Below are 104,079 nucleotides of genomic sequence, written 5' to 3' on the forward strand. Positions count from 1 at the left end.
AGAGCCAGCCCCCGCCCCATCGGACACCCCAAATCCGGAAGCCCCTTCCCCGCCCACCAGGCCTTTAAAATGGAGCATCTCACCCGGCCCTCCAGCCACCCTCTCCCTTTGATTCTGTTTACCCCACCGGAAATGACCGAGGAAACGGGGGGTTGGGGAGACCGTTGGAGAGGGCGAATCCCTAACCCTAAAATCGCCCCTCCGGCTCCCTGAGTCAGATCACTCCTCCAGCCATCTCTAGCCACGTCATATTCGTCTGCTCGACTCGGGAAAAAAAAAAAACACTAAAAAAGAAATGTTTGTCCAGCGGCTGTCACCTGGAAGTGTGTGTGTGTCGGGCTACGGGGGGGTGGGGGGCGGAGGGGGGAAGTGCTGGACAAATAATCAGAGTACTACGGTGTTTAGTGAGCGCTGGATGAGCAGGGGCCTTCGCTGTCGGCAGAAGCTGCCTAGGGTCAGACGTTTGGGGTCCCTAAGAGCACGGACCTGGCTCCTGACCGCGGGGGCATCGGCGCTGGGCCGCAGTGGCTTCCGGGCCCGATGGCCCCTGTGTGTCAAATCCTTCGTGGGCACTTGGTGATGGGCTACGGGCAGGCCGCAATTCGCCTCGTGGAAGCAGGAAGGGAAACAGGATAGAGCTGGAAGTCGCCAGAAAGCGAGAAGATGGTAAAAAGACATAGGAGGTGCCCAGCGCCTCTGGCGCCTCTAGTGGTGCCCGACACGGTGCCTGCCCAGGAGATGCCCACACCCAGACACAGCACATACCTCACATCCAGACGCATCCCACACACGCATTACACCCAGACACACTCATCACACCCAGACACACGCTACACCCATATCACACCCAAATACCCTCCAAACATCCACCCAGTCACCCGCTATATAAACATCACAGGCAGACGCACTCTTCAGAAACCACACACACATACAGCACACTTACAAGCACACCACACACATCATACCCAGACACAGACTCCACACATCACACCACGCGCACAACACACATCACACCCTGACATCCGGTCCCAGTTAACACTGTCACATATCCAGCTCCACCGCCCCCCTGCCCTGACACACATAAGCACACACACATAAGCACACACACACACACACGCTGGGACGAGCACATACGTGGTCTGACTGGGGTTGCTAGAGAAGCGGAGGGGGGAGCTGGGGCCTCGCTAATGTGCCGCCGGGGCGGCAGGGGGTGGGGAGGGGCTAGTGCTGAAGTGATTAGAGAAACGCGGGAAGACAATTAACAGCGACTTGACATCAATTGCGGTTGTCTAATGGACCAGGTCTATGAATAGCTAAGTGGAGCCCGGGGTGGGGGAGGGATGGGAAAGGAGGAGGGGTGGGCGGGGAGACGCCCGAGTCCCCGGGCTCCTGGCCGCTCGGACCCGCGCGTACCGACCCCCGCCGCCACCGCAGGCAAGCCGAGGGGCGGGGACCGCGGGGGGGGGGGGGGGGCCGCGAGGGCGGGTCCCTGGCTCTCCCCCCCGAGGCCGGACGGAGATTAATTTGGACATTAGGGCCGTCTCCTCAGGGACCAGGCCGCCTCTCTCAGACTTTAATTACCTCCTGCCCCCTCCCCACGCCGACAGCGAGTGGGAAAGGGGGGGGGGGGGGCGAGACCGACCACGGGCGGGGATTAAGGAGCGTCTTAATCTGCCTCCTTGTTCCCTCGGGAGGGAGGGAGGAAGGTGGGGAGGATCCCCACAGAGACCTAAAGGACTGGGGTGTAGAGGCTGGAACTCGTTCACAGAGACACCGCCCACTCGGTCTCGATGCTGCGCCCCCCAATTCCCACCCTCCCTCATCCCCCAGTTGCGCTCATTCTCATGCCCCATCCCTCTCTTTCCCATCCTTCATTCCCTTTGTCACCATCCCTCATTCCCTTCATCTCCAACCCCTAAAACCCATCCCCCACTCCTTCCCTTCCCCAACTCCCTCCACCCTCCCACCCCCATTTTCCCTACCCCTAACTCCCATCATTTCCCCACCTCCCTGCCCTCCGACGCCCACCCCCTCACCACTAGTCTGAGCTGTCGACACCGAAGACTGAGGCCCATTCGGCCGAGAAGGCACCGACTCCTCTCTCGCCGTCCCCCTTGACTTCCCCAGCTTCCCAGCTCCTCTCCCTGCAACGCCATCGGTCCCGGGCCCGGGCCAGCGAAGCTCCCAAAATGTCCCTTCCTCCTCTTTCTAGGTCAGAGATCTCAAAGGCCCTCCCCGTTGAAAAACACGAGGAGAGGAGAGGGATGACCCGCTCCCCCACCCCACTCCCGGCTATCCGCGCCCCCCCCCCCCCGGCTATCCGCGCCCCTCCGGTTACTCGCCCCAGGGCCGCCCCCTGAAGGCGCGGGACTCTGGAGATGGGGCACAACGCTCTCTGTGCCCCGGCCTGGTTACCCCAGCCCACAGCCCCTCGCCCCAAGGGTCTTTCTCTGGAGGGGAAGGGGCCGGGGAGGAGCTGGTCGGAACGGCCAGGCCCCCGCCAGAGTTGAACCTGAATAGGGGGGAGCCGAGGGGCTCCGGCCTTCTCTCTGGGACGGCCAGGGCGCCGGAGTCCAGAAACTTTCCATTTTAGAGCTGGGGGCGGGGGGCGGGGGGCTGAGGCCCCAGGCGCCGCTGACCGTGGGAGAAGGGAAAAGTGAAGAGGAATAGCCGGGAAGGAGGGAGGGAAGGGGGACAACCGACCCCGCCCCCAACCTCACCCTCCCATCCTTCTGGCAGACCCCAGCTCAGCCCCCACCGCGAGGACCAGCTCTCGAAAGGAGCAGTTAGGTGGCCGGACGGACGGAGAGATGCGTGGGCTCGCCCCCGAGGCCCGCCCCCGCGGTCCCTGCCGCTCTCATTCTCTTCCCCCGCCCCAGGCCACCGGTCCGGCCCCCGCCCGCGCCTGTTAATTACCTCGCGGGGTCAGTACATTAGGACGGTCCCCGAGGCCGCGTTCGCCCAGCGGACGGAGAGATGAAATGGAGAAAGTGCGGGAGCGGGGGTCGATGGACGGGGAACCCCCGGGAGTCGGAGGAAGGGGAGGGGAGGGGGGGATGGGGAAGGGAGAAGCGGAAAAGCAGGAGAAGGGGTGAGCTAGGGAGTAGGGAGAAGGGGTGGAGGAAGGAAGGGGTGAGCTAGGGTGTAATGGGGATAGTCGAAGGGGGTGGGAGGGAGTAGTGGGGAGGGGAGAAAGGGTGGAGAAAGGGGGAGGAAAGGGCGGAGGGAGAGAAGGGCAGAGGGGGTGCTGGGATGGAGAACAGGCGGCCCCCAACCCCGTTCCCTCCGCTCCCCTTCCCCCGACAGATCCACTCTGAAAAAGTGCAGAGAGAGCAGTGTCCCAGGGACCCTTGTGGAGCCAGAACCCAGGATTCCCACATCGCCAGCAGGGCCCAGAGAAGGTGTTCAGCCTGCCCAAAGGAACCCAGCACTCCAGGGAGGAGGCTGGAGAAGAGCCAAATTATCACCTCCCTTCCTCCCGCTCTCCCCCCTCACTCTGTCTCCCACGCCTCAGCCAAGTTCCCGCACCCTGACAGCCGTGGGGAAGCCAAGAGAAGCCCCCCGGTCCTGCCAGGCCCCCTCCCAGCCTTCTCTTTCCCCGGGCGGGGTTCCTGGCAGAAGCCGGGCGGACTGCCGTCGTCCCTGCTTCCTGGAAGGAGCTGAGTTGGGGTGGGGGAGGAGGAGGACCAGGAGGAGGACCAGGAGGAGGAGGAACAGAGACTCCAGGGACAGAGGCCCTGGAGAGCAGTGGGTGGAATGAGTCTGGGGATTTTGTGGGGCGGGAAAGGGAAGGGGGAACTAGTTCTGGGCCGGAGGGAGTGTGGGGAGGAGTCTAGGCCCAGGCCTGAGGGAGGGTGAGGAGGGGTCTAGGCACAGGTCAGAGGGAAAATGGGAAATGACCTAGGTCCTGGCTGGAGGGAGGGTGGAGATGGGTCTAGGCCCAGGCCGGAGGAGGGTGAGAAGGGGCCTAGGCCTAGGTCAGAGGGAAAATGGGAAAGGAGAAAGTATCTAGGCCCTGGCTAGAGGGGGGTGAGGAGGGGCCTAGGCGTGGGTGGGAGGGAAAATGGGCAAGGGCCTAGGCCCTGGCTGGAGGGAAGGTGGGGGGGGGGGTGTCTAGGCAGGGGCCGGAGGGCGGGGGTGGGGAGGGGATTGTCTGAAGTTGGGCCGAGGGTAGAGAGCGAGGTCTAAACCCGGGAAGGTCTAGGTCAGTTCGGGGGGAAGGAGAGAGGGGACGGGGCGGGGCGCGTGTCTGGTCCGGGCGAGGACATTGATTTTCCCGTTTGCCCCCGATCGATGAAGCTTCTCCAGTTGCGTCGCCCGGGCCGCCCACGGGAACTTTTCCCTTTTCCCTCCCCGCGGACCGGCCCCTTCCCGGCACGCCCCGCCCCCATCTCCGATCTGCGGGGATCTCAAAGCGCCATCGGAGACGGCCCATCCCGTCCCTCGCCCTGCTTCTGAACAACCCTGGGGGAAGGGGGGAAAGCGGGGGGGCAAGTGGGGTAGGGTGTCTCTCCTCTTCTCCATCCCCCAGGAAGAAGAAGACTCCCACTCCAGTCTGACCAGGGGTGGCCGGGAACGAGGGGGGGGGGGCTCCACACAGACACACACACGTCCCCGTGCCACCCCCTCCCTCCGCCCCCCCGCCCCGTGGAGTGGGATCACGTGTCAGCAATCAGCCCTCTGATCCAGGTCAAGGGCGCATTAGCCTCCGCCCCCGGGCAGTGGCGGGCGATAAGAAGCAGATGTAATTAAAGGACCGGAGGCGGAGTGGGGGGCGCTGGTTTAATGCGGGGCCTGGGGGCTCTGACTATGCTTGATTTCCCGGTGGGGGCGGGAGTGGGGAGCCGCACCTGGAGACTGATTCGATTAGGAAAGGCGCGAGAACAAGAGAACCAGGGGAAAGGAAAGGAGGTGCACAGAGAATCGGTGAAGAAGGAGGATGGGGAGAAGGGAGAAAGGGGAAGAAAGAGAGGGATTGAGCGAGAAGTCTCGAGTCTGCAACCTTGGCATTATTCTCGACTCATCTCTCTCTTGCAACTTTCCATATTAATCTGGCACCAAATCCTGACCGTTCTCCCTTCGCAATCTCTCCAGAATCCTCCCCTTCCTCCCCCAGCCAAGGTCCATCACTGTCACTGGTCAGAGTTGGACCGGACTGGGCCTTCAGCCTCCTCAAGATCCCCTGGCCTCCAGAGGAGCCCCCTCCACTCCCCAAGATGCCCTGATCCCTCCCCCAAACCTTCCCCAAGCCATATCCAGGGACCAGCAGGAGAACTCCCCCTCTAGCCCCCCATCGAGTTTGACCGGCCTGATCCCCAGGGGTCACTGGCATTTATTGCCATGTCTCCCTCTCCCTCTAGGCTATGAACTCCCAGGGGACAGGAACAGTGTCTCCTTACTCTGATGTACTAACCTCAGTGATCTATCAGTGGTAATTATTGAGCATTGACTGTGTGCAGAGCACTACACCAAGCCCTTGTGGGAGTACCATACAACAGAGTTGACTCTGCTCTCAAGGATCTTAGAGTCTAGAGTGCTTACTGTCTAGAGTGCTCAACCACCTTGCCCCCTCCTACTTAGTCATAATAACAATTAATAATTGTGGTATTTGTTAAGTGCTTACTATGTGTCGGGCACTGTACTAAGCATTGGGGTGGATACAAGCAAATCAAGTGGGATACAGTTTAACACATAGTAAGTGCATAATATATGCCATCATCACCATCACAGTCCCTGTGCCAAGTGGAGCTCACAATTTCAATCCCCATTTTACAGATGAGGTAAATGAGGCACAGAGAAGTGAAGTATCTTGCCCAACATCACAAAGCAGACAAGTGGCAGAGTTGGGATTAGAACTATGACCTTCTGACTCCCAGAGCCATGCTCTTTCCATTACACCATGCTGCTTCTCACTATACTATGCTGCTTCTCACCTCACTGTTTTCCTACTACAACCCAGCTCGCACATTTTGCTCCTCTAATCCCAACCTACTCGCTGTACCTTGATCTCATCCATCTCACCACCGACCTCCATGCCCACAACCTGCCTCTGGCCTGGAACACCCACCTTCTTCATATTTGACAGATGATCACTCTCCCCAACTTCGAAGCCTTATGAAAACCACATCTCCTCCATGAGTCCTTTCTCAACTAACCCCTCATTTCCTCTTCTCGCACTCCCTCCTGCATTGTCCTTGCTCTTGGATTTGTACCCTTAATCCACCCCTCCCTCAGCTCCAAAGAACTTCTGTCCATATCCGTAATTTATTTATTCATTTCTATTAATGTCTGTCTCCCCCTCTAGACTGGAAGCTTGCTGTGGGCGGGGAATGTGTCTTCAAACTCTATTATATTGTACTCTCCCAAGAGCTTAGTCTAGTGCTCTTCACACAGTAAGCAACTCAATAAATATGACTGCTTGCTTAATGTAGTGCTCTACATATGGTAGGCACTCAGTAAATACTCCCGATGGATAGGAAGTCAGGGACAGTATGAGACAGATGGGTGAGGGAGTGGGGCTGGACTTTTTGCAAGAGGTGTAGGGCTCCTCTGCCCCTCCTTTTCCCCCATTTCATGGAGCCAGCTGACCCAGTGCAGCCAATCACCTCTGAGTTAGGGACCCTCCCATCTCCACCCAATCCCAATCCAGGGTCAAGCAGAGGATGAGGGGAGACCTGGGAGAATTGTGGCCTTCACAGGTCCCTAATCATCATCATCATCATCGTCGTGGTAACTGCTCAGTGCTTACTGTGTACCAAGTACTGGACTAAGCCCTGGGGTCAAGACAAGATAATCAGGATGGACACGGTCCCTGCCCCACATGCAGCTCGCCATATCAGAGGGAGACAGAACAAGGACTGAATCTCTATTTTACAGATGAGGAAACTGAGGCACAGAGAAGTCAAGTGACTTGCCCAAGGAAACACGACAACCGGGAATAGAACCCAGGTCTCCCAACTCCCAGACCCAGTCTCTTTCCATTATGCCACACTGGTTCTGGCCTTCCCGGGCTGAGGGAAAAGCTGAGGGTACCCCCACCACTCCCCAGTAGTCCCCAAGAATAGAAGCAAAGTCAGAAACAAGGATAAATATTATGGTCATGATTCTGTAATCCATGCGTTACAGCACCTTCACCCCACCCCACCCCAACCTCGACCCCCAGACCCTCAGCGCTGATTCGCTCGAACTTCCCGCTGCCGGGATCCCACCCGTGTTTCTTCAGGTTAAGATGGAGACTCCGACAGAGACAGAGCAAGCGGAAGGGAGATAGGGAGGCTCTCCAGCGCTCACCAGCCCCTTCTCGCCAGGCTCGGAGGACGAGGTCAAGAGCCACAGTGGGCTGGAAGGGCATTTTCCCTTTAGAGGGGGGCAGCTGGACACGTCCAGCTAGATCAGGAGCGTGGGGGTGGGCTCAGTTGGGGAAGTCCAGATACCCCGGAAGTGTGGGGGTGGGGCCAGCTGGGGACTTCCAGCTAGATCAGCTACGTGATGGGGGAGTCTAGCTGAGGACTCCCAGGCAAACCTAGAGTTCGGTGAGGCGGGGGGAGGGAGCGCTAGCTGGGGATGTCCGGAAAAACTGCGTGTAGCGCTGGGTTTAGCTGGGGTTATCCAGAGTAACGAAAAGCGTGGGGCTGGGTCTAGATGAGGATGCCCAGATAGACAGGGCATGCGAGGGTCTAACTGGGGACGTCCAGATAAACCGAGAGAGGGGGGATGGGGCTAGCTGGGAACGTCCAAAACGTTGGTCAGGTGGGGGCGTGGCCATCTGGGGACGTCCAGATTAACTAGGTGCTTAGAGGGGCAACTAGCTGGGCACATCCGGTTAGACTGGGTGCATGGGGCTGCAACTAGCTGGAAATGTCCGGATAGATAGGATGCATGGGGCTGCAACTAGCTGGGGACGCCCAGACGGACTGGATACATGGGGGGGGGGGGGGTGCGTCTAAGCTGGGCATGTTCAGAAAGACCGGGTTCGGGGAGAGAGAGGGGCGCTAGCCGGAAATGTCCAAGTAGACCAGCTTCGAGGTGGGGAGGCTAATTGGGCCCCTCCGGATGATGAGGGTGCTCGAGGGAGCGGGGCTAGCTGAGGACGTCCAGGTAGACCGGAGGCGCCTTGGCCAGGGCCTGCAAGCGGCTGTAGATGTCCCGGATGCTGTGACGCTGCTGCGGCTCACGCTGCCAACAAGACTGCATGATGCTGTAGACCTCCGCCGGACAGGCCCGGGGCCGCTCCAGCTCTCGGCCCTGCGTGATGCACTCGATGGCCTGAGAGGGGACAACGAGGAACAACGAGGACTCAACCTCTAACCCTTGAGGAGGGTCGGGGGAGGGGAGAGGTATGGGGAGGGACTCACTCAGCCTCTGCCCCCTGATGGGGGCGATATCATCATCCTCCTCCTCCTCCTCCTCCTCCTCAATGGTATTTATTGAGTGTCTACTATATGCAGAGCACTGTATTAAGCGCTTGGGAGAGTTCAGATTATCGGGAGTGGGCCGGAGGAGGGGGTTGGCGTCGAGAGGGGTGGGGAGGGGGAAGGGCTCAGCCTCTGTGCCATGTTGGGGGCGAGTCAGCATCCTCTAGACTGTAAGCTCGTTGTGGGCAGGGAATGTGTGTGTTGCTCCAGTGTACTCTCCCAAGCGCCTAGTACAGTGCTCTGCACACAGTAAGCGCTCGGTAAATGCGATTGAGTGAAAGAAGCATCAGAGGGGAGGGGCTCGCCTCTGTTGGGCGGGAGTGTAGGGAGAAGAGGTGGGTGAGTCTCTGTCTGGCGAACCTCCGAGAGTTCCGCCCCTCCAAGTCCAGTGGACCGGAGAGTTTCCCGACCCCCGCGTGACCCTTCCCACAGGCGCCCTCCCTTCACGGATCTCCCGGCCCCGCTCCCCGGCCATTTCCAAGTCTTTCGCCGGAGCGCGGGGCGACCAGAAACCCCTGGGTCCTCGGGCCGGGAAGGGAGCGGGTCTGGGCAGCGCGCCCCCAACGCGACTCGACAGACCAGGTGTCTCGGTGGCGCCCGACCGTGTCCGAGGGGCCGGGGAATGAAAATGGAGTCAAGGGAGGAGGGGAGCCGGGGCTGGGGGTCGTGGCGGGGGAGGCGGGGGGGGGGGTCCCGCACCTCGAGATTGGACAGCTGGTACCACGGCTGTTTGCCGTGCGTGAAGATCTCCCACAGGACCACGCCGAAGCTCCACACGTCGCTCTCCGCCGTGAACTTGCGGTAGAGGATGCTCTCGGGAGGCATCCAGCGAATGGGCAGCATCGTGCGGCCCCCGACCTGCCCGCACACACGGACACCGGCGGCCGGTCAGCGGACACGCGCCGGCACCGGACCGGACTCCGGGGTTGGGGGACGCGCAGGTCGGGCCCAGGGGCGGCGTGGAGGAGGGGGCGGACAGGGAGAAGAGGGAGGAGGAGAAACAGGGTGGGGAGAGGAGGGAGGGGGAGAGAGGAGGAAGAGGAGGAAGAAGGGGGAGGGGAAGAGAGAAGAAGGAGAGGAGGCGGGGCGGGGGGAAGAGGAGGAGGAACAGGAGAGGGGGAGAGGGGAGAGAGAAGGAGGGGGAGGAGGCAATAGTCCCCCCCCCACCTCCTCCTCCCCCGCCCTCGTGCCCGCAGGGATGAAGGGGGGCTAATTGCTCCCCTTCTCCCTGCCCCCCTCCCCTTTGGCCATTACCTCTGGATCGGGCCCTGGGGCCGCGGCTAAAAGGGAAAATCTGAGAATCCCAACCAGTCGCCAGGACCCCGGGAGCCCGGAGAGACAAGGCCGGGGCTGGGGCGGGGCAAAAGGCCCGCACTGATCGGGGGGGAAGGGGCGAGCGAGGGCTGGAGCCGTCTCTGCCCTCGGTCTGGCCGCGCTCGGTGCTGAGCCCCCTCTCCGCCCCCAGTCCCCCATCTCCCCCAGACCCGCACCCGCGCCTGCCCCCGCAACCGGGAGGAGTCGGGGCTGTAGCTCTGTCTGGCCCAGGCCCCGGCCCGCAAAGCAGCGTGGCCTACTGGCAAGAGCCCGGGCTTGGAAGTCAGAGGACTTGGGTTCTGATCCCGACTCCCCCACCTGTCTGCTGTGTGACCTTGGGCAAGTCACTTCACTGCTCAGTGGCTCAATCATCTGGAAAATGGGGATGAAGAACTGCGAGCCCCACGGGGGACAACCTGATGACCTTGCATCTTCCCCAGCGCTTAGAACAGTGCTCGGCACATAGTAGGCGCCTAACAAATACCATCATTATTGGTAGGAGTAATAGTGGTAGGTGGCGTAGTTGTCCCTGGCCCTGCCCCCGGCCCGCACCCGGTAATAGTCGGTGCTGTAGATGTCCCTGCTCATGCCAAAGTCTCCGATCTTTACGACCATCCCGGCGCCCACCAGGCAGTTGCGCGTGGCCAGGTCTCGGTGGACGAAGTGCAGCCCGGCCAGGTAGACCACGCCGGAGGCGATCTGCACGGCCACGCCCAGCAGCTGGCCCAGGCTCAGTGGGCCGAACCCCGGCTCCGACTCCGGCACCGGCCCCGGCCCCGGCCCCGGCCCGGCCCCGGGCTCCGACCCCGACTCCAGCTCCGGGCCTCCTCGGCTCTGCAGGATCTTAGCGTCCGGGCCGTGGGACCTGGGGAGCGGGGGAGTGGGAGGTCACAGGGGCTGTGGCGGGGGGCGAGGAGCGGGGAGGGGGGAGCCCGGGAGCTAGCAAGAGTGAGGACCAGGAGCAGGGGACGAGGCCGGAGTGGGGAGCTAGGGGACAGGGTGGCCGGAGCAGGGGACAGGGCGGGCGGGGCTGGGGGCCGGGGGCCGGGGCGGACCTGAGAAAGCGGTTGAGATCCCCGTGTTGCATGTACTCGAAGACCATGAGCAGCGGCTCCCCGACCCCGACCCCGTCCCCGTCCCCGTCGGTGCAGACCCCGAAGAAGCGGACGATGTGTTCGTGCTGCAGGGTCGTCAGCAGCTCCGCCTCCCGCTGGAAGTCCTGGCGGGCCGACTCCGACACCTCCTTCAGCGCCTGTCGCAACATCCCCAAGCGTGTCATTAGACCCCTGGCCCTGGCCCAGCCCCCGGCCCGCAGCCCCCCGCCCAGCCCCCGACCCCCGGGGTCCCCCGGGCTCCGGCTCTCAGCGTCGAGGAGGGGGGTGAGGCTGGAGTCGCGGCCGTGGGGGCGGTTGGGAGGGCCCGGCGGAGGGTCCCTCCGGCCCGCCCACCTGCCTCACCTTGACGGCCACGAGAACCTTGTCGGGCGCCGACAGCAGGTGCGAGCACTCGGCCAGGAACACCTTTCCGAAAGCGCCTTCGCCCAGCTCCCACTTCAGCACGATGTCGCGACGCTTGATGTGGTGGACGCCTTCCGGGACGGGCGGGGAAGGTGGCGAGCGTCGGGTTAGGGTCAGTACCCCCAGGGGCCCTCGCCCTCTCCCCACTGACTCTCTCTCCCCGCCAGTGGCCGCCCCCCAGCCCGATGTCTCCCTCGGCCGTCGTCTCCCTGCCTCTCACAGGTGTCGCAGAAATACTGTGGATTCTCGATGACGTTGCCCTTTAGGCCGTCCAGTTTCCCCTCGGCGGGCGACAGGGGGCTGCCGCCCAACGTCATGAAATGCAGAGACATGGCCAGGCCGTCCTCGGGGGTCAGCGCCGCAGGGCCTGAGGGCGGGGGTCGGAGGGGCAGGGGGGTTGTGGGGGGGAGACACGAGAACACGGCGGGAGGGTCAACGCCCAGGCACATCACACACGCACACACACACCACACACACACCCCTCCACTCCAACCGACCCCCCAGCGAGACAGACCCAGAACTAGCCAGACGGACATATTTCACACTGAAACGGAGCCCACCCACCCTCCTCCCGAACCCCGGGCACGCACGCTTCCCCGTGCGACACCAAGACTGTTTGGGGATCATCACAGGCCCCCCGGGGCGTCGGTGGGGGGGGACGTGGAGCTGGACGTTGAAAGAGAGGAGAGGTTGGCAGGGAGGAGTAGAATCGAGGAGCGGAACAGGGCACCCCAACCTCCGGCTCTCTGGGCCGAGGTTGGAAGGGGTTAGAGAGCCCTCGTTCAGGCCTGGCTGGATCCAGGACGGGTCTCGGGTCACCACGTCCCTCTCCCCTCCCCCCCATCCCCCAACCCCGCCGCTTCCCCCAGGGCCCGGCTCTCAGACGCTGCTGCTGCCGCTACTGCTGCTGCTGCTGCTGCTGCTGCTGCTGCTGCTGCACTTAGTGTTTGACTCGGTTCCAAGCACAGATTAGCAGCTGCTGGTCTGTCCCCAGGGCCCGGGAGCAACGAGACCCCTCCCGGCCGCCCCCTCCCCCACATCCACCGCCTGGTCCGTTCCCCCCTCCCCCGCCCCCTCCCTGCTTCCCTGCCCCTCGCCACACTGAACAACGTGAGACTCACTGCAGAGACCCTGAGAGACCAAGAGGCGAGGGAGAGGTGGGAACAGAGAGAGAGAGAGAGAGAGAGAAGCGGAGCGAGACACAGAGGACAACGTGCCCACTCCACGGAGGCGATGGGGGTGAAGGCTACCCACCTGTCCCACGGGGGCTGGCCGACCCCCATAGCTGGCTCTCCTTCAACCAGGCCCCAGGGCCCCCACTCAAGGCTGAAAAGGCCCAAAACGGCCACTTCCACGCCTAGGAGCTCTTTGAAGCCTGCCACCATCTCCCTCCTGCCCAAGGCCTCGTCAGTCAGTCAATAGAATTTATTGAGTGCTCATTGTGTGCCGGGCACAGTACTAAGCGCTTGGGAGAGTACACTGTAGCAGAGGAAAATCTGAATCCCCTTTCCAACCCTAGGCTTCCAGTGTCAGACTGGCATTGCCGACAGATAGACAGAGATGCTGACACAGAGAGGAGTCAGAGATATTGGCATAGAGCTGGACAGAGACAAAAGAGGCTGGCGCAGAGGTAAACAGAGACAGAGAGATGCTGGCTGGAGGCAAAGAAAGAGTGCCCCATCCTACAGATTTTCCTGTCAACCCTTCTGGGCTCGGCCTGGCTACCGCTTCTCCATCTGGACTCCCGATCCCAGTTCCCTGGTCCCAGCCAGGGCCAGGCCACGGCCTGACTACTGCCTCAGCCTCTTCGCTGGGCCCATGGCCTCCAGCCTCTCCCACCTCGTTCTAATCCCAGCTCTGCCATTTGTCTGCTGTGTGACCTTGGGCAATTCACTTCACTTTTCTGTGCCTCAGTTCCCTCATCTGTAAAATTGGGATTAAGATTGTGAGCATCATGTAGGACCTGGACTGTGTCCAACCTGATTAGCTTGTATCTAAACCAGCACTTAGAATGGTGCCTGGAACATAGTAAGCGCTTAACAAATACCATTAACAACAACAGCACCCCCTCCGCTCCACACTCCACATTGCGGCCACCGCCCAGATGAACTTCCTGAAGGGTCACTCGGCTCCCCTCCTCTGGCTCCCCATGTCACACAAAATCCTCTCACAATTACTTTTGAGCCTCTCTGCCCCCTGGCCACACCTTACCTCTCCCCTGCGCTTTGACCAGTGCTCTGCACACAGTCAGCACTTGATAAATACCACTGATTGATTCACTCACCTCTCTGCTTCCTTCAACCGCTCTTCCCCAATTCACAGTCTTCACTGCTTCCAAACCCACCTTCTAGCTGGATCTCGCTCCCGACTCCACTACCTCCATCCCCTCGCTTCCCCTCCTCCCCCTGCTCCACGTCAGGCAGACCACAGCCCTCCCTGACTTCAAACCCCACTCCTCCTAACCAGCCCACCTCCTCCACCAAGTCTTCCCTGATTAATGTTCTATTCTCTACCAACTCTAGCACTTTTGAACTTAATTAAATCCTCCTTGCCGCTGGCATGGAGACTGAGAAAGACAGAGAAACTCTGGTGCGGAGATGGAGAGGCACAGAGAGACCACAGTGCAGAGATGGAGAGACACAGAGAGACTCTGGTGTTGAGACAGATACAGGGAGACCTTGGCACTGAGTCAGAGAGACCCTGGTGCAGGAACAGAGACAGAGAGACTCTGGCACAGAGATGGACAGAGACAGAGGGACCCTAGTACAGAGATGGACAGAGACAGAGAGAAGTTGCCCGGGAGATGGAGAGGGAGGGAGGTGAGGGGCAGAACTCACGGTGGAACCCGAACTTGGAGCGTCGCCCACATTTGTTGAGAGTGAGGAGCAGCCCCGACAGGAAGACGCAGGCGAAGACGGCCAGACCCACGGCCACAGACACCTGGTGGGGGCGGAGTGGGGGAGGGAGAGAAGGACCAATCGCCAGACTGCTTGGGGCCAGCACGGGGCTGGAGAGGACTGGTGGAAGCCCAGCGGAGGCCCCGCTCTACTGACTCCAGGCCTGACACAGCTCCTGGTTTCTGCCCGGGACTCTGAGAGAGACACTAGTGCCCCCCACTTCCACTGGCTCCTCCCCCACCCTCCTCATCACCTGCCACCACTTCCCACCTGCTTTCCACCCCCGGTTCCATCTCCCTGCCCCCTACTTCCAGCTCCCTGCCCCCAGCTCCTGTTCCCTGCCCCGGACTTCCTTCTGTCTACCCCCAACTTCCTGCTCCCAGTCCCTGGACTCCTGATCCCTGTCCCCAGCTCCTGCCCCAAGGTCCTGCTCCCTGCCCATAACTTTCTGCTCTCTGCTCCCAGCTCCTGCTCCCTGCCCCTGGACTCCAGCTTCATGCCCAAGACTTCCTGCTCCCAGCCCCCAGCTCCTGCCCCAGACTGCTGGCTCCTGCCCCCCTGACTCCTACCCTCTGCCCTCCCAGCAAAGCCACTGGGCCAATGGCTAGAAGGGGTCCGAGAACCCTGGTTCTGTCAGACTGTACCAGGCCCGCGGGGGTGTCTGAGAACTTAATTCTGACCCATTTCCCAGCTCCAGGTCTCTCTCTCTCTCTCTCTCTCTCTCTCTCTCTCTCACACACACACACACACACACACACGTGCATCCCTTTTTCTCCTCCAAGCCCAAAAGTGGAGAACCCCCCCAAGGTGGCCCGGAGTCTTAATCGGCTCCTCCCTCAGACATCAATGCCTTCTGGCCTCCTACTTACCCCGAAAGGGGGGTCGTCCTGCTTCTCCACGGGGTCCCCAGTGGTAATGTTGCCACCTGTTAGGGAGAGGGGGAGGACAGGCAGCAGGGATCCCGTTCTGGTTCCAGCTCACCCTCCACAACCCTCCTCCCAGACTGAGCCAGACTGAGTCAGGGTCCAGGGTCTGCCCCCCAACCCCCAGCTAGGCCAGAGGGATTGGGGTAAAATTCCCTCTCCCACAGGTCTAAAGGGTAAGTGCCCAAGTCCCCTTCGATAAAGTCCTTAGTAGTACTCACCCACGGGTGACAGGGAGACTGAAATCCGGGAACGGGGGGAGAGAGAGAAACAGGCAGACAGATGGGGCAGGGGTCGGGGGGGGAGAATGGGTTAGCCATTCCAACCTGAGGGCAGAGGTCTTAGCCATTTACAACCCCCATCCCAGGGAGAAGGACTCGGGCCCTGGGGAGATGGGCACTGGATTGTGCTCACAAGGGGGAGTGAGATGGCTGCATCGGCCTCCTCACTGGGCTTTTTGCCTCCAACCTTTCCTCTCTCTGATTCTGCCCCTCCTCCCACCTGCTGCCCACATCATTTTCCCAAAACATCCCTCAGCATACTCCTTCCCTTCCTCAAAACCCCCCAAAAGCCCTCATCTCCCTCTGCAGCATACAGATCTCAACCATTGGAACCGAAATTGTTCACCAACTCTCATCCTTATTCATCTGCTCTCCTCTCCCACTACATCCCAGCTCACACTCTTCGCTTTTCCCATCATGGACAGATTGACTGATTCCCCCGCTAGCCTCGTCACCCCTCACTCTTGACTCTCCAGCATCTCTGTTCCCTCTTGATGTTATCCTGGCCTGGAGCTCCCTCCCCTCTCCCATCCCTCTGGACCGCAGCTCTCCCCATCTTCAAAGCCTCCTGAAATCCCTCCTATTCCTCTTCCTCCTCCTCCTCCTCCTCCTCCAGAAGGCCTGCCTGATAGTCTCCTCCTTTCCAGGGCCCACCTCCCCCCATCACTGAGGTGGACTCTAACGCTCAGCCCCTGCTCATCTCCTCTCATTCTCTCCCTCTCCGGTTTATTCCTCTTCTAAATCTGCCAGACTCCTGAGAACAACAGCAGTGGTCTTGTTCTCTCTCCTGCTCCTGCCATTTGTAAATCATTTCCATCAGACTGTCTGACTATAATAATTGTGGTATTTAAGTACTTACTACCCATAAGGCAGGCACTGTACTAAGCGCCGGGGTGGATACAAGTAAATCGGGTTGGATACAATCCCTTTTTCATGTGACGCTCAGAGTCTTAATTCCCATTTTACAGAAGATGTAACTGAGGCCCAGAGAACTGAGGCCCAAGGTCACCCAGCAGACAAGTGGTGAAGCCAGGAGTAGAACCCATGTCCTTCTGACTCCCAGGTTCATGCTCTATGTACTACTACTATGTACAATGTCACACTGCTTCTGTCTGTCTCCCCTGTTAGAACACAAACTCTTTAAGCACAGGGAAGGTGTCTACTCTCTATCATCTTTCCCGTGTGGCCGACCACCTTTCTGTGACCCAACACCCTCTGCATACAGCCCTCTGCACATGCGGCCTTCTGCAGCTGGCCCAGCCTACTGTACTAAGCCCAACACTTCACCAGGCCCTCTACAAACAGCCCAGCATTCTACATCTGGCTGGACCTGGAGCTCTGACATACTGGCTCCCTGCATGTAGCCCAGCCTTCTGCACACGGCCCAATATTTCACCTGTCTCTGCATGTGGCCTGGTATTCTGCATGTAGCCCGACACACATGTGGCCCTCTGCATGTGACCCTCTGCACGTGGCCCAGCATCTGCCCAAGACCCAGCATTTTACCCATCTCTCTGCACGTGGCCTAGCACTCCACATTTGGCCTGGCCTGGAGCTCTGCACGCTGTAGCCCAGGACTCTGCATTTCGCCTTCCACACATGTGGCCCCCCGCATGTGGCCCAGAGCTTTGCACACAGCCTAGCACTGCACGCGTCTCTCTGCATGTGGCCCACTACTCTATATTTGGCGTGGCCCAGGGCTCTGCGCACTGTAGCCCGGCATCCTGTATGTAACCCAGCACACACATGGACCTCTGTACACGGCCCATCACCTTACAGGTGGCCCGGCCTGGAACCAAGCACAGGGCCCAGGGCTCCGCACACCGACCCTGGAACTCTGCACCCATCCCCGAGGGAGATTGACTGGGGGGAAGCGGGGTGGGAGGGGGAGGAGAAGGCGGGGGGGAGCAGTGGGTCCACACACCGGGAATGGGATCCTCAGGGTTGAAGTGGAACGGGTTGCTCATGAAGGAGGCGGGCACAGAGGCCTGAGCGCGGCCACCAGTGTTCCAGGCGATGAGTGTGTAGATGCCGTTGTTGACATGCGTCGGCTGGTTGAGGCGCAGGCAGCCGTGGCGCAGGGTCTCGTTGGCGCTGGGCTCCAGGTACTCGGTGAAGATGTAGCTGGTCTCTTTCAGCGTCGAGTCATTGAAAAGCCAGCGCAGGGCCGGCGCCGGCTGCCCGTCCACCGTGAACGGGATGCACCAGTGGTGTTGGGACACCGGCTCGTGCAGCTGGACGCTGGCCGGGACTGCGGGGGCAGGGAGGAGGCGGCGGCCATCAGTGGGGCCTGTGGGGCTCGGGGGCGGTGCCCCACATCGGGCAGCAGGGCCAGGGACTGCGGGGACTACAGGCAGAGGGGCCTGACAGAGCGAAGGTCAGGGAAGGGAAACTAAAAAAATCAGAGAGAAGGACTAGACTCCAAGCAGTGGGCCGCGGACATCAGGCAGTGAGTCTGGGGACCCCTGGTGGAGGGGCCCAAGAGAATGAGGCATCGAAACAATGGATGCCAGGGCAGGGTGGGGCAGGGGGATGCCAATGAAATCAGAGAGGGACCGGAGGCCCCAGGCAGTGGGGTGAGGACCTCAGGCAGCGGGGAGGGACTCACAGGACACGTTGACCCAGACGGAGCGCTCAGTCCGCCCCACCTCATTCTCGGCCCAACAGGTCACGTTCTTGCGGTTCAGCTCCCGGGACACGTTGGCCAGGGTCAAGCTTGGGCCCTTGCCCTCCCAAGACTCCTGGCAGGAGAGACGCCAACACCTAGGTGGACCAGGGCTCGGGACCACCTACTACGACCTCCCTGCCCACTGCCCTCCATCCCAGCCAGGTCACAGGGGCGCGGGGGTGGGGGGGTGGGGCAATAACACCTGGGGCTCCTCTGGGGGTCTGAATGGAAAACATGGTAGGGGGTTCCCAGGGGAGGGTCATTAGGAGGCCACAGAGGTCACAGTGTGTTGGGGGGTTCACAGAGGGGCACAGGGATGATGGAGGCCGGGGAGAGGGTGGGAGTGTCGGTCAAGCTCACGGAAACACTGGCGAAATCCTCCAGTTCTGCCCCTTTCCAGTGGGCTTGGGCAGTGGGCTGCCCGCTCACATTGCACAGCAATGTCACAGAGCCACCCACGCTCGGCATCGGGCTCAGAAACACAATCTGCAGCATCGGAAGCTCTGGGGAGGGTGGCAGGGGGTGCTCAGCAGGCAGTCAGCCGGGAACAACCGGGACCCCCTCAGCCTCACCGAGGGGGCTAAGTATTCAGACCTCCTGCCCCCTCCCCCCTCCAATTTCAGCCCATCACCTTCCCCCTGGATCAGCCCGAGACCTTTCTCCCAGTTCAACCCCGTGACCTGTCCCCCCAGATTACCCCAAGACCAACCCTCCAGATCAGCTGAGACCCCTACCCCCGGATCAACCCATGACCATTTTCCCCAGATCAGCCCGAGGCCACCCGTAAGCCCCCTCCCCCACTTACCACAGTTTCCAATGGGCACATCAGACAGGAGGTGGGGAGCCCCAGTCCCCTCAGTCTGGCAGAGCAGGTCCTGCCCCCCAAGTCCCAGCAGCCCTTGGGCCTGCCACAGCTGCAGCCAGCGGATCCCACAGGAGCAGTGCAGGGGATTGCCGGTCAGGACCCTACGGGGGGAGGGGAAGAGAGGGGAGGAGAGGGTGCTGGGGAGGGAGGGGACACACAACCCCCAGCCGGGTGCTTCTCCAGCATGCCCTGGACATGCAGGCTCAACACACGCTCCTCGCACTCACACAAGACACACACATCGGATCCCGTGAATCGATCCATCGATCAATCTGGTAGTGGTACTTATTGAGCTTCCTCTGACTAGAGCCCCAGAGACTAAATGCCTGGGAGAGTAAAATACTGTTAGTAAGCCTGATCCCTGATCCTCAAGGAGCTTACAGTCCAATGTCGGAAATAGAACTAGAATTCATTCCCGGCAGGGGGCAGCCACAGAGTTTGAAGAGACGCAGGGAAGCAGTGGCGACTAGTGGGTAAAGCCCTGGCCTGGGACCCAGAGGACTTGGTTTCTAATTCTAGCTCCATCACAGAAGCAGCGTGGCTCAGTGGAAAGAGCACGGGCTTTGGAGTCAGAGGTCATGAGTTCGAATCCCAGATCTGCCACTTGTCAGCTGTGTGACTGTGGGCAAGTCACTTAACTTCTCTGTGCCTCAGTTCCCTCATCTGTAAAATGGGGATTAAGACTGTGAGCCCCACGTGGGACAACCTGATTCCCCTGTGTCTACCCCAGCGCTTAGAACAGTGCTGTGCACATAGTAAACACTTAACAAATACCAACATTATTATTATTATTATTGTGTGACCTTGGAAAAGTGATTTTATTTCTCTGCGCTTCAGTTTCCTCAGTTGCAAAATGGGGATTTGATACCTGTTCTCCCTCTTACTTGGACTGTAAGCCCTGTGTGAGACGAGAGCTGTGTTCAACCTGAATAACTCACATCTACCCTAGGGCTTAGAATAGTGCTTAACACATGGTCAGAGCTTACCAAATACCATAAAAAATTCAAACAGAAGGTCCAAAAATGGTAGAGACCGAAAGCAAAGGCAGGGCTAGCGGCTGCTGAGATAGCGGGAGGGAGGCAAGGTAGAACACAGGTGGGCAGGTGAGGCTTTTAAAACACAGATGGGGACACGGAGGCAAGGATGAATGCTGAGGGGCAGCAAGGCAGAGGACTGAGATCAGGCAGCAGGCATGAGAGAAGTCAGACAGTGCTCATGAGAGGAACTAGGTTGAAATTCAAGGCCCTCAGTCGGCACACTCCGTCTAGGCCAACATTCTGCTGCTGGTACACTTGGCTCCTCCCAAGCCGACCTACTCACTGAGGCCAGTGCTCCTCCCTCTCACCGTCCACACCTAGCTCACTTGCCTGGAACACCCTCCCCCTTGATCCTCTGGCAGCCTGCTGCTTTCCCCGTCATCGAGCCCCTTCTGAAATCTCATCTCCAGAAGGCCTTCCCAGATTCATATCTTACCCCCCAAGACCTTATCGCCCCACAACTTGAGTACCCATGGCCCCCATCCCTCCTGCCGTTCCAGTCATGTAAATACGCCTATTTCTTGAAGTGCTCTCTACTCTCCCTCCCTGTGGGAGGACCACTTTTTGTATTGCAGAGGTGACACTGAACAAGACCGGGTCCACTTCCCGTTCCTGCTTCACCCAACTGATGATGGGGTCGGTGTTGGCCAGCTGTGCCATAGTAAAGCCGTGCCATGGGGAAGCCATCTCAGAACTTGGATGAGCTTTTCAGGGGGATCGGGTCTGCCAGGTAATCTCCAGGGCCCAGATCTCCTGACACTATTCAGTCCTTCTGTAAAGTCTGCCAGGCCTGCCCGGGGGCCGTGGGGCCGCTCACTGCCCTTCTCCGTTCCCAGACCCAGAGCGATGATCGCAACCAGCTGGCACGTCATGACCAGCCATCCTGCTGAGACTCCAGGGGCTTCCGATCCACATTAATTCGTCGGTGGCTGATACAGGAGGACTCGGCTGAGATAGTGCTGGCAACGGAGAGCAGTAGGATGCCTTGATGATTGCCGCAATTCGATCTCATGCCTTTCTTCCTGACGACGGGGACAGTAGTGGTGTGATTGAGATCCTGTATCCATTCCTCAGGGCTTCTGTGTGTGCTTGTCACCGAATTTTTGACCTCCAAGGCTCTCATAGGTGAAGTTCACCATCAGCGGTGACTTAGATTACACAGGACAGCGGTACATGCAGAGGGAGAGCTTGGAATATGGAGGACGGCCGAACGTGCTGAGGGAGAGTTTGGATTGGGGTTTCAGCAGGGCAACTGGGTCCCTCCTGTGTAGAGCTGAGCAGTGCTGCCGTGGGGTGCAAAGGCCCTTGTGGGCGGTTGTTCCTCGTGGCTCCGACTGCCGCCACGGTGCCTTCCCTGGGAGCTGGGAGAAAGGCTGCACCATTGGGCAGGCTTCTTCCTCACTCGTGGAAGGCAGGTGGTGGAGGAGAATGTTGGAGGTTCCCCACTCCAGCCCAATTCCCTCCTCACCTGGGGCGAGGCTAGAGCCACCTTCCCTCTTTCAAAGGAAGCATGGACAGGGCCCTGCAGTGTCCCTAGTGGCAAGTGGACACTCTGGTTTTGGAAGCATTCTGCAGAGCCCCGGCACTCGCCCTGCTTTGGCCACCTTCTACCCTTCACCCCATTCCTCATTTTGATCTGCCAGTTTCCTTAATGCTGGCATCCTGGGGAGCTGGGAAGTATTCTAAGATGACATCATCACCCATGTACACCCATGCACACACACACACACACACACACAGCACACACCACCATGCACCCACAAGCCTTTTCCTGCAACAGCCACTCACAATTCCTGCAGTGGAAGGTCCTGGAAGGTTCTCCAGGAAAGAGTCTCCAGAGCATTGGAGGAGAGATTCCTGCAAGGGAGATGAAGACAGTAAGAGACACTGTGACATGGACACGCATAGAGTCCGAGACAGAGCCTCTGTGACAAAGACAGCCACCACCTCCCTTCTCCCTGACCCAGCTGGACCAAGTCGTGACTGTAAGCTCCTCATGGGCAGAAAACATGTCTACCGACACCGTTGCATTGTACTCTCCCAAGCACTCAGTACACTGCTCTGCACTTAATAAGTGTTCAATAAATATGAGTTGCATTGGGCAATGGCTGGGCGAGGAAAACCAGGGAGACATGGAAGGAAGGGAGTCATTTACCCTCTGACCATCTGCGGGTCACCCTCCGTCCACCCTCCATCTACCCACTAGCTACCAGTCACCCACCCTCCATCCAACTTCCATCCTCTGTCACCCACTTGTTGTCCACCCACCATCCACCCACTGGTCACCCTCCAGCCACCCGCCAGCCACCCGCCAGCCACCTGCCTTCTATCTACTACCCACCCTCCATCCACAAACAAGCTACCCCCTGTCCACCACCCCCCCCCACACACACCGGGTTCTGCTGACAGCCCAGGCCCCTCCCCGTCCTTCTGCCAGGCCCCAGTCACAGGGGAGGTGGGCACGAGTGGGTGACCCAGCCGTGACCCAGGGTGGGGGTGACGGGGGGCGGGTGTTTCCCCACTCACAGGCGGCTCAGTCGAGAGTTGTGGCTGAACGCGTCGAGGGCCACGGAGCGGAGGCCGCTGTGGACGATGGTGCTGGAGGAGACGGGGCTGGGGGTCAGGAGGCCCAGGAGGACCCCCCCGGCCCAGTGGCCGCCCCCACCCCCCCGGCCCCTGCCAGCAAGCAGCGAGGGGAGCAACCGGAGAGACTCTCGAGGCCCACAGATCCCTCATGGAAGGAGGGCGAATGGGCAGGTGGGCAAGCAGATGCGCTGCAAGGGCGGGGCTCGGGACCACCCCTCTCCCCAGAGGTTTCCAGGTTCCAGGGGGCGAGGTCAAAGCGAGGGGCAGGACACGGGGTGGGGGCGGGGGCAGGGGCGGGGTCTAAGACAAACACATCCCCAGACCCCACAGGTTCCGCAGCAGGTGAGGGTGGGGCTGGGGGCGGGGGCGGGGCCTAGGGCAAGCACCTCCCCAGACTCCACAGGTTCCGCAGCATGTGAGAGTGGGGCTGGGGGTGGGGCCGGAGCTGGAACCAGGGTCAGGAGCGAACCCCCCACCGCAGGGTCAGGGGCGGACCCCCCGCGTCCAGGCTCACAGGTTGCGCAGCTCCCGCAGGCCGCCCAAGTCGCTGAGACTCAGAGTTTCCAGTCGCGGCTGCTGCTCCAGGTACCTGCGGGCGCGGGCGGGGGCCGGGGCGCACACACATGAACACATACATAGAAACACACACACACACACACGAACACACATAACCACACACACCTTGTGACCCACTCTCTCCACCTCTTCACTGTTCCCCAGGCCACATCAGACCCCAGAGTCGGGGGGGGACGAGGACCCAAGAGTCCCGGGGCGACCCGCTCCAGCCTCTCTCTTTGTCCCCGACCCGCTCTAAGCCCCCAGCCCGGGCTCTCCCGGTGGGCTGGCACGAGTAGGATAACTCATTCAGACTGAAAATCAATGCCCATTCGTTCCCCCCGCCCTGGCCATTAGCTACCGCCCCCCCCCCCCGCCCCGCCTCCCGAGCCACAGCAATACCCTAACACCGCTTCCCCTTCCCCCCCTCCCACGGCCGGTGGGCCCAAGAGGGTTCAGCGGTGGGCTGGGCGCCCCCCGCCTCTCGCCTTCCCCGGAGCGGGCTGTGCACCTGCCAGGCTCCGTCTCCGCGGGTCCGGGGTGGGAAGTGGCAGGAGAGGGGCGGGGAGGGGGCGAGCGGAGAAACGGGCGATATCGCCTCTTTGGGCCAGGAAGCTTCAAGAGAGGAGTTTGTCCCCAGAACCCGCGGCCGCTGATGGCCCGGGGTGGTCTGCGGCGAGGAAGAGCCAGGTGCGGAGAGCGGAGAGATCAACGCTTAGAACAGTGTTTGGCACATAATAAGCGCTTAACAAATACCATCGTTATTATGATTATCTCTGCTCCCTCTCTCTGAGCCTTAAAACTCACCCCGCCCTTTCCCGGACGCCGGGGACCCTGTTGGGGGCGACGCATCGGGGAGACGGGGGTACTGAGTGAGATAGGGAGTGGCCGGACAAAGCGGGGGTCCTGGGTGGGGCAGGGAGCGGCGGGGCAGAGCGGGGGTCCGGCGTGGGGCAGGGGGCGGCGAGGCAGAGCGGAGGTCCTGGGTGGGGCAGGGGGCGGCGGGGCAGAGTGGAGGAGAGCGACCTGATGGGGAGCAGGTGGGGCAGAACGACCCAAGGTGCATCGGGTACGAGATAAACCCTCTACCGCCGCCGCCGCCTCCACCTCTGCCCCTACCGCCCTGCCCCTTAGCGCCCCTGCCTCTCCCCTGCAAACGTCGCCGGGACGCGGACTCTGCCAACCGCCCGCCCCACCGGCCGGTGCCCACAGTGAGGCCGGCTCTTGCCCCCGACCCCTGCCCCCGGCCCCTGTCCCCCTGCCCCCCGTCCTCCTCCCTCCCGCCCGGTGCCCGACTCCATTCCCCAGCGCCCCCGAGACCCCACCTCCCACCCCAGGCTCCCGGCCCCCTCTGCTTTCCCCGCGGCCGGGTTGTCCGGTCCGTCCGGGCCGTCCGGGCCGTCCGGGCCGTCCGGGCCGTCCGGGGCGGCGCTTACAGGTCGGTGAGGTTCTCCATCGCGCCCAGCGGCGCCAGGCTCCGGAGCTGGTCCGGCTCGGAGCACTGCAGACCCGCGCTGCCCCAACAGGTGCAGGCGGCCGGGCAGGCGCCGGTGCCCGCGGCCGACACCCACAGCCACACCAGCAGCGCCCAGGGTCGGGACCCCCGCCCCGCCGACCCCCGCCCCGCCGGCCCCGCCGGCCCCATGATCCGCTCGCCCGCCCGTCCTGGCCCCTGCCGGGCTCTGAGCATCGCCCGGTGCCGCCCGCGCCCTCCCCAGCTGCGGGCGGACACCCCCGCCCCGCCCCCCGACCCAACCCCCACCTCCCACCCCGCCCCACTCGGGGACTCTTTGGGGGGGCGGGGCCGGGAGAGGCTGCCCTAAAGGGGAGGAGCTGGAGCCCTGGTGGCCTCGGCCCTTCAACCATCTGGTTACAGACCCTCCCCCTCCTCCTGCCGGCTCTCTTCCCCGCTCCCCCCCACCCCAACCCTCTCCCGCGGAGCCCCCGGCCCAGCTGGGCCCATCTGCCTCTGCCCAGGAGCCTGTTATTCAGCGGCGACTGCCCCTCCCCAGACTCAGCTGCAATGTAGGAGGGGAGGAGAGGACCACGGAACGCCCCGTCTGACCCCGAGCAGGGGCTGGCCTGATCTGAGGAGGGGGCGCCCCTCCCCAACACCGGCCCCTCTGACCCCGAGCAGGGACTGGTCTGATCTGAGGAGAGGGAGACACCCCCCACCCAACACCGGCCCCTCCGACCCCGAGCAGGGACTAGCCTGATCTGAGGAGGGGGCGCCCCCCCCACAACACCGGCCCCTCCGACCCCGAGCAGGGACTGGCCTGATCGGAGGAGGGGTCGCCCCCCCCAACACCGGCCCCTCCGACCCCGAGCAGGGACTGGCATGATCGGAGGAGGGGGCGTCCCCCCCCAACACCGGCCCCTCCGACCCCGAGCAGGGACAGGCCTGATCTGAGGAGGGGGAGACCCCCCCCACCCAAAACCGGCCCCTCCGACCCCGAGCAGGGACTGGCCTGATCGGAGGAGGGGGAGACCCCCCCCCACCCAACACCGGCCCCTCAGACCCCGAGCAGGGACTGGCCTGATCTGAGGAGGGGGCGGGCCGCGTCCCCGCAGGGACCGGTAGGCGGCGCCGGGCGAGCTGAAGGGGGAGTTGAGGGTCGCCGTTCTGGGCACGACGAGGTCGGCACAGGCGGTTTCTCAGGGGAAATGTGATCGATCGATCGATCGGCCGATCCCCCGTTGGCTCTCCGAGGGGACCCAACCGGCCGCTTGGGCCCTGCTCGCCCCGGGTCACGGGGTCGCTGCCCGTCCCCGGGCTGGAGGGGGGGCGGTCCCGATGTCGCCTCGTCCATCCCCCTGCCTTCACTCGAGGCCATCCCTGGAGGCGCCCCATCTCTCGGGCTTTCGGATTCCAGAGGCTGAGGGAAGTCACCCCCAACCTTTTATTTTTTCCTGGCTGAGACGTCCGACTCGTGGACTGATCCTCAGCCCGCCCTTCTTCCTTCTCCTCCCCCCATCCACCGAAGCGATCTGCGGCCGGGACCTGGAAACCGGGACGCCAGTCGCTCCCCTTGCCGCCCTTCCCCCACTTCTAGGCGCCCCCTTTCCCGAAGGCAGCATGTCTTTCCTGTGCCAGCGCTAGGCGGCAGGAAGGCCGACGGGACCCGGGCTACAAAGAGACTCCAAGTTTTATTGTGCGTCTCCTCTTCCAGTAGAGAGGAAGGGGTCGGACGGGCCGATAGACCGGGAGAGGCCCCGGAGGAAACTGGAGACACTCCATACCCCAGGGCCATCAGCGAGGGGCGAGGCCGAAGGGCGAGGCCGAAGGGCGAGGCCGAGGGGCGAGGCCGAGGGGCGACAGCCGGGAAGTGCCAGACACAGGAATGAGCGAAGTGGGTGGAGCGGGCCTAAGGTGGGGTCTAGTCTCCTTCTGAGTTGGAGGGGGCAAGGGACAACCTGCTTGGAGAACTCCATGGGGCCAGTCATCGTCTGCTGCCCCCTGGCCCTCGCTGCCCAACCTCTAGGCCTTCGCCAGCCTGAGGCTCTGGTTGTGGGTGGGGGCAAGTGGCTGTCTGTGTGGGTGGTGGAGGGTGGGATGGTTTATTGGGGGGTTGTAATAGGGTGTATGTGTGTGTGTGTGTGTGTGTGTGTGTGTGTGTGTGATGTCTGGGAGGGGAGACTACTGTGTTGTGTCTAGTCACGTTGTGTATGTAAGCATATGTGTGTGTGTGTGTGTTTACTGTCTATTTTGTGTGGGAGGGACGGGTGGGAGTCGTGCGTATGTGAGATGCGTGTGTAAGGGCAGCGGACAGGTCTTAGGCAGTGCGTGAAGGATCCCTGCGGGCCGGGGCCGGGGCCAGGGCCGGGGCCGGGGCCGGGGGGCCGCCGTGCGTGGGGGCGCTGTCCGTGGGCGGCTCGGGTTCGCTGGGGGCGGGGCGCGCGCGGGCCTCGGGACTGTGGAAGAAGGAGCAGAGTCGGAAGGAGGGCCGCAGGCCGGCCGCGATCGAGTCCAGGATCTGCACGAAGGTCGGTCGCAGGCGCGGATTCTGCAGCCAGCAGCGGTGCATCAGCTCCTGTCTGGGGGAGGTAGCGGGTGGGGAGGAGGGTCAGAGGTAGGGACCGCAGCCTCTGACCCCAAATCTTCTCCCCTGCCCCTGGGGAGAGCAGGCTGGGTCAGGGGAGAGGAGAGGGAGGGCGACAGAGGCTCTCGTCCGGGCGGGTGAGGCGAGGGACGGGGGACTGAGGTTCCTGGCTGGTGGGGAGGGGTCGGAGGCTCCGGGCTCCTTGGAGGAGGGGGACGAAGGCTCTAGGCTGCGGGGGGCGGGGGGGAGGGCTGAGGGGGACGGAGACTCCCGGCGTGGAGGGGGCTGGCTGGGCGCGGGGGGGGGGGGGGGGGGGGGGCCTCACAGCTGTGGGGGGCAGTGGTCCGGCTCCCCGAGAACGCCGCTGTCCATGACGAATCTCAGCACCTGCTCGTTGGACAGACCCTGATAGGGCTGCTCGGCCAGAGTCACGATCTCCCACAGCACCACCCCGAACGACCTGCCGAGGGCGGGCCCGGACCTCAGACCCCGCGGCGTCCCCTCCCCGCAACGACCTGCCGAGGGCGGGCCCGGGCCTCCGGCCCCGCGGCCCACGGCGCCCCGCCCCCGCTTCCCCTTGCTCCCCGCACTCCGCGGGGGCCCCGCTCCCCCCCCCCCACCGCTCCCCGCGGGCCCCGGCCCCGCTCCCGGCCCCGCTCCCGGCCCGCTCCCGCTCCCGGTCCTCGCCGGCCCCGGCCCCACCAGACGTCAGACTGCGTGCTGAAGATGCCGTCCTTGAGGGACTCGGGCGCCATCCAGCGCACCGGCAGCAGCCCCTTGCCCCCGCGGCGGTAATAGTCCGTCTCGTAGATGTCCCGCGTCATCCCGAAATCTGGAGGGGAGGGCGCGGGGAGGGGATGGGGTCCCAGTCAAGCCCCGCCCCATTCCGGAGAAGTCCCGCCCGGGAAGAGGCTCCTGCTCGTTGTCCGGCGGGATCCGCGGGGGACAGATCGGCGGGGGGGCCGGGGCGGGACCCCTCCGCGCCACCTGCGACCGTTCCTTCGGAGGCCGAGCCCCGGGGACTGCGGGGTCCTGGGTCGTCCGGGGCCGGGACCCCTCCTCCCCCGGCCCCGCCCCGCCCCGGCCCCGACGCGGACCCCCAGCCCGCACCCCCGATCTTGACGGTGAAGTCCTGGGACACCATGCAGTTGCGGGCGGCCAGGTCGCGGTGCACGAACTTGTTGGCGGAGAGGTAGGCCATGCCGTCCGCGATCTCCCCCGCCATTTGGATCATGTCCCCGAGCGTCGGTCGCGGCAGCCCCGGGTTGTCCTGCGGGGACAGATGGGGCCGCCACGGGTCGGAGCGGGGGTCGGGAGTCGGGGGTCGGGGGTCGGGGAGCAGAGAGGGGAGGGACGGGCCCAGGGAGCAGGGGCTGAGGGCGGGGAGGCCGCGGCGGCATCTCCGGGCAGGGGACCAGGAGATGGGGGCCCCGGCGCGCTCTCTCCCACCTCGGCCTCGGGCCGCAAGGAGCGCAGGTAACTCTTGAGGTCTCCACGGGTCATGAGCTCCATGATGACCAGGGCCGGCTGCCCTTGGGACACCACCCCCAGGAGACGCACCTGGGCGGGATTACAGGACGGGGGAGGTGAGAACGGAGGGAGGAAGCGGGGACCCCCGGGGAGGATGGGGGGAGGGGAGGGGCCGGGGGGATAACTGGCTCCAGCGGGGAGGCTCGGGAGGATGGGGTGAGTGGGCGATTGGGTGCCGGGAGCGGGAGTGGGGGACCTCGGGACCCCGAACCTGGCAGCTGGGCCTCTGCCGCCCTCACCCCTCCGTCATGGCCCCAGGCCTCTCTCCCTGGGACGGAGCCACCCCACCCCATCCCCCGGGCGACCCCTGACCCCCCGCACCACGTGGTGGCACTGGAAGGCTTTCATGACGGACGCCTCGTTGAGAAAGTCGATCCTCTCCCGGAGGCTGGCCAGCTCGTTGACCGCCTTCAGCGCCACGGGGGTGGGCGCGTCCCCCGGCTCCAGCCCGCGCATGAGCCCCTCGTAAACCATGCCGAACGAGCCCTGGCCCAGCTCCCGCAGCACCGTGATCCGCTCCCGCGGCACCTCCCATTCGTCCGGCACGTACACTGCGGGGACCGGGGCGGGGTCCGGGGCGGGGACCGGGGCGGGGACCGGGGCGGAGACCGGGACGGAGGCCGAGATGGAGACCGGGATGGGGAGGACAAAGTCTCAGGACCAAGCCTGTGCCCCCCCACCCCGCGCCTCCCGCCAGCTCGGACTACGACGGAGCCCCCCTCCTCCAGACAGCCTTCCCCCACGACCCCAGGCCACGCCCCGCAGGGGCTTCTACCGTCGGACGTGCTGAAGTACTCAGGATTGACCGAGGCGTAGAGGGTCCCGTTGAGGTAGCCGTCCCCGATCCTGGGCAGGAGGGGAGAGGAGGGAGGGGTAAGGTTCTGCAAGGGGAGATGGCAGCGCGGAGGAAAGGAGGGAGAGGGGAAAGGGAAGGTCGGAGGAGGTCACCTCTTTCTGTTGTAGAAAACCAGGGCGGCCAGGGCAGCGAGGAGCAGAATCAGTCCCACCGGGGTAACGGTGAGCAGCACATGGAGGCGGCTGGAGTCCTCCTCCGCTGGGGGAAGGCATTGGAGGTAGCGAGATCAGGCCGGGGGCAGCGCGGTCAGGCCGGGGACAGCGGGATCAGGCTAAGGGGCTGCGGGGTCAGGCCGGGGGGCAGTGGAGTCAGGCTGGGGAATAGCAGGGTCAGGCTGAGGAGCGGTGGGGTCGGACTGGGAAGAAATGACGGTCAGGCCAGGGGGCAGCAGGATCAGGCAGGGGGCAGAAGGGTCGGGTCGGGGGAACAGGAAGGTCGAGCTGGGGAGCAACGGGGTCAGATCAAGGGACAGTGGGGTCAGGCCGGGAGCAGCAGGGTCAGGCCAGAAAGCAACGAGGTCAGGGTGGGGGGGGCAGCAGGGTCAGGCAGAAGAGAGGCAGGTGTGTACTGGGGGGACTAGGGCAGGGTCTGGGACTAGGGCAGGACCCATCGCTGCACTGGATTCCTCCTTCTCCTCCTCCTCGTCCCCCACTGGGAGAGGGCAGGGGGATCAGACCGGGGAGCCGTGAGCAGCAAGAGGCTGGTGTGTGTGAGGGGAAGGGCAGTGGGTGTATGTGGGCGTCACAGCACCGGATTCGCCGGACTGGGGCGGGGCAGGGTGGGGGGCACAGGGGGCATCAGGCCCAAAGAGACCATCCCCCCAACCAGGGGAAGCCTGGGGCGCGGTCCTCGGGAGGGTGACAGGGAAGGGGGTGCGGTCCTTGGGGACGGCGGGAAGATGGAGCGAAGGGACTGGGGAGGAGGCTGGGGGCGGCACTGGGCCGCAGCGTACCGGGTCCGCCGACGTGGAAGGGCAGACTGCGGGTCCAGGAGCCGTTCCCGGCCAGCGAGGTGGCACGGATGCGGGCCGAGTAGTTTCCCGGATGGAGCACGGCCAAGTGCACGCCCCCCAGCGACTTGTAGCGGGCCGGGGACACGCACAGCACCGTGGCCACCTCCTGTGGGGCGGGAGCGGCGGGCTTGGACCGGGCCCGGGTCTGGGGCCGGGGCCGGGGGGCGGGGGCCGGGGCTGGGCCTGGGGCTGGGGCCGGTGGTCGGAGGGGGTGAGGAGGCCGAGGAACGGCGACCCTACCTCGCCCTCCCGCTTGTATTTGATCTCGTACTTGAGGACGAGGCCGTTGGGGTTGGGGGGCTTCTCCCAGCGCAGGAACACGCTGCTCTTCCCGGCCGAGGCCCAGGACACGTTCCCGGGAATGCTGTCCGCCTCCACTGCGCCGGGGGCGATGGGGAGGGGGAAGGATCGTGACCGTGTAAGTGATGTGGAGATCACTTTCCCGGGCAGGGCCGTGGAGAGGGGAAAGGGGAGAGGGGAGAGGACGGAGGCCGAGGAAGAGGAGGGTCCAAGGTGTTAAGACGAGCGGGAGGCGGGGCCGGCGGGAGTGAGGGGGTCGGCGGCAGGGGGGAAGCAGGGGGCTACCTACGCTGCGGCATGGTGCGGGCGAAGACGAAGGTCGGGGCGCTGCAGCCCACGGTGTGGGCGGCGTGGTTGCAGGCGTGGATGTCGATTCGATATTCGGTGAAATGCCGCAGGCCGCTCAGCACCACCCGCTCCCGCACCACCTTGTCCTCTCGGATCCAGAAATCGGCCTCGGCCCCCGACAGGGAGCCGTTGGCGGCCCCGACCCCCGCGTCCTGCCGCCGCCGCCGCCGCCGCCGCCGCCGCCGCCGGTTCAGCACTCTGTGGGCCCGTCCCTGGGGTCAGGACTCCCCTCTGACCGCTCCCGGGATCAGGACTCCCCTCTGACCGGCCCCGAGATCAAGACTCCCCTCTGACCGCCCCCGGGATCAGGACTCCCCTCTGACCGCCAGGGTCGGGGCCCCCCACCTCTGACCGTGGTCCCCCATCGGACCCGGTCCCTCCCCGCCGCACCCTCGCTCTCACCCCTGCGAGTTCTTGTTCACGGACGTTACTTTCCACGGGGGCCTGAGGATGTGGGGGACGAGTGGGCCGGGGTTGAGTCCCAGCGGTTAGAGAAGGCGAAGTCATGGGAGAAGGCGGGGCGGGGGGTGGCTAGGGCTGAGCCGCCGGGGGAACCGGGGTGAGGGGTGCTGGGGTAGAGGCAGAGCGCTAAGAAGCGGGGGTCCGGTGAAATGGGGGACACAGGGCCTCACCCGTGGGGGATCCTGGGCCGGGGACACAAGGGGCCGAAGTGCGGGTTCTGAGCCGTTGGGGGAGTGGGGCGTGGGGCAGAGGCACAGTACTTGGAGACGGGTCCGGTGGCATGGGGGACGGGGGCAAGCCGGACCGGGGAAACAAGGGGCCGACGGCCGGGGCTCAGTCTTTGAGCTGGAGGGCAGCGGGCTGGGATTGAGCCGTGGAGCCCCCCTCCGCTCCAGCACTCTCCCCTGGGTCCCCCCAGATCCTCTCCCCCCCGCTCCCCTGACCTGGGGATGATGATGGCGTTGTGCAGAAAGGTCTCGAACTCCTTCTGGAAGGAAGCCTCGTGGGCAGGCGGGGGCTGGGCCGCAGACCCCTGGCGGTGCTGGCAGGGGCAGCAAGCCGCACCCGCCTCCTCCTCCGTCTCGGCGCCGCCCTCCTCCCCGTCCCCGTCGAACCGGGGGTCTGCGCTGCCGCTGCTGCTGGGAAGACGCAGCCCTGGGGCCACGGGGTCACCGCGTCAGGCCGAGGCCTGGACCCAGGAGCCTCCCCCTCCCTCCCCACCCCCACTGTCTAGGGTCGGGGTCGGGGCCGGGAGGCGCCCGGGGCCGGAGACAAGGGGAAAGGGCGGGGAGAAGCGGTGGGGAAGAGCGGTGGAGAGCGCCCACCCTTGTGGCAGTGGTCATTGAGGAAGAGGTCGGCGTCCTCCGCCTGCCGCTGCCACAGCACCAGGTAGTAGGTGATGTTGCCGTTGCGCCGGGTCGGCGGTTTCCATCGCACCAGGAGGTGGGAGGACGAGTTGGACACAGAGATGACGTCCTGGGGCCCCGTGGGCGCTTCGAAGGCAGGGTGGGGGACGCTCAGGTCCCGGGAGACCCCCATCCCCTCCCCTTCCGCCCCCGGAGCAGGGGAAACAGAGGCACGAGGGGCTCGGGCACCGGGGTGCGGGCAACGGGGTGAGGGTGGGGGTGGGGCACAGGAGGGGCGCGTGGACCACCCCCGCCCCCGGCCCGCCCCAGGCGGGCGATCTGGGAAGCACCAGGTGACCTGATGAAACCGAGGCGCAGGGAGAGCTGGGGAAACTGAGGCGCCGGCCCGGGCCGGTACCTGCGGGCAGAGTGCGGAGGTAGATGACCGGGGTCTGGGCCCCGGGGGGCCGGTCCTCGCCGGCCGAGCTGAGCGTGATGGCCCGCACGAACACCGCGTACTGGGTCCAGGGCCTGAGGCCCCTTAGCGAGGCGGCCGGCAGCTGGTCGCGGCTGAGGGGCAGCTCCACGTCCAGCAGGCTCCAGCTCTGCCCCCCGCAGGCGTCCGGCCCGACGTGGTCTGTCACGTTCCGGAAGGGGCTGGGGGAGGGAGCCGGCGGGAGGTGGGGGGGGCGTCGGGGTCGGGGAGAGGGGCCCCAGGTCCCTCCCTCTCTTCCTCCACACCCCCGGCCGTGGAGTCCCGAGCCCCGGCTGGACTCTAGCCTGCATCCCTCTAACAGTCTTCCTTCTGGCGGGTCCGGCCCTCCTGTGGGGCCACGGCAGCTGCCACTGTTTCCCTCCCGCGCAGATGGTCAGCCTCGTTAATAAATAATTAAGTGCCGGTCTACCCACAATCCTAACAGATTGTAGCTCCCCTCCTCTCCGCCCTTGCCCTCCTACTCTGCTCCCTCCCTCTCCCCTTTCCCCCCCCAACACACGCACACACCCCCTAAGGGGCTGATTCGGTATGCCTAAATTAATCTTGCACCTTCCATCTGATCGACTCAATCTCTCCCCCAACGAGTCATTTGCATGTCACTACTTATCCACTCCATCAATCCTCTCATTGGCCCAAATCCACCTGCCCCTTCTTTCCGCCCCCGGGTCTGAGAAGCCGAGATCTAGACAACGATGGTGATGATGATAAGGATGTTGGTGATTGTCTAGATCCTGGATTTTATTGAAATAATATTATATTAATACTAATAATTATACTATGGCCACGGTATTTGTTACTATTTGCCAAGATAGGGTAGAAAGATGTAATCTGGTAGGATGCAGTCCCTGTCCCACGTCAAGTTCACAGCTAAGAGGTGCAGGGAGAACTGGTGTTTAACTCCATTTTACAGATAAAGAAACTGAAGCACCAAGAGGTTAAGCTTTTCCACTAGACCATGCTGCTTCTCTCAGGCCCACAGAGGTCAAAAGGACCAGCCCCCAGCCCTCACACCAGGTAGATGCAGGCTCGCTGCCCCAATCCCCATTCCTCCCACACTCTGATCACCCTACCTGCCCCTGCAGTCGGAATCAGGTCCTCTGACCGCTCGTGGTCTCACAATAAATGCTCAATAAATACTATTGATGATGATGATGATGATGATGATGATGAAGACGATGATAATGACCCTGAGCAAGCCCCCGGTCCTGTCCTCTGTCTACATTCCGCTTCCCAAATGCCCTCTCCCTTCCTTCCTCTGTTCTACTACTGGTGGTTCCCGTGGCGTGCCTAGTGAGCTTTTTTCAGGAGCATCAGCCCCCTTCAGCACCAACCTGAGCCCGGCCCCCTGCCCACACCCCCTGCTTCCTCTAGATCTAGGTGGCTATGGCTCTAGCCAGAACTGTGGTCATCCTCCATATGCCAAGAAGATGCCGCTGATGATGTTCACTCGAGTCCAGGCGTGAGTGAAAAGGCCACTCTGGGATCACAGTCTCTGCCACATCGGGCACACAAGAAGGTTGCCCCTTGTTGTGTTGTTGTGTTTAATGTTTGCAGTGCCTGGCACTGTTCTCTCTTTTGCCTCCTTGCCTCTCTCTCCCTCTGTCCCTGCAAACTTTTTGCCCAAAGAGAATGGCTTCCTTCTGGCTGGCAATGCACCATGCAGATCTGTCTTCAGCAGTTGACTCTCCGTCCCGGGCTGGGATGCAGCTCTGTCCGAGCCTTAGCTTCTTGGGGCTGCTCCCTCTGCTCGCTTGCTGTCCGTTTCCCGATTTCCGCTCTCCAGTCCCTCGACCTCTAGTCAGCCACTCCCTGCCCACCTTCATGGATTCCCTGCCCTTACCTCCACCCTCACTTTCCTGCCTGTCCCATCTCCTTCCCCGGGGCCCCAGGCCCTGGTCTGTGGTCCCCGGTCCCCAAGACCCCGGCCCCCCGGCCCCTAGCCCCCAGGACCCCGGGGCCTTCGCTCACGCCTCCTTGTAGTAGACGATGAAGCTGATGAGGTCGCGGGCCTCGGGCGGCTCATAGCGCTCCCACTGCAGCACGATGCGGTCAGACTCCGTCACGTTGGACACGAAGCTCAGGGCCCTCGTCCTGCCTGGGGGAGGAGGGAGGGATTCAGGGAGAGCGGGGGCGGGGCAGGGGCTGTCTGTCACTGAGCCTCACCCCGCTGCTCAGTCCCACCCACCCCTCCACACACACACACACACACACACACACACACACACACATTCTGACCTGCCTGGCGCCCAGGGAGACACACAGACGGACAGCAGGACCCACCCCTCCCCCTCCCCGTATGGGCAGGCCCTCACAGGAGGTGCTGTCACCACTGGTCACATGCACTTCTGGGGGCACGGGAGCCCGTGTGGCGCCCAGATATACCTTCCCTGACACCTCCTCCCCACTCCCACTCACAGGAGGCGCGGTCGCCATTGGTCCGGGGGTTGATCTCTGCCTTGTTCTGCCGGCCGCGGGTGCCGGTCTCCTGCTCCAGCCGGTAGATGTCGGCAAGGCAGAGGCGGGGGTTGAAGGCGAAGTAGACCTTGCCGACGGGAATGGCCGGGCCCCGCTGCTGGCCCCAGGCCCACAGCTGCTGCAGGTTCTGGTTGTCCAGCACGTAGAGCGTGTAGTTCCTGAGGGGCAGAGGTGGCAGGTGGGGGGGGGAGGGGGAGGCGGGGGCTGCAAGCCCGGAACCCCCACCCTCCCAGTACATCGCACCCAGTAAGTCCTCCCAAGCAACACTCAAGAATGTACAGAGAATCACACGGGCACATAAACACACACGCATGGGCATATACATGGGCGCCCAGTCACTCACACCCAAGGACAGCCACAGGTGTACACACACACACACACACACACACACACACACACACACAGGCCCACCCCAGGCCAACGCGAGCCTCCGAAGGCCAAGCCCGCACCCGTCCACCATGGAATCTCCACGGATGAGTTTGAGGTTGCGGAAGAAGCTGAGGGACAGCAGAGCGGAGGAGTGCTTGATCTTTAGGAAGCCGGTGATGGTCTCCACCAGCCCCAGCGCCCTCTCCAGCTCCCCGGCCAGGTTGTCTGCGGGACGGGGAAGGGAGAAGGGGAAGAGGGAAAGGGGCGCCTCACTGCGCGGGTCTGGAGAAGGGAAAGCTGGGCGGCCGCGGGGAGGGGAGGGGAGGGGCCGCGGGGCGAGGGCAGGGCCGAGATCTCCTGCTTCCACTTAACTGTCACTCCCTCCACATGCGCATCGGATCCCATGCCTTCGCATCTTATAAAAACTCTCGCCCTTCCCCTTCTTAACTACCCCCTTCAACAGTTCACTCTCCAAAGGCTTCTTCCCCACTACCTTCAAACGTGGCCACGTCTTCCCCATCCTAAAAAAAGCCTCCCTTGACCCCACAGCCCCCTCCATTTATCGCCCCATTTCCCTCCTGACCTTCCTTTCCGAACTCCTTGAGCGAGTCGTCTACACTCGCTGCCTCGAATTCCTCTCCTCCAACTCTCTCCTGGCCCCCCTCCGATCTGGCTTCCGCCCCCTCCACTCCACTGAAACCTCCCTCTCTAAGGTCACCGATGACCTCCTTCTTGCCAAGCCCAACGGCTCCTACTCCATCTTAATCCTCCTCGACCTTTCATTCATTCATTCATTCATTCAATAGTAGTTATTGAGCGCTTACTATGTGCAGAGCACTGTACTAAGCGCTTGGAATGAACAAGTCGGCAACAGATAGAGACGGTCCCTGCCATTTGACGGGCTTACAGTCTAATCGGGGGAGACGGACAGACCAGAACAATGGCAATAAATAGAGTCAAGGGGAAGAACATCTCGTAAAAACAATGGCAACTAAATAGAATGAAGGCGATGTACAATTCATTAACAAAATAAATAGGGTAATGGAAATATATACAGTTGAGCGGACGAGTACAGTGCTGTGGGGATGGGAAGGGAGAGGTGGAGGAGCAGAGGGAAAAGGGGAAAAAGAGGGTTTAGCTGCGGAGAGGTAAACGGGGGGTGGCAGAGTGAGTAGAGGGAGAAGAGGAGCTCAGTCTGGGAAGGCCTCTTGGAGGAGGTGAGTTTTAAGTAGGGTTTTGAAGAGGGGAAGAGAATCAGTTTGGCGGAGGTGAGGAGGGAGGGCGTTCCAGGACCGCGGGAGGACGTGGCCCAGGGGTCGACGGCGGGATAGGCGAGACTGAGGGACGGTGAGGAGGTGGGCGGCGGAGGAGCGGAGCGTGCGGGGTGGGCGGTAGAAAGAGAGAAGGGAGGAGAGGTAGGAAGGGGCAAGGTGATGGAGAGCCCTGAAGCCTAGAGTGAGGAGTTTTTGTTTGGAGCGGAGGTTGATAGGCAACCACTGGAGTTGTTTAAGAAGGGGCGTGACATGCCCAGATCGTTTCTGCAGGAAGGTGAGCCGGGCAGCGGAGTGAAGAATAGACTGGAGCGGGGCGAGAGAGGAGGAAGGGAGGTCAGAGAGAAGGCTGACACAGTAGCCGAGCCGGGATATAACGAGAGTCTCAGCGGGCTTTGACATTGTGGACCATCCCATTCTCAATACGTTATCCAACCTTGGCTTCACTGACTCCGTCCTCTCCTGGTTCTCCTTTTATCTCTCTGGCCGTTCATTCTCAGTCTCCTTGGCGGGCTCCTCCTTCCCCTCCCATCCCCTAGCTGCAGGGGTCCCTCAAGGTTCAGTTCTTGGTGTCCTTCTGTTTTCCATCTACACTTACTCCCTTGGAGAACTCATTCGCTCCCGTGACTTTGACTATCATCTCTATGTGGATGACACCCACGTGTATATCTCCTCCCCTGTTCTCTCTCCCTCCTTCCAGGCTCGCACCTCCTCCTACTTTCGGGACATCTTCACCAGGACATCCTCCCGCCAGCTAAAACTCAACGTGTCCAAGACTGAGCTCCTTAACTTCCCTCCCAAACCCTGTCCTCTCCCTGGCTTTCCCGATACTGTGGACGGCACAACCATCCTTCCCGTCTCACAGGCCCACAACCTTGGTGACATCCTTGACTCGGCTATCTCATTCACCCCCCCCACCCCCCATATCCAATCCGTCACCAAAACCCACCGGTCCCACCTTCGTAACATCGCCAAGATCCGCCCTTTCCTCTCCATCCAAACCGCTACCACGTCAGTACAAATCACTCATCCTATCCCGACTGGAATACTGCATCAGCCTCCTATCTGACCTCCCAACTTCCTGTCTCTCCCCCCTTCAGTCCGTACTTCACTCGGATTATCTTTCTAACAGAAACGTTCTGTGCATGTCGCCCCCCTGCTCAAAAATCTCCAGTGGTTGCCTAACATCCTCCGTATCCAATGAAAACTCCTCACTACTGGCTTCAAAGCTCTCCATCACCTTGCCCCTTCTTCCCTCACCTTCCTTTTCTCCTCCATCCCAGCCCAAACACTCCGTTCCTCTGGTGCCACGGACCTTCTCAGTGGGCCTCGTTCTCGCCCGTCCCGCCGTCGACCCCTGGCCTACGTCCTACCTCTGGCCTGGAATACCCTCCCTCCTCAAATCCACCAATCACTCTTCTCTCTTTCAAAGCCCTACTGAAGGCTCACCTCCTCCAAGCAGCCTTCCCACACTCAGCCTCCCTTTTCCTCAGCTCCCCCTCCCGTTTGCGGCACCTCGATTCACTCTCTTTGCTCTTCTCTCCTTCTCCCTGCCCCACAATATATCTATAATTCTATTTATTTCTACCGCTGCCGGTTTACTTGTTTTGAAATCTCTCTCTCCCCTTCTGGACTGTGAGCCCGGTGTAGGCAGAGACTGCCTCTCTTTATTGCTGAACTGTACTTTCCAAGCGCTTAGCACGGTGCCCTGCACACAGTAAGCGCTCAATAAGTACGATTGAATGAATGAATGAGTGGGGCGGGGCGAGGGCGGGGCCGAGGGGCGGGGTCTCTGGGGACGGGGCTGGCCAGGGGAAGCCCGCCGGGGATCTCCGTCGGGGGCGGGAAGGGATGGCGGGGCGGGGCGGGGCGGGGCGGGGCGGGGCGAGGCGGGGCGGGGCGGGGCCTCACTGCCGCGGCGCAGGTTGAAGATGAGATTTCCATCCACGTGGGTGCATCCGGTCAGCTCCTGCGCGGCCTGCGGGGAGTCGATGGTCTTGGTCCCCACGCTGCAGCGCTTAGGACACAGCCCTTCGCACTTGCGGCAAAAGACGCTGCGGGCGGGGAGTAGGGAGGGCGGGGCGAGGCCGTGAGAAAGGCGGGGGCCGCGCCCGGACAAGGCGCCCGGCCCGGCCCGGCCCGGCCCGGCCCGGCCCCGCTGCCCGTGCCCACCTGCTGCCATTGCGCGTGAAGCCCGGCGGGCAGTGAGCCAGGCAGACGTCCCCGTGGATGACGAAGTCGGAGGAGCCTCCGGCCGCGGCCACGGACACGGCGCGGAGGCTGGCGCAGTAGGCGGCCGTCACGCAGCGCCAACCCTCGTACTGGTAGGTGCCCGGCGGGCAGGTGCGGTGGCACTGGCCGCCGAAGTGGAAGTGGCGGCAGGCGACGCAGGCGCGGGGGTCGTCGGTGCGGCCGCAGCCCCCCAGGCACTCGGGGTGACAGCAGGCCCCGGCGGCCGTGCACGACGTCCCGCCCTCGCAGGGACACACTGGGGCGGGGGGGAAGCGGGGGGGAAGCGGGGGCGGCGACCGCCCAGTCAGCGCCCGGACAGACCCGCTGCCGGACCCCGGGCCTGGACTCCCCCCTCCCCAGCCCGCCTTCCCGGAGTCCGGAGGGCCCCCTCCCATCCCCCCGCAAGCGGGACCCGCCCTGCGACTGCTTAGGGAGGGCCGAGGAGAGGGCAGGGGGCGGGGGTTGGGGACCCGGGGCCCGGGGGGCGGGATCCGGAGGGGAGCCGAGTGGAGTGGCGTGATGCTGGAGGGGGAGGGGAGCGGGGGCGAGGGGTGCGGGGTCCGGAGGGGAGCCGAGTGGAGTGGCGTGATGCTGGGGGGAGGGGAGGGGAGGGGAGGGGAGACGAGGGGTGGGGGCGCGGGGTCCGGGATCCCGACCGGGCGGGTGTTGACAGGAAACAGCGCCGCCGGGCCTGGGCCCTGTGTACAGCCAACAAGGCCAGCGGGAGCCGCCGCTTCACCCAAAACAGCGGGCCGGGCGCCACGAGGAGACCCACGCTCCCGCTGCCCCCCCGGTCTCCCCCCGGCCCCGCAGGTCGGCGACCCCGGGGGAGGCCCCAGGCCTGGGGACCGGGCCTCCCGGCACCCGCCCCCTCAAGTGCGTCCTCCCCACCTCCCGCCCGTCCGGCCCGGCCCGGCCCGGCCCGGTCCCGCCGCGCGGTCCCGACCCGCTCACCCCGCTGGCAGTGCGCCGAGGTCCAGCAGCGGAAACCGCTGCGGCCGTTGACGGTGGTGCGGGCGCAGGGCCTCTCCCCGCCGCCCCGCAGGCCCGGGCAGAGCTCGGCGCACTCCTCCAGCGGCTTGTTGGCCACGATGTGGTTGCCCTCGGGCCGGCCGCCCTGCAGCAGGCCCCAGTCCACGGTGGACACGTGGCACAGCTCCTGGTTGCGCTCGACGCGCACGGCGCCGCGGGCGATGGCGGCCAGGGCGGGCAGGCCCAGGTCCCGCAGGTGCGGCATCTCCACCACCACCAGCGCGTAGCTGAAGAAGAGGCGGGCGCCGCGGACCACGGCCAGGTTGGGGAAGAGGTCGCGCAGGCTCTCCAGCCCGTACACGCGGAAGAGCAGCAGGTAGCCCGTCACCATGACCAGGCGCGGGAACCGGCGGGCCCGAAAGTCCTCGCCCGTGGCCGTGGACATGAGCAGGATCTGCAGGTGGCCCTCGATGACGCTGCAGTTCTCCAGCGCCGACAGCCGCGCCACGTCGTGCCGAATGTCCTGGCTCGGGCACACTGGGGACGGTCCGGGCAGGGGCGGAGGGTCGCACGGTCACGGGGGGCGGGATGACGGGACGGGGGACGACCCTCCCCCCAGCCCCGACCCTGACCTCCGCCCTCCCACCCTGAGCCCACCCGCCTCCGAGGCTAACCTAGACTGTCAGCTCGCTGTGGGCAGGGATTGTCTCTCGATTGCTCTACTGTACTTTTCCAAGCGCTCTGCACACAGTAAGCGCTCAGTAAATAAGATTGAAAGAATGAATGAATAACCTCGACCTGTGGCCCTCGGTGGGGTTGGGCCAGGGGCCCCCAGCCAGGGAGAGCGGGAAAGTAGCCTCCGGCTCCCTCTGGCCACGCAGCCGCCCCCGGCCCGGCCTCGTCCCGCCGGCCCCAGGGAAGTCGAGGTTTCTGCCAACCGGCCTCTCGCCGCGCTGGGCACCGTGCCATCTCCCTACCAGGCTGTCTGCCCACCAGCCGACCCGGGTCACCTCCATTAATGCGACTGACCGGGGAAGGCCAGAAACCCTCCCCTCGACCCCTCCAGGGCTCGCTCGACCTCCACCTCCCTTGTTCCCTGATCCCCCTGGTCTCCTCCATCTCTGCCCATCTCCGCCTCGCCCGTCTCTGCTTCTCACTGTCTTCGTTGCCCCCTCACCCATAAGCCGTCCCAGACTGCAGCGGCATCTCCGGATGCTCCCTTCCCCGCCTCCCGCGCCCCCCCACCCCCGCTCTCGGAAGAAGGGCCATGGAAGGGCAGGGCGGCGAGAGGGGCAGGTCTGCAGGGAAGGTGCCCAGAACCATCCAACCCCAATCCCGCCCAGCCCACAGCCCTGGGGTTCTGGACCTTCTGGAAAGGACCTTCCCCCTCGACCACTCCCCGAGCCTCGCCAGACCTGGACTTTGCTAGGCCAGTGGGCGAAATAATAGTAACGGTGTTTGTTAAGCACTATGTGCCAAGCGCTGGGGTAGATACAGGGTAATCAGGTTGTCCCACGTGGGGCTCACACTTTTAATCCCATTTTACAGATGAGGGAACTGAGGCCCAGAGAAGTGAAGTAACTTGCCCAAGGTCACACAGCAGACAAGTGGCAGAGTCGGGATTAGACCCACGATCTTCTGACTCGCAGGCCCGTGCTCTTCGCACTACGCTATGCCATTCCGCAGTCTAGCCCAGATCCTTAGCTCCGCTGGGACCGGCCCCCGCCCAGGGAGAGCGGGGAGATGAGGCCCGCGGGGCGGACTTACCTTCGGGCGGGTCCCGGCTCTGCGTCCCAGGCAGGAAGCCCAGCAAGAGGCAGGCGAGCGGCAGCCCCAGGGGGGCTGAGGGTGTTACCATAGCCTCCCCTCCTCGGCCTGCGCCCCTGGCCCGGCCGCCACGGCTCACCACGCAGAGAGAGACCGAGAGAGAGGGCAGAGGGAGACCTCGTAGGGGAGCAGGGAGTCTCCGAGTGAAACTATGTCTGGGCGGGGAGCAGTCTGCGGCCGGAGGGGCTGGGCCGGGGGGTGGGAGCTGGGGCTGCGGCGGGGGGCGGGGCAGGGATACGGCTCTGGCGCCCCCTGCTGGCCGCAGCGGAGTGTGGGGGCGGGGCGGTGACTGAGCTCTGTCGCCCCCTGCTGGCCGTGCGGGGCGTGAGGGCGGGGCAATGACGGGGCTCTGTCGCCCCCTGCTGGCCGTGGCGGGGTATAGGGCGGGCCACTGGAGGGGCTCTGGCGCCCCCTGCTGGCCGCGGCGGCGCGGGGGGGCAGGGACTGAACTCTGGCGCCCCCTGCTGGCCCCGGCGGGGCGAGGGACGGGGCTCTGGCGCCCCCTGCTGGCCGCCCGAGGCCGGCGCTGGTCCTGGCGAAGCGTGGCGCCCGGAGCCCGGGGCCGAGGGAGGTGACCTCCGCCGTCCCCCTGCGCCCGAGGGAGAGGAGGCGGGCAGCGCTTCGTTGCGGCTGAATTCAAAATATTTACCCCGATAGCGGGGGGTGGGGGTGGGGGTGGGGGTGGGGGTTTCTGTTGGGGGAAATAAGGTGGCAGGGCCGGGCAAGGCAGACCCCGAGGGCGGGCGGCTCGGAGCCTCTTCTCGGCCGGGAGGGAGCAGCGGCAGCAACGCGCCCCGCGGCCCGGCGGGGAGGGGCTTCTTCTTGCCCGTTTTCGGTGGGGCCCGCGGCCAGCGACTCAGAGACACCCTCCACCCCAGGTACCGGGGCCCTTCGGGAAGATTCACCACAAGAGTCGGGAGAGGCAGGCGACATCGGGGCACAGGGCGGCGGGCAGCCAAGGGCAGCGAAGGGCAGGGAAGGGCAGCGGCGGGCAGCGCTGGGCCCCGGGGCCGGGGCGGGCGGCTGCTCTGCCGGGCGGGCCGGGGACACCCCCGTCCCGGGGGGCTGCGGCTAGCTCATCCCTCACTTTTTCCCCGGCGCTTAGTACGGCACTTTACACACAGTCATTCATCGCCGAGGGTGAACTGTCGCGACTCCCCTGCCCGATCCGCGGGGCGGGGGGAGGCCGGGCGCGGGTGACCACTCTTGGAATAATCGCCCCCAGCCCGGCCCCCGCCGGCGCCGGCGGGCCTCGGTCCCGGGAGGACGGTCCGGCGCCCCCTCCCCTCCGCCGCTCTGCGGACCCACCCCGACCCCACGAAGCACACGGGCGAAGGAAGTCATCGCGGGTCATGTTGAGGGGTTAGTGAGTGGGGGGCGGCGGGGGGAGGGGGAGGAGCGCGCTGCCGGCCTCTGCCCCCCCTCCCCCAGCCGCCACCCCCTACTACGGTCCCCACTTTCACCGTTGGATCCCTTGAAGGCGAGGGGCGGGGGTGCCAGCAGCTCAGATGGGGGGTGGGGGGTCCCGCCTCCCCCCCCGGGAGGGGCCGGACCCTGTCATCGGGCCGGGTGTAGTGGCGGGGGAGGACCGGGGGTCGGGGAGTGGGGGGGGACCACCCCGGGGGTCGAAGGAGGACGGGGGAGGGGGGTGACGGACGCCCCCCCTCCGTCTGTCCGGGCGGCTCAAGAGCTGCTGCTGCGGCGGCGGCGGAGGAGGGAGACCGGGTGACCGTTTTCCTCTTGGTCGCTCTCGCAGTCGCGCTGAGGGCGGGAAGGTGCGGGCTGACACTCCGCCGGGGGGAGGGCGCGCGGGGAGAGACCCACCCGGGCCCCGGCGGGGTTCCCGCAGCCCCGCCGTGCTTGGGGCCGTGGTCCCACGCGAGGCCCTGGCGGGGCTGGGCGGGGGCCGGGCGGGGGCCGGGCGGGGGGTGGGAGGATTCTCTCACCAGCTCCTCGTCCGCCAGCCCCTGGTTACAGAGCAGGCCCATCCGGCAGAGGCGGTTGCAGGCGAAGACCATGTTGTAGGAGAGCTGGGGGATGGAAGAGAGGAAGGGTCCGCCCGCTGCGCCCGCCCAACGACCGGCGGACGGCAGGGGTGGCCCCCGCCCCCTCCCAGACCCCGAGGGTTGGTGGGGAGAGGGGCCCCGCAGGCCTCAGGGGAGCGGGACCTCGCGGGTCTCTCACGCTCACCTTCCACTTGCGCCGGATGTTAAACTGGCGGAATTTCTTCATGTTGATGGAGGAGCGGCTGCGGCTCTTCTCCTGCCTGGGTGTCAGCGGCTGTGGGCACGCACGCTCAGCAGCGCCCGCTCCCCCCTTGCCCACCCCCGGCCCACTCCGCGCCCGGCGGCCGACGCCCCCGCCTTTCCTTCCCCAGGGAGGTACCTGGATCCAGGGGTGTTGAAGACTCTGCTTGGCCGTCATCCGCTCTCTGACAACCACAAGGGGAGAAACCCCTTGCAGACCGAACCCGAACGGTCGCCCCCTCCTCCCCCGCCCTCGCCAGCCCTGCCTGGGGCCCCGAACGCTCTGGTGCGGGTGTGGGCGGGGGGGGGGGGAGAGTCTCGGGGGGGGGCGGGGAAGAGGAGGGTCTGGGGGACCGGGGGGCCGCGGGACCTGGGGTCCTGCACCAGCAGGCTGCAGATGAAGTCCTTGGCCTCCTCTGACGTCTGGCCGAAGTACTGCTCCTCGAACTCGAAGACCCCGGCCACCACGTTGGCCAGCGTCTCCTGATCCGTCTCCCCCTGGAACGGGGACAGGCCGCTGAGCCTGGGGGGAGCAGAGGGAGGGAGGGGCTCAGGGGGGGCGGCAGGCAGGCAGACAGCCCTGGACGTCTTCCCCCCCACCCCAGGGGCGAGGGGCTGCGCTTACAGGATGTAGGTGATGACTCCGATGCTCCTGGAAGAAGAGGGGGAAGGGTGAGGTAGGGTCCCGGGAGGAGAAGCTATTGTCAAGTCCCTCCCCCTACTCCTTCCCCAGGTGCAGCGTCCAAAGCAGCCCAACCCGTGGCTTCAGCCAGGGATCTCCAAGCCCCTACGGCAGACAGGTCCTGGCGTGTGGAGGGGTGGGGGGGCAGGGAGGGGGGCCTGAGTCAGCTGGGGGACGGGCGGTCGGAGACAGATGGGGACCCAAAGCTCCGGCCGGCCGGACGCCCCCCGCCCCCACCCCCGAGGCCGCCACCCCCAAGGCTCTGCCCATCCCCGGCCCCCACCGTGGGCCTCACCACATGTCTGCGGGGACTCCCAACGGCTGGAAGTTGACCAGTTCAGGTGCTGGAGGGGAAAGGGTCTGGTCACCGGGGCCGGGGGGGTTACCGCTCTGTGCCCTGGATGGGCGCCGGGGCGGAGGAGGAGGCAGCTGAAACTTGGGGACGGGTGGGAGGGCTTGGGAGGGGCGCCCGGGGAATCGGCAACGAGGGGTTGGAGCCGGAGGCCCGGGTCCAGAGGGAGGGGGGCAGGAAGCGCGGGGGTCAGGCTGGCCGCGGGGGCAGGAAGGGAGCCCGCCTGCTCACCCACGTATTGGGGCGTCCCACACGAGCTCTTGAACTCCACGCCTTCCTGCAGCCGCTGAGCCAGGCCGAAGTCGATGATTTTGATCTGGGGGCAGGGAATGTCTTTCTGCTTCAGCATGATGTTTTCAGGCTGGGGGGAGAGGGAAGGGTTTTGTTGGGGGGGCGGGGGGCAGGGCTCAGCCTCAGTGCTTGAGTCCCAGCCTCAGTGCCTCCCGCTGCCCGTTACCCCTCCCCCAGCCCGAAGACCCTCGGGCCACTCAGTCTCCGAGGGGAGCACTAGGTTGGGGCGGAACGGGGAACGGGGTCCCTCGGGACAGGGACCGTGTCTGATTCCCACCTGGGGGTTCCCTTTCACCTTTTAGGACGGCGCCCTGCCCTCGGTAAGCACTATATACATAGTTTTACTAGTCCTGCCACTACTAGTAGAGGTCGGGGAGGGTCAGGGGAGCCTGGGGAGGGGCTGGGCCAGGCCCCACCTTGAGATCAAAGTGGGCGATGTGTTGGCTGTGTAGATAGGCCACCGCCTCCAGAATCTGCTGGAGGAACTCGATGGCCTCCACCTCGCTCAGCGCCTCCTTTTCGGCGACAAAGTCAAACAGTTCTCCGCCCTGGATCCTGGGGGCCGGGGTGGAGGGAGGGGGCGAGGATGGACCTAACACCCTCCCTTCCCGTCCCGTCCCTCGTCCCCCCCGAGGCTCCCCCCACCCTCCGACCTTCCTGCCCACGGCTCCCCTGCCGGGTGTCAGCGCGCCCCCGGCCCCCCGGCCCGTGCACCCCGGCCCGTGCCCGCCCGCCCCTGCCCGAATCGGTGCCCGCCGCCGTCACTCACAGCTCCAGGATCAGCACCACCTGAGCCCGGCTGGCGAAGATGTCGTGCAGGCGTATGACGTGCGGGTGGTCCAAGACCTGCAGGATGGCCACCTCGCGCTCCACCTGGCCCCGGTCCAGCCCCAGCCGGCTGCCCCGCCGCCGCCGCACCTTGACGAACTTAGCGGCGTAGCAGATGCCCGTGGCCAGCTCCCGGCAGCGCTGCACGAACCCGAAGTGCCCGCTGAGGGACGGAAGGACACACAGAGAGACACGGGGGAAGGGGGTGAGCCGCGGTCAGGTCGGGTCATGTCAGGGGAGGGGCCGGCAGGGGTCAGCCAGTCAGTCAGTCAGTCAATCGATCGTATTTCATTCACTCATTCAATAGTATTTATTATTGAACCCTTACCATGTGCACAGCACTATACTAAGCGCTTGGGAGAGGACAATACAACAATAAACAGACACATTTCCTGCCCACAAGATACAGTCCAGGAGGGGGGAAAGATATGAATATAAGTAAAGAAACTACAGATGTGGCTGTGGGACTGAATAAACTGTGGTATTTGCTAAGGACTCATTAAATGCCAAGCACTGTTCGAAGTGCTCGGGTAGATACAAACTAATCGGGTTGGATATAGTCCCTGTCCCGCGAGGGGCTCACAATCTTAACCCCCATTTTACAGCCGAGATAACTGAGGCGCAGAGAAGGCAAGTGACTTGCCCAAAGTCACACGGCAGACAAGTGGCGGAGCCGGGATTAGAACCTACATCCGCTGGCTTTGAATATGGGGAGGCTAGTGGCCCGTCAGAGAAGCAGCGTGGCTCAGTGGAAAGAGCACGGGCTTGGGAGTCAGAGGTCATGAGTTCGAATCCCGGCTCTGCCACTTGTCAGCTGTTTGACTGTGGGCAAGTCACTTAACTTCTCTTTGCCTCAGTTACCTCATCTGTAAAATGGGGATTAACTGTGAGCCTCACGAGGGACAACCTGATTACCCTGTATCTCCCCCAGCGCTTAGAACAGTGCTCGGCACCTAGTAAGCGCTTAACAAATACCAACATTAACATTAATTAATCATTGGTTCAATCAGTCAGTGGTTTTTGTAATAATAATCATGGTGTTCGTTAAGCACTTACTATGTGCCAGGCACTGTACTAAGCGTGGGATTAGAACTCACATCCTGCGAGAGAGTAGGTGTAGATGGAGAAGAGAAGGGGACCCAGAACTGAGCCTTGAAAGGCTCAGGGGGGGAGGTGGGAGGCAGAGGAGGAGCCCGCCAAAAGCTAAGGAACAGCCAGAAGGATAGGAAGAGAACCAGAAGAGGACAGCGCCCGTCAGGCCGAGGTTGCAGACTGTTTCGGGGAGAAGGGGGTGGCTCACAGGGTCGAAGGCGGCGGAGAGGTCGAGGAGGCTTATAAATAGGGGAGCGGACGTTAGATTGGGGAAAACAGGAGATGACTGGAGGCGTCAGAGGGGGCAGTTTCCGCGGAGTGACCGGGGCCTCTCACCTGCCCAGCTTCTCCAGCATCTCGTACATCTCCTCCACGTTGCCTGCCCTGGCTTGGGCCATGGCGCCCCGATCCTCCTCGGGCCCAGCGGCTCCGGAACACGGGGGCCCAGCGGGGCCCACCTGAGGGCACAAGGCGGAGGGTGAAGGAGGGAGGCTGGCAGAGGGAGGGCGGGGGCGGGCAGGGGGAGGGCGGGGGTGGGCAGAGGGAGGGCGGGACTGGCAGGGGGAGGGCGGGGGCTGGCAGGGGGAAGGCGGGACTGGCAGGGAGAGGGCGGGGGCTGGCAGAGGGAGGGCGGGACTGGCAGAGGGAGGGCGGGGGCGGGCAGGGGGAGGGCGGGGGCTGGCAGAGGGAAGGCGGGACTGGCAGAGGGAGGGCGGGACTGGCAGGGGGAGGGCGGGGGCTGGCAGGGGGAAGGCGGGACTGGCAGGGAGAGGGCGGGACTGGCAGGGAGAGGGCGGGACTGGCAGGGGGCTGGCTGCCTAGGGCGGGCCCGGGCTGGGTGCGGGGTGTGGCCCGGTGCGGGGAGAGGCCGCCGCGGGTGGCGTCTTCCCTTCGCACCCACGAGCCCTCGTTGGGACCTCGGGGGCCGCCGGCCCCCGTCACCTGCTCCCCGGGCCCCGCCTCCTCCCGCCACCGTTACCGGGTCGCAACGGTCCCAACGGCCCCGGGCCGGCCCGCCCCGGCCCCGCCCAGCGGCGGCCGCCCGGAAAGGGGCGGGGGGCGGGGTGGGGGCCCGGCCAATCCTGGAGCCGGGGGGGGGGGGGGGGGGCTCGGACCAATCGGTCGAGGGCGAGGATTTCCCCCCCACCCCCCCTCCCCGGCCCCGGTATTCGGTCGGGGCGGAGCCCGGGGCCCAGAGGCGCAAACGCGAGCCCGCGGCCGCCCGTACGAGTGCGGTCGTCGTCGGGGCAGAGCATTCATTCATTCAAGCGTATTTATTGAGCGCTTCCTAGGTGCAGAGCCCTCTACTAAGCGCTTGGACAATTCGGCAACAGAGAGAGACCGTCAGACCCTGCCCAGTGACGGGCTCACAGTCTAAAAGGAGGAGACGGACGGCGGAGCCCAAGAGAACCAAACAAGGCGTCCGGCTCAGACGTCATCAAGATAAATAGAATCAGAGATACATACGCCTCATTGAGAAAACAGAGTAATAAATAATATATACAAATATGCACGGTGCCGAGGGGAGGGGAAGGGGGAAGAGCAGGCACGGACGGGCGCCTGGTGAGAAACCCCCCCGGCCTCCGCCCGCTCCCTCCCCGCCCTTGCACCCCCCGGGAGAGACTCACCGGGTCCCCGGGCCGCCCGGGCCCATCCCACACCGACGCCGTGGCCTCCGCGGCTCCGGACGGGAGCCGGGACCTGTTGTCCGCCGCCACCCTGGGCCGGGGGGGAGAGGTGACCGACTCTGCCTCGACTACCTGGTTTCCAGACCTCGCTGGCCGCCCTCGATCGCCCCGCTCCCCGCTCCCTGCTTCCTGCTGGCTCCAACTTGTTTCCTGCTCTCCGCTCCCCTCCCTGCCCGCTGCCCTTTGCTTGCTAACGCCCAACTGCAGCCGCCGGCCTGGCCCGGCCCGGCCCGGCCCCCCTCCGGTCCTGGCCAAGACCCTCGTTCCCTGGGGAGGGGTCTTCCCAATCCCAAAGTGGGCCCGGCCCGGCCCGGCCCCGCCCCGGCCCGGCCCCGCGGAAGCGGAGGGGAGGGCGGGGCCAAGCTTAAGGTGGTGCGGGATGAGGGGCGGGCACGGCCGGGTGCCCGCCTCCGGGAAGGCCTCCGCCACCCCCCGGGCACCTGACAGGGTGCAGAAATAATAATAATGATGATAATAATAATGTTGGTATCTGTTAAGCGCTTACTAGGTGCCGAGCACTGTTCTAAGCGCTGGGGGAGATACGGGGTCATCAGGTGGTCCCACGTGAGGCTCCCGGCCTTCACCCCCATTTGACAGATGAGGTCACTGAGGCCCAGAGAAGTGAAGTGACTCGCCCACAGTCACACAGGTGACAAGCGGCGGAGCCGGGATTCGAACCCATGACCTCTGCCTCGCAAGCCCGGGCTCTTTCCACTGAGCCACGCTGCTTCTCCAAAGCAAACCGGGCGTCGGCCAATTTGGGGTCCCGGGCGAGGGGGGAGGTCTCCCCCACGACCCCACCGCTCCCCGTGCGGACAATAGGAAACCCGGGAGCGAGCCATTCATTCATTCATTCTTCAATAGTATTTATTGAGCGCTTACTCTGTGCAGAGCACTGGACTAACCGTTTGGAATGGACAATTCGGCAACAGATAGAGACCATCCCTGCCCAGTGATGGGCTCACAGTCTAATCGGGGGAGACAGACAGCAAAGCAAAATAGAACAAAACAAAAACAAGACAACGTTATCACGAGAAATAGGACCAAGGGGATGTACATCTCATTAAAGGAATAAATAGGGTAATAAATAATATATACAAACGAGGACAGTGCTGAGGGGAGGGGGAGGAGCAGAGGGTGGGGTGGGGAGCCACAGTCACCTTCCCAGGGAGTGGGACTGCTGGAAGACCCCCACCCCAGGCGTGTGCAGAGGCAGGGGGATGGTTGGAATGACCCCGGATGGTGGGGGGAGAGATTCTAAGTCACTTGCGAGCGAATGAATGAATGACACCCTCATCTCCCTCTGGCCTGGAAGGCCTTCATTCATTCAATTGTATTTATTGAGCACTTACTATGTGCTTACTCTTTAAGCGCTTGGAAAGTACAATTCGGCAACAGAGACAATCCTTGCCCAACAATGGGCTCACAGGCCCTCCCTCCTCGTATCTGACGATTACTCCCTCCCCTTTCAAAGTCTTTTTGAAGGCCCATCTCCTCCAAGAAGCCTTCCCTGACTAAACCCTCTTTTCTTCTCCCACTGCCTTCTGTGTCAACCTGACTTGCTCCCCTCTTTTAGCCCCACCCTCCCCACCCCACAGCACTTATGTGCACATCTATAATTTGTTTATATTAATTTCCATCTCCCCCTCTAGACCGTAAGCTCACTGTGGGCAGGGAATGTGTCTGTCGATGGATATACTGTACTCCCCCAAGCGCTTAGTACAGTGCTCTGCACACAATAAATCCGACTGAATGAAGGCTTGATTCATCGTGACCGAACCTCCCTCTAGGGGAGGGCATCCGGACCTTCTCCTGCCTCCATACCCAGCCAAGTGCAGTGGCCCAGGCAGGTGGGGAGGAGTAGGAAGGAAAGCAGAGAAGGAAAACAGGGGAGGGGGCTGGGGGCCTGGGTGAGGAGGGCCCCGCAGCCAGCAGGCTGGCAGAGGGCAAGGCCCTGGGGTGGGGGCGGGTGTCTGTCAGCAGCACGGCTGGTTTCCATGACGTCGGGGTCGTGGGTCACGGTGCTCCATTTCCTGCCAGAGATACTCGCTTGCACACACACACACACACACACAGACATACACACACACCCCCAAGCCCCCCATGGACCTGACCCCACTTCCTCTTCCAGGTAAACCCCACAGCCCCCTACGCCTACCTGGAGGGTGAGACCGGGAAGAGGCAGGGGTGGGTCGGAGCACGTGTACGGGAAGGGCGGCCCCTTGGCAGACTGAGGGGATCGGAGTGGGTCTAGAGAGGACGGAGGGGCGGAGAAGACCCTCCCGCCTTCTCAACCGGACACCTGTCTCTACCTGCAGGAGCAGCCCCCTCCCCAACCTTCAGCACCTTCCACCCTCAGGGTTCCAGCCGGGGAGCTGGGGCGGTGACCCAACCCGACTACAGGCTGCCGGGACACACGGCGTCTTCCCCGGGACCCCCCAGGGCCCCGGCCGAGGTGAGCGGGATGGGGCCCGCGCCCTGCAGTCGGTGGGAGGGGGGGCATCCCTGGTGTGTCTTTGAGGGAGGGCTTCCTGCAGGAGGTAGGCTGGAGAGAGGTCGTGGGGAAATGGGGTCCAACTGCCCCCTCGCCACACCAGCCCCTCACCTGCTTTCTGCCGGCCTAGGGGGACGACCTTTCCGAGGGTCCGGGACTGCGGGCCGAGACCCTCGCCTGGTTCGAGAGGACCCAAGCGTCAGAGCTCCTGCCTCACGGGGTGGCTCCCGCCTGGTTCCACGGCTTCGTGTCCCGCAGGTGAGGGTCGGCCAACCGACCTCCGGGGTCCGGAATCACGGGACTCCCCGGGCCTGTCCAACGTTGGGGGGAAGGGGATTGGAGGCAGGGGTCGCCCGGCTCCCTCACCTTCCCCGTCCTTTAGGGAAGCAGAGCAGCGGCTGCAGGAGGGCCCCCAGGGCGTCTTCTTGGTGCGATTCAGCGAGAGCGGTGTCGGCTTCGTGCTCTCCTACAGGTGGAACTCGGCCCGGTGGGGGTCGGGGGGCTTCAGCTGGCCACGGTGACGGAGGGGGTGGAGGGCGGCCTGGAGTTGCCGGCCCCACTCCCCTCCCCCGATAACCAGGGTCCCTCCCCAGGGGTCAGGGCCGCTGCCGCCACTTCCTGTTGGCCCAGGGCCGGGATGGGCAGCACGTGGTGCTGGGGGAGGACCGGGCCTTCCCTGGACTGCAGGCCCTGCTGGACCACTACGGCCGGGAGCCTCTCAGCCCCTACGGGGAGCGGCTTGGACCACCCTGCCACCGACAGGTACACGCACCCCACTCCTGCCCCCACACTCACCCCCTTCCTGGGTGCCCTTCTGCCCCCACTTCTACCTTTATGGGGAGCGGCTTGGCCCACCCTGCCCCCGACAGATACGACGCCCCCCCACGCCTACCCCCTCCAACTGGAACCCCCCAAGTCCACCCCATCCCGGCAGGAAGCCCCTCGCCCTCCCCCCACACCCACTGTGGGAGCTCCTGCCCTGCCTGCCGGCCCTGCCCGCCGCCCGTCCCCTGCCCACAGCCTCTGCCCTGCCCACTGCAGGGGTCCCGCCCAGCCGGCCTCTTCCCCCGACCCCCGGAGACTTCAGGACTCCGGGCTCAAGGCCCGCCCGAAGTGTCGGCGCTTGGAGCCCCTCAATACGCCTCGGTCTGCAAGAAGGGCCGGCACCCCTCCCAGGACCCTCCCCTCCCATCGCTTCCCGTGCTGGGCGCTGGGCAGGACGGTCCGAGAGAGCAGAAGGTTCGGGGGTGGCCCGGGGGGGTGGGGGGAGTGATGGTGGGGGCAAGTGACTAAGAGGAAGGTGCTTGAGGGGAAAAACAGGGTCGGGCAGTGTCTCTCACCATCTCTGGTTGGGCGTGGGAGGCAGGGCCAGGTGCTGACCATCCTGTCTCATCCCCCCAGATCCACGCGGCCCCACTGGACGAGCTGTACAGCCCAGTACAGAGACGGGGGCTGGGGCCGGGCCCCACGACCCCCTCCTCCTCCTCCTCCCTCCCCATCTATCATGAGCCCGATGACCCCATCGCCTTCTACGCCATGGGATGGGAAGGGGGCGGGATGAGTGAGTGGCCCCCCCAGCCCGAGAACGTCTACTCCGAGGTAAAGCTGCGGTCCGAAGGGATACGGCAGGAGACCGACAGACCTCTCCCCGCCCAGAGCCATGCCCGCCTCCGGCCCAGCCCTTCACTGCCACTGCCCAGGGCCCAGGTATGGAGCGGTGCGGGGGAGAAAGGGGCAACCTGGACCCAGTGGGGAGGGGGAGCTGGCCTGGCTGGGGGGGGAACGGGGATCGGAGACTCCACTCATCCCGTAACCCAACCCCTCCGGTAACCCTCACCAGGAGCTGGATGTCGAGTACAGCAAACCCACACCTCCGAGCCGCCGTGTCCCCCAGGACCCCCAAAGTCAGACCCTGCCCCAGAATCGACCCCGCTGGAGGTCTGGGGGGGATCCTGCTCCAGGCCAAGGACCACCCAGGCCCCCGCTGCACTGAGCTCCGTCCCGTACCCTCCAAGGTCGGGGCGAGGGGAAACGGAGGGACACAGACGACTGAGGTTAGACCTCAGAAAGGAACACGCTGTGGTCATAGACAGCCCGGGGCCACAGACATGCATGTGACTGATCTCAGCTGGAGGCCGGGGCCCACCTTGCCCCTCAGCCCAGACCTCCATCACCCCCGTGAAAACCTGGACCCAGCAAGAGGGGGGAGCAGGCGGAACACTGGAAGAGACTGGGAGACCCCGGGTCCCCCCAGAGATAAATGGAATTCTCCAGTTGTTCTTGTTGCCATGTTTTCCCTCACCCACAGCCTGTTTTGGCCGCTTGGAGAGTGTGCACACGTGTGAAGGAGTATGCGCATAATGGAACACGTACTCGTGCGTGTGAGAGGACCAGGACAGTAAAAGGAGTCCCGGGGAAGGGGCAGCCCCAACACTTGTCCCCCCGCATTCACCCCCATGGTGCCTGGGTTTGGATGTAAATAGGTCAGGTCACAGGTCACAAGGGATGTGGGTTTCCTGTACTAAAGCAGAGCTGGGTGGTGGCCGGGAACCGGAAACCCGGCCCCCCCCTCCCCCAAGGTCCCCGTCTCCACCTGGGCCCCTCCCTGGCCCCCCACAACCCCACCCCTCTGTGAGCCCCCATTTCCACCGAGTCCCTTTCCCGAAGCCCTCCCTCCGGGACCCACTTTTCACTGGAGCCCCTGCCCCCCACGCCCACACCCTGCCCGTGGACCCCACCTTCCCCCCAGGTCCCTCCCATCAACGACCCCCCCCCCCCGCCTCAACCCCAGAAACAAACAGCCGGGCCGGCCGGGGTGGAGACGGTGTTTACCCACGATACAAACAGAAACCCAGTGGGTGGGGGGTTGGGGGCGGGGAGGGCGCCCGGAGTCGGGTTTTGGAAGGTGGGGGCTGGGGTTTAAAAAACCAGGGGGGGGGGGGCGTCTAACAGCAGTTCGTGGCCCTGAACGGAGGCGCCGGGCGTGGCGGCCGGGCCCGGAGTCTCTGCGGCGGCCATCCGCCGGCCCGCGACAGACCCGGCCAGGGCCCTCGGCTCCAGCCGCGGAGGGAGGGGGTCGGGGGGCCCGGAGGTCCAACTAGAAGCCGTACTTGGCCTGAGTCTGGCGGCGGCTCAGTTTGTTCTCTGACCACGAGTTCTTCAGCTCCAGCTCCCGCTCCTTGGCCTGGGGAGGAGTGACCGAAAGGTGGGGCGGGGCAACGTGGGGCGGCCCCCACCCCCCATGGGGAAGGGAAGGGAGGTCGGTGGGGGAGGGACGACGGGCGGACGGCCCCGGACGACAGCCTCGCCGTGTGGCTACAAGAAAAGCAGCAGCCACTCCACTCACCTGGTGGATCAGGTAGGTGATCTGGTGTTTCCGCCTCTGCTGGCCCGTTGGCTGCTCGCCCTTCTTCTGTTGGGGGCAGGGGCGGGGAGAGACCGGGGCGTCAGCCCGCAGGGGACGGGTTAGGGGTCATCCATGGATGCCGGGGTCTCCAGCCCCCGCCCCCAGCCCCCAGCTCCCACCGCGCAGTCGAGCCCGTGAGGGTCCCAAGCTTGGGATGGAGGATGGGGGAGCGAGGAGCAAGCGGCCCGGTGCCCGGCACGGCCCAGACCTTGCTGAAGGATTTCATGGTCTTCTCCTCCGTCAGGGACTTCGCCAGCCAGTGCTGGGTGCCGCTCAGCTGGTCGTCGCCCTTGATCTCCACGAAGTTGATCTCCTCGCGCCCACGGTTCCGCTTACCCTGCAGTCGCTTGAACTGGGAGGGAAGAGGACAGTTGAGGGAGGCGCTCGGCGGGGCTGCACGATGCCCGGGGACCGGGGGAGGGAGGGGCCTGGTGCCGCTTCAGCCCCAAGTTACCGCTTCGTCATCCATGAAGGAGGCGTCGGGGGTGAGATCCTGGGGGGCCCCCACTGCCGGGTCAGGGTCGGGGTAGTAGCCGCTGCCGTAGTAGTCCTGGAGCCGGAAGGAACGGGACGAAAGAGGACGCATAGCCCCCGCCCCACACCTCCCCTGGCCGCTGGAGGCAGGCAGAGCCGCCGCCGAGACCCCCGTGACACCACCGCCCCGGGGGAGTCGGCCACTCCCAGCGACCCCACCGGGCCCAGGAGCCCGACGCCCTCTGGGCCCTATGCCCTCCCCACCTCCCCGGGACCCAGGCCCATCCCCCGAGGTCAACCCACCTGGTAGTAGGCTCCGGCGACCCCCGGTTGGCCGTACGGGGGGAACGGGCCCCCGGAAGCCTGGCCGGCGCCGCCCCCGCCTTCCTCGCCGGCCCTGGGCACCCAGGGGGCCCCGCGCCAGCCGTCCGCCGTCTTGAACTCCAGCGGGGCGTCCGCCGCGCCACCCTGGAAGTCCGGCTCCGGCTCCGTGCCGGGGGGCGGGTCTTCGGCGGCGGCCGCCAGGGCGTCAGGGACGTAGGGGAGGTAGGGGGCGGCGGGGGCCGGGGGGGCAGGGGTGGGGGCAGCGGCCGAAGAAGGGGGCGGTTCCACCCGATCGGGGAGGGAGAAGTAGTTCTCGGGGGCCAGGTCCTCACCGTCGCTATCACCCCCGTCCTGAGCCATCTGCTTGGCCACCTGAAGGGCGGCGCTCTTGGCCGCAGCCTTGATGGCCGAGGGGGACGGGATGGGACCAGCGGAGGGCGGGGCCCTGGCGGCCGCCTTGGAGGGCGGCCGGGAGGCCGGGGGGCCGTCGGGTGGCTTGCGGGAGAAGGCGTGAGGCAGCAGCGCGCGACCGGGCTCTTTCACCGTCAGGTTCCTGGGCTGGGGGAGCAGGGCCGACAGGCCGGTGCCCCCGGCCGACCCCTGGGCAGGCGGAGCCACAGACAGACAAGAAGTAGGGGGCGGGCGGGGGCACAGATGGACAGGGATGGGGGGGGGGGGGGACAGACCCAGAGGAGGTTATTAGTTAGGGGCGACAGTTGAGGCAGGATCACCCATTAACCAGCTGCTCTTCTCCAGCACCTCCCCCCAGCCCCCGACCCCTCCTCTCCCTTACCCCTGAGCCCTCCTCTCCTTTACCCCAGTCCCTCCTCTCCCTCATTCCCCCCTTCCTCTCCCAGTAATACTAATAGCAGCTTTTATTGAATGTCCACCTGGTTGCCCTATACTAGGCACTAAAGAAGACCCATGGTATAACAAAATGACAAGCTTCCTGCCCATAAGGGGCTTACACTCTAATGGGAGAGACAAACATAAAAATCTATGCACAATAAATTGAGTAGACATATACATCTGAGTGCTAAGGAAAATAAGGAAGGAGAAGCAGCATAGTCTAGTGGTTAGAGCCCAGGCCCGGGAGTCAGAAGAACCTGGACATTTATCCCGGCTCCACCACTTGTCTGCTGTATGACCTTGGGCAAATCACTTGATAAAAACAGGGAGTAAGACCGTGAGCCCCATGTGGGACATGGACTCTGACCAACCTGATTAATTCATATCTACCCCAGTGCTTAGTGCGGTGATTGGCAAGTTGTAAACACTTAAATGCCATATGTAAAAGGGCTAGAGTTGGTTGAGGAGTTGCTACTGCTCAGGGAGTAGAACATTAATCAGAGATGGATGGTCTGAGGATGTGGGACCTTAGGAGAGCTGGGGTTTGAAGGCGAGGGGATTGTGGTCTGCCCGGCGAGGGGTGGGAGGGAGTTCCAGGCCTGGGGAGCAGAGGGAGGGGATGGATGTTAGAGTCAACAGCGAGGTATAGCTGGAAGGTGGCTTCGGGAGAAGTGAATAATAATAACAGTGTTCGTATTTGCTAAATAAGGGTAAGCAGCGTGGCTCAGTGGAAGGAGGCTGGGCTTCGGAGTCAGAGGTCATGAGTTCGACTCCCGGCTCTGCCACTTGTCAGCTGTGTGACTGTGGGCAAGTCACTTCACTTCTCTGTGCCTCAGTTACCTCATCTATAAAATAGGGATTAACTGTGAGCCTCACGTGGGACAACCTGATGACCCTGTATCTACCCCAGCGCTTAGAACAGTGCTCTGCACATAGTAAGCGCTTAACAAATACCAAGATTATTAAATGCTTACTATGTGCAAAGCACTGTTCTAAGCGCTGGGGGGGGATACAAGGTGAGTCCCACGTGGGGCTCACAGTTTTAATCCCCATTTTACAGATGAGGTAACTGAGGCACAGAGAAGTAAAGTGACTTGCCCAAAGTCACACAGATGGCGAGCAGCGGAGCCGCAATTAGAACCCATGACCTCTGACAGTAGGCCACGGCAAAACGGGTGAAGAGAGCAGCGAGGTAAACTAGGGTCAGATGGTACGGTGCCTCAAAGGCAATCAAACCATAGGGGTTTTTGTTTTGATGTGCAGAGCGTCCTGGGGAGAGGAGAGACGCGGACTGAGCGATGCTCTGGGAAAACGACCCGTGAAGCTGCGGGGAGCAGCAGCCTCTCCTTTGCTCCCTTTCTCCTCGCTGGGAAGGACACTCCAAACCTTAGCCGAGGCCTTGCGTACCCAAACTCCCCACTGACCCAGAAACCTAGCCCTCCCCTCGTCGTTCGTCCGCCCCTTCCCAACGGGGAGGAGCTCAGCCCCTGCTGATGGTGATGGAGGGCGGGGGGACCTGTGGGCCTCACCTGGAGGGACGCCTTCTTCTTGGGTTCATCCTCTTCAGAATCGGACTGAGGGAGGGAGAAACAGGAGGGGTCAGAGCACACGGGTCGGGGCAGAGCACGGGATCCTCGAGGCTGGGAGTCGACCCTGACTGTCGCCTGGATCCTGGGGAGGGCCCTGAGTCCTGTACTTTCTGTTCCTTGAGATCCCAGGGGCTGGATACTGCTCCCCACGGGCCCCCACCCCAAGTGACCCTGGAAAATCATGGCATCAGGACGCCCTCCGCGCTGCGGCCTGCAGCTTCAACCCCACCGGAGAATGGATCCTTCTGGGGAGCGACAGGGCCTGTGGGAGACAGGGGAGGGGACGGGGGTCTCAGGAACTGGGAGAGGGGGAAGGATGGAGCTGACCGGGATCCCCGAGGGGGATGAGTGGTTGTGCCTGGAGAAGAAAGGTGTCATGGGGGGGGGGGGGGGGGAGATCATTGTACTGGGGGGCAGGGGTCCTGGGGAAGGACTGGCGGTGATGGCTGGGCTGGGAGTGATCACTGTGCAAGGGGGAGGCCTCGGGGTGATAGCTGTGCTGGGTGAGGATCCCGAGCAAGGTCTGAGGTGAGCGCTGTGCTCGGGAGGCCGGGGCGGGGGTCCCGGAGGAGGGCTGGGGGTGACGGCGGTACTAGGCGATGGCTGTACTGGGGTCCTGGAGGGCTGGGGGTGACGGCTGGCTGAGTGAGGGTGGTCCGGGGGTGATGGCTGTGCTGGGTGAGGGTGGTCCGGGGGAAGGCTGGGGGCGATGATGGCGGTACTGGGGTCCTGGAGAACGGGGGGTGATGGCTTTGCCGGGGGAGGATGGGGGGACATAGCTGGACTGGGTCCTGGGGGTGATGGCTGTGCAGAGTGACGGTGGTCCGGGGGTGATGGTCTTGCTAGGAGAGGGTGGCCCGGGGGTGGGCGGGGGGTGATGATGGCTGTGCTGGGTGAGGGTGGTCGGGATGATGGCTGTGCTGGGGGAGGATGGTCCGGGGGCGATGGTTTTGCTAGGGGAGGGTGGCCTGGGGCAGGGCGGGGGGTGACGATGGCTGTACTGGGGTCCTGGAGGAGGACTGGGGGTGATGGCTGTGCTGGGGGAGGGTGGTGGGGATGATGGCTGTGCTGGGGGAGGGCGGTCCGGGGGTGATGGCTGTGCTGGGGGAGGGCGGTCCGGGGGCGGGCAGGGGCGATGATGTCTGTAGTGCGGTGGTGGCGGAGGGCCGGGGGTGACGGCCATGCGGGGGAGGCGTGGGGGCGATGATGTCGGTAGTGTGATGGAGGCGGAGGGGCGCGGGGCGGGTCCTCACATCGGCGCGGGTCAGCTCGGGAGCGGCGATCCGCACGGGCTCCGTCCTCTTCCTGGGCCTGGCGGGGCCCGGGGCGGGGCCCGGGGCGGGGGCCCGGGGGTGCGGGAGCGGCGGCGGCGGCGGCCCCGGCGTTGGGAAGGCGGGCGGGCCGAAGGGCGGCGGGGGCGTGCGGGCCGGGCCGGGCCCCGGGGGCGGCGGCGGCAGCAGCAGGGCGGGGAAGGCCGGGGCGAGCGGCGGCGGCGACGGCGGGGGCGCGGGGCCCGGGCTCGGGCCCTTGGGCGGAGGCAGCGATGCGAACAGGCCGCCCGGTGGGGCGCCCGGGCCCGGCGCCGCCTCGTCGTCGTCGTCGTCGTCGTCGTCCTCCTCCTCGACGGGCCCCGGCTCCGCCTCGTCCGCGTCGCTCTCCTCGCTGCTGGCGTAGGCCACCAACGACATCGCCCGCCTCGGGGGTGGCGCCGACCCGCAGCCCCCGGACCGGCCTAACTCCGGTCGGCGCCCATGGCCCCGGCTCCGCTCGGCTCCGCTCGGCTCCCGAACGGCTTCCTTCCCCCCCAGCCCCCCTACCCCCCCGACTAATGGCCGCCGCCCCTTCGCCCGCCTCTCGCGTCGCCTCAGAGCCCGAGGACTACGACTCCCGGCGGCCCCCGCGGCGGAAGCGCCGTTCCCCGTGGGGCAGAGTGGGCGCGAGGCCTGCCGGGAGATGTAGTCCACGTCGGGGTGAGGGGCGGGGCGGCGAAAGGGGGGGAGTCGCCGCATCATGAGGCGCGACAGGGCGGCGCGGAGGAGTCTGGGAGTTTCCGGCCACTTGACATGACTCCCCGACAGGAGCGTGTTGCCGTCCTGGGGGTGGGACTGGGGGGTGGGGGGCCGGGCCTTCCGAAAACATGGGGCTGTTCCCGCCGACTCGCTGCTATTCTTTCATTGCTATTGACTGAGCTTTTACTGAGTGTACACCATTCATTCATTCAATAGTATTTATTGAGCGCTTACTCTGTGCAGAGCACTGGACTAAGCGCTCGGAATGGACAAGTCGGTAGCAGATAGAGACGGTCCCTGCCGTTTGACGGGTTTACCGTCTAATCGGGGGAGACAGACAAGAACAATGGCAATAAATAGAATCGAGGAGAAGCACACCTTCCCCCTCTGGGGGGAAGAGAAGCAGCGTGGCTCAGTGGAAAGAGCACGGGCTTTGGAGTCAGGGCTCATGAGTTCGAATCCCAGCTCTGCCACTTGTCGGCTGGGTGACTGTGGGCAAGTCACTTCACTTCTCTGGCCTCAGTTCCCTCATCTGTAAAAATGGGGATGAAGACTGTGAGCCCCATGTGGGACAACCTGATTCCCCTATGTCTACCCCAGCGCTTAGAACAGTGCTCGGCACATAGTAAGCGCTTAACAAATACCAACATTATTATTATTATTACATCTCATTAAAACAATAGCAGATAAATAGAAACAGGGCGATGTACAGCTCATTAACAAAATAAATAGGGTGATGAAGATATATACAGTTGAGGGGTCGAGGACAGTGCTGAGGGGAGGGGATGGGAGAGGGGGAGGAGCAGAGGGAAACGGGGGAGGAGAGGGTTTAGCTGCAGAGAGGTGAAGGGGGGGTAGAGGGAGCAGAGGGAAAAGGGGAGCTCAGTCTGGGAAGGCCTCTTGGAGGAGGTGAGCTTTAAGTAGGGTTTTGAAGAGGGGACGAGAAGTAGTTTGGTAGAGGTGAGGAGGGAGGGCATTCCAGGACCGCTTACACCACTGTACTAGGCGCTTGGAAGAGTATCATACAACAATAAACTGACACATTCGCTGCCCACATCGAGCTTACTGTCTGGAGGGGGAGGCAGACATGAATAGAAATAAATAAATCACAGATATGTACCTAATAATAATTATGGTAACTGATAAGCGCTTCTTATGTGCCAAGCACTGTTCTAAGTGCTGCGGTAGATGCAAGGTAATGGGGTTGTTCCCCGCGGGGCTCACAGTCTTCATCCCCATTTTACAGATGAGGAAACAGAGGCACAGGAAAGTTAGGTGACTTGCCCAAAGTCACACAGCAGACAAGTGGCAGAGCCGGGAGGGGCTGGGAGGGCAGGTGAATAAACGGAGCAAGTCAGGCCAACGACGCGGAAGGGAATGGCGAAGAGGAAAAGGGGAACTTAGGGAAGGCCTCTTGGCGGAGATGTGCTTTTAACAAGGTTTTGAAGGCAGGGAGAGAAATTGTCGGTCGGATTTGAGGAGGAGGGGTTTTTTTTTTTTTCTCCCCTCCCAGCCACTCAGCACACATATCTGTACATACCTGTAATCTATTCATTTGTATTGATGTCTGTCTCCCCGCCTCTAGACTGTAAGCTCGTTATGAGCAGGGAATGTGTCCGTTTATTATTGTATTGTACTCTCCCACGCGCTTAGTACAGTGCTCTGCGCACAGTAAGCTGTCGATCAATATGATTGAATGAATGAATGAATGAGGGCGTTCCAGGCCAGAGGGAGGTCTTGGGGCGAGGGTATCGGCGGCAAGTGAGATGAGATCGAGGAACAGCGAGAAGGCTGTTGAGTTGGGAAATGTGGAGATTGTGTGAGGGTGGACTGCAGGTCAGCTTGGGAAAGGGGAGGACTCTTCTCCTTCCAAGACAAGTGACATTGTTTAGGTTCCCTGGTCCTTTTACACCTTTCAATCAATCAGTCAATCAATATGTATTGAGTGCTTTCTGTGCAAAACACTGTCCTAAGCGCTTGAGAGAGTTCAAAGTTAGTAGATGTGATTCCTACCCGGAAGAATCTGTTCCTTTTAAGCACTTGAAATTCACCCCACCCGCAGTGGTGACAGAGTTGGTAGACACGTTTTCTGACCTCAAGGACCTTACGGTCCAGCGGGGGAGACAGACATTAATATTTAATTTGTGTTCATGTACATCATTGCTTGAGGTCAGAAAACATGTTTACCAATTCTGTTGCACTGTATTCTCCCAAGCACTCTACAGCGTTCTGCACACAGTAAGGGCTCGGTATATAACACTGGTTGATTAAGAGTGTTTCCAATCGAGAAGTGGCGACAGAAAGCATAAATTACAGGTAGGAAAACAGAGAACGTATCTGTTATACTATTACCCTGGCGTGGCTCAGTGGAAAGAGCCCGGGCTTTGGAGTCAGGGGTCATGAGTTCAAATCCTGACTCCGCTGCTTGTCAGCTGTGTGACTGTGGGCAAGTCACTTAACTTCTCTGTGCCTCAGTGACCTCATCTGCAAAATGGGGATGAAGACTGTGAGCCTCACGTGGGACAACCTGATGACTCTGTATCTACCCAGCGCTTAGAACAGTGCTCTGCACATAGTAAGCGCTTAACAAATACTAACATTATTATTACTCTCCCAACACTTGGTACAGTGCTCTGCACACAAGAGGGGCTCAATAAATGAGATTGATTGTCCCAATCCTGAGCACCAGGGGGCGACTCTGCAACTGGAGGGAAAACAAACTGCGAGAGACCTAGAAAAACAACACAAAAACCCCAGGCTGCAGGTCGGAAAGAAATGAGGCAGGAGGCAAATTTTGGGGAGCTCCTAGGTGGCGAGGGATAAAGTCAGTTAAAGATTTGAAGTAACACCTTGGGGGAGCAAGGGGCTGGAGTCCTAGTGGACCACAAGCCACATGGGACTCAAGCCCCAGGACAAGAGGAAGGGGGAGATGAGTGCCGAATGGCTAGTCACTGAGAGCCACAAGACCGGGTGGCCAACTAATCAACCAGCAGTATTTATTGAGCGGCTCTGTGCACTATAGTGAGCCTGAAGGGGTGTGCTGTGGAATTAGAATATAATGATAATGTGGGTATTTGTTGAGCGCTTACTATGTGCAGAGCACTGTTCTAAGCGCTGGGGGAGATACAGGGTCATCAGGTCGTCCCACGTGAGGCTCCCAGTCTTCATCCCCATTTTACAGGTAACTGAGGCACAGAGAAGTGAAGTGACATGCCCACAGTCATACAGCTGACAAGTGTCAGAGCCGGAATTCGAACCGATGACCTCTGACTCCCAAGCCTGTGCTCTTTCCACTGAGCCACGCTGCTTCCCTATAAGATCCCTGCCCTCTGGGGGCTTATAAGCAGGGGAGACAGATACAAAAATAAATTACAAATAGGAAGAAGTCTTCTGGGTGGGTAAGCCTGTGAGGAGGGATGGCGTCCACCAGCTTTATTATACTTTCCCAAATGTTTAGTACGGTGGTCTGCACACAGTAAGCGCTCCATAAATGCCATTGAATGATTGAAGAAGGAAAAGTGGGTATGTAGATGAGTGAGTGCATAAGTAATTGAGTGTGTAAACCCACGGGTACTGTATTGCTACGGGTGAAGCGGTAGAGAAGTGGAATGACTTCAGTGAAAAGAGTTCAGATCTATCTGGAGGTCAGAGGACCTAATATCTAATCCCAGTTCTGCCACTTACCTGCTGTGTGACTTTGGGCAAGTCACTTAAATTCTCTGTGTCTCAGCTTCCTCATCTGTAAAATGGGGATTCAATTCCTGTTCACCCTCCCCTTAAGCGCTTACTGTGTGCCCACCACTGTTCTAAGCACTGGGATAGATATAAGGTAATCAGGTTGTCCCTCAGACTTAAGCAGTAAGCCCCATCTGTGTCTGCTGTGATGATCTTGGTTCTACTCTGGAGCTTAGTGTAGGGGTTGGCCAGTAGTAAACCCTTAAATAATAATAACTGTAGTATATGATAAGCGCTTACTAATAATGATTAATAATTATGGTATTTATTAAGCGCTTACTATACATCAGGCACTGTACTAAGCGCTGGGGTAGAAGCAGCGTGGCTTAGTGGAAAGAGCCCGGGCTTGGGAGTCAGAGGTCATGGGTTCAAATCCCAGCTCCACCACTTGTCAGCTGGGTGACTTTGGGCAAGTCCCTTCGCTTCTCCGTGCCTCAGTTACCTCATCTGTAAAATGGGGATTGAGACTGTGAGCCCCACGTGGGACAACCTGATCACCTAGTATCACCCCCAGCGCTTAGAACAGTGCTTTGCACATAGTAAGCGCTTAACAAATGCCATCATTATTATTATTATTCTTACAAGATAATCAGGTCCCGTATAGTCCCTGGCCCACTTGAGCTCACAGTCTAAGTAAGAAGTACTGTGAGCCCGTTATTGGGCAGCGATTGTCTCGAATCTGTTGCCGAATTGTACATTCCAAGAGCATAGTACAGTGCTCTGCACATAGTAAGCGCTCCATAAATACTATTGAATGACTGAAGTAACACTTACCTCTATCGTTATTATTATTACTTGGTTGTGAGTGCAAAATTCCAAGTAGAAGCAGCATGGCCTAGTGGATAGAGCATGGGTCTGGGAGTCAAAAGGTCAAGGATTCTATCCCGGCTTCACCCCCTGCTTGCTGTGTGGCCTTGGACAAGTCACTTCACTTCTCTGGACCTCAGTTCCCTCATCTATAAAAAAGGAATTAAGACTGTGAGCCCCAGGCGGGACAGGGACTGCGCCCAACCCGATTTGCTTGTATCCACCCCAGCGCTTAGTACAGTGCTTCGCACATTGTAAATGCTTAACAAATACCACAGTTATTATTATTACTACTATTAGGGGCTGCCGGTCCGGCAGGGAAGGCAGGACACACCCTTGGGCAAGTCATTTAACTTCTCTGTGCCTCAGTTTCCTCAGCTGTAAAATAGGGATTTAACTGCCTTTCTTCCTCTTTCTTAGACTGAAGTGTCATGTGGGACAGGGACTGTGTCAGACCTGATTATCTTGTATCTACACACAGACCCAAACTTTGCTGGGCGGCGGCAGGGGCAGGGGCAGGATCCTGTCCACACCCAGTCCTGCCCGGAGGGCAGTTTGGATTACATACTTTGGCTAGACACGACCACGGAATGACATAAGGTTATTCCGATAACACAGGTCGGTCTAGATTCAGCACCTCCCTCTGCAGCAAAAAGCTCAGGCACATGATGGTGGTGCATAGAATGCTAGTTGCACAGGCCAATTCCCGTTTCCCTTAATAATAATAATAATAATAATAATGGTATTTGTTGAGCACTTACTATGTGCAAAGGACTCCAAAACACAACCCCCACATTATAGGAGAAAGGCATGACTAATGCAAGCACTGCACTGGGCACCTATTGTTGGCAGATCATTGTTCCCAGCATCGTGCAGGGCACAGCACCATATATGATATCTAATAAAAATAATGATGGCATTTGTTAAGCGCTTACTATGTGCCAATCACTGTTCTAAGCACCGGGGTAGATACAAGGTAACCAGGTTGTCCCACGTGGAGCTCACCGTCTTAATCCCCATTTTCCAGATGAGGTAACTGAGGCACAAAAAAGCAAAGTGCTTGCCCAAAGTCACACAGCCGGTGTGGCGGAGCCGGGATTAGAACCCACAACCTCTGAATCCCAAGCCCAGGCTCTTTCTACTCAGCCACGCTGCATCTCCAACCCCCTATCCAACCCAACCCCATATCTTCTGTGTGCAGAGCACTGTCCTGTGTGTCTACTGAAGGCAGATAATAATAATCATGATCGAGCTATTTGTTATGTGCTTCGTTTTTATGCCAGGCACATTCTAAGCGCTGGGGTAGAGACAAGTAGGACGCAGTCCCTGTCCCACATGAGGCTCACAGTCTTAATTCCCATTTTACAGATGAGGTAACCGAGGCCCAGAAAAGTAAAGTGACCTGGCAGACAATAGGCAGAGCTGGGATTAGAACCCAGGTCCTCCAGCTCCCGGGCCTGTGCTCCTTCCACTAGACCACACTGCTGCTTAGTCCAGAGCACTGGACTAAGCACTTGGGAGAGAACAGAAGCAAGACCCATGTGCCCTGCCCTCCGGGACCTGAGATGGACAAACAGGGAGAGACAAGAAGGATTTTGAGACAGTAGGTTCCAGCCCTGGCCTCTCTCATCCAACCAATCTCCCCTTGCTTCCAGGACTCGGCCGCTTGGACATCCCACCGGCACCTCAAGCTCCACATGTCAGTCGGTCAGTCAATCAAGCCTATTTATTGAGCACTTACTATGTGCAGAACACTGTATTAAGCACTTGGGAGAGTACAATGCAACGATAAACAGACATATTCCCTGCCCACGACGAGCTTACGGTCTAGAGGGGTAGACAGACAGACAGACAGACAGACAGACAGACAGATAGGAACTTGAGTGCCGTGGGGGATGAATAAAGGAAGGAAGTCAGGGTGACACAGACAGGTGTAGAAGAAAAGGAAAAGAGGGCTTAGTCTGGGAAGGCCTCTTGGAGGAGACGGGCCTTCAATAAGGCTTTGAAGAGTAATTATCTGTCGGATAACATGTGTAAAACCCATCTTCCCTCCTAAACCCATCCTCTCTGTCCCAGAACCTCCAAGTTTGAGGTTACAATCAATCAATCAGTGGCATTTCCTGAAAGTGCTTACTGTGCAGAGCACTGTGTTAAGCACTTGGAAAAGTTCAATACAATAGAGTTGGTAGGCCCGATCCCTGCCCACAAGGATAATAATAATAATAATGGTATTTGTTAAGCATTTACTCTATGCCAAGCACTGTTCTAAGCACTTGGAAAATATAATTCAGCAATAGAGAGCGACTATCCCTGCCCACACTGGGCTTACAGTCTGGAAGGGGGGAGACAGACAACAAAACAAGTAAACAGGCATTTATAGAATATGGAATTATAGGTACGTACGTACATATTTACACGAGTGCTGTGGGGCGGGGGCGGGCAGAACAAAGGGAGCGAGTCGGTGCGATGTGGAGGGGAGGGGGAACTGAGGAAAAAGGGGGGCTTTGGGTGGGGTGTATGCCAAGTGCTTAAGGGTACAGATCCAAGTGCATAGATGATGCAGAGGAGAGGGCACGGAGGGGAAACGAGGGTTTAGGCAAAGAAGGCATCTTGGAGGTGTGATTTTAGGAGGGTTTTAAAGGAGGCGAGAGTGGCGATTTGTCCAGTGGGAAGAGGGAGGGAATTCCGGGCCAGAGGGAGGACGTGGGCAAGGGGCAAGACTGTGAACCCCATGGGGGACAGGCGTTGTGTCCAACTTGATTAGCTTGTAGTTACCCCAGCGTTTAGAATATTGCTTGATGCATAGTAAGTCCTTAACAAATACCATCAATGTTATTATCATTCTTCTTCTTATTATTACAGGGTCAAGGGTGAAATAGACAGGATGCAGTTTCAGAGAGTAGGTTGGTTTTAGGGAAGTGAACTGTGGGGGTTGGGTTAGAGGAGGAGAGGTTAGGTGGGTTAGGAGGGGCAGGGAAGAACTGAGTAAGTGCCTTTTCATCAATGACAAAGAATTTCTATTTGACGCAAAGGTGAATGGACGATCACTGGAGGTGTTTGAGGACTGGGGAGAAATGGACTAAACTTTTTTTTGCAAAGCGATCCGGACAGGAAAGTGAAGTATGGGCTGGAGAGAGGAGAAACGGGAGCGAGGAGACTGATGCAGTAGTCAAGATGGGGTACGATAAATGCTTGGATCAGCACGGTAGCAGTTTGGATGGAGAAGAAAGGGCAGATCCTGAAGATGTTGTGAAGGCAGAACCGGTAGGATTCGGTGACAGATTGCATATGTGGGTTGAACGAGCGAGGTGAATTGAGGATAACGCTAAGGTTAGGGGCTCGTGAGGCAGGAAAGATGGTGAGTTCTACGGTGATGGGAAAGTTGGGCGAATAGGGTCCAGGCGGGAAGATCAGTTCTGTTTTGGATACGTTAAGTTGAAGGCGATGGCGGGACACCCGATACAGAAGTTCTGAAGGCAGGAGAGAATGTGAGACAGGAAAGGAGAAAGGTTGGGGTTGGAGAAGAAGATTTGGGAGTCATCCTGCCTAGGAGATAAGTGAAGCTGTGGGAGTAAATGAGTTGTGCAAGGGAGTAGGTGTCGATGCGGACTAGAAGGGGGCCCAAAATTGAGATCTGAGGGACTCCCACAGTTAGAGAGTGGGAGGTGAAAGATACCGAGCAAGGGCAGCCAGAGGGATAAGAGGAGAAGCAGGAGAGGACAGTGTCAGTGAAGCCAAGGCTGGAGAGCATTTCAGAGAGAAGAGGGGTGGGCCGCAGTGCCGAAGAAGGCAGAGAGGTCTGGGAGGATCAGATCGAAGTGGAGTCGGTTGAATTTGGAAAGAAGGAAGTCGTCGGTGAACTTAGGGCAGTTTCCATGGAGTGAAGGGGGTGGAAGCCAGATTGCAGGATATCAGGGAGAGGACTGGAGGAGAGGCAGTTGAGGTAAACAACTCACTCTAGGAGTTGGGAAGGGAATGGAAAGTTTGGAAAGAAGAAAGTAGACAATAACTCCAGCGAGCGGTGATGTCAAGGAAGGGCTTATTTAGGATGAAGACATGAGCACGTTTGAAAGCAGGAGGAAGAAGCCGTTGGCGAGCGAGCCATTGCAGATGGCAGTTAGGGTGGGTTAGAAGGGAGGAGGCAAGTGTCGTAATAAGGTTTGAGAAGCAGCGTGGCGTCGTGGACAGAGCCCGGGCCTGGGAGTCAGAAAAGACCTGGGTTCTAATCCCAGCTCCGCCACTTTTCTGCTGTGTGCCGTGGGGAAGTCACTTCACTTTTCTGTGACAGCTGTAAAATGGGGATTAGGATCGTGACCCCCATGTCGGATATGGCCTGTGTCCAACCCGATCACCCAGCACTTAGAACAGTGCCTGGCACATAGTGAACACTTAACTACCATAAAAAAAATTAAGGTTTAAAGGGATAGGGTCAGAGGTGCAGGAGAAGGGGGTAGAGTTTGAGGAGGTGGCAGCTCTCCTTTGGAGACCCTGCTGGTAAGTCTGTAGAGTGGAGGAGGGGATAGGACTGTTTGTACTGTGAGCCCGTTATTGGGCAGGGATTGTCTCTCTCTGTTGCCCAACTGTCCATTCCGAGCGCTTAGTACAGTGCTCTGCACATAGTAAGGGCTCAATAAATACGACTGAATGCATGAGGAGGGTGGGACTGGAGAGGTGCTGGGGAGATTTTAGGGAGCTTATGCCTTCCATTTTATAGATGAAATTGTTTTGTTTGGTTGTCCGTCTCCCCCGTTAAGACTGTGAGCCCGTCGTAGGGCAGGGATGGTGTGTTGCCCAATTGTATATTCCAAGTGCTTAGTACAGTGCTCTGTACATAGTAAGGGCTCAATAAATACAAGTGAATGCATGAAGAGGATGGGACTGGAGAAGTACTGGGGAGATTTTAGGGAGCTTAAGCCTTCCAGTTTATGGATGAAATTGTTTTGTCTGTCTCCCCCGTTTAGAGTGTGAGCCCATTGTTGGGCAGGGATCGTCTCTCTCTGTTGCCCAATTGTCCAAGTGCTCAGCCCAGCGCTCTGCGCATAGAAAGCGCTTAATAAATACGACTGAATGCAAGAGGACGGTGGGACCGGAGAGGTGTTGGGGAATTTTTAGGGAGCGTATGCCTTCCGTTTTATAGCTGACTTTTTTGTTTTGCGGTCCGTCTCCCCCGTTTAGGGTGGGAGCCCATTGTTGGGCAGGGATGGTCTCTCTCTGCCGCCCAACTGTCCACTCCGAGCGCTCAGTCCAGAGCAAGCGCTCAATAAATACGACGAATGGAATACACGGGGAGGCCTGGGGGAGGTGGGAGGACAAGGAGTTAAAAGTGCTGAAGGGGTGCAGGGGCGGCGGAGTCCTCCTAAGAGGGTGGAGGAGCAGGCAGGGTGGCAGTGGATTCCCAGGCCTCCGCTGGCACAAAGCCCCATTTTCTTGGAACCGGAACCGGGATTCTTTGTTCCCCCCGGCGGCCTGGGGGGCGTCCGAGGACCCGGATCCACTTGGAACTTCTGCATCCGGGGCTTGCCGCAGACCCCCCCCCTCCCCCTCCCCCTCCCCCCCAGGCGGCGAGAGGCAGCGGGGCGGCCCCTCCCCCGCCCCCCCCGCCCGGGGCCTGCGGGCGCGAGGCGTCGCGCGGGCTCCCCGGGCGCCTCGCGCCTCCTGGCACAAAGCCCATCGACGCGCTCGGCGCTCGCCCGCTCCGGCCTGCGCCGCCCCGCGCCCCCCGACGCTCGGCGGCGGGAGCGCGCGGCGGGGGCGCGCCCAGGCTCGCTGATCGAGAGGCCGATCGCCTCGAACCCCTCCCCCGCCCCCACCGGAGAGCCGGAGGGAGGAGGGGCCGGAGGGAGGAGGAGGAGGCGGCGGCGGCGGCGGCAGCAGCAGCAGCAGCAATTGAATTTCAAACCCAAACAACTCCACGAGCGCCCCTTGGCCTCGCCGCTGCCCCTCGGCCCCTCCCGCAGCGCGGGCCCAGCGCGGCGCGGCGGCGGGATCCGGGCCGACGGTGCCGGGGGAGGAGGAGGAGGAGGAGGAGGCCGCCGGATTCCCCCCCCCCCCCGCCCGCACCATGTCCCGCTCCAACCGGCAGAAGGAATACAAACCCGGGGACCTGGTCTTCGCCAAGATGAAGGGCTACCCGCACTGGCCGGCCCGGGTACGGAGGTCGGGGGCGGTGGCGGGGCCCGGGGGACCCCCATCGTCCCGCCGCCGGGGGGGAGGGGACCGGGCCGCCCCGCCCCCGTCCCTGTCGGCCGCGGGGTGCGGGAGGGAGGGAGGGAGGGGGCACGTGGTCCGGTCCCCGTCCCGTCCCCGAGGCCCCCGCCGGACCCACTCGGACGGGGCCGGTTTATGACAGCCGGGGGAGGGGGGCGGGGAGGGACCATGGTGGAGGCAGACTTGGGGCCGGTCCTGCCGTCCGCGCCCGCCTTTGACTAGTCTGGGAGGCCCGGTGGACCCGTGGACGAGGCCGGGCGCCCGGGAGACACTTTCTATCCGTGTGTGTGTGTGTGTGTGTGTGTGTCTGCGGTTACGCGTGAGAGACTCGTGGGAGTGTGGGAGCGAAAGTGTGTGTGTGTGTGTGTAGTTAAGTGCGGGTCTCCAACGGCGGGGGCGGGGACTGGACACACAAAAACCCCCGCCCGGGCCCGGGGCGAGCGGGCTCCCGACCCTCCCCATCCCGCTCCTCCCCGGTGACTCAGCAGCTGCCCCGGACCCCGGGGGGGGGGGGGGCAGGAGGGCAGCGCCCCCCTCCCCCGACACCGGAGCCCCCCCCTCGCCCCCCAGCTGGGGCGTCCGGGCCGCCGCCGCCCGGTGTGCCCGGCCCCGGGGTCAAAGGGCGAGGCAGGGGCGGCGAGGCGGGCGTCCCGGGGGCAGCGGCGCTACGACTTTGCCCCCCCGGGAGACCGGAAGCCCAACCTCCCTGCCGCGAGGGCTGCTGGGAACTGTAGGCCGCGGCCCGGACCCCCGGACCCGCCGTCGCCATCATCATGGTGGTATTTGATAAGCCCCTACTCCGTGCGGGGCCACTGCTCTGAGCGCTGGAGGGGGATACACCATAATCAGGTTGTCCCACCTGAGGCTCACGGCCCTCATCCCCATTTTACAGATGAGGGAACTGAGGCACGGACAGGTGACTTGCACACAGTCAACCAGCTAAGTGGCAGAGGCGGGATCCGCACCCGTGACCTCTGACTCCCAAGCCCGAGCTCTTTCCACTGGGCCAAGGGGGTGGGGGGGACGACAGAGCAGGGGGGTGGATCCCTCGAGTCGGGCCGGCCGCTCCGTGCTCCGCGACGCGGGTGTCCCCTAGATCCCGTTGGAGAAGCAGCGTGGTTCGGTGGAAAGAGGCCGGGCTTGGCAGTCGGAGGTCATGGGTTCGAATCCCACTCTGCCACTTGTCAGCTGGGTGACGGTGGGCGAGTCACTTCTCTTCTCTGGGCCTCAGTGACCTCATCTGTCAAATGGGGAGCCTCACGTGGGACCACCTGATGACCCTGGATCTCCCCCAGTGCTTAGAACGGTGCTCTGCACATAGTAAGCGCTTAACAGATACCAACATTATCATTATTATGCTCAGCCTGTCCTCTAGACCAGTGGGCAGGTCACTTCACTTCTAGGTGCCTCGGTTCCCTCATCTGTAAAATGGGGGGTGAGGACTGTGAGCCTCACGGGGGACAACCTCATTACCCTGTATCTACCCCAGCGCTTAGGACAGTGATCTGCACATAGGAAGCGCTTAACAAATACCAACATTATTAGTAGACCATAAGCTTCCCGCGGGCAGGGATCGCGTCTACCAACTCCGACTGTATCACACCTGCCCGAGCGTTGGGTGCAGCGCCCTGCACGCGGTAGGTGCTCCACACGCGCCACTGATGGCTTAGCCTCCCCTCCGCAAGCTCACGTTCGCCCGCCTCTGCCCCCCGCAGATCGATGAGATGCCCGAGGCGGCGGTCAAGTCAGCGGCAAATAAATACCAGGTCTTCTTCTTCGGCACCCACGAGACGTGAGCCGGGGGCGTCGGGGCCGGAGGGAAGGCCGAGGGCAGTCGGGGCGGCGAGGGTTGAATGGGGGACCCTGGGGCGGATGGGAGGCTGAGGGGAGTCTCTCCCCTCCCGCCCCAGGGCTTTCTTGGGGGCCAAGGACCTGTTCCCCTATGAGGAGACGAAGGGGAAATTTGGCAAAGCGAACAAGCGGAAAGGATTCAGCGAGGGGCTGTGGGAGATCGAGAACAACCCTACGGTCAAGGCCTCGGGCTACCAGGTAACCCCCTCGGTCCCATAACGTGGCCCCGATCCCGGGCCCGAGGACCTCCTTCCCCCTGCCCCTCTCAACTTTAAAGGGGCGGCGCCAGCTGGTTTGGGGGGGTGGGGGCGGCGGGGTAGGGGTTCCCCGGTTGCGGGGGAGGGGCCGGTGGTTTCGGCGGGCCGAGTGCCACCTCCCCTCACACCCCCGGCCCTTCCCAGCCACCCCAGGAGAAGGGCTGCCCGGAAGCCACGGAGCTGGAGCCAGCGGTCGGGGATGGGGCGGCGGAGGAGGCCGGGGTCGGGGGCCGGAAGGGCAGCACGGACGGGGGCAGCAGCGATGAGGAGGGGAAGCTGGTGATCGACGAACCGGCCAAGGAGCGGAGCGAGAGGGGCCCTGGCAAGAGGCGGGCGGGGGACGCCCCTCAGGTACGGCACGGCCCGTGGGCACGCGGCTACTCTTGGCCTTCCCCGGCAGGGCCGTCCCTGCGATGGAGGGTGGGCTCGGGGGGGCGGGGGCCCCCGCTGCGGGAGGGACGACTGGGGGAGGCGGGGAAGGAGCCAGACTGCCAGTCTGGCTCACTTCCTCTGGCTCATTTGCCCCCAGGACAATTCCAAACGCCCTAAGGAGGCCCAGCGCCCCGAGTGGGGAGAGCAGGAGGAGGAAGATGAAGAGAAGGACCTTCCTCTCTCCAGTCGGGAGGAGGTCAGGAAGGAGGAAGAGGCAGAGGAGCCTGTGCCCGAGGGCAACAGAGACGGCAAAGACAGGTGGGAGGCTGGGAAGGGCCTGCAGTGGGAGGGTTAGGGGTTAGCCCCGGGGAGCCGCGAGACCTACGGACTCACGGAGACGCACAGTTGTAGGCTGTCGCGGACCGTTGTCACGGGTGCTCAGAAATGGCCCTGCTGATGGTGCGGTTTACCCATGGAAACAGCGTGGCACGGTGGAGAGAGCAGGCTTGGGGCCTGAGAGCCAAAAGGTCATGGTCCTACACCTGGCTTCCCCACTCGTCTGCCGTGTGACCTTGGGCAAGTCACTTCACTTCTGTGCCGCAGTCACCTCATCTGTAAAATTGGGGATTGAGGCCGCCAGCCCAACGGGCAGGGACCGTGTCTGTGCCAGTCAGCTTGTAGCCTCCCCAGTGCTTACAACAGTGCCTTAATAGATACTGTAATCGCCATTATTACACGTGTGGTTGGATCCACAGTCCTAGCCCCACTGCACACCCACACGAGGACAGATGTCCGGATGGCCCCTTCTACCGTGGCCACTTTTGCTCTTCGCAGCACCTGGCGACATCTTCCCCGTTGCTTCCTTGTCTCGCAGCCCTCGCTAAGGTTACGTTCGGTTACGTGTGACCTCGGGCAAGTCACTTGGGGATTAAGAGCGTGTGTCCAACCTGATTACCTCTATCTCCCCCAGTGCTTAGAACGGTGGTTGGCACGTAGGGAGTGCTTAATAAATACCATTGTTATTATTGATAAGAAGAAGAGCCGCACCTCGGCGAAGGGCTGTTGCTCCACGGCACGTGACGTCCGGTTCTCGGTCGGGCCGGCGGCCGTGTCCGCGCTCCTGACCCCCCCCCCCCACGCGGGCGGGCACTCGCCCGTCCAACCCCAGGGTCGCGGGGGCTGGGGAGGACTGGCACCGAGAAAGGGGGTAGGAGGAGCGGCCGTTGACCCCCCCAGTTGACTCTCTCTCCCTCTCTCCCTGCAGCCTGTAGCCACTTCCGAGCCAAGTCGCCCCCTGCCCAGGATGGACAAGGTTTCTGGCCGAAAACTGGGAGCCGCCCCCACCCCCTTCCCCGCCCTCCCCCTGCCGCCCCAGACCAGGAATTGTTTTTAGGGACGTTTTTAATAAAATGAAATTTACCAAAAAAAAAAAAACCTAAAAGACCAGCCGCCCCTTCCGCTTCCCCCTCCGGATGCCTTCCTCCCCCTCCCTGCGGGTCCTTGTCGGTTTGGGAAAATGAATAAACTGGATCCATCGGCTGGAACTGAGCCTCTGTGCGGGGAGGGGCGGGAGGGAAGGGTGGACGGGACTGGTGCCGACCGGCGCGCGGTGCACCGTCAAAACGCCTCGCCAATGAGCCCGGGGCGGCCGTCGAGTTTCAACATCGCGTCCCCTTTCCGCCCGCCCCTGGCCTGGGTGAGGCGGCCGGAGGCCCTCGCCGTCCCCGCCCGCCGCCGCGCAGAGCGGGATGCTCGGCCCCCAGGAGGAGCTCCCTAACCACGTCCCACTGGCCCTGCCACTGCCTGATGGGTTCACTCAATTTCATTCGGTAGTATTTATTGAGCACTTAGGCTGGGCCGAGCACTGTGCTAAGCGCTTGGAATGGACAATTGGGCGATAGGGATAACCCCTGCCCAGTGACTCGCCGTCTAAACGGGGGAGACAGACGACGGGGCAGAACGAGACAACATGGTCGGGATAAATAGCATCAGGGCGCTCCCACCGGGGCCGCCCGGGGGAAGCGGGCGGCGCGCGACAGGACCAGAAAATGGAGAGCGTCCATAGGCCCTCTCATTTCTTGCCCGCTTGAGGACTACATTTCCCAGCGGCCCGAGCGCCGAGCATGCGCACTACCGCGCCTGGCGGCGGCCCTTCCCGTCATGCCCTTCGCCGGCAGCGGCCCCCCCCCCCCCTCCCCGCCCGGAGGAGCGGGTCCCAGCGTGCCCCGCGGCGCTCGGCCGGCCCCCTGCCTCCCTTTCCCAGAGGCCTCCGCGTGCGGCCGTTCCGCCGCCCGGCCGGGGACCCCCGAGGGGACCCACGTGACCCCCCGGGACACCCCTCCCCCCTCCCCCCCCCCGGGACCGGACGGCACCGCCCGGGAGCAGCGCGGACCCGGGCCCAGCTCCCCAAGGTGGCAGGACCGGTCGGGCCCCACGGAGGAGGAGGAGGCAGACGATGGGGAGAGGGGGCATCGGGGGCCCCGGGGCCTACGGAGGAGGAGGAGGAGGAGGAGGAGGAGGAGGAGTTGGTGGGGGAGAGGGGAGTGAAAGGGCCGGTCCCCAAGTTCCTCCCGCAGGCCCCGGGCCGGGACGCGGTCGGTGGATGGAGAAGCGGCGTGGCTCAGCGGCAAGACCGCGGGCTTGGGAGTCAGAGGTCACGGGTTCGAATCCCCCTCTGCCACTTGGCAGCTGGGTGACTGTGGGCGAGTCACCTCACTTCTCTGGGCCTCAGTTCCCCCCTCTAAAATGGGGATGAAAACTGGGAGCCTCACGTGGGACCACCCGATGACCCTGCATCTCCCCCAGCGCTTAGAACAGGGCTCGGCCCAGAGTCAGCGCTTAATAAATACCAACATTCGAGAGAAGCAGCGTGGCTCAGTGGAAAGAGCCCGGCCTTGGGAGTCCGCGGTCATGGGTTCGAATCCCGGCCCTGCCCCTTGGCAGCTGGGTGACTGGGCAAGTCACTTCACCGGGCCTCAGTGACCTCATCTGTAAAATGGGGATTAAAACGGTGAGCCCCGCGTGGGGCAACCTGATCACCTTCTATCCCCCAGTGCTTAGAACAGTGCTTTGCACATAGGAAGCACTTAACAAATACCAACATTATTATTGTTATTATTACATCGCTGTCAACTGGGTCTCTCCCACAGCCCCGGCGGCTCGGTCCCGGTCCCGGAGCCATGCGCCTGTCGGCCCTGCTGGCCCGGGTGGCACAGCCGGTGATGCCCCGCGGCTACCGGCGCGGCATGAACCGGCCCGGCTCGCTGGCCGATAAGCGCAGGAACCCCCCGGGGATCAGGCGCCGCCCCGTCCTCCTGGAGCCCATCGCCGACGACGACTGGCACCTTTTCTGCGGGGATACGGTCAGTGACCGGGGACCCCCCCCACGCCGGGGCGCGGGGAAGGGAGGCACGGGAGGCCAGGGACGCGGAAACTCAAGCTCACTTACCGTTTACCAAAGTTCATTGTAAGAGTAACGTTTGTCTCCCCACTCTAGACTCTCAACTCTCTGGAGGCAGGGAATGTGTCCGCTTATTGTTCCAGCGCACTCTCCAAAGTGCTTAGTACAGTGCTTTGCACATAGTAAACACCCAATAAAAGCGACTGAATGAAAGGCCCCCTTCAAGTTCTGCAGACGAATGCTGTTCCCATCCTCAGAGCACACAGCCCCCCCGCACCCTCACCTCCTCCTCCAAGACCTTCCCCGACCTCCTCTTCACAAACAGCCACTTAAGTGTCCCCCAAGCCCGGGCCTGGAAGTCCGAAGAACCAGGTTCTAATCCTAGCTCTGTGGGGTGACCTTGGACAAGTCACTTCTCTGTGCTTCAGTTACCTCATCTGTAAAATGGGGATTAAGACTGTGACCCCCCCCACGTGGGACATGGACTGTGTCCAACCTGATCAGTTTTATACCTACCCGTGCGCTTAATACGGTGCCGGGTAGACAATGAGCCCTTAAATATCAATTAAAGAAAAAAAATTCAGACTGAATTTCTTGAGCACGGGCTCTTGTACACATCTCCTATTCTTTCATCCTCCTAAAATGATGATGGCATTTGTTAAGCTCTTACTATGTGCCAAGCAATGTTTTAGGCAGGGAAATAATAATGATATTGTTCAAGCGCTTATCTAAGTGCTGGGGTAGATACAAGGTTGTCCCACGTGGGGCTCACAGACTGCATCCCCATATCCAGATGAGGTCACTGAGGCACAGAGAAGTCTAGTGACTTGCCCGAGGTCACACAGCAGACAAGTGGCAGAGCCGGGATTAGAACCCATGACCTCCGACTCCCGAGCCCGGGCTCTTTCCAGTATCTTAGTATCATTTTACCGTTTGCCTCAGTATATCGTCAACTCATCGAGGACACGGGTGAGCTCGACTAATTCTACACACAATAAGTACAACTGATTAGTTGTGGGGGGCAGAGGGAGGCACAGAGAAGCAAACAGAAATTCAGTACCTGTTCTCCCTCCCTCTTAGACTGTGAGCCCCATGGAGAAGAGGGGCCGGGACCCATGTAATCATCTTGTATCTACCCCAGGGCTCAGTACGGGGTTTGCCACATAGTTAAGCACTCAGCAGATACCAGAGTTATTACGGAGAGGGTCTGGGTCGGGCTGGTACCGACCCATCTCCCTCCCCCTTCTCCGCCTTCCAGGTGGAGATCCTGATTGGCCACCACAAGGGAAGGCAGGGGAAAGTGAACCAGGTCATCCGGGAGCGAAACTGGGTCGTGGTGGAGGGTCTGAACACGGTCAGTTGGTTGGGAGTTGGGAGGGAATGAACCATCGAGGGAGGCGGGGGTAGATTCAATCGGTTTGGCGCTGGGAAACAGACTAAATGACCATGGAGTAAGGGAGTGGGGGTGAGGGTGTGGGGCTGGACTACCGTGAGACCGGGAGGGAAACAGACTAAACCACCACGGGGCCAGGACGAGGACCAGACTACCCCTCCGTGGGACCGAGAGGCCCAGGCAGACTAACTCACCCTGAGAATGGGAGGGGGAGCTGGAGAAAATAGCCAGGGGGTGGGAGAGGCAGGTGACGGCGACAGGATTGCGGCTCACCTCCCCCTCCCCCTCGGATCCCCGACCCCAACCCGTGCGCAGCATTTCCGCTACATCGGCCGTACGGAAGACCACTACGGGACCATGATCCCGAGCGAAGCCCCGCTGCTGCACGACCAAGTGACGCTGGTCGATCCCACCGACAGGTACCCGCGAGGGGGTGGCGGCGCTCACGGGAGCGAGGGAAGGTGACCTGCGGCGGGGCAGGGTGGAGGTTAGACCTGGGGCTGTGGCCGGAGCCAGCTCAGCCGCAGCGCATCTGTCCCCGTCAGGAAACCGACGACGATCGAGTGGAGATACACAGAGGAGGGAGAGCGGGTGCGGGTGTCCACGCGGACGGGTCGGATCATCCCCAAGCCAGAGTTCCCCAGACCCGACGGCATCGTCCCGGAGCAGTGGATCGGTGAGGACGGGTGCCGCGGTGGTGGTCGGGGGGGTGGTGTGTCACGGCAGGGAGGCTGACGGGCGCACACGTCCCCCGAACCCAGACGGTCCCAAGGACACGAGCGTGGAGGCGGCGCTGGAGCGGACTTACGTGCCCAGCCTGCGAACCCTCGGGGAGGAGGTGATGGAAAAGATGGGGATCGTGGAGACGAGGAGGCCGAGGAAAGTTTACTGGTACTGAGCCCCTCCACGGGACCCCGCCCGCTCGCCCGCCCACAGTCCCTGTCCAATAAAGAGATGCTTCTCCTGGTCGCCGTGCCGTCCCGTGTCCGTCTTGGGTGCTCCCGGCCGGCCTGGGGAGCCCGCGGGGAGCCGGGCCGCTCAGGATTGGGTCACCAGGCTGCGCAGGCTTCCGGGGACCACGGGCCATTTGGTGGCCACCAGCACCAGGTTTCGGGGGGAGAGCTCCGGGCAAAACAGGGGTAGCACCTCCGCCTGGCAGCCTGGGGGAGGAGGGCGCGGTCAGCGGTGTCCAGCGCGACCTCGGCCCCGCTCCCTCCCCCGACCCCACCGCCACCTTGCTCCTGCAAGAAGAGCACCCGGTCCAGCAGCACGAGGGTCTCGGCCAGCGGGGCCAGCAGCTGCAGCAGGGAGACGAACGCCGTGACGCGGGGCTCCTGGGCCAGGCGGGCCCCGACGGCTGCCTTGTCCAGCGGCGTGGTCGGATCCAGGCCCACTTGCTGCAGGCCCCTGCTGGCATACCTGCCGGCAGAAGCGGTCTCAGCGCCGGCCCGCCCCCCCACGCCCGCCAGCTCCCTGGCAGCCCCCGGCCCACCTACCTCCGGGCGGAGGTGGCGTCGGCCCCACCGGGTCTCCCGCCCCCAGCCCGGGGCTCCCCGTCATCCCCCCGGCGGTCCCCAGCCCAGCCTCACTCCTCGAACGGCAGCCGGTGAGCGCGGGGGATTCCCTGCAGGCCGGGGCGCAGCAGGCCGGGGCGGGCGCGGCGGATCTCAGGCTCCAGCGCCGCCCGGTAGCAGTGGACGCGCAGGCCGGGACTGGCCCTCCGCAGGCGGCGGCCGTGGCCCTCCTGTGCGTGGCAGGCGGCTTCGCGGCTGCGGTAGGGCAGCTCGTGGCCCGGGAGGCCCCGGACCCAGGTGCTGAGCGGGTAGCCCGGGGCGGACGGGGCGTCCGGGGCCGACCGGGTCTCCGTGCTCAGGCGCATGTAGCAGCAGCCCACGGAGACCAGCGCGGCCGCGCCGGGGCTCCCGGCGAACAGGCGCAGCAGGGAGGGGCTCAGGTCGCCGCAGGCGTGCAGCCCGGCCAGCAGCACGCGACGCTCCGGCCCCGCCAGGGCCACCGGAAAGTCCTGCCACGGGGCCACGGGGTCCACCCGCCCCACCACGTGCCGGGGCGCCTGGGGCCGGCTGTCCTTCGGGGCCTGCGGACGAGAGAGAGGTGGATCCGGCAGGAGTCGCGGTGGGCCTCAGCCCCGCGGCCCCGGTCCATTCATTCATTCATTCATTCAATAGGATTTATTGAGTGCTTACTATGTGCAGAGCACTGTACTAAGCGCTCGGAATGGACAAGTCGGTAACAGAGACGGTCCCTGCCCTTTGGGCTTACGGTCTAATCGGGGGAGACAGACAAGAACAATGGCAATAAATAGAATCGAGGGGAAGCACATCTCATTAAAACAATAGCAGATAAATTGAATCAGGGTGATGTACATCTCATTAACAAAATAAATAGGGTGACGAAGATATATACAGTTGAGGGGTCGAGGACAGTGCTGAGGGGAGGGGAACGGGAGAGGGGGAGGAGCAGAGGGAAACGGGGGAGGAGAGGGTTTAGCTGCGGAGAGGTGAAGGGGGGGTAGAGGGAAAAGGGGAGCTCAGTCTGGGAAGGCCTCTTGGAGGAGGTGAGCTTTAAGTAGGGTTTTGAAGAGGGGAAGGGAATTGGGAGGGCTGAGGGGCTCACCCCGCTTCTCCTCCGCTCCTCCTTCTCCAGCGTGTCCAGCAGCTCCCGATCGAAGCGCTGAGCCGTGTCCACCAGCCTCGGCTCCGCCTCCACGGCCACCACGCGCAGACCCAGGCCGCAGGCCAGGTAGCGGCTCAGGTGGCCCTGGGGGGGAAGGAGGTGCGGGCGGGTGGGTCCCCTGGGAGGAGGGGTGACCCGCCCTCCCCCCACCCCCATCCATCCCCACAGAGGGCTCTGGGAGAATCAGCAGGAACGGACCTGGCCGGACCCCACGTCCACCACTTGGTCACAGCCGGTCAGCTCGCTCAGCCGCCGCACCACCTGCCGACCGGGAAGGGAGCCGGGGGTGAGGGTCGGGCCGGGCCCCGGGGCTCGGGCTAGCTTTCCCCGGGCCCCTCGGCTCCCCGCCCCGCCGCCCCGGGCCCAGCGCTCGTGCCTGTCCCAGCCGGTGGATCTCGTGCTGCTTCTTGGGTCGGACGTGTCGGCGGAAGGGGGCGGGGAGCAGGGGGCTCTGGGCCGGGTTGCCCTCGAACTCGGAGCTGGGGTTCGCCGGCACCCGGGAGAAGCACAGACTGTGGGCGGTCACCCTCAGGGCCAGCAGGGTCAGCGGCCACACGGCCCGGAACCTAGAGGAGCCCGGCGGCCCGAGGGGTCAACGCCGCCCCGACCCTGCCCGCCCTCCCTCCCTCCCCGGGAAGAGAGGAAGCCCCTCGGTAGCCGAGGAGGTGGCGGTCGGGGGCGGGGGGGGGGGGAAACAGGTCACTCGTTGGTTTTGCCCTGTCCTGAGCATCTAGCAGAGGGCACCCTACCCAGAGATACTCAATACACGACATTAGTAGGACAGAAACAGCGTGGCTTAGCGGAAAGAGCCCGGGCTTGGAAGTCAGAGGTCGCGGGTTCTCATCTGTCCCTGTGGCGCAATCGGTTAGCGCGTTGGGCGGTTAACCGAAAGGTTGGTGGTTCGAGCCCACCCAGGGATGGAGCATTCGTTCGAGAAGCAGCGTGGCTCAGTGGAAAGGGCCCGGGCTGGGGAGTCAGAGATCATGGGTTCGAATCCCCGCTCCGCCACTCGTCAGCGGGGTGACTGTGGGCAAGTCACTTGACTTCTCCAGGCCTCAGTTCCCTCATCTGTCAAATGGGGATGAAGACTGGGAGCCTCATGTGGGACCACCCGATGACCCTGGATCTCCCCCAGCGCTTAGAACAGTGCTCGGCCCAGAGTCAGCGCTTAATAAATACCAACATTCGAGAGAAGCAGGGTGGCTCAGTGGAAAGAGCCCAGCCTTGGGAGTCAGAGGCCATGGGTTGGAATCCTGGCTCTGCCCCTTGGCAGCTGGGTGACCGTGGGCAAGTCACTTCCCTTCTCTTGGCCTCAGTGATCTCATCTGTAAAATGGGGATCAGATCTGTGAGGTCTGTGTGCGACAACCCGATCACCTTCTATCCCCCATTGCTTGGAACAGTGCTCTGCACATAGGAAACGCTTAACAAATACCAACATTATTATTATTATTATTATTATTATTATTAATCCCGGCTCCGCCACTGATCAGCTGTGTGACCTCGGGGCGAGTCACTTCACCTCTCCGTGCCTCAGTTCCCTCACCTGGAAAAGGGGGATGAAGTCGGTGAGAGGCCCCACGTGGAACCACCTGATGGCCACGGCACGACTCCAGCGCTTAGCACATCGTAAGGGCTTAGCCATTACCACTTGTCAGCTGGGTGACCTCAGGCAGGTCCCTCGACTTCTCTGGGCCTCAGTGACCTCATCTGTCAAATGGGGATGAAGCCTGGGAGCCTCCCGTGGGGCCACCTGATGATCCTGCATCTCCCGCAGCGCTCTGCGCAGAGTAGGCGCTGAACAAATACCAACGTTATTATTACTACCCCGTGGGGGGAGGCCGGGAGCGGGGGAAGGAAGAGGGAGGAGGGTCCCGTGTCCCCCCGTCCCTTACGTGTTCCCGGCGTTGGCGGCCGGGGGCCGCAGCAGGGCGGCGTCCAGCTCCGGACCGCTCAGCCCGTCCAGCGCCTCCTGCCAGGCGAACGGGAGCTTCGACCACAGGTCGTCGGTGAAGAACTCCTGGCCGGGGCGGAGGGGGAGGGGGAGGGGGAGGGGGTCGGAGGTCAGGGGTCGGGGGTCGCCTCCGCCCTCCGCCCTCCGCCCTCCCCCACGCCCCGGTGGGCCGCGGCCCTTCGCACTCACAACGATGGAGGAGTCGAGCAGGGAGCCGTGGAGGCCCAGGACGCGCGTGAGGGCCACCGCCAGGTCGCGGGCCCCGGAGGCGGGCTGTCCGGCCATGCCGCCCACGGCGGGGGTTCGGGCCGGTCCCGGGCCTCAGTGACCCTTGACCCCGGGGGCCCAACGGGGTAGGGGCTCTGGGACACGTGCCGCCCTCGCGCGCCGCCTGGCGGGGGCGAAGGGGATTTGGGACCCCCTTCTTGCCGCGGCCGGTGACGTCATAGACCCGCGACGGCCCCGCCCCACCCACCCTCCCTCCCTCCGTCCCCCCGTCCCCCGCTCGTCCCGGCCGACGAGCCGCCCCCCCCCCCTCCGGGCTCCCGGCGGCGGGGCCTCGATCGGCGCGGCGCGAGGAGGAGACGGAGGAGGAGACGGCGGCGCGCGGTGGCTCCGGGCCGCGGGCGCAGGCGCGCGAGGAAGGGGGAGGGGGAGGCCCCTCCGGCGACTGCGCAGGCGCGAGGCCACGTGCCCGCCTTCCGGCTCCTTCCCTCCACTTCCGGCCTGGGCCGTTTTAAGCCGGAGCGGTGGTGAGTGGCCCGTGGGCTGCCGGGGTCGGGGATGCACCCCCCGGGATTCTAGTAACTGTCGAATGGGGATTAAATCGGTGCTGATTCAATAATGTTGGTCTCTGTTGAGCGCTTACTCTGTGCAGAGCACTGTTCTAAGCGCTGGGGAGATATAGAGAAGCAGCGTGGCTCAGCGGAAGGAGCAGGGGTTTTGGAGGCAGAGGTCATGGGTTCGAATCCCAGCTCTGCCCCTTGTCAGCTGGGTGGCGGTGGGCGAGTCACTTCACTGGGCCTCAGTGACCTCATCTGGGAAATGGGGATGAAGACCGGGAGCCCCACGTGGGACAACTTCATTCCCTTGTGTCTACCCCAGCGCTTCGAACAGTGCTGGGCACATAGTAAGCGCTTAACAAATACCAACGTTATTATTATTATTATCACGGGGTCATCAGGTTGTCCCACGTGGGGCCCCCAGGCTTCCATCCCCATTTTCCAGATGAGGTCACTGAGGCCCAGAGAAGTGACTCGCCCACCGTCACCCAGCTGACAAGGGGCAGAGCTGGGATTCGAATCCATGACCTCTGACTCCCCAGCCCGGGCTCTTTCCCCTGAGCCACGCTGCTTCTGGCCTCTCGTCCATCTCTCCCCCTCCGTGCCCGATGATCATCGTAATGGTGGGGGTGGTTAAGCGCTCACTCTGTGCCAAGCACTCCTCTAAGCGCTGGGGGCGGATCCCAGGTCATCAGGTGGTTCTCCCCCCCCCCCCCCCCGTGGGGCACAGTCTTCATCCCCATTTGACAGATGAGATCACCAAGGCACAGAGAAGTGAAGGGGCTTGCCCAAAGTCACACAGCTGACGAGTGGCGGAGTAGGGATTAGAACCCACAACCTCTGACTCCCAAGCTTGGGCTCTTTCCACTAAGTCCCGCCCGATCCCGTGTGGACGGGGAGGGGAGGGATCAGTCCGGGAAGGGCTACGCGGACCCAGGTCATTCATTTTATCATATTTATTAAGTGCTTACTATGTGCAGGGCACTGTACTAAGCGCTTATAATAACGTCATTTGATAAGTGCATACAATGGGCAAAGCCCTGTTCGAAGCCCTGGGGTAGATCCACGGTAATCAGGGTGTCCCACAGAGGGCTCACAGACTTCATCCCCATTTTACAGATGAGGGAATTGAGGCCCAGAAAAGTGAAGTGCTTTGCCCAAAGTCACCCAGCTGACAAGTGGCAGAAGGGGAATTAGAACCCACGACCTCTGACTCCCAAGCCCGGGCTCTTTCCGCTAAGCCACGTCGGCCAGAGGGAGGAGTAGATCGCCGTCCCCGGCTCGGCCCGAGGTCCTCCCAGCCACCCGCAACATGTCTGCCCGGGCGGGATTCCATTTCACTCGATCGTATTTATTGAGCGCTCACCCGTGTCCGCAGCGCTGAAACATCCTCTCGTTTTCATCGTTTCCCCTTCCCTTCCTCCTGTCTGCAGATCGTTTCGTGTCTCTCCATGGAGGCTGGAAGCTCCTTGCATTCATTCATTCGTTCATTCGATCATATTTATTGAGCGCTTACTGTGTGCAGAGCACTGTACTAGGCACTTGGAATGGACAATTCGGCAACAGATAGGGACCATCCCTGCCCAGTCTAAAGGGGAAGACAGACAAAACAAAACAAGTAGTCGGGCGTCAATACCGTCAAGATAAATAGAGTCATAGATGTATATACATCATTAATAAAATAGAGTAATATGTATAAATATACACAAGTGCTGTGGGGAGGGGAAGGGGGTAGAGCAGAGAGAGGGAGTCGGGGGAATGGGGGGGTAGGGCTCAGTCTGGGAAGGGCTCTGGGAGGAGGCGATTTCCCAGTAGGGCCTTGAAAAGGGGAAGAGAGTTAGTTTGGCAGATGTGAGGAAGGAGGGCATTCCAGCTCAGCAGTAGGACGTGGGACAGGCGAGAACGAGGCCCAGTGAAGAGGTGAGCGGCAGCAGAGGAGCGGAGTGTGCGGGCTGGACTGGAGAAGGAGAGAAAGGAGGTGAGGTAGGAGGGGGACAGGGGATGGACAGCTTTGAAGCCAAGAGTGAGGAGTTTTTGTTTCATTGGTTGTTCCCTAACCAATCGGTGAATCAACCGTCGGTGTTTATCGAGTGCTTACCTTGTGCAGAGAGCACCCGTCCTTCTGTTCGGCATAAGCAGCGTGGCTTAGTGGATAGAGCACGGGCCTGGGAGTCAGGAGGACCTGGCATCATCTGTAAAATGGGGAGAAGAATGTGAGCCCCACCTGGTGGGACAGGGACTGTGTTCGACGTGATTTAACTCGTATAATAATAATGACTGTGGTGTTTGTTAAGCACTTACTGTGTACCGGGCACTGTACTAAGCGCCGGGGTGAATACAAGCAAATCTACCCTAACGCTTAAAACAGTGCTGGGCACGTAGGGCTTAACAAGTACCACGGTTATCATTTAATTGTTATGGTCACTCTCCCTGATGGAGTCGGAACGGGGCCCTGCGCGTATTCTGTGCTCAGTAGGCGCTTTCGATCGATCAATCGGCCGACTGTCCTTCCAGGAATCCATGTGCAGTAGGATGACCAGGGCGTGACCCCGCCGTGCCCACCCTGTGACCCCAGCCATGTCCACTCTGCTTCTCAATGTGTCCTTGGAACCCCCGCCGGGTACCGCCACCCCTCCACGGTGCCAGTCGGCTCTCCGTCACCAGCGCTTCTTGAAGCGCCGGCGCTTCCTAGAGCGCCGGAGACTCCTGAAGGAGAAGCAGCTACCACCCCGTAGCGCCGCTCCCCGCAAGGACAAGCGCCCCGCCTCCCGGGAGCCTCAGGAGCAGCCCTGTGTCCCGCCGGTCCCCCCCACACAGACGGGTGCCGTGGCCTGGGTCACCCCGGCCGCCAGAGGGAAGGGGGCGGCAGCCCGGACCCTCCCGTCCGAGGAAGAGCTGCTGAGCGAGTTCGCCGCCGGCAGCGACGCCGGGGTGGCCAGGGACCTGGCCAAGGTGGTGGCCGTGGACTGCGAGATGGTGGGGACGGGGCCCCACGGCCGCTGTAACTCCCTGGCCCGCTGCAGCGTCGTCAGCTATCACGGCGACGTGCTCTACGACCGCTACGTGCGGCCGCCCTGCCCCATCGTCGACTATCGCACCTGCTGGAGCGGGATCCGCAAAAAGCACATGGCCAACGCCGTCCCCTTCCAGGCTGCCCGCAAGGAGGTGGGGGACCCCGAGGGGAGGGGAAGAGGGACCGGGGGTTGGGGGAGGGATAGAAAGACCTCCCGGAGGCGGCGGGGCGGGGGGTGGTCCTTGTGCTCAGAGGTGAGGGAGGGGAAGAACGTTCTCTGCGGGGCCCACCTGTCCCCCTCTCCACTCGGGGTCTGGGGAGATGTCGATGAGGTCAGTCAGACAGCCAGTTGTATTTGAGCACTTACTGCGTGCAGAGCGCTGTTACTAAGAGTTCAGGAGAGTACAATGGCACAGACGCATTCCTTGCTCGTAAGGAGCTTACAGCCTGGAGGGGGAGGCAAATTTTGAAATAACTAACTAAAATTACAGGCTTGTGCTTAATTGCTGTGAAGCTGGGCGGCCAGGGGTTGAATACTGTCTGTGTCACTGCCCAGTTAAGGGTCCTGCTCCCCTGCTCCCCACCCATCGCCGAGGCTGGGTGATGACTTGACCACGTGTCCATCCGTCCCCCGCTCCAGATCCTGAAGCTGCTGGCAGGCAAGGTGGTGATCGGTCACGCCGTGCACAACGACTTCAAGGCCCTGCACTATTCCCACCCGCGCAGCCTGACGCGCGACACCTCCCGCATCCCCCTCCTCAACCGCCGCGCCGGCTTCCCCGAGCGCGAGGCCATCTCCCTCAAGCGCCTGACCAAGCAGCTGCTGCATCGGGACATCCAGGTACCCATAGCCCCACCCCCTCCGGGTCCTTTCTTTGACACCCCGGGGTCCCGTCCCTCACCCCCTGCCCCCCATCCCCTGCCCGCCCGCAACTGCGCATTCTTCTCCCCCAGACCGGGTCCCAGGGGCACTCGTCAGTCGAGGACGCCAGAGCGACCATGGACCTGTACAAGGTGGTAGAAGACGAATGGGAGGAGGTGCTGCGCCGGACGCCCCAGACCGACTGACCACGGAGACGACGGGGCTGCCCCTTGGGAAGAGGCAGGGCGGGGAGGGTGGAGGAAGAACCAAAAGAACAAGGCCCACACCCCATCAGAAGAGAATCTTCAATGGGACACGGTCTGGGCCTTGGCTTCTTCTGCGTCTTGGGGGGCTGCGGGGGGTGGACGGGTTGGGCCAAGACTGATGGCCCCTTGGATCCCGAGGACGGATCCCACCGGAGCCGGACGCATCTGTGGATGTCTACGACGACAGCGGTGTTTGCTAAGCGCCTACGTCGTGCCGGGCCCCGGGGTAGAGACAAGGCCATCAGGTTGGACACAGTCCCTACCCCAACATGGGGCTCACATCCTGGGGTGATCATTTGTGTGAATGAGATCAGAGGATCGGAACCTCTCCCTCCACCCAAACAAACCCCGTGGTCTTACATTCCCAGCCTGCTACTCCTCCCTTTAGCCCCAGGTGAGCCCCACAGTGGTCCCCTTTGGGCCTAATACCCGATCTTCAACCTTGGACTCTCCCCAAGTGAGCCAGCACAGTCCACTCAACCCCCAGGATTCTCTTCCCCGAGACCAGGCACTGAGGCTGGTCGACGGATCCCCCCAACTTCCCCAGTTCCACACAGCTCCCTGGCTACTCATTCTGCTGTTCGTCCCGAACGCTGCCACATAGCTCAGTGGGGTTGGGGGGGGGGTGGTCTTCCCTCTCATGGGGTTTGGGGAGCAGCATTTCCCATCTCTGGACCCCCGCCCCTGCTACTCCCAGATGGCAGGGTCTTCACTCTCTGTCCCTCAGCAGAAACTGCTTAGACCCCCTGGAACTGCCCAGAGACTGCATCCTCCCCAGGGCCTGGGCGGGGCCAGGACACCCTGTCAGGCAGTCCTATTGCGTGCTAACTCTGTGCAGAGCACTGTACTAAGCGCTTGGGAGCGGAGACTAGAACAATAGGCAGACACATTCCCTACCCACAACGAGCTTACAGTCTAGAGGGGGAGACAGATATTAATTGAAAAAAATGATAGGGACGTAAGTCCTGGGGGGATGGGGAAGGGTGAATATATGGAGCAAGTCGGCGCTGCGGAAGGGAGTGAGAAGAAAGGAGGGCTTTGTCAGGGATGACCTCTTGGAGGAGGTGTGCCTTCAGTAAGCCTCTGACAGGGTGGAGAGAGTCATTGTCAGATATGAGGGAGGGTGTTTCAGGCCAGAGGCGGGACATGGATGAGAGGTTGGTGATGAGATGGACGAGATCGAGGTACAGTGAGAACATTTCCCTACTCCATAACGTTCAGTGGTTGCCCATCTACCTCCACGTTAAACAGAAACTCACCACTAGCTCTTAAACGTTCAATTACGTCGCCCCCTCCTACCTCACTCGCTACTATAAACCAGCTCGCACACTTTGCTCCTCTTCCGCCAATCTTATTAGAGGAGGTTATGGAGTGGGGAAACGTGGACGGAACGATTTTGTAGGGAAAATGAGCTGGGCGGCAGAGGGAAGCATGAACTGGAGTGGGGAGAGACAGGAGGCTGGGAGGTCAGCGAGGAGCCGATACAGTGATCAAGATGGGGTAGAATAAGTGCTCGGATTAACGTGGTAGCTATTTGGATGGCGAGAAGAGGGAGGATTTTAGTGATGGATTGAGTATGTGTGTTGGAGTCGAGCATAACGCCAAGGTTATGCCCCCCCCGCCCCCCCCCCGCTGAGCCCTGGCACCCTGTCCACCCCATCCACCCCAGCCTGTCCCCTGGTGCTGGTACCACAGCAGAAGCCGGCCAGCCCTGAGCTCCAGTGGCTGTTGGCACTTAGAGCTGTGCGGCGGACCTGACTGGCATCGTAACTCGGGGCCACCTGATTGCCACCCGCCACGGACTGGGAGCCTGCCCTCATCTTGGCCCGCGACATTATGTCTTCTGGTTGGACTCGACCCTGCGCACACTGCTCTGTTCCCTGGCCGTGGGCTGGCAAAACTCAGACGGTGTACCCGAGGTTGGGGGCGGGGTGGAGCGTAGAGGAGCAGCCGTCCCTGCCCCGGTGACTCGCAGGGTTCAGGTGCCAGCCAAGAGAAGACCAAATAACAATAGTAATACTTGTGGTATGTTAAGCGATTTCTATGTGCCAGGCACTGTACTAAGCGTAGAGATACAAGTTTATCGGGTTGGACAGAGTCCCGGTCCCACCTGGGGCTCACAGTCTTAATCCCCATTTTACAGGTGAGGGAACTGAGGCCCAGAGAAGACAAGTGAAGTGACTTGCCCCAGGTCACACAGCAGACAAGTGGCGGAGCCAGGATTAGAACCGATGACCCGACTCCCAGGCCTGGAACCCTATCCACTAAGAGACGGAGACTGAGTCAGGGACAAGATCAAGGACACTGGTGCGAGGGAGAGGTTGGAGGCAGGAGGATGGACGTGAGGCTCACAGGCACTGTCGAGAGCTGGGGAGGAGCGGGTGTGAAATGGGGAGGGCCTTGAAGCCAACCGTTAGGAGATTTGTTTGGATGCAGAGGAAAGCGGTACTCTCCCAAGCTCTCAGTGGAACGCTCTGCACACAGTAAGATCTCAATAAGTACTATCGATCCACGCATTGACTGTCCCTGAAGGTTTCGGCGGAGTGGAGAGGCATGGTCTGTGAAGTTAAGATGGGAGGGAGTGGGGGACTGGAGACAAGAGGAAGTACTGAGGCTTACACGGTACTAAGCCTTTGGAAAATTCAGGGCAAAAAGAAAGAGACACAGTCCTTCAGACCCACAAGGAGCTTTCCACTCCGTAAAGTAACGAGTTGTGCCATAGATTAAGTACTTAGTACTAAGCACATGGGTGTAGGATCCAGGTCTCCTGACTTCAGGGCCTGCGCCCTTTCCACTTGGCCACACCGCTTCTCTCTCAGCGGGGAGTTGTCTACCTTGGACACTTGGGAGAGCAGAGCAGAACATAGCCTTAGGCCCTATACTCAACTAATTGTAATAACGACTGTGGCATTTGTTAAGTGCTTACTATGTGCCAGGCACTGTGCTAAATGTTGGGGGAGGTACGAGATAGGTCAGACACAGTCCCTCCTCTCGTGGGGCTCACAGTCTCAATCCCCATTTTACAGATGAAGTAACTGAGGCCCAGAGAATCTAAGTGACTTGCCCAAGGTCACACAGCAGGCACGTGGTGGGGCCAGGTTTGGAACCCACGTCTTCTGAGTCCCAGGCCCGGGCTCTTCCCAATAGGCCAAGCTGCTTCCAGGGAATACATTCCAGGAGTGAAAGAAGCCACATACAAACATGAACACCACTCTTGGCCATACCTAGATGGCAGGCCAGCAGCTAGGTGGATAACGGAAGAACGGAAGAAAATAACGACGGTGTTTGTTAAGTGCTTAATAAAGGTCAGGCACTGTTCTAAGCACCGGGGGGTGGGTGGGGGGAGATACAAAGTAATCACGTTGTCCCACATGGGGCTCACGGTCTTAATCCCCATTTTACAGATGAGGGAACCGAAGCACAGAGAAGTTAAGTGACTTGCCTAAAGTCACACAGCTGACAAGTGGCGGAGTTGGGATTAGAACCCACGACCTCTGACTCCCAAGCCCATGCTCTTTCCACTGAGCCACGCTGCCAGGGCAGAAGAAAGGATGCTCTGGAGAAAATAGATCCACAGAGTCGCCACGAATCAGAAACAACCTGACGGCACTTGATAATAATAGATGCCGAGGATTTGGGGGACCCTGTATAAAAGCTGGTACGGTGTACCCCAGCCAAGGTACGGTGAGAGGTCGAGCCCGGGCGGGAAGGGCCCAAGGGGTTTGGCATCAGTCGGGTTGTGAGGATTAAAAGAGAGACATCGAGTTGGAGGTGCTGCGGGATACTAATTGGAGATGTCTTGGAAGCAAGAGGAAATGTGGACAACTGGAATTTGGAAGTCACCTGGAGGTGGTAGCTGAAGCCACGGGTGGGATTGAGCTCCCCGAGAGTCAGTACTGAGCGCTTCGAGCGCTTCGGAGAGGACAATACAACAATATTACAGACACATTCCCTGCCCACAACGACCTCAGTCTAGAAGGGGCAGAGCGAGGAGAGAGGGGGTCTGACCCAGAGCCCTGCGGGAGGCCTGCCGTTTGTTTGCGAGGGAGAGGCGGAAGGGGAGCAAGCGAGTGCAAGTCCAAGAAACAGGTCGGAGGAGAACAGGGTTAGAACTGGGTCCGCGAAAGCCAAGTCAGAAAGCGTTTCAAGGAGGGAAGGTGGGGATGGGGTCCACGGTGTTGAAGAGGGCCGAGAGGTCAAGGGAGAGTGGCGCTGGCCTGGAAGAGGCCAGGAGGGCACCATTCTCGGTGGAGGGTGGTGGGGGGCCAAAGCCTGACCCTGCTGGGTCAAGAGGGGAGTTGGAGGGGGCAGTGGCTTTATGCAACCCCTTGGAAGAGTTTGAAGAAGGGAAGGAGGGGAGGCGGAGCGAAAGGTAGAGGGATCACAACGATAATAAACATCCTCAAAAACGCTCGGAAGGAGAGGTGACCCAGGCCGGGGCGACCTGAGCGTGTTGGAAGGCAGAGGGGAAGGAGACTCCGAGAGCCACAGCGGTTGGAGACCGGAGGGCGGGTGGGAGCACGTGAAGGGCAAGTGGGGAGGGTCCACTGCTGCCTGCTGGCCGGCCCCCTCCCCAGCCCTCCAACCGCTGACCCCCGCCCCGGCGAGCCGGGCCCAGGCGGGCCCGGGGCGCGGGGAGGAGAGGAGAGGAGAGGAGAGGAGAGGAGAGGGGAGGGGCCGGCGGGGCTGGCGGGGCTGGAGCCGAGCCGAGGCCCCGGGCAGTTCCTCTCTGCCAGGTGTGGGATTAGCGGGAACAAAGGGCCTGGTTTGGCCAGGATCCCGGTCCGTCCGGCCCTGGAGGGGAGAAGGGGAGAAGGAAGGGGAGAAGGGGAGGGGGAAGGGGACGGGGGACCTCTCTCCCCAGAAGGGGCTGGGGCGGGGAGCGGCAGTGCCTGCGGGGACTGCACCGCACAGGTTGCCCCTTGCCCGCGGGGGGCTGCCCGTCTCGAGCTGGGGAGGGGAGGAAGGGGGCGTCCACCCACACGGGGGGTCAATCAGAGAGGGGACCCCGCCAGCCCAGCGGCCCTTCCCGACCAGCCGCTGTCCTCAGGGCTGGGGGCTCGGCCAACTCCGTGGAGGAAGGGAGGGGGGGAGGCCCCGCAGCCCCCCGATCCCAGGAGAGTGTCGAGGAGGACCCCGGGGAAGGTGGTGTTTTGGGGGGCGGGGAGCTGACCCGGGTCGGGAAATGGTCCTGCGGGGTCCCGACCATGACCACCCCCATCCTTCCAGACCCCGTTTCGGCTGGGGGGAGTCGGGCGCTGCCTCGTGCTTGGAGATGGAGCCCTGCCCTGCCCCCTGCCCCCTGCCCGAGGCCGAGCTGAGCGGGAGGGGCCCAGGCCCCAGACCCTCCCGGGACCCTCCCCTTCCCCAGTGGGCCTCCCCGCAAACTTGCTAGTGGTCATTCGTTCATTCAATCGTATTTATTGAATGGGGTCACCCGAATGGCGTCGAGCCTGGGTTCCTCTCCCTCCCCGGCTCCTGCCTCCCTGGTCTCCATCCCGGCGGGACTCCGGGGAGGGGGCTTTTCCTCGGCTCCCTCCCCTGCCCCTTTTCCCCCAGTTCAGGGCGGAGGGGGCGGGGCGGTCCTAATCCCCCCAAAGGAGGCCTCCCTTATAAATCGCGCCGCCCGGGAGGTCCCGAAGGACGAGAGGCGCCGCCCCCTCCCCTTCCTACCTCCAGCCCCCCAAGGGGGAGCCGGGGTAGGGGGCAGGGAGGGGGCGGAGGCAGCGATTCATCTTTCCCGAAATCAATAAACTCCCCGGCCGCTTTGATCTCCCTCTCTTTCTCTCCCCTCGGGGCTGCCGGCCTCTCTGAGCAGAGCGGGTCCTGGGGTCCCGACCCCCGCCCCGCCCCCCTCCTCTCGAGGCTGTGGTCCCTGCCCCCTTCCCCCACTCCCCCATCTCCAAGCCCACCCCCCGGCTCCGGCCGGGAAGGCAGGGTTAGGCCGAGAGTCGAGGAGGAGGGGGTCGGGGGACTCTGAGGATGGACCGCGGGGAACCCGATCCTCCAGCTCGGCTCCGCAGGGCCCCAGGACCCCTGACCCAAGCCGGAGTTCAACTTGGGGCAGGGGGCCCAAGACTCGCGCGCCATTCTCGGTGGGTGGGGGGAGGGGGGGGCGGGCGGGGGCCGTAGCGGCTGAATTGGGGCCGAGCCCCGGACCTGCCGCCGCCCCCTCTGGCCGCGATCCATCCTTCCCCACTCTCTCCAGGACGCCTGGGTCCCCTCCTGCTGCAGGGCAGACTGGAGGAGAGAAGGGGAGGGAGAGACACTGAGCCAGCCAAGGCCGGGGCCACCCCGCCCCCGACTCCAAAGATCTCCACTGTTGTACTGGCCTCTCCCAAGCGCCCAGTACAGGCGCTCCATAAATACCACCGATTGATGCATTGTTCAGCCCCTTTCCCTGGCCTCCCGAAGACGCCCCCAGAGAGACCCCAGCCGAGGCCCAGGTCGGGGGTAGGGACTCGAGTGTGTTGGGGCAGAGCCCTCATACCTTTCCAACTTCCCATCCTGCCCGGGCCCCGCCCCCGCCCCCGCCCCCTCCCCACATCCTTAGTTCATCCCACCCCTGCCCCTGCCTCCCAGCTTCCCGGCTCTGCGGCGGGGGGCCGGTGAGGAGGGGGGTCGGCGGGAGAGGCAGGAACGAGAAAGGGACCGGAGACCCCGGACCAGGGGGAGGGAAGCCTCTCCCCGTTCCGATCGATCGCCAGCCTCGGGTCACTGCTGGGTCAGGCCCGGCCGCCGCCCACCGCCCACCACCCAGTCCCCGCTCGCCCGGCTCAGTGGCGGGGCCCCAAACCTGGCACCCTCGACGGCTCGGTCGGGGGCGGGGAAGGAGCTCTCGGCGCCCGCCCCCGGACCCCCCCCCCCCGGCCCGCCTCCATCCCCCGGGGTCCCCCCTCCGAAAGGACGGCGCTGAGCAGCCGGTGACCCACCGACCCACCCCCAGAAACTCGCTCCCGAGGGGGCGGGGAGGGGGGATCCGGGGTTCATTTGACCGCAGGCGAAGAAAACCCCGCCCGCCGCCCCTTCCCTTGATTGAATCCAGGTGCCCCCCGCCCTGAGAGGCCCCCGACGCTCCAGTAATGGGGGGGTCGTGACCTTCGCCCTCCAGGGGGCAGGGGCAGAGGTCGAGTTAAGTGGGAACAGGTGGAGGAAGGTCGGACCGGGCCCGGAGGCAGAGGGTTGCTCGGGATGGTCCGGGGAGGGGGCGGGGGGTGGTTCCGTCCAGAGGCGCAGGGTGGGGCGGGGGGCGGGAATCCCTTGCAGATGTGCGGTCGCCACAGTCACCGTGAGTCACCGGCCCCGCCGGCCCCGCCCTCAGCGGGCCCAGCCGGCAGCCCCCGCCACCCCGGACCCCCGACCCCGCGCTTGCGGATCTGCCAGGGGGCCGATGGAGGACCCGACTCGTCCGCCCCCTCTGTCTCTCTGTCTCCATCTCTCTCTGTCTCTGTCACTGGCCCCTCTACGCGTCGGTCAGGGCCTCTGAGGGCCTGGATGGGGGTGGGGGGCGCAATCATGAGTTCAAATCCACCGCCCCTTCTTTAATGGGGAAATCAAAGCCGTTGTCTCCGCCCCCTCCCCGCATTTTACCGTTGAGGACAGTCCCGGAGTCCAGAAGACCCCTCCAGCCGGGGCCCAGAAGCACCCCCATGCCCTCCCCTTCCCCCTTCTCTCCCCTCCTCCTCCTCCTCTCCCCCCGACCCCTTCTCCTCCACCAGTTAAGCCGACTTGAAACCCAAACCCGAGCGGGGGAGGGGCCGGGACCCCGCGGTCCAGGGCGGGAGGGGGGGGGGGAGGTGGGGGGGTGGAGGGGGGCGGGCGAGGAGAGGGAGGCGGGGAGGGGCGGCCCCTCCCCCCCGAGCCGGGCGGGGGCATAAAGGCCGCGGGGCCCGGGGAGCCGCAAAGAGCGGAGCAAGAGGAGCCGGGACAATCGGAGAAAGTCCGAGCCGGGAACCGAGAGCCGGGAATCGGAGGGAAGCGGGGACAGCCGGAGCGAACGGGCCGGGCCGGAGCGAACGGGCCGGGCCGGAGCGAGCCCAGCCGCCTCTTTCCCGCTGGTCCCCGTTGAGCTGCCCCCGCCCCGGCCGCGGCCCCGCCATGCCCAATTTCTCCGGCTCCTGGAAAATTGTCCGTTCGGAAAACTTCGAGGATCTTCTCAAGGCGCTGGGTGGGACAGGGGGGTCCGAAGGGGCGCTGGGGGCCGGGGGGATAGGGGACCCCGGGAGGGTCCGGCCTGGGGTCGTCGGTCCCTGCTGCCTGGTGCTCCTCCAGGCGCTGGACACTGCAGGGGGAGGGCGGGGAGGTGGAGGGAGGTGCGAGCCCCCAGCCCCCGGACGAGCCCCCAGGCCCCGGACGAGCCCCCTTCCGAGCCCCCCAGGCCCCGGCGACTCGAGCCGGTCCTGGCTCCTCGTTACCGGCCTGCTTGGGCCCGGTCCGTCCCGCTGGGGGCCGTCGGGCCGGTGGCGGGGCAGTGAGCCTGTCCCGCGGCGGGAGCGGAGACCCCCAAGTCCGTGGCGGCCCCCCGCCTTGGCTCCGTCCCTCCTCCCCCCGGTTGTCCCCAACTGCGGGACAGCGGGGCGGTCGGGGGATGGGGGTCGGGGGTGCCCGAGCGGGGAAGAGCAGCCCCGTTAGCTCAGCTCGGCCGCTCGCCCCGCCCCCAGGCACCTGCGGGGCCGGGGTCGCCCCGCCCGGGTTTGGGTTGGGGGGGGAGGATGGACGGGAACGGGCCCAGCCGAAGGGGAAGAGACGGAGGGTGGATAGGAGGAAGGACTTCCCGGGAGGCAGGACAACGCCCGCCTTCCCTTTTGGTTGGGTCCGGGATGACCCGGCCTGAAAGGGGTGGGGGGTGGAGGGGGTGAGGGGTGGCCGGGGACGAGTTTTGGCAGCTGGGCGGGTTAGGGCGCGGCTATTTGGCTAACGGTGGGGGGGCGGGAGAGGGGCGTGTGGCCCTACCGGGCTGCAGGCCAGGACCCCGCGGGGGAGCCGGCAAGATGCCCGAGGTGGGGGAGGTGGAGGAGGGAAGAGAGGGAACTGAAGAAGTGATCCTGCCCCTCGCCCGCAGGCTCGACCCCAGCCCCCGGGGTTCAGACCCCCCCCAAGCTGGGCAACCGGGAGGCCGGCCACGGGGCCTCTCTGGGGGACGGGAGACCATCTCGACCCCGTCGGACCGGGTCCCTCTGGGTCCACCGGGGGTGACCGGGGCGAGGCGGGGGCGGGTGGGGCCGCCTGCGAGGCCGTGGGCCGACGGGTTGAGACTTGACGCTGGAACGCGGCCACCGGGTGTCGGAAGACGGAGTCGTTAACCCTTTGGACCTCAACGACGACCGGCCTTGGGGAAACCGAGGCAGGGACGCATCCCCCGGGCGCGGGAGAGCTGCCGGGCCCCCGGGGTGGCACTGGGCGCGTTGGGTCGAGGGGAGGGGGTTGAGACGAGAGCCCTGACCCCCTCCTCTCCACCTCGCCCCGCCGCGGCAGGTGTGAATGTGATGTTGCGGAAGATCGCGGTGGCCGCTGCCTCCAAGCCGGCCGTGGAAATCAAGCAGGACGGCGAGAACTTCTACATCAAGACGGCGACCACCGTGCGCACCACCGAGATCACCTTCCGGGTCGGGGACGAGTTCGAGGAGCAGACGGTCGACGGTCGCCCCTGCAAGGTGCGTGGTTTCTCCGCCCCCCCGCCCCCTCACCTCTCCCTCCCCGCCCCGCGGCCCGGCATCCCGCACCCCCGAATCACCCCGGCTCGCTCCTCTGCTCACCAAACGGGCCCGGCCTCACCCAGGCTGGCCCACCCGGGGGAGGCAGGCCTTTCGGCTGTCTGAAACAGACCCCGCTGTATCCGCCCTCCCCCAAGCGCTTAGCAGAGTGCTCGGTAAATACCTCTGATCGATGGATGGATCGATCGATGACCCTCCCCCAGAGCCTGGTGCGGTGGGAGACGGAGAACAAGTTGGTGTGCGACCAGCGGCTGCTCAAAGGGGAAGGACCCAAGACGGCCTGGGCCCGGGAACTGACCAATGACGGCGAACTGATCCTGGTAAGCCCCGCTCCCAGGCCGGCCGTGTGGCGCCCGGGGTGTGAGGCCAGGGCTGTGAGGCCCGGGGTGGCCTCTGTCCAGGACGCCCCCCACGCCCTACCCCGCGGGGAAGCAGCATGGCCTACTGGCTAGCGCCCCGGCCTGGGAGTCAGAAGGCCATGGGTCCCAATTCCGGCTCTGCCACATGTCTGCTGGGTGGCCTTGAGCAAAATCAACTTCACTCCTCTGGGCCTCAGTTACCTCATCTGTCAAAGGAGGGATTGAGACCGGGAGCCCCAGGTGGGACCGGGACTGCGTCCAACCCGGTCTGCTTAGATTGACCCCAGAGCTTGGCACACTGAAGGCGCTTCATACGTACCACAATTATCAGCGTTATCATCATCCCCCTTCTCCGCCTACCATTGCAGACCATGACCGCGGACGACGTCGTCTGTACCCGCGTCTACGTCCGGGAGTAGGACCTAGACGAGGGGGGCGAGGCGGAGATCAGGAGGCGGACTCCTGGGACCAGAGGGGCCGACGCCCCCACCCCGTCCCCCAGCAATCCCCCGCCAGGACCCCCAGGCCCCGGGGGTCCCCTTTTCCGTGCCCTGTGCCCCTCCCCCAGGTTAGGGTCTCCTGTCCCCCGCCACCCCCACCCGGGCTGAAATATTTATTGAAAATTTTATTAAAAACGCAGAAACCTAACCGTCTCCGGGGCCGGGGGAGGGGGCGGACGGCGCACCCAGATCACGGCGGGGAGGAACCGACCCGGGGCCTGGGGAGAGGCCGGGCGAGCGGGGTGGGCGAGTGAGTGGGCCGGGCCGGGCCGGGCCGGCGAGATGAGGCTGCGATAACGCGGGCGGGCGGCGGCTTGGGACTGAGATTAGATCGAGGAGGGATCGCGTCCTCCGCCCCCCCACCAGCTGCAGACGGGAGGGAGGGGGAGGGAGCGGGTCAGAGAGGAGGCACAGAGACCCAGAGACACTCAGACGTGGAGAGACGGGCACAGGTCGGAGGAGGACGAGGGCGTTGAGGGGTGGGGGCCTGGGGACGGGTGTGGGGGGGAAACCGGAGTGGGCCTCCCCGGAGGGTCAGCAGAAAAGGGGAGGTGGGGTCCGTGCCCTCTGACCCCGGAGACAAAGCCCCTTCCCCGCCCCCCGCCCAGCTTTGTGTTGGGGATGAAAGGGTCGCAGGGGGCAGGGGGCAGGGGGCAGGGGGAGGACCGGGCCGGAGGGACAAGACTTGGTGACCGGAGGCCGAGCCCAGCTGTGGCTCCCTCCTCCCTCCGCCGAAGCCAGCGGGAAGCGGGTCCTTTGCATATAATTAGCATCTGCAGAAGTCGCCCGTCTCCGCGGCCCCGCCCCTGCGGCCTTCCCCGGGCCGCCACACGTTCTTGCCGCCCCCCCTCCCCCGCGCCCCCGGGACCGGGGTTATCATCGCTGGGGCAGGACGGCAGGGGGCTGACCCTGAAGCCCCTCGGCGTGACCTCCCCCCCCATCCCCCCCAGCCTCGTGGCCGCCCTCGGGGACGGAGTCCCAGGCGCACGAAGACACCCAGACACGCACACACACCCCCTGTCTGTCTGTCGTTCGTTCCAAATGTCACCGGGGAGTCTCCACCCCAGCTTGATTCTTCTGGTCGAAACCCGCCTCCGCCTCCCGCTCCCCGCCCCGGCGTCCCGCCCCCGGCCCAGGTCTCGCCTGTCTGGGGCTGGGACTGGGGCTGGGGCTGGGGTTGGGGCTGGATCCCCGTGTCTGCCCTTCTCTTTAGCCGGCATTTCCCGGCCCGGCCCGGCCCGGCCCGGCCCGGCCCTGGCCCCCGGCCAGCATTGTTCCCGGCCCGACCCCGCCTCGACCCGCCCCCCGCAACCTGGGCCAGGCCCGGGTCCCGCCTTGGCGGGGAGTCACGGCGTGCGGGTCCCTGACCCCTGACCCCCCCCCCATCCCCCAGGCCGGAGGGCGCCGCCTCCCCGCCCCCGCTACCGTAAGTCTCCTGGAGCCGCTGAGTGCGCGACTTTACCGTATTGTCCCAGGTGCGGGGCCCCTCGGGCGCCTCCAACCCCCACGCCTCGGTGGCGCGGCGGCGCCCCCTGCTGGTCCCGGAGGCGGCGGCAGCGGGCCAGTCCCGGTGGTCAGTAGGGGCCTGGATGACCTTAAACCGCCCATTAGTCCTCAGCTCTTAATGACCTTATTCCGTCCTGAGCTGTTGGAGGACTGCAACAGCCCCCCAGCCTTTCTTCAGTCAACCGACGATACTTAGGGAGCCCTCACCGCGCAGAGAACTGGCTTCTCAGTCTCGGTGGGCGGCCAAAGGAGCCCCCCGGAGCCCCCTGCTTCCCTCCTCCCTTCGCTAGACTTGGGGCTCTGCCCCTGCAGCAGATTTAAACACAGCGGCCATCGCGGCGGCAAAAAGGGCCGGGAGAAATGTTGGAACCCTGGGAAGCTCGGCACGGGAATGAACTCTCGACATTACCTCTGTGGCAGCACCCTGAGCTCCGACAGGACACTCGTTGGACTCTGAACTCTGGCTTTTATGTTGTTTTTTTATGTTGTGTTACAGTAGTTCATCCTTCCCACTGCCAAACTGTCCCGCAGTTTACTTTTTATTTTTAGAGGGTCGGGGATTCCGTCTGACTCTCACCCGTAACCGTTAATAATTGTGCTATTTGTTCGGTGCTCACTCTGTGCCAAGCACTGGACGCTAAGCGCTACGGGTAGATACAAGATCATCGGGTCAGGCCCGAGCCCAGTCTCCGTCCCACATGGGGCTCACAGCCGAAAGGAGAAGGAGAACAGGTACTTAATCTCTATTTTACAGATGAGGAAGCCGAGGCACGGAGAAGTGAAGTGACTTGCCCAGGGTCTCACGCAAAGGCAAATGACGGAGCTGGGTTAGAATCCAGGGTCCCCTGACTTCCAGGCCTGCTCTCTTTCCATTAGGCCATGCTGCTTCTCAAAACCTGTGTGATTTTTACAGACTAGAGTGGAAGATAGACATTAGAAAACTTACAGAAAGGAGAAATGGCAGAGTATAAGGATGTGTACAGAGGCCACTGGTCGGCTGTGTGACTTTAGGCAAGTCACTTAACTTCTCTGTGCCTAGTTACTTCATCTGTAAAATGGGGATTAAGTCTGTGAGGCCCAAGTGGGACAACCTGATTACCTTGTACCTACCCTGGCTGCTTAGAACAGTGCTTGGCGCATAGTAAGCACTTAACAAATACCAGGGCTTAGTACAGTGGCCTGTCAGACAGCAAGCACTTATTACGTGTTATTGCTCCCACCCCTGATATAGAGTTAGTAAGCATGATCCTTGCTTTCAAGGATCTTGCAATCTGACAGATGAGACAGACACTAAATTAAATTTCAAGGAGGGGGAGGCCTAAATGGGGAATCAGGCAATTTAAACTCAGTGTGTCTAAACTCTTCTAACTTTCCTACCACAGTCGACCACGCCCCATCCCCATTTTCCCACCCAGCCTCCCCTTCCCCTGATTCTCCCATCACAATAGACAGCACCACCATCCTCCCAAGCCCCATAACCTTGGCGTTATCCTTGACTCATCTCTCTTATTCAACCCACTTATTCAATCTGTCACCAAATCCTGTCGGTTCTATCTTCACAACATCTCTAAGACTCCTCCCCTTACCCTCTCTTGAAGCTGCTACTACGCTGATCCAAGCACTTATCCTAACCCTCCTTGACTACTGAATCAGCCTCTTCGCCTACCTCCCTGCCTCCCGGCTCGCCCCTCTTCAATCCATACTTCACTCTGCTGTCTGGATTCCAGGTTCCCCCACTCCTCAAAAGCCTCCGGTGGTTGCCCGTCCATCTCTCCATCAAACAGAAGCTCTTCCTTGCCATCGATAAGGCAGTCCATCAGTTCTTTCCATCCTACCTTACCTAGCTCATCTCCTACTAAAACCCAGCCCACACAGCTCCCTTCTCTAACACTAACCTACTTTCTGCACCTCCATCTTATTCTTTGCCCACGTCCTCCCTCGGGCTAGGGGCGGCCCCCACCCCAGGTCCTTCTCCTACCAGGCAGATGACTGCTCTCCCCACCTTCAAAACCCTTCTAAAATCACACCTCCTCCAAGATGTCTTTCCTGACTAAACCCTCATTTCCAGTTCTCACCCTCCCCTTTGCAACAGCTATGAACTCAGATCTGTAGTAATGATGACATTTATTAAGAGCTGACTATGTGTCAAGCACCACTCTAAGTGCTGGGGTAGAGGCAAGCAGGTTGGACAGAGTAACTCTTAAACACTTGATTTAGCTCCCACACTCATCCCCACAACATGTAACAATAATAATAATGATGGTGATGATGGTACTTGTTAAGTGCTTACTATGTACCAAGCACTGTTCTAAGCAGCTGGGGTAGGTACAAAGGCAATCAGGTTGTCCCATGTGGGGCTCACAGTCTCAATCCCCATTTTACAGATGAGGTAACTAGGCACAGAGAAGTTAAGTGACTTGCCCAAAGTCACACAGCTGACAAGTGGCCTCTGTACACATCCTTATACTCTGTCATTTCCCCTTTCTGTAAGTTTTCTAATGTCTGTCTTCCACTCTAGTCGGCAAGCTCCCTGTGGACAAGGACTGTGTCAACCGTTTCCAGAGTGCTTAGTACAATGCTCTGCACCCCATAATTGCTCAGATATCACTGATTGATTGATTGTGATCCCGTCATGCATAACCATGGCATTTTCCCTGACACCATCTCCCAAATTCAAACCAGCGCTAAATCCTGTCAGTTCTTCTTCCCCCTCTACATCTCCGGAATCCACCTTTCTCGCCGTCCAAACCGTCACCGTGGTTCATCCAGACAATTGTCATAACCCAACTCGATTACTGCATCTGCCTCCTTGCAGACCGCTCCCCTCTCCTGCCAGATCATTTTCCTAAATGCCAGGCATACTCTGCCGCCTAGATCACTGTCCAAAAAGATCGTTTGGCAATATCTTCCGAGTCCTCCAAAGTCTCCGATGGTTGCCCACTTCTCTCTGAATGAAGCAGAAACTCCTCACCATCTGCTACAATGCCCTCAACCAGTTCTTTCCCCCCTACCTATCCTCACTCACTCACTCCATCAATCAGTGGTATTTATTGAACACTTGTCGAGAAGCAGCGTGACTCTGGGGATAGAGCAGGGGTCTGGGAGTCCAAAGGGCCTGGGTTCTAATCCTCGCTCCGCCACTTGTCTGCTGTGTGACCTTGGGCAAGTCACTTCACTTCTCTGGGCCTCACTTCTTTCATCCGTAAAATGAGGATGAAGCCTGTGAGCCCCATGTGGGACAGGGACTGTGTCCAACCTGATTAGCTTGTATCTACCCCAGTGCTTAAAACGGTGCTTCGCACATAGCAAACGCTCAACACATACCATAAAAAAAAAAGCTTACTGGGTGTGCAGAGCACTGTACTAAGCATCGTACAGTACAATAGAGTTAGTAGACATGATCTCTGCCCACAAAGAGCTAACAGTCTACAAGAGGAGACAGACATGAAAATACATAACAAATTGGGGAAGGAGTAGATTATGAGGACATGCTGATGGACCGGTATGAACATCGGTATGGACCGGTTTAAGAGCTGCACCGATGAGCGCGGAGGGGAAATGAGGACCTGGTCAGGGATGACCTCTTGGAAGAGGTGAGGTTTTGGAAGGGTTCTGAAGGTGGGGACCGTGGGGCGCCGGCCGATAGGAAAGAGGAGGGAGTCGCAGGCCAGATGGAGGATGTGGGCAAGGGGTCAGAGATGAGATGGAGGGACAGAGGACAGATCGGCGGTAGAGGAGCGGAGTGTGTGGGCTGGGTTGTAGCAGGAGATCAGTGAGGAAAGATAGGAGGCAGCGAGCTGGTGGAGCGCCTTAAAGCGGATGGCACGGAGTTTCTCTTGGCTGCAGAGGGGAATGAACGGTCACCCTCTACAACCCAGGCCTCCCTCTTTGCTCCTCTACCATCAAATACTCACTGGGCCTTGTTCTCTTCTCCTTTGCAGTCAACCTGTTGCCTATTGCCTTCTTCCCATGGGAAACCCCTTCCCCCTTTAA

At 62.4% G+C, this 104,079-nt stretch overlaps 10 protein-coding genes and 1 non-coding gene across 14 annotated transcripts; 6 read left to right on the plus strand and 5 right to left on the minus strand.

The window, feature by feature from the left end:
- Nucleotides 1-7,168: 7,168 nt before the first annotated feature.
- Nucleotides 7,169-24,513, minus strand: LOC103167743 (high affinity nerve growth factor receptor). The gene is made up of 17 exons (XM_029056249.2): nucleotides 24,494-24,513; nucleotides 23,017-23,091; nucleotides 22,443-22,514; nucleotides 21,705-21,773; nucleotides 18,820-18,980; nucleotides 18,375-18,517; nucleotides 17,955-18,087; nucleotides 17,271-17,597; nucleotides 15,287-15,304; nucleotides 15,012-15,067; nucleotides 14,083-14,185; nucleotides 11,466-11,612; nucleotides 11,186-11,316; nucleotides 10,784-10,980; nucleotides 10,281-10,593; nucleotides 9,114-9,272; nucleotides 7,169-8,265 (listed from the first exon to the last, which is right to left on the minus strand). The coding sequence occupies exons 1-17, from the start codon at nucleotides 24,511-24,513 to the stop codon at nucleotides 8,080-8,082; spliced, it is 2,310 nt and encodes a 769-aa protein (XP_028912082.1). The 3' UTR covers nucleotides 7,169-8,079.
- Nucleotides 24,514-25,071: 558 nt separating this feature from the next.
- INSRR (insulin receptor related receptor) lies at nucleotides 25,072-42,259 on the minus strand. The gene is made up of 24 exons (XM_029055450.2): nucleotides 42,033-42,259; nucleotides 40,248-40,802; nucleotides 39,234-39,549; nucleotides 38,973-39,115; nucleotides 35,871-36,015; nucleotides 35,362-35,579; nucleotides 34,915-35,041; nucleotides 32,869-33,107; nucleotides 32,430-32,597; nucleotides 32,049-32,259; nucleotides 31,546-31,587; nucleotides 31,085-31,341; nucleotides 30,736-30,872; nucleotides 30,436-30,601; nucleotides 29,576-29,681; nucleotides 29,403-29,473; nucleotides 28,949-29,178; nucleotides 28,547-28,657; nucleotides 28,208-28,367; nucleotides 27,800-27,929; nucleotides 27,423-27,557; nucleotides 26,907-27,092; nucleotides 25,594-25,680; nucleotides 25,072-25,075 (listed from the first exon to the last, which is right to left on the minus strand). Exons 1-24 carry the CDS (start codon nucleotides 42,121-42,123, stop codon nucleotides 25,072-25,074), a joined length of 4,035 nt encoding a protein of 1,344 aa, XP_028911283.1. The 5' UTR covers nucleotides 42,124-42,259.
- Nucleotides 42,260-43,427: 1,168 nt separating this feature from the next.
- On the minus strand, nucleotides 43,428-49,560 carry LOC103169903 (death-associated protein kinase 2-like). Of its 4 annotated transcripts, none has more exons than XM_029056106.2 (12): nucleotides 49,212-49,560; nucleotides 47,920-48,041; nucleotides 46,433-46,654; nucleotides 46,080-46,218; nucleotides 45,604-45,733; nucleotides 45,316-45,364; nucleotides 44,964-44,990; nucleotides 44,709-44,861; nucleotides 44,478-44,523; nucleotides 44,283-44,372; nucleotides 44,039-44,122; nucleotides 43,428-43,853 (listed from the first exon to the last, which is right to left on the minus strand). In XM_029056106.2, exons 2-12 carry the CDS (start codon nucleotides 47,979-47,981, stop codon nucleotides 43,776-43,778), a joined length of 1,080 nt encoding a protein of 359 aa, XP_028911939.1. In that variant the 5' UTR covers nucleotides 47,982-48,041; nucleotides 49,212-49,560; the 3' UTR covers nucleotides 43,428-43,775. The 4 variants fall into 4 exon arrangements, with proteins under 4 accessions (XP_028911939.1, XP_028911941.1, XP_028911942.1 ...); XM_029056108.2 differs by lacking the exon at nucleotides 49,212-49,560 and adding an exon at nucleotides 48,563-48,596; XM_029056109.2 differs by lacking the exon at nucleotides 49,212-49,560 and adding an exon at nucleotides 48,526-48,544.
- A 1,807-nt stretch (nucleotides 49,561-51,367) lies between these two features.
- On the plus strand, nucleotides 51,368-54,041 carry SH2D2A (SH2 domain containing 2A). The gene is made up of 8 exons (XM_029056105.2): nucleotides 51,368-51,402; nucleotides 51,590-51,726; nucleotides 51,896-52,023; nucleotides 52,148-52,237; nucleotides 52,359-52,527; nucleotides 52,807-53,004; nucleotides 53,167-53,472; nucleotides 53,606-54,041. The coding sequence occupies exons 1-8, from the start codon at nucleotides 51,375-51,377 to the stop codon at nucleotides 53,756-53,758; spliced, it is 1,209 nt and encodes a 402-aa protein (XP_028911938.1). The 5' UTR covers nucleotides 51,368-51,374; the 3' UTR covers nucleotides 53,759-54,041.
- Nucleotides 54,042-54,574: 533 nt separating this feature from the next.
- On the minus strand, nucleotides 54,575-60,223 carry PRCC (proline rich mitotic checkpoint control factor). Its single transcript, XM_029054604.2, has 7 exons — nucleotides 59,661-60,223; nucleotides 58,348-58,392; nucleotides 55,949-56,569; nucleotides 55,626-55,721; nucleotides 55,380-55,523; nucleotides 55,112-55,177; nucleotides 54,575-54,949 (listed from the first exon to the last, which is right to left on the minus strand). The coding sequence occupies exons 1-7, from the start codon at nucleotides 60,093-60,095 to the stop codon at nucleotides 54,863-54,865; spliced, it is 1,494 nt and encodes a 497-aa protein (XP_028910437.1). The 5' UTR covers nucleotides 60,096-60,223; the 3' UTR covers nucleotides 54,575-54,862.
- Nucleotides 60,224-70,989: 10,766 nt separating this feature from the next.
- HDGF (heparin binding growth factor) lies at nucleotides 70,990-75,189 on the plus strand. Its single transcript, XM_029054744.2, has 6 exons — nucleotides 70,990-71,106; nucleotides 72,881-72,957; nucleotides 73,076-73,214; nucleotides 73,418-73,624; nucleotides 73,803-73,963; nucleotides 74,910-75,189. Exons 1-6 carry the CDS (start codon nucleotides 71,020-71,022, stop codon nucleotides 74,914-74,916), a joined length of 678 nt encoding a protein of 225 aa, XP_028910577.1. The 5' UTR covers nucleotides 70,990-71,019; the 3' UTR covers nucleotides 74,917-75,189.
- A 764-nt stretch (nucleotides 75,190-75,953) lies between these two features.
- Nucleotides 75,954-79,406, plus strand: MRPL24 (mitochondrial ribosomal protein L24). Its single transcript, XM_029055985.2, has 6 exons — nucleotides 75,954-76,056; nucleotides 76,795-77,007; nucleotides 78,304-78,399; nucleotides 78,754-78,857; nucleotides 78,984-79,114; nucleotides 79,200-79,406. The coding sequence occupies exons 2-6, from the start codon at nucleotides 76,825-76,827 to the stop codon at nucleotides 79,334-79,336; spliced, it is 651 nt and encodes a 216-aa protein (XP_028911818.1). The 5' UTR covers nucleotides 75,954-76,056; nucleotides 76,795-76,824; the 3' UTR covers nucleotides 79,337-79,406.
- Nucleotides 79,303-83,549, minus strand: RRNAD1 (ribosomal RNA adenine dimethylase domain containing 1). The gene is made up of 8 exons (XM_029055984.2): nucleotides 83,275-83,549; nucleotides 83,027-83,151; nucleotides 81,509-81,698; nucleotides 81,331-81,393; nucleotides 81,073-81,216; nucleotides 80,028-80,533; nucleotides 79,673-79,857; nucleotides 79,303-79,598 (listed from the first exon to the last, which is right to left on the minus strand). The coding sequence occupies exons 1-8, from the start codon at nucleotides 83,368-83,370 to the stop codon at nucleotides 79,477-79,479; spliced, it is 1,431 nt and encodes a 476-aa protein (XP_028911817.1). The 5' UTR covers nucleotides 83,371-83,549; the 3' UTR covers nucleotides 79,303-79,476.
- On the plus strand, nucleotides 81,979-82,052 carry TRNAN-GUU. The gene has a single exon. It is a non-coding gene; the product is annotated as a tRNA-Asn (tRNA).
- A 149-nt stretch (nucleotides 83,550-83,698) lies between the features above and the next one.
- On the plus strand, nucleotides 83,699-88,061 carry ISG20L2 (interferon stimulated exonuclease gene 20 like 2). The gene is made up of 4 exons (XM_029056197.2): nucleotides 83,699-83,837; nucleotides 86,382-87,032; nucleotides 87,521-87,721; nucleotides 87,835-88,061. Exons 2-4 carry the CDS (start codon nucleotides 86,445-86,447, stop codon nucleotides 87,946-87,948), a joined length of 903 nt encoding a protein of 300 aa, XP_028912030.1. The 5' UTR covers nucleotides 83,699-83,837; nucleotides 86,382-86,444; the 3' UTR covers nucleotides 87,949-88,061.
- Nucleotides 88,062-95,885: 7,824 nt separating this feature from the next.
- Nucleotides 95,886-98,728, plus strand: CRABP2 (cellular retinoic acid binding protein 2). Its single transcript, XM_029056198.1, has 4 exons — nucleotides 95,886-96,175; nucleotides 97,483-97,661; nucleotides 97,925-98,041; nucleotides 98,449-98,728. Exons 1-4 carry the CDS (start codon nucleotides 96,106-96,108, stop codon nucleotides 98,497-98,499), a joined length of 417 nt encoding a protein of 138 aa, XP_028912031.1. The 5' UTR covers nucleotides 95,886-96,105; the 3' UTR covers nucleotides 98,500-98,728.
- The last annotated feature ends 5,351 nt before the right edge of the window (nucleotides 98,729-104,079 follow it).

The sequence above is a fragment of the Ornithorhynchus anatinus genome, chromosome X5 (genome assembly GCF_004115215.2).
Source record: "Ornithorhynchus anatinus isolate Pmale09 chromosome X5, mOrnAna1.pri.v4, whole genome shotgun sequence".
NCBI lineage: Eukaryota > Metazoa > Chordata > Mammalia > Monotremata > Ornithorhynchidae > Ornithorhynchus > Ornithorhynchus anatinus.

Coding starts and splice junctions, on each gene's coding strand:
- INSRR (XM_029055450.2), bottom strand. CDS start 42,123: ATGGTAACACCCTCAGCCCCCCTGGGGCTGCCGCTCGCCTGCCTCTTG. Junction 29,474..29,575: donor GTTTTCTACAACAGAAAGAG/GTGACCTCCTCC, acceptor CCTCCTGCCCAG/GATCGGGGACGGCTACCTCA. Junction 28,658..28,948: donor CCTTCCAGTGCCACCACGTG/GTGCGGGGGGTC, acceptor AATCCCGCCCAG/GTGCGTCTCCTGGGGGTGGT.
- PRCC (XM_029054604.2), bottom strand. CDS start 60,095: ATGTCGTTGGTGGCCTACGCCAGCAGCGAGGAGAGCGACGCGGACGAG. Junction 58,393..59,660: donor CCGAGCTGACCCGCGCCGAT/GTGAGGACCCGC, acceptor TCCCTCCCTCAG/TCCGATTCTGAAGAGGATGA. Junction 55,178..55,379: donor CCATGAAATCCTTCAGCAAG/GTCTGGGCCGTG, acceptor TGCCCCCAACAG/AAGAAGGGCGAGCAGCCAAC.
- ISG20L2 (XM_029056197.2), top strand. CDS start 86,445: ATGTCCACTCTGCTTCTCAATGTGTCCTTGGAACCCCCGCCGGGTACC. Junction 87,033..87,520: donor TCCAGGCTGCCCGCAAGGAG/GTGGGGGACCCC, acceptor CCCCCGCTCCAG/ATCCTGAAGCTGCTGGCAGG. Junction 87,722..87,834: donor TGCTGCATCGGGACATCCAG/GTACCCATAGCC, acceptor CTTCTCCCCCAG/ACCGGGTCCCAGGGGCACTC.
- RRNAD1 (XM_029055984.2), bottom strand. CDS start 83,370: ATGGCCGGACAGCCCGCCTCCGGGGCCCGCGACCTGGCGGTGGCCCTC. Junction 81,394..81,508: donor AGATCCACCGGCTGGGACAG/GCACGAGCGCTG, acceptor CCCGGTCGGCAG/GTGGTGCGGCGGCTGAGCGA. Junction 79,858..80,027: donor CACCGGCTGCCGTTCGAGGA/GTGAGGCTGGGC, acceptor TTCTGCCGGCAG/GTATGCCAGCAGGGGCCTGC.
- HDGF (XM_029054744.2), top strand. CDS start 71,020: ATGTCCCGCTCCAACCGGCAGAAGGAATACAAACCCGGGGACCTGGTC. Junction 71,107..72,880: donor ACCCGCACTGGCCGGCCCGG/GTACGGAGGTCG, acceptor TGCCCCCCGCAG/ATCGATGAGATGCCCGAGGC. Junction 72,958..73,075: donor TTCTTCGGCACCCACGAGAC/GTGAGCCGGGGG, acceptor CTCCCGCCCCAG/GGCTTTCTTGGGGGCCAAGG.
- SH2D2A (XM_029056105.2), top strand. CDS start 51,375: ATGGACCTGACCCCACTTCCTCTTCCAG. Junction 52,238..52,358: donor GGCTTCGTGCTCTCCTACAG/GTGGAACTCGGC, acceptor GTCCCTCCCCAG/GGGTCAGGGCCGCTGCCGCC. Junction 53,005..53,166: donor ACGGTCCGAGAGAGCAGAAG/GTTCGGGGGTGG, acceptor TCATCCCCCCAG/ATCCACGCGGCCCCACTGGA.
- LOC103169903 (XM_029056106.2), bottom strand. CDS start 47,981: ATGGCCCAAGCCAGGGCAGGCAACGTGGAGGAGATGTACGAGATGCTG. Junction 46,219..46,432: donor GTGGTGCTGATCCTGGAGCT/GTGAGTGACGGC, acceptor CCCGGCCCCCAG/GATCCAGGGCGGAGAACTGT. Junction 44,862..44,963: donor GGAGTCATCACCTACATCCT/GTAAGCGCAGCC, acceptor TGCTCCCCCCAG/GCTCAGCGGCCTGTCCCCGT.
- CRABP2 (XM_029056198.1), top strand. CDS start 96,106: ATGCCCAATTTCTCCGGCTCCTGGAAAATTGTCCGTTCGGAAAACTTC. Junction 96,176..97,482: donor GGATCTTCTCAAGGCGCTGG/GTGGGACAGGGG, acceptor CCGCCGCGGCAG/GTGTGAATGTGATGTTGCGG. Junction 97,662..97,924: donor TCGACGGTCGCCCCTGCAAG/GTGCGTGGTTTC, acceptor ACCCTCCCCCAG/AGCCTGGTGCGGTGGGAGAC.
- MRPL24 (XM_029055985.2), top strand. CDS start 76,825: ATGCGCCTGTCGGCCCTGCTGGCCCGGGTGGCACAGCCGGTGATGCCC. Junction 77,008..78,303: donor ACCTTTTCTGCGGGGATACG/GTCAGTGACCGG, acceptor TCCGCCTTCCAG/GTGGAGATCCTGATTGGCCA. Junction 78,400..78,753: donor TGGTGGAGGGTCTGAACACG/GTCAGTTGGTTG, acceptor ACCCGTGCGCAG/CATTTCCGCTACATCGGCCG.
- LOC103167743 (XM_029056249.2), bottom strand. CDS start 24,513: ATGGAGAACCTCACCGACCT. Junction 22,515..23,016: donor CTGCGGGAGCTGCGCAACCT/GTGAGCCTGGAC, acceptor CGTCTCCTCCAG/CACCATCGTCCACAGCGGCC. Junction 18,518..18,819: donor TGTGCCCATTGGAAACTGTG/GTAAGTGGGGGA, acceptor CACCCTCCCCAG/AGCTTCCGATGCTGCAGATT.